This window comes from Peromyscus maniculatus, chromosome 6 (assembly GCF_049852395.1).
Source record: "Peromyscus maniculatus bairdii isolate BWxNUB_F1_BW_parent chromosome 6, HU_Pman_BW_mat_3.1, whole genome shotgun sequence".
Taxonomy (NCBI): domain Eukaryota; kingdom Metazoa; phylum Chordata; class Mammalia; order Rodentia; family Cricetidae; genus Peromyscus; species Peromyscus maniculatus.
Window position 1 is genome coordinate 10,751,626 of NC_134857.1, and position 144,179 is coordinate 10,895,804.

At 42.9% G+C, this 144,179-nt stretch overlaps 3 protein-coding genes and 1 pseudogene across 40 annotated transcripts; 2 read left to right on the top strand and 2 right to left on the bottom strand.

The window, feature by feature from the left end:
• Positions 1-4,329: 4,329 nt before the first annotated feature.
• Positions 4,330-5,590, bottom strand: LOC121830098 (uncharacterized). The gene is made up of 2 exons (XM_076573937.1): positions 5,050-5,590; positions 4,330-4,807 (listed from the first exon to the last, which is right to left on the bottom strand). Exon 1 carries the CDS (start codon positions 5,588-5,590, stop codon positions 5,198-5,200), a length of 393 nt encoding a protein of 130 aa, XP_076430052.1. The 3' UTR covers positions 4,330-4,807; positions 5,050-5,197.
• Positions 5,117-41,002, top strand: Gpr160 (G protein-coupled receptor 160). Of its 28 annotated transcripts, none has more exons than XM_042278887.2 (8): positions 5,134-5,236; positions 15,359-15,456; positions 16,005-16,084; positions 17,664-17,896; positions 20,895-20,947; positions 22,970-23,066; positions 33,974-34,077; positions 39,674-41,002. In XM_042278887.2, the coding sequence occupies exon 8, from the start codon at positions 39,742-39,744 to the stop codon at positions 40,750-40,752; it is 1,011 nt and encodes a 336-aa protein (XP_042134821.1). In that variant the 5' UTR covers positions 5,134-5,236; positions 15,359-15,456; positions 16,005-16,084; positions 17,664-17,896; positions 20,895-20,947; positions 22,970-23,066; positions 33,974-34,077; positions 39,674-39,741; the 3' UTR covers positions 40,753-41,002. The 28 variants fall into 28 exon arrangements, 25 of the variants coding, with proteins under 25 accessions (XP_076430043.1, XP_042134826.1, XP_076430050.1 ...); XR_013052004.1 differs by having other exon boundaries at positions 5,230-5,413; XR_013052005.1 differs by lacking the exon at positions 5,134-5,236 and adding an exon at positions 5,258-5,413 and having other exon boundaries at positions 17,667-17,896.
• A 2,081-nt stretch (positions 41,003-43,083) lies between these two features.
• Phc3 (polyhomeotic homolog 3) lies at positions 43,084-121,137 on the bottom strand. Of its 11 annotated transcripts, XR_006073023.2 has the most exons (17): positions 121,009-121,137; positions 117,258-117,423; positions 112,875-113,030; positions 108,997-109,074; positions 99,278-99,436; positions 97,128-97,226; positions 90,346-90,589; positions 83,999-84,870; positions 83,667-83,714; positions 79,245-79,398; positions 73,215-73,465; positions 67,421-67,580; positions 60,134-60,248; positions 57,825-57,957; positions 57,503-57,734; positions 52,490-52,583; positions 50,784-50,899 (listed from the first exon to the last, which is right to left on the bottom strand). XR_006073023.2 is itself a non-coding variant. In XM_006971154.3 (16 exons), exons 1-16 carry the CDS (start codon positions 121,020-121,022, stop codon positions 50,745-50,747), a joined length of 3,036 nt encoding a protein of 1,011 aa, XP_006971216.1. In that variant the 5' UTR covers positions 121,023-121,137; the 3' UTR covers positions 43,084-50,744. The 11 variants fall into 11 exon arrangements, 8 of the variants coding, with proteins under 8 accessions (XP_006971216.1, XP_042134817.1, XP_015856159.1 ...); XM_006971154.3 differs by lacking the exon at positions 52,490-52,583 and having other exon boundaries at positions 43,084-50,899; XR_013052002.1 differs by lacking the exons at positions 52,490-52,583; positions 83,667-83,714 and having other exon boundaries at positions 43,084-50,899; positions 57,503-57,709.
• Positions 121,138-142,766: 21,629 nt separating this feature from the next.
• Positions 142,767-143,154, top strand: LOC121830409 (translationally-controlled tumor protein-like; annotated as a pseudogene).
• Positions 143,155-144,179: the final 1,025 nt, after the last annotated feature.

The window sequence follows — 144,179 nt, forward strand, 5'->3', positions numbered from 1 at the left end:
TATCTTAATAGATGGATTTTTCCCCTTTGGTTTCTGTTCCCTCTCTGGTCTTCTGTCCTGAGTGGCCTGGGGATCTGGTAACCAGCAAGTTTTCAGGTCTAGGAGGGTGTCTTCACTGAGGTCTTTGTGTCCTGTGTGACCTCTGGGGTTTTGGGGGCCATTGTTGCCTCTGGGGTTCCAAGTACCTATGTGACCTCTGGGTACCTGCTTGGCCCCTGGGGTTCCTTGTATGGAGTGGCCTCCAGTAAAGCAGGAAGGAAGGAAGGAAGGAAGGAAGGAAGGAAGGAAGGAAGGAAGGAAGGAAGGAAGGAAGGAAGGAAGAGCTTGGGAGATGGCTCAGCTAGTAGAGGGGCTCGCTCCACAAGCATGAGGAACTGAGTTCAGATCCCAGCGTCACATAAAAAGCCAGGCAAGGCTGCTCACCCTGCAACCCCGGCCCTGCAGCTCACTGGCCACGAAGTTTAGCTAGAAAAAAGCGGTAAGCTCTAGGGTAGGGCAGAGAGTGACAGAGCAGGACTCCCACCATCCACCTCTGGCCTCCAGATGTACATGCATGGGTGGCAGAACTCACACATATCACACATGTGCACACACGAGCGAGCGAGCGTGGGCACACACACACGCACACACACATTTAAAAAAAAGAACCAGGAGTCAAATAGAAATTTTCAGTTTACAGTTAAGGTAGTAATAATTCATGGGTGACCAAAATACTGCATGTTTTTAGTAGATCAATCTAGGATATGAAGAAATATGATATGTCCCGGTTAGTTTTATGTCAAGTTGACACAAGCTTGAGTCATCAGAGAGGAGGGAACTTCAATTGAGAAAATGTCTCTATAAAAGATCAAGCTTATGCAAGCCTATAGGACATTTTCTTAATTGATGGTGGTCCTGGGTTCTATAAGAAAGCAGACTGAGCAAGTCATGGGAGCAAGCCAGTAAGCAGCTTTCCTCCATGGCCTCTGCATCAGCTCCTGCCTCCAGCTTCCTGTCCTGTGTGAGTTCCTGTCTTGACTTCCTTTGGATGATGAACAGTGATATGGAAGTAGAAGCCAAATGAACCCTTTCCTACTCAAGTTGTTGGGGTGCACCGTATAGCATGGGTCAGTTGAAGAAAGAAGGCACTCTAAAATGAAACTTTAAGGCCTATGTAACAGCAGGATGGTCCAGCCTTTGTGATGGACTGAACCCCAAACCTCTGTAGAAAGGCATATGTATTGAAAGTTACACAAAGTATTTTCTCATACCAAGGTCCCTAATCTTAATTTACATGTCTTACTGAAGGAGAGCATCACATGCCTCTTCATTATGTATTATGTGCAATACATAATACAAGAGACTCGGGTGTGCCTGAAGCATCTTGTGACCAACGTCATGGGATGACTGCAAAGCCCCTTCAGCAAAAAAAAAAAAAAAAAAAAAAAAAAAAAAAAATCACTGTTTTCCACAAGGATTCTTCTAAAAAACGGTTGTTCATTCTAATGTCTACCCCAGATACGGTGACTCTGCTAATTCCTACAACACCGAGTAGCATTGGTCATGGCATTTCATCACAGCCATAGAAACCCTAACAAGGACAAGAAGCTAGGGTTAGAGGGATGGCTCCATGATTAAGAGTACTTGTTGCTCTTCCAGTGGACCCAGCCCCCACACCAGGCAGCTCACGACTGCCTGAACATCCCCAGAGGATCAGATGCCTTCTTCTGGCCTCCACAGGCATCCACACTTGAGGCAGACACAGACACAAAATGTAATTAAAAGGTACTAGGCCATTGGTGCTGTGTAATGAAACTTGCTGTAGCAAAAACATTTAAGATCTGAATAAGCAATTGTCTAAAGAGTGATAAAACTGGAAATGAATATTGTCAGCTCTCAAGGAAACTCCACTCCCCCAAATTCTGGTGGTTAGACAAAAGCCAGCACTCCTAAAGAACTTGTGAAGCCTGTTCCCCTCTACCAAAGGGCAGAAGGGACAAATATCTCTCTATGGTGCCCACATGCTGGCCTCCAGGCTCCTTCAGTATCACAGTCCTAGCTCCTCCTGCCTCCTCCCCGCCATGAACTTCTCCGTCACAGGAACTTCTCCGGCCCGGCTACTCTTTTCTCCGGATAACCTGCTATTTCGGCTATCCTCCGTCTCTTTTGCCCCTCTCTTCTGTCTTCCTCTCTTAGTCCTCTTTGTCTTTATCTGTCTCTCCTCCCCTCTCCTGGCCAGGCCCAGTCTGCTGTCCTCAGTCTACTACTTTCTCTCCCTGCCCTCAATTCTTCCAGATGCTTCTGGCTGTTCTCGCCCTCATATCTACAATAACCTTCCCCTCAGCCATACCTTGGAGAGGTCATGTCCTCAGTTTATACAAAATGGTGATGTTGAATTCTGCTAGAGAAAAAATTGGTGGAGGTTGGAAACAGGTAGATATCAATGATTACTGATAAATCATTTTTATATGCTAAGCACTATGTATCATAATGGGTCTTTATTTTTTTAATGATGGCTTTTGATTTTACAATACAAAATATTTCACCAACGTAGGCAAGATCTTTAGCTAACATAATCAGCAGAGATAAAACTAAAACCTGGTCTTTCCGATGCTGGAAAACCCCCCTCTTTCTGCAATGACACCTTTTAGGTAGGGAGCCTAGAATGATTTTTAGGCTTGTCTTCTGAGAGAACTTACCTGCTGCTATGGTGTTCAATTGTGTGAAACTATCTTGACCATGAGCTCAACAAGGGAGGAGTTTATTTTTCTCCTGTAATGAGAAACCTGAGCCTAGCGGTCAGGGTGGGTGAAGCCCCTTTTTCTGAGTGTTGCTCTTAGTCTAAGATTGCTGTTCCACCCCTGCTCACAGCAGGAAGGAAGGCGGAGGAGAGAAAAGGAGGTTTTCCTCAAGAAAGCAAGCCTTCCCCGGACTTTCTTCTGCATCTCCAGGGCCAGAACCACGTGGACTGTGCTCCCCCAGCCATGGCATCAGCTGCACTTGAGCTTGGTACATCGCCTCCCTGAAGGAGAGTGGGACTCTCCAAGAAGTTGAGGTGGGGAATTATTGAGACAGTGTCTGTCTCTCATAGACCTCTGACAATTCAGAGGTGAGAAGGTTGGGACAGAAGCCTCAGATCTAGGATTCTAGGAGCTCGGGAACCTATCTTAGTTCATTTCTCTGTCCTGTGACAAAATAATCAGGTAGGGCTTATCTGACTCAGCGCATCACGGCGTAGAAAGAGGTGGCAGGAGCGGGGTCAGTGTAGTCAGGAAACAGAGATAAAAGCTCATCTTCTTTTCCCCCTTCCATTCAGTCTAAGACCCCAGTCCACATGGATGGTGTCACCTACGTTCAAGGTGGGTCTTCCCACCTCTGTGAAGCTTCTCAGAAAAATGTCCTCCCAGACACACTCAAGGGTGTGTTTCCATGGTGACTCTACATCCAATCAAGTTGCCAAAAAAGGCTAACCATCGGATGAATTTTGTGAGGCAGAAGAGGCCAGAGGAGAGAACCTGGGAAGCAATGGGTCTGTCACAATCTCACCACCAGCTCCCCAAACAGGATCCTGCTCTGGGGAGGAGTCCAGTATGTAGTCACTCTGACACTGCTAGATGGGAAAAGTCTCAGGACAGTGTTGATAAGAAATTTGGTAATGGGGGAGAAAGTGAGCATGTGGGGATACTTGGGAATGCTAGGAACATTTGAAGACCAGTTCTGCCTCCTGGATCATTTCATCACTATGAACGTGTAGGCTGGCTCCTCCGAGCTACTTCTCCCAGCCCTGATGCTAGCAAGGCACCTCTCCTTCCGAATCATACTGCCGGATATGTTCAGCCTAGCACGTAAGGTTGGCGTACACCTAGAGAGAAGTATGACTGGCCTCTTTAAAGTACACACTCCGCAGATGGTGACTGTTGTCTTTCTTAGGTCTATGCTCTGGCTGCACACCTCCTGCCCTCCCTTCCTCTCTGCAAAGGGTTCCCAGCCATTTCTGATGCTCTACCTTCTCTCTGAAGGGAGTGCGGGGGGTTGGGGGGGGGACAACACGGGAGGGACACACGCCCCTCTGGGCTGAAGCATTCCACAGCCTCACTTGATTTCATCCATCGCTCCTTTTTCCAGGATGTCTCCTCTGAGCTGGGAGGCAGGCACACCCAGTTCCCCTTACAGCCCACATGTAACACCCGAGGGGCCTTTGCTACCCTGTCAGTCCATTCCTGAGTTCCTGGCAAGGTCAGTTCAGCCCAACTGGGAGGCGGAAAGGCGTAGACTACAACCCGGAACATGGATCTGCTTGGAGAGGAGTGGGAGAAAAATCGTGTCATATTTTGAATAACTAACAAGTCATAGGTTCTCAACAAATATTTACTGAATTAACACTGGCCAGCAAAGAAAAAAACACAAGATATGTTCTGCAGATTTGGTTTTTAAAAATGAGTATTTATAGCGCACTAAGGCAATTGGTAAGTGGCGCATGCGTCTCAAGTCATGTCGCCTTGGGAATATCCTCATCTGCAAACAGTTGCCAAGGGTAAACTTGAGAAACTGGCCGCAGAGCAAGAGGTGGTGTTAGGAGGACCTCAGGCTGGGCTTGGGTCGTCAAGATCTGGCAGCAGGAAGGGGTCTCCTTCACCCCAAACCCTGCAGCCTTCTGCCAACTCTTTTCCAGCCGTCCCGGGGTGGCAGCCTTGGCCGCCTCTGGTCGCCTCGCAGGCAGGGGGCGTCCTACGCACTGTCAAGGAGTGCCTGCTTTTTCCAGTATGAGCCAGACGGCGACCTCGGTGGACTCAGGCAGTTTACCCCGAGCGCTGCGGGCCTGGCTGGGCTGAAAGAACAGAGGAGCAGCCAGATCACTCCGGCAATAACTTAGGACAGGAAGGGGTGGGATGGGCGGGGCGAGCGGAGGGGAGAACGCGCGGCTCCGCCCCTTGAGGCTCACCTGGGGCGTGTGGAGCGGAGGTGGGCGGGGCGAGCGACGCGCGGCTCCGCCTCTTGGGGCTCACCTGGGGCGTGTGGAGCGGAGGTGGGCGGGGCGAGCGACGCGCGGCTCCGCCCCTTGGGACTCACCTAGGGCGAGTGGAGCGGAGGTGGGCGGGGCGAGCGACGCGCGGCCCCGCCTCTTGGGGCTCACCTGGGGCGGGGCGAGCGGAGGTGGGCGGGACGGGCGGAGGTGTGGCCCCGCCCCTCGAGCAGTCACGCGGGTGGCGGCTGGAAGCTACCGGCGCTCCGCCGGTGCTGAGGAGTGCGAGCTGAGGTGAGCGCGCGACTCCCGGGGGCCGCTGACGGTTGCGTTGCGCGGAGGCGTCTCTTCCTGGGACTCGGGGTGACGCCGCCAGCGGTGGGCTTCAGCAGAGCGGACGCGGGGCAGGGTCCCACGGGAGCCCGGCGCCCACGCCGCGCTTCCCAGCCCTCCGCAGCAGGCCGGGGTGAGGTGGGTGTGCCTCGTTCCTCGCTGGCTTTCCGACCCGAGCCCGGCGCACCCCGGCTCAGCGACTGGACCTTGGGCTCTGCGGGCGGTTGGTACTGGAGCGCGGCGGCTGGCTCGGGGGCCGCCCCGGGGGGCGGGGGGCTGAAGCAGCTTCTCTCCTGCGGAGCTGGGCGACCGCATCACCTGGCTGCAAGAAGGAAGCACGCTCGCTTCGTCCCCCACTGTGCAAGTGATCTGATAAGGGCGTTGTTGCTCAAATCCCGGAGGTAAACAGCACCCATGGTTACAGAGGACACACGAAAGGTGGTTCCGCGTGTGCTTTGCATTTACGAACGTATTATTATGCAGCACACATTGGCAGGGCCCATGGCTAGCGTTTGTTTGTGAATCAAGATCTTAAAGTTACTACTGCGGGTTGACGCCTATGAGAAGTGCAGGGATTGGAAACCTGTAAGATAAAACGTCAGCCTTAAAGGAGCAAAACAGCTTGTGGACTTTGACTGTGTCCTCGTTTTGAAACGTTCGGGAACTTGAGGAAATGTTTTTCGTTTTAGAAAGGGTATTAATTGCATTTGAAAAATTTTAAATGTGTGTGTGTGCCCTGTCTTCCTGTGGAGGTCAGAGGACAAGTTCCAGGAATAATCTCTCCACGTGTGCTCGTGGTTGGAACTCGTGTTCTGGCTTCATGGCAAGAGCCCTGAACTACCTTACTGGCTTCATAAGAAGGAGTTCCAGGACAGGTTCCAAAGTTACACAGAGAAACCCTGCCTCGAAAAACAACAACAACAAATCTGATCTTTTAGGATTACTGACTGAAGCTGAAATATACATTGAGGATTTGCTTCAAAGTTTGGGGGTGCAGGAATACACTGGGCCGTGAGAGGTTAACAGCCAAAACTGGATGTTAGGCATGCAATTCTTCACTGTGTCTGGTTTTGCACATTTTGGGTATTTCCCTTTAAAAGCTGCTACACTGCCTTTCTTTTTCTTTTACTTTCTTTTTCCCCCCAGAAAGTAAGTTCAGCACTATACAGGTGACTCTTGTTTCAAAGCCTCTCATATACCGTTATTTTTCATAAATTGGATGTGAATACTGCCTCATCAGACTGATCCTAAAAGATCCTAGTCTCTGTCTGTCTTCACACTGCACATGAGATGGTACCCATGTTCGTTAGTGGATCAGGTTGATGCAGGTGGGTGCTGGCTCAGCTTTTTCGGAACACACACCATTAGCAAACGTGGGGGTTGGGCTGCCTCCAGTCAGGCGGTTTGTATCAAATGTGTTAGCATTTTCCCCAGTGGCTCAAATCCCTTCTAAGTTATACTCAGCAGAAAAACTGGCCTGGGCTTTGGGTATGGCTCACCAGTAGAGCATTTGCTCCGGGGCCTGGGTTGGGTCTCCAGCACCCTTCAACCCCCTAAAAGAGACCTGAGCAGGAACTGCCTGTGGTCCACCTGGGATCGTACGCACTTCTGGACGTCCTGTATGTCAGTAGTGTTTGTAATGATGAAGACAGCATAACTGAGCGGGGATGGACTTAACCCTTGAAAAGGATCTGTATTTTCCCGTAGTTATTCCACTTTGCTTTCAGGGTCGAGAAACAAACATCCGGCCTGTAACAGGCAGTGTAGCATGCCCATGCCGTTCTTTTCGTTTGTGTGGAGAGGAGATACATTCGTCCACATTCTTGTTCCTCAGATTTGTCCTGTAATTCTTACTGTGCTCTGCCATACTCGATTGCACATTGTGAAAGTGTAGATTCCAAGCGGGAACCGTGGAAGCGCAGCCAAGAAAGAAAGGGGGTGCAGACTCCAGAAGGAGAAACCCACATTTTAAGCAACTTCACTACAACTGAGTTTAAGATTCCTTTGATTTAAAAGGGCACCACATAAAACTCTGCCTGTGACAATTGAGTGCCGAAGTGTTAGACAAACCACCTCAAAGGAAAATACGAGTTTGTTCTTGAGTCAAATATGAAGGGCCGTGCCTAGGAACACAGATTCAGGCGGCCCAAATACATGTTCTACTGTGGAAATGGTTTCATGATGTTTTTATAGGACAAAAAGTCATAAATTAAGCCACTTAAAAATATGCACTGCCAGAAACATCAGGGAGGCCATCACAGAAAAGAGGGGACAGCCCTGCTGTAGGTCTCAGATGCTGGCTGGTAAGTCCTTAGCTCTTGGTGATGGAAGTTAGTGGTGTACTGAGTTAATACCTTCCAAAGGATTTTACCTGAGAGTCACAGGATGTTAGAACTGGGCGTGTTTGTTAAGGGGACTAAAGACAGCACAAACTGGCTTGCCTCTGGAGCTACACAGTATTCCAGCTAAGTTAACTAATCTTTCCTGTAGGCCACAGGTTACCTCACTGTCTCTGCCTTCTGTTAGCTGGCTAAGGAAACTGGGCCCTTAAAGGAGCCCCATTCTTTAAGAAGAAGAGTTTCAGTGGTTTGGGATCTGGTGAGGTAACATTATCACCCATTTCAGGCCTGTCACAGTTCCTTGTCAATAGACCTATTTCTTTAATAGATAGGCTTTTTTTCCATAACACTCCCCCCCTTTTTTTTTTTTTACAAAACTGCTCAACAGTTTATTTAAAATTACCCACAAACTAGAAAGATCAGTTTTCCATCAACAAGTGAATAGATTAACAAATTATGTTTATACAAAGGAAAATCTCGATATACTATATAATACTAAATAATACTATAGCTCTCAAAAGCATTATGCTAAATGAATTAGTTCATACACAAACACCTACATTTAAAAATAATTTTATTCTTTGGGAATTTCATATAGTATATTTTGATCATATTCACCCTTGCCCCACTCCTCACCTTCACCTCCCTACCCACCTATCTTCTAGTCTGCCTGTCTGTCTGTCTTTTCTTTTTCTTTTTCTCTTCTCTTCTCTTCTCTTCTCTTCTCTTCTCCTTTTCTTTTCTTTTCTTTCAGCCCATCGAGTCCAATTTATGCTGCCCAACTACGCTTGGGTGTGTGAGCCCCGCCCTGGAATGTGGCCGATCTACCCGATCTAGGAAAACTGACTCTCTCTCCCAGCAGCTAGCTATCCAACGCTGGTGGCTCTCTGGCTTGTGGTTGGATTTTATGCTCTCCCGTCCGTCCCTCCCCGAAGGCAGGAATTTTTTCTGGCTCGAGCTTGTGCAGTTTGTACCTGCCGTCACAGATGCTGCGAGTTCCTGTGTCACTGTCCTGTCGTATCTTGAAAACCTTGTGTCTTTGATGTTATCCACCCCCTTGGTGCTTGCACTTTCTGCCTCTTCTTCCTTGAAGATCCCTGATCCTTGGGGGAAGGAGTTTGATGTAAACGTCCCATGTATGGCTGAGCACTCCAGTCTCTTATTCGCTGCATGTTGACCAGTTGAGAATCTCTGTGTTAATTACCATCTGTCTCAAGAAACTTCTCTGAAGAGGGTTGAGCGGTGCACTAGTTGATGGATATAGCCATGAGTAATTAGGAGTTGTTTTAATACTGGACCCATTTGGCAGAATAATGGAACTGGGTTCTTCCCCAGGACCTGTCTAGGCATAGGTTCTGGGCCCAGTTAACAGTGCCAGGTATGCACTCCATCTAATGGAGTGGACCTCAGATACAATCAGAAAGTGGCTGTCACTCCGTAACATCTGTGCCACTGTTTTATCAGTGGGCATATCTTGTCATTTGTGATTGTAGTTTTCAGGGTTCACAGTTCAGTAAGCTTGAACCTCTGGGAGTATGAATAGTACTTTCCAGCAGTTTGAAAGCCAGCCAGTTGGGGTGGAGCTTCCAGTTGAGAACCAGCTAGATTCCCCATGTTTTGTGACTCAAGTATGTAGTGTTTTCAGCAATAAGGTCTTACTGTCAATTTCTGAAGAGTAACCAAGAGCATAAGCATTGAATAAGCCTGTACTGTTTAGGGATCTATGGAGCTCCATTGGCCAACACAGAGTAGCCTTTTGTCTCTTTGGAGGTCATCAGACTTAGGATCCTTAAATCCTGTTAAACACACTGTTTTATTTCCCCTGTTGTTTTTCAAGGCAGGGTTTCTCTGTGTAGCCCTGGCTGTCCTGGAACTCACTTGGTAGCCCAGGCTGACCTTGAACTCACAGAGATCCGCCTGCCTCTGCCTCCCAAGTGCTGGGATTAAAGGCGTGCGCCACCACTGCCCAGCAAAACACACTAATTTTTTAAAAGAAAAAGATAACGGCAGTCTGGTAGCCAAGTGAGTGGCACTAGTGTCTCTCTTTAAATTTTCTCCATAGCTTTAGGATGAGATCACAATCCCATTACTGTTCCAACGTAGTTTTCTCCCTAGTCCTCTGAAATTCGGTGTGGAGAGGGACAGTTGTCAGTCTCCTCGGGGACAAGGCCTGATGCATCCCCTCTTCTGACAGATAGTGCTAAAAGCCCTTATATCCCACAGCTGCGACACTTCGTTATCCGGATGGTGTGGCTAAGGGGAGACACATGAGAAAGGCACGCTGTGAGGGGAGCAATGGCAGCTGTGTTTGAACACTGGACTCTCGTGTCTCAGCTCTCCTCTCCTGGGAGTGTGATGGAGGGCGTTTTGATTTTCTTTTCTTTCTTTCTTTTCTTTTTCTTTTATTTAACTACCTTTTTTTTTCCATTTATTTTACATACTGACCACAGTTTCCCCTCATATTTTGATTTTCAACAAAGGGTGACGTTGAGGTCTAAGGGAACTAAAAGTTGGCTTCGGTTATTATTGTCCTTTTTCTTTCTAAAGATCTGTTTTTCTTTATGTGTATGTGTGTATTTCTGTGTGTTTGCCATGTATGGGTGCCTGAAGTGGTCAGAGGAGGGTGTCAGATCTCCTGGACCGGAGTTACAGATGATTGTGAGCTGCATCACAAGGATGCTGGGAACCACACTTGGGTCCTCTGCAAGAGCAGCAAGCACTTTTAACCTCTGAGCCATCTTTCCAGACCTCTTTGTTGTTGTTTTCTGATACAAGGCCCATGTAACCCAGGCTGGCCTTAAACTCTGCATGTACCTGAGATGACCTTGAATGTCTGCCCCACCTGCCTCCACCTCCTGCTGTGATCCCTGCTCTTGGCTTTCTGTATTCCGGGGATTAACCCATAGTTTACTGTATAGTAGGCAAGCACTCTACCAATGGCTCTAATGTCCTCATCCTCTCACTCTTTGAAGTATGGAAGAAGAAAATATTAACTAAGAGTCCATTTAGTCTTTTTGTTAATTACATACTTTTTAATTTTTGAGACAGGGTTTTACTGTACGGTCCAGGAACTCGTTATATATCCCAAGCTGGCCTCAAGCTTATGGGTAATCATTCTCCTCTCAGTGCTAGGAGAGTCACCTCTCCAGGCTTCTTGTCTGTTGTTGTTTAGGGCAGGGAAGGAGGTGTGTGTGTGTGTGTGTGTGTGTGTGTGTGTGTGTGTGTGTGTGTGTGTACACACTGTCTGGAGGCCAGAGGTTGATGTCTGGCGTCTTCTGCTGTCTTCTCCACCTTGTGTTTTGAGAGAGGACTGTACTGATCTTGGAGCTCACCGTTTCAAGTGGTCTAGCAAGGTTGCAAGCTCCAGATCCACCACCTCTGCCCCAGTTCCAGTACTGGGGTTCTGGACACACCCCATTGTGCCTGGCTTTTTCACAGTATTCTGGGGCTCTGCATCCTCTTGCTTTACTACCGATCCACCTCACCATTCTCCCACAAACTTGTTTAATTCTCACAGCTCTGCCCTACACTGGGTATCACGTGACAGCCCATTTTTGGAAGGGAATCCTGCTTAGAAGACTTTGTTCACTTGATGGCCTGGGACAGGTATGGTGACTGCAGTTTTAGGGCAGAAGCCTGAGCTCAGCAGTCTGAGCAAGCTAGACTCACCCCTGCCTCCCCCCCCCAAATCCCCTGCCTCCCCGCCCCCACCCTGCCTCCTCTGCCCTCCTCTCCGCATCCCTGTACTCCAATTTTAAAAAGCAAGTCATGATAAAACAGAGAAAGGGGACTCAGTCACCATATCGGGAAAAGAGGCCTAATGTCCCCAAGGTCATCTTCAGGGAAACATTAACTTTAGGTTTAAATGGAGAAAGAATTGGGGCAGAAGGCAGGAGATATGTGTGCATAATGAAGCAGTTCTGATCAAGGTGTGGCCTGGTTGGCCAGTGTCTCAATTCTGGTTCTGCAAGGTGGTCCAAAGAAGTGGTTACCTCTCATCACTTTAGGGAAGCAGTCTGGTTCCTACAGGGTGATGACTTCTGATCCCAGGGGAGCATCCCCCAACAGAGATTTGCCTTCATCTTGAGGGTAGTCTGCCATGGGAGGTTTCCCTGTCCCTGGATGTCTTCCATCGGGAAGGGAATGAGCTAGGCTAGGTACACAGCTATTCCTAGATCGAGTAACATGCATGTAACATGCATGTGCAGAGTCAAGCACAGAACCAGGCCTTCATTCAGATGCTCTGCAAGTCTCAGTGCCTTTTACCAAAAGTAGACTCCAACTGCCTGCTACAGTAGCACCGAGATGGTGCTATTCTCTGTGAAAAGTGAGGGTGGCATTATCCCCAGGCTCTCTTTAGTGCCACACAGTACTCCAGAATCTCCGTTATGTGCCTGCTGTCATCTGGTGCTGGCTCAGTAGTCCAGACAAGCGCATCCGCCACACCGCCATGGCGACACACTGGCAACAGGAGTCGTAGCCATCAAATGCCCTATTAGGCCATCACAGTCAAAAAAAAAGCCGAACCTGCATTGACCATCAGATTTGGACCTGCGAGTCGGCTCAGAAGGTGAGTGGCCAAGCCCAACAACCCGACTTCAGTCCCCAGAAGTCACATGGTAGGACAGTTTGCTTTTGCGTGTTTTCCTCTGACCTCCACACACATGCCATGACACGTGCTTATGTGTGCACATGCACACACAAAACAGATGTTTAAAAAAAGAAAGTTACACTTTTTCCATGAACTTCTTCCAACAAATGCACAAGGAGCACTGCATCGCCTCCTCTTAGGAGAGCTTAGGGTTCCTGTTCCCTCGGCTTGCTCTCCATTGTCCCTAAGTGCTTGCCATCCTGGGGTTCGCTTCTCTTCCAGGGAGTCTGTCGGACCCGTGGGCAGGACCAGCCGCACAGCTCTGAGAGCCGTGAGCTGCTAGGGGCGGCCTGTGGCACCACAGTGGAACCCAGTGACTTGTGTGTTGCCGGGCTATCAGCATTGGTGTCCTCCAGTAGAAATGTGAGGAAAACTAGCTGGGTAGAGTGGAGCACATGCCTATAATCCCAGCAGCTCTGGAGCCTGAGGCAGAAGCATAACCAAGTTCAAGGCCAGCCTGGGCCATATAGCAAAACCCTTTCTCAAACACACACACACACACACACACACACACACACACACACACACACACACACACACGGGCTGGGGCCATAGGCCAATGGTAGAACAGTTGCCTAGCATCCCCTGGGCTCTGGGTTCCAATATGAGACAATGTTGTTATTTTTCTGTTTGCATAAATGTGTATGTGTTATACGTGTGTATATGCATGTTTACATGTGAGAGGCACACATGTGGAATGGCATATTGGCACATAGGTTTGCATGCATGTGGGGGCCTTAGGCTGATATCAGAGTTGATCCTCAGTCATTCTTGCACTTTAGTTATAGTCAGGGTCTCTTAGTCAAACCCAGAATTCCCAGAATCTGCGGATCCCATCTCCACCTCCTAAGGCTGGAACTGCGGGCTGGCTGCCATGCCGCCCGTTATTTACTTGGGTTCTGGAGACTCAAACTCCAGTCCTGATTCTCACTCCACAGTACTTTAGCCACTGAGCCAACTCCTCAGGCCTCCAGTACCAGAAAACAGAACTGCAGTGCCAGCCGAAGGGAAGTGCAGAGGCCCTGTCCTCTGCGAATGTGAGAGGGCTTGTGTTTTATACTGCGTGTGCCTGTGCCAAGAGAGCACAAGTTAGGTTGTGCTGGCTGGCTTTATGTCAACCTGTCAGCAGCTCAAGCCGTTTGGGAAGAAGAAACCTCAGTTGAGAAAATGCCTCCGCCAGATTGATGTGGGGGGCCCAGCTTACTGTGGGTGGTGCCAGCCCTGGACTGGTAGCCCTGAGGTGTATAAGAAAGCAAACTGAGCAAGCTTTGGAGAGCAAGCCAGTAGACGGCACTCCTCCATGGCCTCTGCTTCAGTGCCTGCCTGGCTTGCCTGGTGATGGACAAGCTGTGAGCTGTAATCAGCCCCTTCCTCCCCACGTGGCTGTGGTCATGGTGTTTATCCCATCAAGAGCCCTAACTAGAACAGTGGTCATTTCCTCATGCTCTTCTGCTTTTCTGGTTTACATGATGTTTCAGTCTTGCAGAGGTGGGGTCGGTGTTGGAGGCCTCGGGGTGGGAAGGGAGTGCCCAAAAGAACCCATCAGAAGCTCCTTGGAAGTCAGAAGGTGGGTCTTGGGCACAATGGGAACTCCAGCCTGACTCTGGGAGTCAAGTGGATCCTGAGGCTGGGTCCCCGGCATGCCAAGGGTCTGCCAGGATTTGCCCTCTCCCCGGTTCTGCTCTGCCCACCTGACTCTTGTTAACTGCAAGTCTGCTTCTAGATGCTGCTTAGGCATGGCTTCTCAGAAAGCTTGCCTTGGATGAGGAACTGAAGCACTTGCCCACAGCCCAGCCTCCCAGATGCTTCCGCAAGTCAAATCTAAGGCAGCTGGATTTCCTCAGTTTGAAACTTTGTGTTAAGGATCCCGGGGTCAGTGTGCTGTGTCCGCAGTTTCATCACAGTTGAAGTTCTCTTCAGAGTCCTTGAGTTCCACAGGCCTGGGCACCCACAGAAATGAGCCTGTGGAGTGATTTGGGGGGGAAACAGGTATTGTTTTGAGGTCTTTGTTGATAGACTATCACTGTAGGCATGTCCACGTTGAAAGGGCTACAAATGGAATGCCTGCTTAGGCCCGGATACATAAGCCCATCTTACAGACACAGGTGTTTTGTCAATGGCAGGCCAGCGGGCTGATGGTAGGCCTTTCGGGGCTCTGGGATTCAGGTTTGACTGTGTGCTGTCATCATCTCCTTGGCCAAGTAAAAGAGGGCTGACCGGCTGTTGGCTTGAGAACAGAACAGTGCAGAGCAAGGACTCTGGTGTGTGGGACTGAGTTCTGGTGATTCTGCCACCTCAGTGTCGCCTTGCCTTACTGTGTTTAGCCTCTCCGCGTCATTCCTCACAGTGCAGAACAGACCCGCTGCTTCTGTCCACTGCTCCATATTCGTGAGTGAATCCAGCTGACAGGCAGGAGCAGGGAGAAGGGGCATGTGACCCTTCCCCAACTCCTCATAAGAGGTCCCGTCCAACAGCAGGAAGCACCACCTCTTTGGGCCGTACAGCCCGAGGTCATGGGCGGAGCAGATGCCACTACAGATGTAGTCCAGCTTTCCTTCTAGACTTAATACATTTAACACTTTATAAACAGTGCCAGCATTTTAACCTAGTTGTCATGCTGTGACTAAAGTTTACCATTTTGTTTTTCCATGCCTTTGTAAATAGTAATACCTTCATACCCTTTCATCAATTTTCAACCATTCTCTTAAAAAGTAGAGGGCTAGAGCTATAGCATCATAGCAGAGCACTTCTCAACATGTGAAAGGCCCTGGGTTTGAACCCCAGAGCTAAAATAATATTAAAGTAAAATTTAGTTAACTATGCCCATCGCTCATTTTTATTGTAAATTATTCTGTATTGAATGTGATAAACCCTTGATCCCATTTCACAGTATTCAAGATGGTTGTGGTGGTGGTTTAAATAGGAATGGCCCTTATATACTCATGTGTTTGAATGCATGGCCTATAGAGAGTGGCACTGTTAGGAGGTGTGGCCTTGTTGGAGGAAGTGTGTCACTGTGGGGGTGGGCTTTGAGGTCTCAGATGCTCAAGCTATTCCCAGTGTGGCTCATAGTTCACTTCCTGTTGCCTGCAGATCAAGATGTAGAACTCTTAGCTCCTTCTCCAGCACCATGTCTGCTGCCTGCTGCCTTGCTTTCCACTGTGATAATCATGGACTGAACCTCTGAAATTGTAAGCCAGCCCCAATTAAATGCTTTCCTTTATAAGAAGTGCCATGGTCATGGTGTCTCTTCACAGCAATAGAAACCCTAACTAAAACAGTTGCCATAAAAATAATCACAGATTCAAACATTCTGAAAATAAGAAGTTTTCTTCATTATTACAAAAGTATTTTACCTTATGGAATATGTAAGATAGTGTAAAAAGTAAATGTGTACCTGTGTTCTCCTCACCTGGAGATGGCCATCATAGGTATATGGCAGGGGCGCGTTACCTGGAAACTTGATGGAGTGTAGACTCTTAGGTCAACCTCAACATATATTGAATAAAGATCCTTCACTTAATTATGCCACTTTCAAGTCTGAGAACTACAGGTACACATGGCCATGACCTTACCAATCTATAGGCCTTTCCTCTCACAGTTTTGCACAAATATCTTTCTGAGAGTCTAGGGGAATTCTGTCACGCCTGCCTAGAAAAGGCCCTGCTGTGCATGGCTTGGGCTTCTGTCACTGAACACAGTGTGTGACCGTGTTTTCCTGTTTGCTCTCTTTCCCCAGAGCATGTATCTCATGGCTTCAGGAAGTCGTCCATCTTCTGACTGTGCCATAGTTCATTTGACGGACTCCTATTGTTACAGGTTGTTTTGATTCTTTGCAGGGAGGGTATTTTATGGCTGTTGGAAATATACCAGAATGAGCTGGTCCCACTGTTCCTCCCTCACTTCCTTTTAGTTAATTCTTGGAATGTTGCTATTGGACCAAAAGTATGATGGCTGTAAATATTCTTTATATGCTCCAGGAGTGTGCAAAATGCCCCCACGCTAGCCTAGGCCTGTGTGAGGTGGTCTGTAGACAAATGGAGAAGCAGAGCTTTGTCTCCATTTTTCTCTCGCCTCCAGGACTGGTTCAGAGGAGACTCTGAGGTCACTCAAAGGTGAATGGAGGAGGGGACATAAGTGACAGCGGGGTGGGCAGTGGCCTGTGGTGGCAGAGTTCTTCCCTGGCTGAGTCCTGAGAAGTAACAGATCCACTGACTAGGAAGTGGCCTCTTGCATGGTGTGTGTGCTGTGTGCACAGTTTAGACTTTCCTCCCCGTGTCCTGGAGAACAGGAGTAAAATTTACCTACGGTAATCGCAGGTGTGAAGTGACTACTCTATAATCCCTAAATCTGTAGAACGTGGTTGGGACCAGACTTGGGTTTGCTTCGTAAGTCTGAGATTTCTAGGTTACAGAACACCAGATGCTCATATTAAGTAAACTTTATTCTGGAAGGTGTCCTAAGATTTTTTTTTTTTTTTTTTTGATAAAGAAAAAGTGAACTGTCAGATCTACAAATGTGATTCAGTTAGGGATTACAGAGTAATCACTTCACACCTGCAATTACTGTAGGTAAATTTTACTCCTGCACTCCAGGACACGGGGAGGAAAGTCTAAACTGGGCACACAGCACACACACCATGCAAGAGGCCACGTCAATGCAGTCCGCTGCTAGCCCCGAGCAGCCAGTGATCTGTTTTGTCTCATACGTTCTGAGAGGTTTTATCTAAATGGAATCTTAGGCCATGGTTTGGGGACTTGGCTTCTTTTGATGGGGGAGTGTGTGTGCATATGGGTGCTCATGGAGCCCAGAGGACAACCTCGGGTGTTTCTCAGGAGCTGTCCACCTTGTGTTTTTGAGATATGTTCTTTCGTTGACCTGGAGATCCCTGTCGTCACCTCTCTAGCTGGATTGCAAGTATGCTTCACCAAGCCTGGTACTTCAGGTAGATGCTGGGGCTGCACCCAGGCCCTCATGCTTACAAGCAAGTGCTCTATTAGAAGAGACATCTCCCCAGGATTTGGCTTCTTAACATCCATTTTTGAGGTTAATCTGTGTTGTAGAATTCATCAGTAGTAGGCCATTCCTTTGTATTGGTGAAGGATTTGCTTTTATGAAACAACATAATTTCTTATTTATGTACTGACAGGCATTTCAATTGTTTCAATTATTTTGGTTTTGGTTATTTATACACTTTTGGTTATTACAAGTGATGCTTGTTACTGTGTATATGTATTTGTATAGATTATATTTTTATGTCTTTTGGGTGAGTTTCTAAGAGTATAGTTATAGAATCAAGTTTATGTTTAACTTTTTAACAAACTATTTTCCCAAGTGTCTGTGCAGTGCTAGACTCTAAGCAACAGTGTGTGAGGGATTTAACTTTTCCACTTTTCAGCAGCATCCAGTGCTGTCCATCTTTATTATAGCCTGTCTTCATTAATTTTCTACTACTGTGCTGAGTCTCCATAACCAAGGCAACTCATAGAAGAAAGAATTTAATGGGATTTACAGTTTCAGAGAGTGAGTCCATGACCATTATCATGGGGAGCATGGTAGCAGGCAGGCATGATACTGGAGTAGCAGCGGACAGCTTGCATGTTGAGACAACAACCCCAAGGCAGAAGACAGGTAACTGGGAATGGCTTGAACTTTTGAAACATCCAAGTTCTCTCCTGGTGACACACCTCCTCCAACAAGACCACCTGTCCTAATGCTTTCCAAAAAGTTACACCAGGTGGAGACCAAACCTTCAAATATATGTGCCTCTGGGGGCTATTCTTTTCTTGTTTGTTTGGTTTTGGAGACAGGATTTCTCTGTGTAACAGCTCTGGCTGTCCTGGAACTCGCTTTGTAGACTAAGCTGGCCTCTAACTCACAGAGATCCACCTACCTTTGCCTCCTGAGAGCTGGGATTAAAGTCATGCACCACCACTGCCTAGCCCGGGGCTCTTCGTATTTAAACCACTACACAGTCACTCTCTTGAGTATGTGATAGTGTAGCATTACAGTTTTGTTTTGTTTTTTTCCAGAGCTGACAACCCAACCCAGGGCCTTGAGCTTGCTAGGCAAGCACTCTACCACTGAGCTAAATCCCCAACCCCACAGTTTTTTTTAACATAATTTTCACTGATTATTTGAGAATTTCACATAATGTACTCTGGTCATCTGTTGTGGGAATTTTGATGGCATTGTGACACTCCAAGACCGTTAAATATAGTTTACCTTGAGTCAGGGAGTAGACTGGATTGGCCATAGAGGAACTTGGATAGAGTTTCTAACGAATTTGGATAGAGAAGACACATGGGAAGGAAAGGGCAGGGACTTGAGTTTGGCTCTTCTTTTGGTTTTGGAACGAGTGAAGAGACATGATTCCTGCTGGGTCTCTGGCCAAAAACCATGGTCAGCTGGTTGCTTCTTGGCCTTTCTGATCTAGCAGGTTTTCACTCCCACATCTGACTTCCGAGTCTTTGTTGGTAAAATAGAACGATAGAGACTTAATTTAAGCCTACATATGGTGGATGTGGGACCAGAAGGCCCTCCATGCCATGGCCTGAGTGGCTAGTGAGGCTGTGGGTCCCTGGGGCCCAGATTATAATTAATACACATGCAGCCACTAAGCTGACAGAAAAACATCCATCACCCTTACTTCCCAGTCTTAGGTCTCCCCCCTCCCTGGTGGCCTTCTCCTCCCAAAAAGATTAAAAAAAAAAAAAAGTTCAATTTGTGTTGTTCTATAGTCACTGGAACATGGTCAACCTCTCCGTGGCCAGCCCCTTAGAGAACAATGAATCCCTTCCCACCCCACCCCACCCCACCCCCACCCCACCCCACCCGCAGCCATGCTACTGAATCTGTGCTTCAGCATCCTTATCAAAATTTATAAGAGTTCTCTTCGATGGCTTCCTGTCTAGGCTGGTTTGGTTTGTTTTTGTGAGGAGGGTGATGGTGGGGGTTGTCACAGAAGCCTTCTGCATCCCTCACTCTCAACTGTGAGTCTGCTGTCGATACCACTGCAGGAGAAGCTTCCTTGTCCTTTACAGTCAGCAGGAGCATGGATCATAGACTTCCACATGGTAGCTGGCAACAGCACAGACCACAGACATCCACCTGGCCTCCCCAACATGGCCCTCAAGTGGCAGTGTGGACCACAGACATCCACCTGGCCTCCCCAACATGGCCCTCAAGTGGCAGTGTGGACCACAGACATCCACCTGGCCTCCCCAACATGGCCCTCAAGTGGCAGTGTGGACCACAGACATCCACCTGGCCTCCCCAACATGGCCCTCAAGTGGCAGTGTGGACCACAGACATCCACCTGGCCTCCCCAACATGGCCCTCAAGTGGCAGTGTGGACCACAGACATCCACCTGGCCTCCCCAACATGGCCCTCAAGTGGCAGTGTGGACCACAGTCATCCACCTGGCCTCCCCAACATGGCCCTCAAGTGGCAGTGTGGACCACAGTCATCCACCTGGCCTCCCCAACATGGCCCTCAAGTGGCAGCGTGGACCACAGTCATCCACATGGCCTCAGAGGCAGTACAGGCCAGCACATCAACATGGCCTCTAGCAGCAGCTCGGGCCTCTCTCTACCGTGTATGTGCTAATTGATTCGTCCATCCTTCCCACCCCTCCCAGTGGCCTTGGAAACTGTAGCACATTACTCAGTACCTCTTTCCCCACACAGCTCTACATGCAAATACTCTTTGCCACAAGTCTTTGGTCTAGATCAAAGACTGGTCTCTGAAGCACCATAGACACCCGACCATGACTGAGACTTCCTCAGTCACAGCCATGCTTCATGTTTTCATCTTCATCGCTGATGACGTGCTCCCAGAGCTGGTTCTGCAGCTCCTCATCATGGTCCAGCAGCTTGTAGATGGAGTAGTTGGGGTTCACTGACTCAGAGCACTATATCTGGGCTAGTATGACAGCTGAGTTGGTCAGACTCTTCCAGCACGTTAGTTTTAATTGGCATTTTCTTAAAGGTAAATGATGCAGAGGACTTTTTCATCTGATTATTAATCATTTTATATGGTGAAATGACCACCTAAACCTTTTGCCAGTCCTTTTTAAAACATTAATTTTTTTTAAATTAAAATAGTTACATCATTTCCCCTGCTGCCTCCTTCTATCCCTTTCATTCCTCCCAGTGCCTTCTCAAATTTGTGGCCTCTTTTTAATTATTACTGTTACACACACACACACACACACACACACACACACACACACACACACACAAGGTGGGGAGTCTACTGAATGATTTAGGGTTGGTTGTATGCATATGGGCTGACCACTTCGTATTAGACAACCATTTAGGGAATACATCCCTGAGGAAGACTAGTTCTCCCTCTCTGAGCAGTTGTTAAGGTTTTTCATCTAGAGATGGAGCTCTATGAGACTTCCCCATCCACATTGGCAAGTCAGCTGGTGACGTCACTGTTCTGGCCTTAAGCAGCCACACTGTGATTTCATAGGTGTAGAAGACACAGTCTTGCAGCAGACTTCCTGGTCCTCTGCACCATCATCAGTGACATTCCCTGACCTTAGGCGCAGGAGTTGTGTCCTTGTAGATGTGTGGGCTAGGGTCAGCACCCCACGTCTATAATGGTCTCCATCTGTTTCAGAAGGAAGCTTTGATGGCTGGAGGGGCGAGAGCGACCTTACCTGTGGTCTAAGGGTAAGTGTCTGGAACACAGTTAGGAGCGACTGGCATAGAAAAGGGGCAGGAGGGGGTCCGCTACGATCCACAGTGTCTCTAGCCATGGCTGGCTGGCTGGGTTTCCAGCACCAGGCAGGCATGACTTTCCTCCTCTTGATCAGACCTAATATCCAATTAGACGGCTCTTTGTTGCTGCCAAGATGTAAGTGCCACTGGTGCACCTCGAGGGCATCGTGCTCTGCTGTCATTGTGTTCATAAGCATTCCTTCCTCGGCAGCTTTCACAGCAGTAGGAAAACTAGTCCTCAGGGAAGAGGTCTTCAGGTCAGATCCAACCTGAACCCTCTGAATCCTGTCAGCCAAAGTGATTGTTGTCTTAGCAGTAAGGACTTGCCTCCAACTCCTGGGAGATAGCCAAGGGCAACAGGAATAACCTGTATTGTTTGGGGGCCTTTTGGACTCCCCTGACCAATGCTCAAAAGGAGGTTTCTCATGCCTGATACTGGGGTTTGTTAAATAGTCTGGCTCTTGGGAAGAGCATTACTATAGCACCGTGTGTGTGTGTGTGTGTGTGTGTGTGTGTGTGTGTGTGTGTGTGTGTGTGTGTATGTATGTATGTAATAGTACTGGAGCAGCAGCTGAAAGCTTTATATCCTGAATCAAGGGGGCGGGGCAAAGAGACCGACAGAGACTAGGAAACCTCAAAGCCCACCCCCAGTGACACACCTCCTCAAGGTCACACCCGCTCCCACCACCACACCTCCTAATCCTTCCTAAACAGTCACACTAGGGACAAAACATTCAAATGTGTGAACCTAGGGGACCATTCTCACTCAGGCCACCATCACTTGTGTATTATACATAAAGTAATATTCCCTGTGGCTATCCAAACATCCCCAGTGTGGCTTGCCCTCCTCCCTCCTGCCATGGTTTCCCCATTCCCTCCCACTTCATGCCTCCCCTTTCCCATCTCCCCTTCAAATCATCTGTATCCTGCTATTCTGGTCACTAGAGCGCCTTCTCCACCCCAAAGGTTCATTTGACTCCCTGGCTTCTGCAGTTATTGTATACTCACATCTAAAGATTTAGAGTTAGGACCACAAATGAGAGAACATGTAGCGCTTGTCACTCGGGATCTGGGTGACCTTGTTTAGTATATTAGTTCCACCCATCTACCTGTAAATTTCATGATCTCATTTTCTTGACAGCTGAATAGTATTGTTGTGTATATGTATAAATTTTCATTATCCATTCATCAATTGAAGGACATTTAGACTTTTCCATCTGCTAGCTATTATGAATAGAGTGGCTGCATTGTCTGTGGACCTGTGGTGAGGGAGTCCATGGAGGAAGAGCACACTGAAGCAGAGCTCATCACCTCATGGCTGCCAGACAGCAGAAAGAGACAGGAGGAGACTGAGGACAAGATAGACCCTTCAGAGTCTCATCTCCGGTGACTGTGCTTCTTGAGTCAGTACCCGTTTCTCACCATCAGATGATGAGAATGGGTTAAACTATTGATGAAGGCAGAGCTGCCCTAATGCAGTGAGTTCCTAAAGTCCCAGCCACTGTCAGCCAGGCCTCTAACACATGAGCCTTCAGGGACATTTCAGATTCAAACCCTTAAACAGCGCCAGTTGGCCCTCTTTTCCGGTGTTTGCTGTTACTGATTTTTAACTCAGCTGTTCTGGGGAATGTGAAGTTGCATGTCGTTGTGGTTTTAGCTTTTCCTAATGACTAATGTGGAGAGCTTCTAGATGTCGCTGGCTTTTTATGCATTTTGTACTCAATGTGTCTTTTCAGTTTTGGCAATTCTGCAATGAGTCACTTTTTCGCTCTGAGTCCACAATTCTCTGGGTACATAGTGTGGCCACATGTCATTCACTAGTTATATGTGTTGGAAGTAGATTTCCCAAATATTCCTTTTTTTTTTTCTCTTTTGGTGTTCTATGATTGGAATTTGATTTTAATGAGTTTCTGATCAATTTCTGTGCTTTTCAAAACATTTTGAAGACTTTTTTCTTTTTTACCTGCTCTAAAGGTTACAGAGATAGCCTCCTGGCTGATGGCTGGACAGAGGTGCTCATCACTCAGCTCTTCCAGAAAGAAAAACTAAAGATGCATAATTGTGTTCCGAGGTGAGTGGTCATTAGAGCTCCCTGGAAATTAGAGATTGGACTCCTGTGAGAGTCTGGGACCCTGGACAAAGCACAGTAAGGAAAACAGAGTCTTGGTGCCCGCCAGCCCACATCCACAGCTAGAGGAAGACAAGCCTCCTGTGAGGGAGACAGGCCCAGCACACAGCCAGTGTTTGTTAGCAGTTTTCACTCCTGGAAGTTTGCATCACCTTCATGCTTGCAGCTCACTGCTGTCAGGAACCTGGAAGTGTACATGGATTATCTCCTTTGGAAAGGGAGCACGCGCATTCCACTGACTGCCACCCATGCCCCAGGGTGCTGAACTTAAACCGGCACTGAATCCTCCTCTGTGTCCCATCTTTGGAATGCCACAAACATTCCACTCTGCCCTATAGTATAAGGGACAGGCATTGTGACAGAACAGGGTCACCCTCTAGAATCAGGAGATAAGAGTGCTTTCCCTTTGAAAAGGTCTGGCTATCAGGAGCGTGGCCAGCCACATGCATATAGGCTCACTGAAGGCCCACGAAGTTCCTGCCGCCTAGTTCCAGTACACTACACTCAAATGCCTGTCATCAGCAAGAAGAGTGCAGCGTTCATGCTGCTCTGCCTACGTGAGGATGCTGAAGGGTTTTGGGGCAATCCCCTGGAGTCAAGCATTGACCAGTCCCCAGCTGTACATAGCCAAAGAGAACTTAACACAGCTCTGGGTGCGCTATAGAAGAAGCACAAAGGAGCACCAGGATTCGGCTCCCACCTCACCTAGGAAGTCTCCGCTGCCCTACCCACGCACCCTGTCTGACCACGTGCTACTGTCAAGACTGGGTATAAGCCCCACCGAGTGAACGTTGAACTTCCCACCCTCCTGTGAGTGTCTAGTCGGCAGCGCTGATGGGACCACTGCTGGAGCCACCATGCCGAAAGCCTTTGCTCTTAGCAACGCTGGCATCAGCAGGTCCTGAAGACCTTTGTCTGGGAGGGCTGTAACTCCCACTGTAGACGCCCCTCACCCCATCACTGTCTGCTCCACAGATGGGCGCGGCACACACGGCACACGCTGCACAGAGTCATTCATTCATCACACAACCAGGGAAAGTGCTCTGTGGTGGCCGTCTAGAATCAGCCAGCACTGCACCAGTACCTCAGTGTACACCTTCATGAGAAATCTGCTCCTAAGAGGGTCATTCCATCAAAATAGAGAGTTCTGAACTCCAGGTACACAGATCCCAGGGTAGGAGCATAAAGAATCGGAATGGATGAGTGGCATCCTCTCAAAGAAAACTCGGGCAGTAAATTCCAAATAAACAATGAAAAGGAACGATTATTACTGGGGAGACGAAGGGCCAGCGGAGAAGGGTATAAAAGGCATTGCAGGGGTGAATATGAGCCAAGTAAAGGACAAATGTGCCATAGTGAAACCCACTCTTTTTTATACTAATTTACAAAGAAACAATTGAAAGATAAAGGAATGATTGTATTTTAAAAAGTGAGATCCTAGAGAATATAGTTAGTGAGATGATATTAAAGAGATATCACATATTATGAATGCAAAATTCCATAGAGAAATACATTGAAAAAGAACCAAATAGCAATCTTGGGATGAAAAACTCAGTAAATTAAATAAAAGATAGAGTTGCTAGCCTCAACAGACAATCTAGATTAAGCAGAAGAAAGAGTATCTGAACTTGTGACTTTATCCCATCCAACCATGACATACCATATCCAGGTCCAGCCAGGCTGGCCCATGCTGTGCCCCGATCCAGCCTGCGAAGTGTAGTCCTCACGCTTTGCCTTGGTCAGTGTTTGTTCTGTTGCTGTGAAGAGACACCATGACCATCGCAATTCTTATAAAAAAAAAAAATAAAAAAAAAAAACATTTAATTGGGGGTTTAATTTACAGTTTCAGAGGCTGAGCCATGACCATCATGGCGGGGAGTTTGGCAGCAGGCAGGCTTGGTGCAGAGCAGTAGGAAAGAACTTACATCCCAATCCACAGGCTGGAGGAAAAGAGAAACTGACTAGGCCTGGCTTGGGCTTTTGAAACCTCAAAAGCCACCCCCAGTGACACACATCCTCCAATCTTTTCAAATAGTGCCACTCCCTGGTGACCAAGCATTCAAATCTATGAGCCCATGAGGGCCATTCTCATTCAGACCACCACACTTCTTATCAAAGAAACTCCTTTTTGCAGAAGACAGACCATCAATGAAAACAATTGGTCAAAATGAAGAGAACAACTGACCCTGGGCTACCAAGCCCCAACTGATGCATCTACAATTCAATTCCTGCACCTAAGGCTCAGGAACATAATGGAAGAAGGTAGAAAGATTGTAAAAGGTTGAAGATCAGGAGGTCTACTGTGAGATTGTGTCCCCTAGAAGTAACAAGGAAGTTATACCCAAGATACCTCAACAGTATGGTCCTAAACAAGACCTGAACAATGACAACACTAATAGACACTCTAACATCTATTGAAAATCCAATGATACCCCACCCCTAGACAAAGAAACCCAGGGATGAGCCCCCTAATTGGTTATCTAGTAGCAAGCGGTCAGTCCCTGACCATCAAATGGACTCAGCAGGCTGTGTTTATATATTTATGAGGTTGTGTAGCTAATAAAAAGACCATGAATTTGAGAGGGAATAAGGGGATATGGAAGGCATTGAAGGGAGGAAAGGGAAGGGATAAATGATGTAATTATAGTTTAGTTTAATTTATTTTAATTTTAAAAAGAATATTTGAACTTGAAGACAGGCCTTTTGAAAGCTCAGTTGGGGCAAGAAGATGTATTCAGGACTTCTGGGACACCATTAAATGAACAAAGTATATTTTTTTGAATACTCAAAGTTAAAGGAAAAAGTTAAGGACACAAACAATTTCAATGAAATAATGTGGCAAGAATTCAAATCTTGGGTAAAATGCAGACATATATGTAAATGAGGTATTTTAGAACCCTAATGTGACCAGAAAAGATCTTTAATACAGAATACTATAGTCAAGCATAGTGTTGAAGTATGTGGCAAAGAAAAGATTTTAAAATCTATTTTAAAATAAGAAAGCCCTAGTCACAATCCAGGATGTTACAGTTGGATTAATAGCAGATTCCTCAGCAGAAACGACAGGCCAGGAGGGGATGAAGTGATGTACTATAGGTCTTGAGAGAAAATCATTTTGGACTAAGCTGCTGTATCCAGCAAAACTAGCCTTTGGGAATGAAGAAGAAATAAGACCTTCTGTGGTGGTTTGAAAGAAAATGGCCCCCAAAGGAATTTGCACTACTAGGAGGTATAGCCTTGTTGGAGTAGATGTGGCCTTGTTGGAAGAAGTGTGTCTATAACTAGAGTTTTCCTGCCTTGCCCACAGTCAGGACAAATCTTTGTCAGCCGCCAGTCCCATAGCCGCTCAGACCCAACCAAGTAAACACAGAGACTTATACTGCTTACAAACTGTATGGCCGTGGCAGGCTTCTTGCTAACTGTTCTTATAGCTTAAAATAATCCATTTCCATAAATCTATACCTTGCCACGTGGCTTGTGGCTTACCAGCATCTTCACATGCTGCTTGTCATGGCGGCGGCTGGCAGTGACTCCTTCTGCCTTCCTGTTCTTTCTTTTCTCCTCTCTGTTAGTCCTGCCTATACTTCCTGCCTAGCCACTGGCCAATCAGCGTTTTATTTATTGACCAATCAGAGTATTTTGACATACAGACCATCCCACAGCATGTGTCACTGTGTAGGCAGGTCTCTCATATGCGCAAGATACTGCCAGTGTGACAACACACAGACCACTTCTGTTGCCTACAAGATATAGGACTCTCAGCTCCTTCTCCAGCACCGTGTCTGGTATACATATGTCTGCCCATGTACACACAATAACCAAATGTAGTTTTAAAATATTTAAGGGTACACAAATGCCCTACACAAATTTTTGTAATATTTAGGTAGAATTGTTTGGCTCAAGAGTTCTGCTTATCCCCCCAAAATTCTGTTAACCTACCAGAGTCAGCTTTAGGTCTGTGTACTTCCTGGACCATGAGGGAATAGAAATAAAACAGGTGCATATCTGTGGTTGGAGAGCAAGCTGAGAGAGCTCCAGGGAACTAGACCAGCACTGATGGGCATGCCACCCCACTCTGTGATGATGATGGAAGATCTCCTTCAGACAATTGGCTCAGATCATTTTCTCAGCAATGATGACCAGCATGATGTTAGAAACTGTGCACCTGAGCATGAGAGTGTTATGATTTAGATGTAAAGTATCCCCAGGACAAGGCTCGTGTATAAGCCTTAGCCTCCAGGTGTTACTACAAATTTTTAAGTACGTTTATTTGTTGGTGTGTGTGTGTGTGTGTGTGTGTGTGTGTGTGTGTGTGTGTACAGATGCACAGTGGTACCCATGAGGAGGTCAGGCAACAACTTGCAGGAGGAATTGGTTCTCTCCTTCCACCACGTGGGTTGTTGGGATCAAACTCAGGAGGTCACCAGGCTTACTGGTGAGCTCCAGATTCAGCGAGAGACTGTCTCAAAGAATAAAGTGGAAAAATGGTTAGGGAAGACACCCTGACATCAATCTCTGACCTCCACACCCCCCCCCAAACGTGAGCATGCCCACACCCACGTGCATAGAGGCATATACAACATACATATACATACAGTATATACATACAAGCCTGTGTGAAAGCTACAGGACAAAAATTTAAGTTTAGCCATTTTGTCAAAATGGTACAGGAGCTCAAGGTTGAAAGATTGGGTGGCGGTAGTTGTCACCAATCAGCAGAGGAACCCTCTCTGGTGGGAATGACATGTGGGCAGCCTCAAGGTGCTGAGTGGGAGAGGCTTACGAGATGGGGTTTCAAAGCCAGACACTTAACAGCACTTAGAACTGTGGCTCTTGGCTTCTGACGCCAGGGCCTTGGTTCTCGACTTTCCTGAGTGCCAGTGGCTTGCAGGCTGGGCTTTCAGACTCAGAAGCTTCTGTCCGTAAGCCTTATGAACCAAGTACTGGCTCTGGGTTCTCAAGTCCCCCGCTGTGTTTACCTTGCTCAGGATGCAGACACCTAGACGCCAGTGAGACTGATTCAAGCTGGTGACAGACCTTGTTGTCATACACGTCAGGCTGGTTCTGCGGACATGCGAGACACCGAAGTTACAGGCTCTCAGAGGCTTCCACCAGATTTCAAAGGAATTCCTGGGAGGCCAGGCCTTGTGTAGCAAGGTCCAAGTCCCCCTAGAAAGAAGCTGTGTGTGAAAATAAGGCAGTGTGGAAACAGGACAGTAAAGTCACATGCCAGGAATGAGGAACGTCAAGGGACGCTGCAGGTAACAGCAGAAGCAGAAGGGAGAGTCTGCAGCTGGCAAGGCCATAGGTGCCCCGGCTCCACATCCCCAAGTCTCCTTAGAGATGCCTCTGCTCACACCTCTCTCTGTACCACACTTTCTACACCAAGGTCCTTAGTCATTTTCTAGTCTGTCACTCCTTTTCCAGCCTCTATATTTTCATCCTAGAAGATGTATGCCTTTAGAACAAAGTGCTTTTAAAAGTTTTCAAAGCCATGCAGGTGACATGGTGGGTTGGTTGGTTGGTTGGTTTTTGGGGGGTTGGGCAGTTGCTGGGGATTGAACTTAGGGCCTCACTCAAGCTACGTAAGTACTCCACTGAGCTACATCTTCAGCACTCTAACATCTGTACAGATGCATTGAATAACCTCACTGATGGTCAGTCCTGTCCCGGCACACTACACATTCCTCCCCCATGTGCACACTTTAGATTTTGAGGCAAATTCTAGTAAACTAACTCTTCAGTACACACACACACACACACATATTTAAAACTCTTAATTTCCATTCCCTCTGTAAAGACTCTAGAAATACAGTCACATCCTGAGGTACTGTTGATTATGGCTTAAACTTTTGAGTCTGAAGGAAGCAGAGCTCAGATCACAGCAAAGTTATAAATTAAAAACTCTTAGTATCCTAAAATTTCTAGTTAGCACCCAACTTTTTACTATGAACATGTTTGCTTTAATTCATCCAGTAAGTTCTACACACTGTATCTACTTGTGTCTCCTAAGCCCCCCTTTTTGTGGGTTTATATTTTTCTTTTATTGAAAATAGATGTTTTCATACAATATATTCTGATAATGGTTCCCCTTTCCCAGCTCTTCCGGGAGTCCCCCGTCTTCCCTCCCACTGGAATCCATGCCTTACCTTAAGCCTTTTACTCTTTTGTGCTGTTAGAGTTTACAGTGAGACAAGTCCAGTAGAGCTGGCCATGTCCTCATTTTCCTGCTGATAGTTACCATCAGGTGTTATTTTTTATTTTTATTTTTTTATTTTTTTATTTTTTTTGGGGGGGTTTTCGAGACAGGGTTTCTCTGTGTAGCTTTGCGCCTTTCCTGGAACTCACTTGGTAGTCCAGGCTGGCCTCGAACTCACAGAGATCCGCCTGCCTCTGCCTTCCGAGTGCTGGGATTAAAGGCGTGCGCCGCCGCCGCCGCCGCCGCCGCCGCCGCCGCCGCCGCCGCCGCCGCCGCCGCCACCTTGCTCGGGTGTTATTTTTTTCTGTCCTCTGTGTGTATAAGAAACTGTCATTGAACTCAAAGGTTTCATTGGCTTCTGATTTCTTGACAGGTCTGCTTTGTAAGTAACTGGATTCTTTCATCTCCTCCTTTGAGGGAGATGATAACCAGTGGCTTACCTCCATTTTGAACATCAAGGGCTGCAAGATGACACTTTTCAGAGTTTATCATTCCTTTGTTTTGCTGTTCTATCCCCAGGTGGCGCAGTTAGTACAGGAGATGTAGCAAAAAACATGTCTCAGTATTTTCTCATTTACAAAGAATCAGTGATTTGGTTCTTCAGTGTCCTCCAATGTCACAAATAAGATCGTCTTCTTTATTTTCTCTGTGTGTATGTATGCATATGCCTGTGTAGAAAAGACTAGTCTTCAGGAAAGACAGTGTCTCCACATACTGAATCACCTTTCACTTCCTCAGAAGGTCAGTTGACCATACCTTTTTGGGTCTATTTCTGAATTCTTTCCTGTACCATTGACTTATGGGAAAGTCCTTATGTTAAAACATGCTGTTCTTGTTTCTGTGCTTTACAGCAAGTCTCAACTTGGGTTATATAAATCGTCAGATAAAATGTTACATACAGTTGTTCATACAAATTATTTTCATTCTCCCAAGACACATGTCTTTCTAGATAAAGCATAAGTCAGTCTGTCGGTTTCCACAAGATAAGCTTTCTGAGTCTTCTAGTCTAGTTCTCTTTCACTGATTTAGGACTTCTCTTCTATAATTACTTTCAGCTTTCAGAATATTGTGCTTATATGTGCTTTGTCAAGTGCGTACTTAAGTTTTTCTTATTTTTCCTGCTCTTGTACATTTACTTCCTTTCCCAGGCTTTGTAGTACACATAGATATAATTGTTGTTGATCTGTGTTAATTAGCCAAGCTTTTATTCTGGCTTCCTTAAATTTTCCTAAGTACATGGTCATGTCACCCACAAATATAGTTCTACTTCTTTCTAGTCTATATTCCTTTGATTTCCTGTTCTTGCTTATGGCATGGATGAGGATCTCTAGTGAAACATTGAGTAGGCATGGAGAGTGGACACCAGCATATCTAGAGGGCAATTGCTACTCTGAGCACTAAGCATGAGGTGTAGGTGTGTCTTATCTGGTTGGGAAAGAGCCTGTCTATTGCTTGTGAGTTTGTATCCTGTTGGGTTTTATGAACCGCTTTCTGCATCCCTCGGTTGATCCTGAGATTCTCTCGTCCCTCTGCTACCACGGTGAGGTAGTTACTAGATTCCTACGATAGTTGGCACTTACTGCTTGTTGGTAGCACTTTGTGTGTTGGGAGATTCCATTGCTAGAGTTTTCGTAAACTTTTTTTTGCTCCTATGTTCATAAAGTATGTTGGTTTATGATAGACTTTTCTTGAACTACTATTCTGGTCTTGTGACATGAGCTAAGGTCTGTACTAAGTTTAGTACTTTATTCTTAAATGTTTGGTGGAATCAGTCAATGAAAACAACTGTGTTGAAACTTTTTGAGGGAAGGTTTTAAATAGATCTTTTTATTAAGATTAAAATATTTTTATGTATATTAGTGTTTATGCCTGTATTGTGTGTGTGCGTATGTGCAGCACAGATGTACCTAGTGCCCACTAAGCCCGGAAGAGGGTATCGGATCCCCTGGACCTAGTGTGACAGATGGCTGTGAGCCACTCTGCTGGTACTAGGACCAAATCCAGGTCCTCTGCAAAAGCAGCCGAGTACTTTTGTCTGCTGAGCCATGTCTCCAGCCAGAGGTTGGTTTCTTTAACCGAGATATTTAGCACTCTTTTGTGAATGAGTGTTGGTAGTATCCTTAAACTATTTCATCATAAATGTTTAACTTTTGGGAAAATGGTTCAAGATGGTCATTATTTATCTTATTGATGGTCATAGAAGCTCCAGTAAGGTCCTGGCTTTCCTAATGCTTGTAATACCTTCCTTAAATGTCTCACCATTACTGCCACCCTCCCACCAAAGCAACCAGTGTGCCAATGATGGTTGTGTTTGGTTTGTCTGTCTCCTGTGCCCAGGCTGTGAGTCCTCCTGCTCCACCTCCCAAGTGCTGAGGTTACAGATGTGAGATGAGCCATCATGCCCAGCCCTGTGCTGGTTTCCATTTCAGTGATTTCTGCTCTTTATTCTGGCCTGCCTTCAGCACTCTCACTTCTTGGTTGAGATATTCTTTTCCTATTTGAACAAGTCAGAAGAAGAGCCCAAAGCTACTAGAATAATGGAATTAAAATCAAATAGTAATTTTAACCAATTTTCTTACATTTGTATTGTTGCTTTTCAAAGTTAGTTTCCTCTGTAGCTTTTCTGTTGTGAAATAGATAACGTGAGTTTAAAAATGTTTTCAAAGGACACAGAGAACATTGAGGAATTGCTGTAGTCAGGACAGGTGTAACAGGTCATCTCAAAATCCCAGTGGCGCCGGGCGGTGGTGGCGGCGCACGCCTTTAATCCCAGCACTCGGGAGGCAGAGGCAGGTGGATCTCTGTGAGTTCGAGGCCAGCCCGGTCTACAAAGTGAGTTCCAGGAAAGGCGCAAAGCTACACAGAGAAACCCTGTCTCGAAAAAACCAAAAAAAAAAAAAAAAAAAAATCCCAGTGGCTTAATGCAGCAAAGGTTTGCTTGTACCATGCATTGTGACTCCTCAGTGGCTTTGCCCTATAGTCAGGACCCACACTGGCGGAGCCGCCATCACCTAGCCTGTAGCAGGGAAGAGAACACTGAAGGATGTCCCCATGAGGGCCAACCTAACAGCGAGAATCTAGGAACTAATGTGTGTATATATACAATATGTAATGTGTGTGTATGTGGGGGGACATGTGTATGTATGCCATTTGTGTGTGTGTGTGTGTGTGTGTGTGTGTGTGTGTGTGTGTGTATGGGATGTGTACATGTGTATGGGCTGTGGGGGGGGCAATACGGGCTACTGAAGGACTGAATAAAATGGGGAATTTTCATTGAAGGACTGAATAAAATGGGGAATTTTCATTGTGTGTATCTCAGGAACCTCAGCTTTGTACCTTATCTATTTTTTTATTTTATTTTTTTATTTTATTTTATTTTATTTTACAATACCATTCAGTTCTACATATCAGCCACGGGTTCCCCTATTCTCCCCCCTCCCACCCCCTCTCCTACCCCCCATTCCCACCTCCTCCAGGGCAAATCCTCCCCCGAGGACTGAGATTGAGCTGGTAGACTTAGTCCAGGCAGGTCCAGTCCCTTCCTCCCAGATTGAGCCAAGTGTCCATGCATAAGCTCCAGGTTTCAAACAGCCAACTCATGCAATGGGCACAGGACTCGGTCCCACTGCCTAGTTGCCTCCCAAACTGATCAAGCCAATCAACTGTCTCACCGTACCTTATCTATTATATATAACAAGTTTCAAAACCACTATCAAGCAAGAGTTACATCTTACAAGAGTTTCATTTATGCTTTGTAAGAATAGTTTCCTTAACCAACAGCCAACTGCAGTCTCCTGTAGGTAACAGCAGTAACAGAACCCCGCATTTGGATGGGCCTGTTTCTAGATTCTTTCCTCTATAGATTGGGCCCCTTTTTTCATTTCCACTTGTGACTTGGGCCATAATTATGCACCATACTTTTAGAATTGATCTTAGGACTCTAAAGGTATGTGACACCCACCCTGACAAGTTCTTCACAGGTTCTTTCCATGCAGCCAGCCCACACAGGCATCTCTAGTGCTGATGCATTTCCTGCACCCCAGACCTAGTGCAGGCACAGCTGCACCTGTCTTCCCATGCTGCATTCAGTGCATTAAACTTAAGATCAGAAATGAGATTCTGCAGCACAATTGTTGGATTATAATACTTGCAGTTACTTTTTATTCTCCAACTCCTATGAATGTATAATTTTCCAGAAGCGATATGGTATGTGTGATACCTAGAGAGATTAAATGCAGATGAGAATTTAACTGATACTAAACTAGACACTAAAGCAACTGTGGAACAGTGTAGATTTGCACAATTGTTTTTGGTTTCGGAAAATACAGTGATTTTTCATTTAAAAATACTATTTATACCAAAACTGTTAGGAGATCCTTAAACCAAAAAGTAAGAATTACTGGTATGACACTGGGAAAACTTTAGTATACTACAAGATTTCTTTAAACAGATGCTGTGTTAGGTGTACCCAACTCAGCATGTCAAGTGACTGTCAATCTAAGTACGGTCCTTCTCCCTGCTGTTCAAAGAAACTCAGATGGGAAGCACCTGGGCTGCCTCTATTCCCAAAAGCTTTGTTTTCTCTACGGGGACATATAGACTGTTTACAGAAATGGCTGCTAATGCTGGTCACTTATGTTTCCTTTCACAGAGGTTACTCACATGTGTTGGTACAGTAAAACAACACACAAGGAGCCAACAATAATGCAGTTGAAGGACGTAAAATGAGAACCATAAGTTCAAGTCAAGAAGAGAGTAAGTACGGCGTGTTAGTATAATACAGTAAGTATAGCATGTTAGTATAGTATAGTAAATATTAGCATGTTTATTAGTATAGTATAGTAAGTACAACATCATCTAAAGATAGGAGCTGGGCTTGGTGGTGCATGCCTGTAGTCCCAGCTCTCAGGAAGCAGAGGCAGGTGAAGCCTGGTCTGCAGAACGGGTTCGAGGACAGCCAGGACTATGTGGTGCTACAGATATGAAAGCACCAAAGGGACCAGCCAGGTCTGCCAGTGCCTCCAGCAGGGCCAAATCTGAAAGCAAGTCTCCCAGGCACAGATGTCTGGAAAAGGCCTTCCATGTCTGCTCTCCAGGTTGTACTTGAGGTACATGAATACAGGAATGGCCCATATTCTCTACATCTCTGAATCCCTGTGGATACTTCTCAAGGGAAATTCTGGACAGGTGAAGTATGATTTCACCTCATCCTGGGAGCCCATTGAAAGGAGAAAATATTGGAATTTTGAATATTTATAGTGAGTTATGGGAAAAGGGGCTACATACATAAAATTATCTAAGAAATGTCTCATCTGAGAAAGTTTTGATTTCTGTAGCCATATTCAGGAATCACTGTAAAGTGACCCAAAACCTCATTTCTTGCATGCTCCCTTTAATTGCTCTTACCACCTCCAGATGCATATCTTCCTGAATTTTCTCCCAGTTGTGATTCTCCTGCATATTCTGCTTCAGACTCTTCTTCATCCAACCCTTCCAAGCAAGGTCTCTGCTGGAGCCGATCCTTTCTTCACCTTTCTGAGCCCCTGGGAGACACTGGGTCCTCCAGATGTTAGCCAGCGCTTTCTGGCTTTGCTAATTCTAGTCTGGAAAGAAGATGTAAACAATAGAATCCCTGAAGATAGAGCATTCTCTTGCTTCTTTTACTCCAAAGATGTACTTTGAAAGTTGGATTTTAAAGAAATTGTTAATTTTCATTTTCTTTGGGAGGAGCCGCAGCCTATGTGTGGAGGTCAGAGGACATGGAATTGTAGGGTCAACTCAGGTCATTGGGCTTGGCAGCAGACACCTTCACCTGCTGGAGAACCATCTCACCGGCCCTGGATTTTTATGATTTATTTTTAATTGTGTGTTTGTGTACACATGAATACAGCTGCCCATAGAAACCAGAGACATTGGATCCCCCTGGAGCTGGAGTTACAGATAGCTGTGAGCCATCCAGTATGGGTGCTGAGAACCAAAACAGCTCATCTACAGGAGTATGTCCTCTTTACCACCCAGCCAGTCCTTGGCCCAGGGTTTTTATAAATGGGAACCCTCAGCATTTTCCTCCCTCACCCTCATTTTAAGCCAACATTGGCATGTTTCAATTTAAGCCAATTTCTCTTTTGGTCCAAGGAAGGCTTTATGTGGTCTGTTCTTCCCTCCAGGCTTCCTGATCCAGGCTACCACTCATCATGCAGTGTCAGTCAAGTGGACAGCTACATTTCTTTGTCCCGGAATGGGACTTTTTCAGGAAGGACCAATTTAAACTAGAGTGTGCACAGGGGAAAACAAAAACCTTGAGTGAAGAAAAGTGCTTGCTTCTTTAGTGTCTTTTTAGCTGTGATTATAAAATGCTGTCTTTTTATCAGTTTTTACATCTTCATATAAATAAATTGTTTCCCTCAGTGAGTTTGTGGCACACTAGACTGATGGTCCTGGGGAGTCATGATCCACACTGTGAACAGACTGATAGCCTCCTCAACACTGGCTCCTTCGCCCTCAGTCTCCTCACTAATCTCTGAAATTATTTGGTCATCAGGCACCTGAGGCCTGCCTGCCATTCTTCTTTACTCTGTGAAGTATACAAAAGACAGAAACACCTGCTAGTGTTAACTATCGTACTGTTTTGTCTTCATTTTAGTATTTTATGAATGTATCATTTCACATGAACTTGATGTGTTGCTGTTGTTTTAAATATTTTTTCTTTTAGAATCATTTTGATCACACTCATCTCCCTATCCACCAACCTCATACATTCTGACTCATTTGCTCCTTCCTTCCTTCTTCCTTCCTCTCCCTGGACTCCCCACTCTTATCAAAAAACCATCAAGCCAGTTTGTGTTGGCCAACTCGTTCTGGACATGGATCTTACTCTGGAGTGTGGTCAGTCATCAGTGTCACTCCACTAAAGACAGTGGACTCTCCCTTTCCTGGCACCAATAAAATGCCAATAGCTCCTCAGCTAGGGCCGAGACATGGTGACACATTCCCTCCTCCATTCTGGGATGTGCAGATCTTGTGCATGCCATCACAAGCTCTCTGAGTTCATATGTGCATCTGTCCTGTTCTGTCCAGAAAAGTCTCCTTGAAGTCATTCACTACCTCTGGCTCTTTAAATCTTTCTGCCTCCTCTTCCACATGGATCAATGATAGGAGGATAAGATACAGATAACCCCATTTAGGGCTGGGAATTTTAGTCTCCCTCTCTTCATGTGACCAGTTGTGGGTCTGTATGTTAATTGCCAGCTACTATAATAAGTGTTTCTGATGAGGGCTGAATGATGCACTCATCTATAAGTCATTAGGAGTAGTTTTATTGCTCTATCCATTTAGAGAATAATAGTATGTTTCCTCCTAGGGCCTAAAACCTATCTAGCTACAGGTTCTGGACCTCATTGATGATATCAGATATAGGTTCCATCTTGTAGAGTAGGCCTTAATATCCAATCAAAAAGTGATTAGTTACTTGTATAACATTTATGGCACTATTACCAGGCAGGTTGTTATTGTAGCACACAGAGTTCATTGCTGGATGAGACAATTACTTTTCTCCTCTGGTAGCATGCATAATACCTTCCAACAATATGAAAGCTACCTGGTAGTAGCAGTGGAGCTTCCAGGTCAGTACCAGCTAGATTTCTCCATGTTCTATGACTCAAGTATGTACTATCTTCGGCAATAAGGTTTTACCATCAAATTTCTAGAGGGCAACCAATACATTGGCAATAGGATGTAATGTTTGGGTGCAGGTCTATGGACACCATTGGCCAACAACTCAAAAAATAGGTGACCCATTCCTGGTACTGGTGGTTTTATTTGGAAGCATATGGCGGCTAATTGGGGTATTGCCGACCACCCCCAGAATAACTCCATTTAAATGTGTGCTTCCAAAGGGTCTTTTGTTTTTTAAGACTGTTTCTCTATGTAGCTCTTGGCTGCCCTGGAACTCACTCTATAGACTAGGCTGGCCTCAAACTCAGAAATCCACCTGTCTCACCTCTCAAGTGCCAGAATTAAAGGCATGTACTGGCTCAAAAGGCCTTTAGTATGGGCTATCCCTCACCATATTCTATTCTCTATTATGCCCTCCCAAGCCTACCCCACTTAATCATTCCTGTTCCATTTTTCCCTGCTCCAAAATGTATCATGAAGGAATATTGTTTTTGTCACAGGCCTTTTCTACATCTGTTGAGATGATCATGTGGTTTTTGTCTTTATTCTATTTATGTGGAGAATTACATCTATTGATTAACTTATATTGAACCACCCATGTATCACTGGAAGCCAACTTTATCACAGTGAATATAATAATAATTTTTGATGTGTTCTTGGATTCTGTTTGCAGGTATTTTGTTGAGAATCTTTGTATTTATGTTCATAAGAAATATTGGTCTTTAATTTTCTTTAGTTGGTTTTTGTCTCGTTTGGGTATCAAATACCAGCTTCATAGAAAGAGCTTGGAGATATCCCTTCAGTTTGTTTTATGGAATAACCTGAGGAATAGTGGTGTTTTCTTTGAGGATTTGTTTGGTAAAATTCCAAACTGACTCTATCTGGCTTAGGCTTTTTTAGTTGAGAGATTTTTAATTACTGCTTCTATCTCTTTAGATGTTATAGGTCTATTTCAATTTTTAACTTCGATAGGTTGTACACATACAAAAATTCACCCATGTAAGTTTTCAATTTGGTGGAATACAGATTTCAAAAGCATATACTTACGATTCTGTGAATTCCCCAGTGTCTGCTGTAATGTCATTTTCATCTCTAATATTAGTTTGGATCCTCTCTTTTGGTTAATTTGGCTAAAGGTTTGCCAATACTATTAATTTTTTTTTTAAAGAACTAACTCATCTTTTCATTGATTCTTTGTATTTTTGTTGTTTTTATTTCTTTAATTTCACTTCTTAGTTTAATTCTTCCTGTCTTCTCTTTTTGGGTATGTGTTCTTATTTTTCAAAAGCTTTGAAGTGCATCATTAAGTTGTTAATATGATGAGATAGCTGCAGCCCTAGCTGGTCTGGATCTTCTGTGTAGACCTGGCCAGCCTTGAACTCAAGAGACCCACTTGCCTGTGCCTCCTGGGAGCTGGGATTCAACACACATGCCACTATGCCTGTACTTTGCCTATTATACCCTGCATTTCACTTAAAATATTGTAGAAGTTTATCATTATTTTAACGTGTGAAATTTTTTAACAAATATAGGAAGAATGCTTTTCACTAGAAAACTAAATCTTCCTATCTGAATAAACTTTTTAATGTTTTTTTCTATATATAAGGGATCAAACCTAGGGTTGTGAACATACAAAGCAAATGCGCTACCACTGTGCTACATCCCAGCCTTCTTGTTATTTTTTAATGGCTGCATACAGTACATCTTAACGGTATTCCTACCATCTAATTGTTGCATACAGTACATCTTAATGATATTCCTACCATCTAATTGTTGATATTGCTCATATTTATTGTTGTTAGGATTTGGTGGTTCTTGTTGCTTTGTGTGTGTGTGTGTGTGTGTGTGTGTGTGTGTGTGTGTGTGTGTGTGTGTGTGTCTATGTGTATTTGGTATATAAGTTGTTGTTTGGAGTTTGCAGGGGAGAGGTGCCAGGGATCAGACCCAGGAGGGGTTTTGCATATTCCAGGCAATGAACTTTATCCCCCAACCTTTTTTTTCTTGAAAGGCCGTTTCTGGAATCTCCTTCCTTTCTTGGCTTCTTTCTCTCTGACCTCTTTCCTACTTGCCCATACATTTGACACTCAAGCTTCAACTCATGCCCTTGGCTCTTGTATTTATGTTCTTGGGTACCGATGCTCATGCCCAATCCTGTTCTTTTCTGTGTTCTCTCCCATTGCCATATCTAAAGCATATCCCAAACCTGCTCTTTCATAGGCTCCCACTATTCTCAACCCAGGTATTTTTGAGCTTCAGAGAAAGCTAGATGGAAAATGTGAAAAATGGCTACTCAAAGTGGCCCCTAAACATAACCTCTAAATCTCACCATCGGAAGGACAAAAAGGGAGGTTGTCTGGAGCAATTGGTAATTACCCTGTGCCTGCTTCTTTTAATGGTTTGCTGAGGTAAATACAAGTATCTCTTACAAGTTGTTAAAAACCATACTTAATAGAGAAGCCACACCTTCATGTGATATTGAAGGACAGCTCAAAAACCGACCACCTCTGATCCTCATCTCTGTGCACAGCATTGGAGAGGTCGCTGTGCAGCCACCGGTCACCTAGTAACACTGCCTCACTCCACTCACAAGTCACAAGCCGATGCACGTGGAGAAGCATGTCAGGTTTACAGTCGGGAGAGCACCATGATAACCTCACGGTTTTTCTTCTTTTTGCAGGAAAGAAAATAAAGCGAAGCTGTTTCTTGTCCTATGTATTCATCAGATCGTCTTGAAATTTCACTAAAATGACAGCTGTTCCTTCAGAGAACTGCTCTTTTCAGCATCTGTTACATCAGTCAAAGCAGCCCCTAGACGTTAATTGTCTGTTGTTCTTGATCATAATTGGGAAAACATTATTAAATATCCTTATACTAGGGATGAAAAGGAAAGACAACTATTGGAGTTTTATCGAGTATTTCTGCTTTTCACTAGCATTTGTTGATCTTCTGCTGTTGGTGAACATTTCCATTCTGTTCTACTTCAGGGACTTTGTAGTTCTAGGTATTAGGTTTACAAAATACCACATCTGTCTGCTCATACAAATCGTCTCCTCCACTTACGGCTTTTTGCATTATCCGGTTTGCTTACTAGCGTGTATAGATTACTCTCTGACTCTGTCTGGAGCCACCAAGCATTCGTCTAAGTGGCACAGGTTCTTTTGCCTCCTGACAGTCACGTTAACCTGGACTTCAGTGTTTGCTTATGTTCTGGGAGAGCCAGCCACCTCACACGGCTTGCAGACACACGGGGCTGCTGTGTTCCAATGTCCCTCCTATGTCAGCACTCAGAGTTACTGGCTGTCACTGTCTGTGCTGACGGTTTCATTTGTGGCTTTTCTGATTTCGTGGCCAGAAGTGGTTGCCCTGGTACAGGCTATGAGGATGGCGTCCTATATGAACGAGACCGTCCTCTCCTTCCCTTTGCCACCCCACTCTGGCCACGCTGTGCGCTCTAGAGAAGCACTCTTGCCCAGGCTTGTTGTGTGCTTTCTTGGTACCTGGTTTCCCTTTGTAACACTTCAGGTCCTCACCCTCTCACTCGGAGTTCAAATCCCAGCGTACGTAGACATGAATGTCCCCTGGCTGTACTTTGTCAACAGTTTTCTCATCGCTGCAATGTGTTGGTTGAACTGCCACAAGCTTTATTTAAGAGGCAGCACATTACCTGTGGACCCTTTTGTCAACTGGAAATGCTGTTTTGTTCCAATCCATAGACTTAAGCAAGTGGAGAGGCCTGTGTCCATAATCATCTGTTAATATGCTGCTGTGTTGGGAGGAACTCCATCCAGAAGCACCAAGATCAATCTTACGAGCAGGACAGAGGTGGCTCAGGACACATGACTGAAGCTCTTGTTCCCTAACTTTCATCTGTTCAGCACAGCCTCTGTGTGGTGGATATCAAATAGTGCTAAGGACACTTTAACACCCCAAAGTTTTTATGCCTGTTTAGCAACACTGTGTAAGCATTTGGTATTAATACAAAAGGAAAATAAACACATGAACATGTGGCCAGCTTGATGCTTTACTCCAAAAAACTACTGGATGCAAAATGTTAAATAAATTTGAGATTTCACTGCCAACTTTAAAATCTGAACTTAAATATGTTATCAACTTTAAAGCAAAAAAAAAAAAAAGACAAAATGATTTGGTATAAATAAACTTTAAGGGGAAGATTAGTTCATTTTAAATATAGCTAGAGTATTTTATTACAGATATTCCCGGAAGTTGCAGCTGTTCAGCCTATGGAGCTGGGAACCCTGGGGGCTCTTGCCATGACACAACAATTGCATGTTCATTTAGAACATGTGCACATCAGATCATAATCATGTTAGCAACATATACTACAAAAAGCCTTGGGCTGTTGAGATTTAAGGCTCGATAATTCTGTCTTGTAGGGGTAACCCCACACACTGTATAGATGCCAGTGACACCTTCCCCAGAAGTGGCAATCAAAAATGTCTCCACATATTCCCACCCCCACTCCCCTGGTGTGAAGCAGTGTGGGTCAGAAAAAGCTGAAATCACTTTATGATGGCCGATATTTACAAATACTAATATGTTTCAAGAACCACCCCTAGAATTTCTAAAGTGAGTGGCTTTTAGGCCACAACTCACTTGGTAGAGTGCTTACAGCACACAAAGCCCCAACACCCCAAAACAGTGTAGTACTGCGTGCCTACAATCCTGTAACTGAGGCAGTGTAAGCACAAGACCAGAAATTCAAGGTCAGTCTGGGCCACATGAGATCATCCAGTCTCCCTCTCCGCAAGATGTTTTAAAAAGTAGTTGTGACCTATGGAGTGAAGTTCATGATCCACAAATGGGTTGTATCCTGAAACAAGTGGCTGGTGTGCCTGGCACTGTGTAAGTACTACTCACCCTGACAACACTGCCGCATCCTCTTTACATCCTCCTCTCGCAGGGAAGGGTACTAAAGCAGCAGCATTAAGAAGCCTGCCCAAGCTCACTCAGCTAGTGTCCCACTATACCCCCATTCGTCAGTCCCACTCACTGTTTCTCAAGAGGATGGCTTTCTGTGATAGTTTTTACTTAAAACGTAGTTTCTGTGACAGCTTAACTGAGGTCCTGTTTCCTTGAGCATCCAGGTCTTCAGGTTAGGACCAGCCACCAAGAGACAATTTGGCCATGCTGCTAGGTGATTAGGAGTTCTGAGTGAGCTGCAAGCACAGGGCAAGCATTCCTGGTCTAAAACGCTTTTGGATAAGGGATATTCAATAATGTCTGAAAAACTTAAGGTATCCAACATTCCAGATGACACCTTGTGATGCAAACCTAACCAACCTGAGCCATTCTAAGAAAAAGGGCACTGGAGCAATGAAGTGGTCAAATAAACCATAGGACTCTCTCTGGGATGTCAGGTTTCATTTGCTAATGCAGAGGACCTCTGGCTGCCAATAACCTAGGCTTTTATTACCCCAATTTAGAGGTCCTGCTTTCAGCGATAAAACGCAGAGTGATTGGCCTGATTTAAGTCACGTGCTCATCTGTGGCCAGTGTTGCTGCAAGGACACACTGGGAGGAAGGGAATTTAAACACTAGGCTGCAGTATATAAAATGTTCAAAAATTAGGCATTAACAGGTAAGAGAAGGTATAAATTCTTAAAATGCAAATCGATACAATGACATCCAAAGCCACCATGCCTGATTTGTGTGGTGCTGGGGATTGAACCCAGGGCTTCAGGTATGCTAGGCAAGCACTGGACCAACAGCAAAGCTCAGTAGACCTGAGCCTATGAGCAACGGCATGTACCTGAGTTCAGATGTTAGAAGCTGGCCCTTTTAATTCACTGATACATGTTTTCCTCTCCATGTTTGTTTGTTTGTTTTGGGTTTTTTCTTTTTTCTTTTTCTTTTATCTTCCAATTAACCATAACATGAGAATAAAACATACTTAGCAATATTGAATTTAATGTATACTTCTTGTAGATTATATACTAGGAAATTTATAACCAGTTCAGCCCTCCATTAATGCAGATTATATACTAGGAAATTTATAACCAGTTCAGCCCTCCATTAATTAACTTAGATTTCCCCATCTCTCAAAATCTTAAAAAAGTAAAAACTCAATAACCAGTCAGGTTTTTATTTGTAAAGAACTGAAGTTACAACTGGTCTACAATATATTAGCGTAATATAAACAACATAAATAAAAGATCCTGTAGGCCCACTATTAATAATCTTCCACCCAGACCCACTCAAAGCCATGTCACAATACTCTATGTGAAGTGCAGGGAACAAAGGTGCAATCCAAGCAAGTGTAAGCAGCAGAGAATAAGGTGCTTCCATTAACAGTTAATGTTGCCAGCAAACATCTGATGCTCCATTTTAGTCACTGAATAGACACACAAACAGGAAGTCTAAAGTTCATACACATGCGACTTAATATGAAAGTGCTTTCTCTTTTCTTAAAAAAATACATCAAATGAACACTTTTTACATAGATAATGGTGTGCTCTTATAATGCAAAATTCACTTCATTTTCAGGTTATACACTGTAAAACTGTAGCTAGGAACACCAGTCGAGGAAGTCTATCTAAGGTGCTCGAACTATGTCATTTCCTGTGAGGACTCTAATACAACATTCATGTAAGACACATTTCTATAACCTTAATATTTGCTTTCTCTAAGATTAAAACACATTCTCTTGCCCCCTTGGTGGTGCTTTTTTCCTTGATGAATCTTTTGAGATTTTTTTAATTATGAAACTTTGATTTTAGAACAATGGGAAGAACCAAAGGAAGGTTTTTTTTTATGTGCTTAAAACATTAAAAAATAGTTAATCACAGAAACTTGCCCTGTGAAACAAACTTTAAGCAGTAAAAAGACAAAACATTCTCACTAAATCACGAGGCTTGAACTCCTTTGCCTACTGTCAGCAACTACCCCTGTGCACAGCCGTCTGCAGCATCCGACCTTCATTTCCAGCACAATCCTGCACTGCCCAAGAATTTCTGAAGTTTGGAAAAAGAAAACCAAGAAGACCCATCTTTTGAGTGAGGTGATCAGCAGTCCATCAATGTGAGAAATCACACACAAAATTATAATCTATATTCTCGGCTAAATTCTGAAGTTCCAAGAATACAGCTACAAAATCAGCGTTAATGCAACACAGATCAACAGCACGGGATACTTTACAACTTAGGTATACTTTAAAGAACTTAAAACACTTTAAAAGTAACCAGCATCATAGAACAATTTACAAGGGCCGGATTATTGGGCTATTTAGATTAGTATACCTTAAAAAAAATCTGTTTGAAAGCATCTATCTCATATATATATCTATAATCTAACACTTTATTTGGACATTTCCCCACTTAAAAAGCTACAGCTATGATACATAAAAGTTTTTAAAATATATTTTTATATCTTTATAAAGAATGTTAGTATCAACTGATGTTAATATTTAAAGCAAAAACTACCACCTGATTCACAGAGTCCCAGAGGGAAAAGGGAACTGACCCAATTACAGCTGATTCTCACTCCATCTTGACTACTCAAATCCTTGCTGGCACAGCAGGATCTGCTTTGTTACCAGTTCTGCATTTCATGAGGTCATAACACACCCTCTTCTGACTGACACACAAGACAATCAATACTAGAAACAGCAGCAGCAGCCTCTTCTCCTGGTTTCCTTTCAGATGTTTCTGTTTTGGAAAACTGCTACACTGTCAATACTGGATATAAACCTCTGTGACTGGTCCTGAGGCTGCCTGTCACAACTCTCACAGTTGGTCACGGTGAGCACTCTTATGTTGTCAATGGTATGTGAAAGGTGGTATGAGAGCGGGGATGTGATTTGGACCCTTCGGGTATTATTAAACCCTAGTTCCCAGGCAACAGGGCATTAACTGGGAGTAAGTACATACGTGCTTTAGCAGCAGTGAGGTTGTTTGGGAAGACTTGATTTGTTTTTTTTTTTTTTTTAATACAACCCAAGTGTTAAATAGTTTACAAATGGATGAATACATGCATGAGTAATAGTATTCACCTGTCATTCAGTCAGGCCAGTGGTAAATAACCAATTATGTATGTAGCTCAGGACTGTAATTTTAGAGCTGGGGAAGGGTGTTTCTTCAATAATGACTTAAGCCAAAATTCAACATATTTAGTAGTGCAGGTACACTCGGATGAGATTCAAAACCAAATAATTGCTCAAGGTGTCACACACAGCTAATGTGCCATCTACCAAGTCTCAAAGCCACCATGTTTCATCTCCACTCAGTATGGTAATGCAGCGAGTGTATTTATGTTACTCACTACTGAAGAAAAATAGTAATTTTGCACACTTTTTAGTGCTACCAAAAATTTTAAACACAGGTACTATGTACAAGGACTTTAAACACTGTACATATTTAGTTCACTTGTGGCAAGACTTCAAATGCCCCTCCCTTCTACAGTAGCTCACACCTGTTTCAGTGATGATGGAATCTCTACCCTCTCTCACCACTGTCAGAGAAAGGTCCACAAAGCACAGGTTAACACTGACGAATCCCACTAAGCCAATAAGCAGTAGGCACTATAAGTATCTAAGATGATGACTGGCATTGATTTAGACAGTATAAAACGACATAACTACATCCCTCTTTTAGTTCATTAAAATTATACCCTTTTCTTTCTATACCCAATACCAGCAATATCACGAATAGCAGCAGGTATACACTTGAAAAGCAACAGAAAGAACTCTGCCTAGAATATAAGGTGTTAGAAACTTATTTGTACCTAACATTTCATTAAAATTGTATTTTCCATTAAAATTGTAAATAAAATGTCCACAAGCTATCAAAAGGAAAAAAAAAAAAACTCCTGTGGAAATAATTTCCCATAACTATGGCACTTGCCAGCAAGTGTGTGTGCACATGAGAGCCTGCCTCAGGGAAGCTGGGAGCACATCACAAAAGAGGGCGGGCCTCCTAATGTTCTTTGGAACATGGTAATAATTGTATTTTAACTGCTACCTTGTAACTTTCAAAAGGAAAAAAAGTTTTCTCTTAGTGTAATTTTAAAGTAGATTGAACTTGTGCACAACTTCTAAGGTCTTAACATTTTAGGTAACTTTTTTAAAAAGTTAATGTCATTTTCGACATTTTAAATTGAAGGAACAGCTTTTATTTCATCTATAAACTATAGGATAATGCATTTCTATAATCTTCTAACACATGAGAAATATCTTCCCAGAGAATTTCTTAAGATGTATGGTTTAATAGGTTAAAATTAAGTATTAATAAGAAAACATATTTATTTATATTGATAATTTTGAGTTAAACAGTTCATGTCATGAGTCTTTCTGCTTTATACCAAGAATACAGGCAGGCTTGGGGGACCCAGACAGGAGAAAAAGCCAATCACCACACCTCAGACACACCAGACCACCTTACAGTGCCCTTCCTCATGACCGCTGCAAAACTGTGCCTGCTGTGGCATCTGATGCGGAAACTCCTCTGATTGCCCAGTCAATCACAACAATCTTCTAAGTTTTGACAGATACTCTCTCCCTCTTGCTAGTTCCCGTAAGAAATCCAGGCTCACTCACTTGGGTACCAGTGGTACTATTAACATCAGAGCCTCAGAGCAGGGTCAGATGATAAGGAAAAAAAACTAATTTGACTACAAGCAAATCTTGACACTGGAGCGAACTTTGGCATGATGGCACAGTCCTTCATTCCAGCACTTAAGAAAAGGCCAGAGGATCACAATTCCAGGTAAGTCTAGGCAAACAAGCCAAAAACAGTTTGTAAGCTCAGAGGTGAAGTGTGAAGCCCTGACTTCAATCCTAGTCCAGCAAACCAAACAAGACATCCTAAGACCCTTAAACTGCTATAATGGGAGTCCAACCATCCATTACCATGGGTCATTCCAAGCTGCTAATGACCATCATTATGCTCAATGTCTCATTTAGCTGGCAGTGTCATCTTCTTATCTGCCCTCCCCCACATTAAAAACAAAACCCTTTAGGGTACAACTAGTCACACAGTTAGACAGATAGGAAATGATTTGCATAGAGGAACGCTTTCATTGAAATACAACCTGGAAAGTTATAAAGGTCTAATCCTGTACAAAATCCTGAAGATTTCCAAGCTAGGATACTACCCAACCCCAAGCCAAGTCTAGGAAGAAAGCCAGCCCTGTGTGGTGTATTTGGAGCAGGGTTGGGGGTAGAGGGGACTTAGTGAAGGAATTCGGTGAGGCCATTCGTGCCACCAACAATACCAGTTGGCAGCAAGTGTTGCTGGCATTCACAAAGGATGAAAGTCTTCAAACTGCAACATACAGCCAGCCTCTCAGGTTGAAAACATGTTTGAAATGCTTCAACAGTATTACCAATCAGATTTCATACACTGGACATAGCTGTAAGATCACCTTCATTCACATGCATCAGTAATAGTTTATTCTTTCTAGAATCACGTATACACATGAAATCAAAGCCTAAAATTACATGTCTCTATTCCTTCCCTACTACTCTGGTCCAGAATAGCACTGAACCCCTTAAAACACGACTCTGAGTTCTGAGGCACACAACTAAACAAACTTGTGAGAAACTGTGTCCCTTGAAAGACTTCAATCCAAGATTTGTATTTGTAAACAGAAAAGTGACTACAATTTTGCACTTAATATATGAAGGTTGACTAAAAATTATTCAAAGGCATGGTCTCACATACTAGTCTTCCAATACAAAAAAAACAAAAAGAGGAAAGCAGCAGGATTCCTAAAACACAGAAAAAATACACTTTATTTAGGTAAAGCACGAACTTTAACTTCAAAAGTGCAGAAATGCGTTCACGTTGCAGTGACAGAGTGAGCACCAGTGGGTCCCCTGGCCCTCAGCCACTCTCTAGCTTGCTCACCGCCATTTCTCTCCTCCCTTCAGCACCTCTCCTCCCAGGGGACAGCTTTAACCCAGACTTCACAGAAGGAACTCCAAGACAACAGAAGTGAATGGAACCATCGCAGCTGCAGGCCACCAAAGCTCTCAAGTATGGAGACAAGATTCCTAGGCTGTGCTGATTTATAATGAAGCTGTGTAGCTGTAAGTATTGTCAGATAAAGTAACTTTTACAAGTCAGCTGTTTATTTTCCTAAGAACACAGAAAAGTATGTCCCACAGTGGACAGGGTTTAAAGTAAGGAAATGCAAGCTCGGGTGGCAAACACAGGAAGAACCCATGTTCCCTTTCTGGCTGTCATTTTTTTTCCTTCAAGAAAGTCCTTAAAGCACTCAGTACTACAAAAGGAAATGAAAATGGCGTTCTTCCTATCTATGTCATACTGAACGGCCTGATGCTCAGGAGATAGGGGACGCAGGGTGCGTGTCCCCATCCCATGTAACTGAAGCCTTCAAACTAGGATGATTAAATTATCTAGAACTGTTCCTGCAGCAACGGGAGAACTACCAAATGACGCAAACAAGCCACTTCTAAGTCAAATAGCCCACTGGTAGGAGAAGTGGATTTTCTAGTTGAATTTAAGACAACAGAAGATCTGGACACAGTCAAGGACAAGAAGGCATCTCCAACAGAAACTCCTCTTGTAAGCTGCTTCGGGATGCTTGAAGAGTGCTCGGCCCAGAGGTTTCTCATAAGCACACAATGAGCTGATTCTAGTAGAAGGGAGAGTGAATACCTTAAAGGCTATATATAAGTATTTGTAGGAGGGAAGCATTATTGCTGGAGGTCTATACTGGACAATCAATTCTGCTTTAACTGTGGATTACTACAATACAGAGGAATTCTATTGGTTCCAGAAGAAATTTGCCTTTGTGCCTCCTTCATATAGTAGGCAATCTCTTAGTGCTGCTTAGCCTTGTTTAGGAGAATGAGGGGAAAGTCTATGACAACTGCCATGATGACTCATTACTAATAAATGAGATGGACTAGAGTATCTACCTTTCCTGAAACATTAATAAGAAAATGTGATACAAAGAAATATGTAACAGACTATACTACTGTAGGCTTGAAACAGGAGCCTCACACTACTTACACATTCTGAGTCTACACAGGACTACCAGTGAACACCTCTTAAACTACTACACTGACAATCCCACAAAGCATACATTCAAACAAGAGGCATCTAAAAGATTAAAAAAATTAGCCACTATATTTTTTGTATAAAAATAACCAACATTTTCTAATGTACACAAAGCCAAAAGATAAATATCTGTGATAACCTTTGTAACACCTTTTAGTCTCCTACTAGCTCAACACAATTTCTGAAAAGAGCCGTGAAAATGAAGCAGCTCGGACTCTTGCTGTCTCTTATATCTGTGGCCAAGGCTTCGTTATCCACTCCAATTTCTCAAGGGTGTAGTAAAGGTACAGAAAGCAGACCAAGCCATCAGCTCTTCTGATGCCCAGCACTTTAAGGCTTTCAGAGCACTCACAGGAAATTCTGTCTTAATGTCCTAACTCCAGAAAACTGCTGAGTGGAAACTTCTGATTAAGAGAAACCCCTTTAATGTTTTGCAGGAAGACTCCAAGGACTTTGTAAGGGAGAAAGAAATGTGCACTCTAGACAGACTGAGCAGAGTTGCTTCGAGAGCACATGGGAAGGGGTCACAGCTCCACTGCCAATTCTCCTTGCTGGATGAGACTCACAGGCATGATGCATCTTACACCATCAGTGCAGAGCAACAGTCAGGAAAGGTGACCATGGGCCAGTGCCACATCACAGTCACATGTCCTGTAAAGCAGCCTCATCTTATAGACAATTTTATGGATTTTTCTTCCCCTTTCTAGTATACAGTAAAACTGTAAAAAAATACTTCAGCAGAACATTAATGCCATTTGAATAATACTTCACTATACATGTACTCCTTATCATACCCTATCTTTTTGTATGTCCCTGCAGGTGAAAAAGAGCAACATGCAGCACTCTTTGCTCACCGGGGCTTCTCAACCTTGGCACTACTGGCATCTATAACATATCATTCTTGGTAACAGTCCTGTGCACTGAAGGATATTCGGCAACATCTCTGGCTGCCACTACCACCTCCTCAACGCCTGTAACAACCCTCTCCAAAACTGAACCACAGCTGTGGTAACCAGAATGTGTCTAGATATTGCCAAATGCCCCCTGGAGGACAAAAAGAGATCCCCACTGAGAACTATTGCTCTTAATGTACAAAACCAAGAGGAAAACTGTCTGTCAGTCATGCCAATCTGGGTGAAGTCTAGAATAGAGACTCTGTGACCTCCATAAACACTGCTTATGCAAGAACACAATCCTTCTTCACAGCCAGAGCATTTGTCTGGAAGATATGTTTTTAAAACATACTGATATTTCATTGCACTCAATTCTGTCAATGGGCTCCTAAATTACCTTATATCTCTATGATAACCTTTGGAAAACTAACAGGGTAGAAAAACGTATAAGAAAACAGAATCAAAGGAGAGGGAGTGTAAATCAGTAATTATTTTTAAAAGGATTCTTTTATATTAATGATAAACATTGCCTTTAAAAAATTATCTAGTATAACATATTTCTTTGAAAAATATGGGCCTCTGTAACAAGTCTTTCAGTGTTGTATGTAACTGGTAAAATTAACTTCACCAATGTTGGCTAATTCTGAAAGTGTATGATGAGTTATGGTATCTGGAGAGAAATGTGGGCACTGGAAGCGGCAGTCCCAATGTGCTTGGCCTTCCATGGTCAGTCGAAGATTCTCAGCCAGCGGAGGCTCTACCTTTACCTACTAAGAGGAATGAAATGACATTACATCCAAGCCTCGGCTTCCTGTTAGGAGTCCTTCAGAGAGTTGATGCGTGCACAGATCTTCAGGGCTGGGCCCAGCTTGATGTTCATTGCACTCATAAGATGGTCTTCTTTTAGCAAGAGCAGGGCCTGTCCATCAATCTCCTGTGCCCTGAACTCATCCGCGACATCCTGGCAGCCTGGAATTCCAGGAGAGGAAGGTTAGAGTCACACATTAGACGGAGCTCCTAACAGTGATAGTTCTGCTGTTCCTGGGTCTGCTTGCAACAGAGGCTGATAAACCAATGTCCTGGTAAGCCTGGGGTTCATTCTTGAAGAAGTGAAAACCAAGGAAAGACCTTATTTGGAAGTCTTGCTCTAAGAACATTGCAGAAACAATAGCAAGAGGTAAGAGGGATCAGTCAATACATTGTATTTCTCATGCAAAAAGTACTTCATTCTGAGGCTTTACACCTCATGGACTCATTTTCCATAACATAACTTCATATATAGGCAGAGTAGAATAAAATGTCTGGCCATAAATAATAATCTAGAAATTTTTTCTCAAGTGTCAGATTAAACTTTTGTTATCACCCATACCTTCTTTGAATTCGCATAACTCCAAGTACGTCTAAGATATTTTTAGTGTTCCCTCAGGACAGAACAACACCCCCACCCCAGGACTATTGTACGAATGTGTTGCAGGACTGCTGACATACATCAGACTGTTCAACTTGTAACATCAACTTCAAAGCTTACCACCGCTGAACTCATTTCTAGTCTTCATTTCGTCTCTGGAACAGTCCATGTAGCCTGTAGGCTGGTCTTGAACTTATCCTGTTTTCCCACATATATACTGGGATTACAGGAAAGTGCCATACCGCACCCCCACCCTCTCTTAGTGGTGCTAGAAATGGAACCCAGAGCTCTGGGGATGGCAGGCAAGTGCTCTACCCCTGAACATGTCACCACACCCCTCAGCACTCCTCACCTTCATCTTGGTGGGAAAAAAAAAAGACATTACAAAGCAAAGCTGCCTCTGAAATCATGAAGCTGCAGGACAATCTCCTGCTTCAACTTAAAGCAGGCTCTTGCCACCCGAACCCAACTGTTCTATGGCCTACCAAAATACCCAATCATTCCCTATCATGGGAAAAAGACCCCTAAGTTAGGGAATGAACTAAGGAGCCCAAAGGGGAGAGAATGCAAGAACAAGAATGCTTCCTTACAATAGTAAAATTATAAAAGTTAACTTAAGAACAAGATCTAACATTTTTACAGCCTTTTTGTATTCAATCAGTATTTCAAGGGGAATCACAGAAACAGATGATAAGAAAAGGAAATGGTTAACTTGCACCTTGGGCTGGGCTGATTCTCCTCTGCACTGTAAATGTCCTCCTCTAGCTTGTACTGAGATAACAAGGCCTTCCTTACAGACCCAGGAGCACCCCCGAAGCACTACAGTGCAGCACTCATACATTCATTTACATAAGGACGAGGGAAGATATGATGGACTGGAGAGGTGCCATCCGCTGTGGAGAGCTATCCGTGGCAGTAACATGTTTCGCTCATGTGTTCACTTGTGTGGCCATCATTGTCCTCAGTGTGCCTCACTGACGGTCATTTCTCTCTCCACTGGGTTTTATAAAGCAGCCAGCTTTTCAATTTCTCTATTTTGGTAATTTCTCAGACTTTCAAAAATTTATATTTCAAAATCCTGTATAAAATTTGTATGGCTTTGCCCATGAAGCACACATAAGAAACCATATAGATGAAACAGGATTACTCACCATAGAATAGCCCTTTTTCTTTTCCCAGAGGTAGCTCTCAACAAAACTGACTTCATCCTTCTTTTATGGAAGAACTAACGTTCTTCTCTCCAGTCTTACTTATAAGAACCAGGGAAGGAAAGAAGAGAGAGAAAGGATAGGCTTACTTAGATTCAGAAATCAGGACTAAGGAGAGTGAGGACCACAAGAGCTACATTTGGGAATAGAAACAAGGAGCTGCCAGGAGGAAACATCAGCATGCTCTCATTCTTCTTGACTGGGGTCTCTTCGAGATGTCTGCTTGCAGGCAGACAGTAAAGGCATTGGCAAAATAGTTTTAAAGTGTATTGGGAAACAGCGTGATTAATAACATATATTATCATCATTTTTAGATCCCAGTTTTCTCAAGCCAAGCATAAAAAGTATCAGTAGCACAGAAATGAGAAAATACAGTGACTTACAGAAAGGAGAGGTGGAGGACAAACAAGTGCACATCCAGAAACTCAACGAAAAACAAGATGGTTTTTAGTTTAAGTATTCAAGATACTCAGAGTAAAAGTTCTGTGAGTTCCTGACGCCCTCACTGACTGCAGCTCACACTGAGTACCTGACGCCCCCACTGACTGCAGCTCACACTCTACCTGACGCCCTCACTGACTGCAGCTCACACTGAGTTCCTGACGCCCTCACTGACTGCAGCTCACACTCTACCTGACGCCCCCACTGACTGCAGCTCACACTGAGTACCTGACGCCCCCACTGACTGCAGCTCACACTGAGTACCTGACGCCCTCACTGACTGCAGCTCACACTGAGTTCCTGACGCCCTCACTGACTGCAGCTCACACTGAGTTCCTGACGCCCTCACTGACTGCAGCTCACACTGAGTTCCTGACGCCCTCACTGACTGCAGCTCACACTCTACCTGACGCCCTCACTGACTGCAGCTCACACTCTACCTGACGCCCTCACTGACTGCAGCTCACACTCTACCTGACGCCCCCACTGACTGCAGCTCACACTGAGTTCCTGACGCCCCCACTGACTGCAGCTCACACTGAGTTCCTGACGCCCTCACTGACTGCAGCTCACACTGAGTTCCTGACGCCCTCACTGACTGCAGCTCACACTCTACCTGACGCCCCCACTGACTGCAGCTCACACTCTACCTGACGCCCTCACTGACTGCAGCTCACACTGAGATCCTGACGCCCTCACTGACTGCAGCTCACACTGAGTTCCTGACGCCCTCACTGACTGCAGCTCACACTCTACCTGACACCCTCACTGACTGCAGCTCACACTGAGTTCCTGACACCCTCACTGACTGCAGCTCACACTCTACCTGACGCCATCACTGACTGCAGCTCACACTGAGTACCTGACACCCTCACTGACTGCAGCTCACACTCTACCTGACACCCTCACTGACTGCAGCTCACACTGAGTTCCTGACGCCCTCACTGACTGCAGCTCACACTGAGTTCCTGACGCCCTCACTGACTGCAGCTCACACTGAGTACCTGACGCCCTCACTGACTGCAGCTCACACTCTACCTGACGCCCTCACTGACTGCAGCTCACACTGAGTACCTGACGCCCTCACTGACTGCAGCTCACACTGAGTACCTGACGCCCTCACTGACTGCAGCTCACACTCTACCTGACGCCCTCACTGACTGCAGCTCACACTCTACCTGACGCCCTCACTGACTGCAGCTCACACTGAGTTCCTGACGCCCTCACTGACTGCAGCTCACACTGAGTTCCTGACGCCCTCACTGACTGCAGCTCACACTCTACCTGACGCCCTCACTGACTGCAGCTCACACTGAGTACCTGACGCCCCCACTGACTGCAGCTCACACTGAGTTCCTGACGCCCTCACTGACTGCAGCTCACACTGAGTACCTGACGCCCTCACTGACTGCAGCTCACACTGAGTACCTGACACCCTCACTGACTGCAGCTGACACTGAGTTCCTGACGCCCTCACTGACTGCAGCTCACACTGAGTTCCTGACGCCCTCACTGACTGCAGCTCACACTCTACCTGACGCCCTCACTGACTGCAGCTCACACTCTACCTGACGCCCCCACTGACTGCAGCTCACACTGAGTTCCTGACGCCCTCACTGACTGCAGCTCACACTGAGTTCCTGACGCCCTCACTGACTGCAGCTCACACTGAGTTCCTGACGCCCTCACTGACTGCAGCTCACACTGAGTTCCTGACGCCCTCACTGACTGCAGCTCACACTGAGTTCCTGACGCCCTCACTGACTGCAGCTCACACTCTACCTGACGCCCTCACTGACTGCAGCTCACACTGAGTTCCTGACGCCCCCACTGACTGCAGCTCACACTGAGTTCCTGACGCCCCCACTGACTGCAGCTCACACTCTACCTGACGCCCCCACTGACTGCAGCTCGGCTGCCTCACACCCCTGTCCGAGTGCAGAGCTCCAGGTAAGGCACTGGCCATGCTCCTATCTCACCTCAACTTTCCAGTGTCCATAGTCACTTCTCCCACTTTAAAATCTAAATCAAAACATTCTATGCACAAACTGACTTCACTCAAGTTGTAGGAAAGACACCAAGTGCCACTCAATACTGCAGAATAAACATGTCCCCAAAGACAATAAAGTTATACTTTAAAGAAATAATTCCTACTTTACATTCCTACAGAGAAATCAATCTGTGGGTTCACAGATGAGTATAGAATGATCTCTTCAAAAGGACAGGTCACTAAGGGGTAATATACAAGATAACCTGCTATTAGTGGAAACCAGAAGTGTTTCGTGGAGCTTCCAATGCACCCCAGGTTCTGTTACTTTTCACTCTGATAACAGCTCTGAGATATGAATTTGCTACTTGGAAGCTTTAACATAGTCCCAACGGGTATTTAATAACATGATAACACAAAGAAAACAGAAATCCAGGAGTAAATACAGGTGCCCTGATTACAAGGAAGCTCATCCTACCTGGAAAGAAAATGTAAGAGATCACAAAATATAAAATATATAAGCTTGTTCCTACTATGAAAAAGGTTCTCAAAATACTCAGGAAAAAGAAACTGCCTGAAGAAGCTCAGAAAGTTATTTAAAAATACCAGAGAGGCAGAAAGTAAGAGAAACATATTTTTCTAGTATAAGATTTACCCTAAGATACTCTGAGGAAAACTTTGGGAAAGGCAATAACTGATTGCACAAATGGATTATTTGGTCTGCAAAAGCAATTCAGAAATGCCCCCATTTCATCAGTAAGGAGGGCAGAACACAGGGAGGGAGGGTAGGAGGAAGAGAAGAAGGAAGGAGAAGAGGGAGGGGGCGAGAGAGGGAGTCAGGATGGACAGACGGACTAAATAGAACCAACTGAGGCCATCTCTTCTTAATGATCTGTATAAACTCAGTAAGACAAGAATGTCCAGTTTTGGGTTATGGCTGCTGAACTCCAGTGAAGGAGGAGCAAGGCAAAGTTCTGACCTAATGAAGCAGTCCAGACTAGGGCAACACCTCGATGCTGGGAAAACTGCCATCAAAACAACACTTGAAGTAATCCACGGCTCAGCAGTAAGGACAATTTGCTGGTCATCTGGGACAACTAATTTCACTAGACGACTATACAGCAACTCCCCTACCCAAACGGAAAGACACCGCTGCCCTAGGAAGAACCCAGGCTCACAGACATACTACACACCTCTTAGGAAACCAGACTATGAGGAGGGCAGAACACGCCTGTCCTGGGTATTCAGGGTGGGTGGACTCCAGCGTTAAGACAGCTGACTGGTCCAAAACTAAAATTCGGTTCTATTTCCTTCAATACTAAAACAATCATCAGTGAAGGTTCACTAACCCCTAAGAGACCACGTTTAAAGCAGAGTCTAAACATACTGCTCAGCTATTAACATACACCTTAGTTTCTTTATGCAGATACTTATAAATTTATATGAAATGTATATCCTTTAAACAATGTTTTGTTAAAAATTTGTTAAATTTGTTAAAAATATCTTGTGTTAAAAATTTTGCATTTAGAAAAGCTGTGATACAGTAAGAAAATTTCAGAGTTCAGTATATAAGGTAAAATTTAGGATGGCAGTTTTTAAATTACTATTTCTAAATTTACTTCCTTCAACTCTAAGTTTGCTTCTGAAACTTTGGTTACCTTCAAAGGAAGACAGCAACAACATCTCAATAGCTAGCTTAATATGGAGAGACTGGGAGATGAGCAGCATCGGAGTACATGGTGTGAAATTCCCAAAGAATCAATAAAGACTTATGTTTTTAAAAAGGTGTCTGATAATAACCCAAGTGAGATGCACTCTTCTAGAAAGCTTAAAGAAAGAGAATGGTACAACTCACAATGAGACAAGAAGGGAACACATTTTTAAAATCTCATTTTCTAGGTTCAAAAGACCAGAGTTTTACAAGTTAAAAAGAAATACACTGTCCAATCATACATTTAGTGTGGGTCTCATTGTAAGCAAAGGCCATACCATCTCTGGCCGCCACAAAGACAGTTGCTTAAAGTGAACAGAGGCTGGAGCTGGTGGGGAAGTACCAGAGAGCAGGTGGGCATAAGGAGTGTACCCTCAGAGTTAGAATGGATGGATCGTCTTAAATGCACACACACTAAATATAGTCTGTCTTGTTTCTGTTTCAAAAAGGGTTAGCTGAGGAAGTGGAGAGGAAAATGATTAGAAAATAAAGAAGCAGAAGGGGAGAAATGTCTGACTCACTCTTCTGCCCTCTCGAAAGCATCAGGCTGGAGAAGACAGAACCTCACCATCCACCAGCTGGAGTGCCAGAGCAACAGCAGGACTAGCCCATTTGTATTGATTTGGGGGTATGAAAGAGTACACAGTCATGTGAAGGGATAAGTAAGAGGAAGCAGATTTCACATTTCAATAGCAAACACCATTTAATTTACACACAGTTTCTCTAGCCTTTAATGGCAAAGGTGTGGATGGATTTAACACCATTTTCTTGTGAAGGCATAAGAAAACCATCCAGGCTAGTGTGGTGAGCCACATACCAGGCAGAGAATGGATGAAGGCCCAGACATCATCGACCGTCCATATAGAGGGCTCTGTCTGTGCCCCTGGGAGCACGTCACTGTTCTCAGGCATTTTCCTAATTCTCACATCTCGAAGCTCACGCTCTCTTTCCCGCTCACTCTGCCTGCGCAGACGAGTTGTCATAGCAGAGGGCACAGGATCTTCATGAGAAGCCAAGTCTTCTTCTGCAGATGGATAAGTAATTGGAAGCTGGAAAATGCAGTAAAGTAAAATACAGCATTGCACTTTCCTTGAATTTCTGAAAAGGACATTGTACATTGAAGCAAGCTTTCTACAGACCTGCCTAAGGATATGTTCTCTTGCTGTCCCTTCAGGGCCACTTGGACGACGGCCCCGATGCCCAAGACTCTGATTATCAGGCTTACGATTCCAACGACTAAGTGCAAACTTTTTAGAACAGCTAACGTTGTACCTAAGAAATTCAAGAAAGAAAAATTAAGGAATATATGGGACACCTCATTTAGAATTCAGCTGTAACTTTAAAGTAAAACTGTGGCACAGTTAATAAACTAGACAATTATTAAGGATTGTAATACCTCACAAAGTACTTCTATCTTACTGAATGGATTTATTTATCCTACAGGTCAAAAATGGCCTCTGTGTATATCATAAAATATCTCTCAACATAATACTGGACGCCTTTAACAAGGTAATGGTATTTTCTCCTGATTATAGAAGAATAATGAGAAACCTGCAAAATGCAGACGGTAATTTTCCAAGCAGCAAGAAAATTCACGGTTACAGAAGAGATACTTTGTAATAAATATTTCCAATGCTTAATTAAACTATTTTACAAGTAATATATTTGGGGTTTTGTTTTGTCTTATTGTTTTTAGTGAAAGGAGTATGCATATAAGTATGTGCAGGTACAGGAACACATACATGTGCAGACACATACACATGTGGAGACCAGGGTTTGGTTCTCAGCACACAGTTCTAGGGAATCCAATGCCCTCTTCTGGCTTCCACATCAGGCACACACACGGTGCACATATATTCTTAGAGGCAAAACACACATATTACTTTTGTTACTGATAACTATTCTAGAATAATACATGTAATTTTGCTTATCTATGTTTGATGAAAATATCAGAGCTGGAAGTAAGTAATACTGTGAGAATTAATAGACTATTTGTCCTCTAAAGCTGCAAATGTACCTGAGAGCCACTGAAATAACTCAGGAAGTCCTGCTGTGTTCATATGGGTTTATCTGTGGGCTCAGCAAAGTAAGTTTTGATTTCTAACTACCATGTCAGGTGACAAAGCTTACATAGTAAGTTAGTCCTTGTCTGTTTAGCTCTCCAAGCCTGACACTAAGCAGCCATGTCAACAGCAACAGCACTTCCCTGACCTGACCTGACTCGGCTCTCTCCCTGGCTCTTTCGGCCATGCTTCACTGTGCTGGCATCCCTGCCCGAAGGAGGCTCACTGAAGCAGACTCTAAGTGTCCTGATAGACTTCTAAACAGTCAAGAGGTTATTATATTAGAATATCTGAAAGAGACTATTTCCCAAACTGACAAGCGTTTTTAACCAGCATGAGAGAGCTACTGTTCTGTCACATGTTTTATGCAGACTAAAATTCAAGCTAAAACATAAATCCTCCATAATCTTGGGCTGGAGAGATGGCTCAGTGGTTAAGAACACTGGCTGCTCTTCCAAAGATTCTGAGTTCAATTCCCAGCAATCACATGGTGGCTCACAATCATCTGTAATGAGATCTGGTGCCCTCTTCTGGCCTGCAGGCATACATGCAGACGGAACACTGTATACATAATAAATAAAACTTAAAAAAAATCCTCCATAATCTTACTATAGACCTACCATTAATCATGAATAAACATTTGAGTAATGCACTGAAGTGATGCACCTGCTTCTGAAGAAAACTTACTTCTATTATTCTCACTAAAGGTAGTTCTGTGGCAACTACACAAAACGTTATGTTCAAGCAAGAAATTCACTGGCTTTTTAAAAGAATATAAATTTCAAAATATCAGCCTAAAGCATACCTAGGTCTTCTGAAAGAGGGCCAGGTTTTCTTAGCTGCTAAGCTATCTCTCCAGTCCCTTTATTAATCTTTACAGACTAGTAGTCTATCTGGGCATGGTGGTATACGGCTATGATCCCAGTAACTGGGAAGCAGAAACAGGAGGACCACAGAATCCTGGAGACCAGCCTGGTATTCACAGTAAATCCAGGCCAGCCAGAGCTATATAGCAAGATCCTACATAAAAACAAATTAATTTTAAAATTAACTACTAATTAATTTTGAAGTTAGTTAGTTGTGATTTTTAAAACACAAAACTAATTTTCTATCATACTTATCATGCTATAGGAGAGATTCTCCACAGCATGTCCTGCACCAGATGACTGCTGCTTCATGAGCACATACTATGAAACTGCATATTAGTGCGTAATTATCACTTAGCAAATTCTAGTAACGAGACTCAGAGTAAGTGGCTGCCGATGGCACCTAACCTTCCCTGTGTTACCACAGCTAACTCCAACCAAAGCTCAACTGTAACTGAGTCTTTACTTTCTGCAAAAGTTCCTGGTTCTCCCTAAGCAAATCCAAGAACACCAACATACCTTTTGGCACATGACATAGTACAGAACCGTTTTGACCGTAAAAATTCATTAGGATATCCCATTTTTCCACAGAACTCACACTTGAGCAACTCACTATCCATTTCTTCTAATGTCTCTAAAAAAGAAGGGAAAAGGTAAAAAATCTGAGTGTGTCAAAATTTCTTTCAGCCTCTAATTCTAGTTACACAACACTGTCAGACCAGGACTTCACCTTCTTTGGACCCAGAGCCACTCTGGCTGGGTTCCTACTAGTTCCTTGTTTCTCCAGAACAATGATGTTTGTTTTTTTTCTATACAACAAATACATTTATACAAATAAGCATAGGTTAGTTTTGCTAAGAATCCAGCATGTCTAAAATGTACAAACAATATGTGAATTCTAAACACTGAGAAATGAAGGTGAGTGTCCACCAGAAGGGATATTTTCAAAAAGCAGAACGTGGGATAGGAACTTGGTACACCGTGCTAAGAAGATTCATAGCAAGGAACCCTTTCAATTCCTATTGGAGAGGAGAATGGCTTCAAAAGGGAGAAATGTTTGTATGTTTGATTTTAATGAGACATGTAAAATATTTACCTAAGAGATCTGTAGTGTATGACCAATTTTATAAATATATGTATTGTCAATTTATAAAGCAGTTCCTTTTAACGTTAAATAAAATTAATTCTGCTTTTAAAATCTTAAGCAGTCCCATAATGCCTGACTACTGGTGTGTTTTCTAGCACCACAGTGGCCATTGAAAGGAAACTCTCAAAACTAGTTTGGTACGTATGCAAAGGTCACTGATTCAGTCACAATGTAGATGCAATTATCTGAACGTAAGTAAAATGAAAATTGCCCCTTTCCTAGGATCCCAGCTGTGGAGCAATCATCAGCAGATAGTTTCTGGAGAAGGAGAGTCATTTTTTTCTCAGGTATGTGGCCCCTAGTGGGACACCCATGCTCCAAGTGAACTCAGGGTTGGGGGTGGGGAACACAAAGTTGAGAGAGAGAAATGATGGGAAAGCTTTCTGGGAAAAGGGGAAGGGGAGAAGACAGAGTACATTTAATCCAAACATATTATATGCATGTATGGAATTCTCAAAGAATAAACTCAAAATGTACTTTCTAAAAAAATAAAAAAAAATTTGCCCCTTCCAAAAACCTAACATTTATCTGTGTCCTTAGAATTTGATGTTCTAACTCACAGGAATATCATTTTCACCTGAACATCTTGAGACAGAACTCACTCAACCACTCACTGGTGTAACTACCAAGAAGCCATTCTGCAGGTTGCTCAAAGTTTTGCTTCAGACTGTCTATGAACTTCAAAGATTTGGTCCATTATCATCATAATGGGACATGGTGGCCTGCAGGCACACATGGTGCTGGAAGGTAGCCAAGAGTTCCAGACCTTGCAGAAAACTGGAAGTGGACTGAGACACTGGGCATGGCTTGAGCATATATGAGACCTCAAAACCAACCTCCAGTGACACACTTCCTCCAGCAAGCCCACACCCACTCCAACAAAGTCACACCTTCTACTAGTGCCCCTCCCTATGAGATTATGGGGACCAATTACACTCAAACTACATTTCACTCCCTAGCCCCCATAAGCCTGTAACAATATCATAATGCAAAATGCATTTAGTCAATTTCAGAAGTCTCCATAGTCTATCACAATCTCAACAATATTTAAAAGTCTAAAGTTCAAAGTCTCTTCTGAGATTCATGCAATCTAATTGTAATGCCCTATAAAATAAACAAAAAACAAAAACAAAAAGCAGATCACATACTTTCACCTTATAATGGCACAGGATTATTCTTGTGATATTCCATTAGATTACCACTAATAACCACACGACAGAGTCTACACTAGGATGTTTTGAGATTTCCTCTGCCAACAGAATTAATACTCACTTTAGCCTCAGGCAGACTCTTCAGACAAGGGCAAAAAGCAGCCACTTTCTTCACCAAATATCACAAGAATGATCTCTAGGCAACATACTAAAATTCTCCTCTTAAACCTCTTGAGCCAGCCCCTGACAGTTCAAATAATTCTTAGCACCTGTCTTCCATGCTTCTAATAGAATGGCCCATTGAGCAGTGCTTAAAGCATTCCACAGCTTTCATAAGCCAAAGCACTAAATCCAAGTTCCTCCAAACAAAAATACGATCAGGCCTATCACAGCAATACCCCAGTCCCTGGTACCAACTTCTGCCTTAATTGGAGTTTCTATTGCTATGAAGGACACCATGACCATGGCAAGTCTTATAAAGGAAAACATTAAACTGAGGTGATAGCTTATAGTTTTAGAGGTTCAGTCCATTATCATCATGGTGGGACATGGTGGCATGCAGGCAGACACGGTGCTGGAGAGGGAGCTGAGAGTTCTACATCTTGCAGGCAATAAGAAGTGGATTGACACTGGGTGTGGCTTGAGCATATATGAGGCCTCAAAGTGAGGCCAGTGACACACTTCCTCCAACAAGACCATACCTGCTCCAACAAAGCCACACCTCCAAATGGTGTCACTCCCTATGAGATTATGGGGACCAATTACACTCAAACTTCCACAGTGAGGAATGGTTTTTATTTCCCTACAGGTTTGAAATCACAGGAGGATTGGCAGCAAAGAGGAGAAATGGTCTGGAAACAATCATCAATGCAGTGACTTACCAGGGAAGATAAATGATATTTAATAAATCACGAGCTATTGTTTGGAAGTTCTGATTACAGAACCAGTCCAAATCAAACCCCAGTTGATCCTTGTGCTGCTTCGTTTTTGTCAGCCTGAAACACAATGGAGGGCGAGGCTGCCGGAGCCTTGGAAGCCTGGAGGATCGTGAGTAGTCACAGACATCAGACACTGAGCTAGTAACACTGTCAGGTTTGGGGTTTGCTTTGATCTGACTGTTACAAGTCCCTAGTTCTCCCCTTTTAGAATAAGAAAGTAGCCAGGTGGTGGTGGCACATGCCTTTAATCCCAGCAATTGGGAGGCAGAGGCAGGTGGATCTCTAAATTTGAAGCAAGCCTGATCTATAGAGCAAGTTCTGGGGCAGGCAGGACTACACAGAGAAACCCTGTCTTGAAAAACCAAAGGAAAAAAAGAAGAAAGTATATAACTCCTTTTAGATTTTATAGGAGCCCATAGCTGAAACTTTTAAAGTGTTGAAAATTTTAAAGACTATGGGACTTTAAAAGTTGACTATGTTCAGCTGTAGAGATGGCTCAACAGTTAAGAGAACTGGCTTCTCTTCCATAAGTCCTGAGTTCAATTCCCAGCAACAACATGGTGGCTCACAACCATCTGTAATGGGATCTAATGCTCTCTTCTGGTGTACATGAAGACAGAGCACTCATATACACAAAAGTGGGACTATGTTTCATGTTGTGATATTTACAGAGAACTTGGGATGAAAAAGAAAGGGAAGGTTAAAGTTTAAAAGTGTTTGTGTGGAGTTACCAAAGGGTCAACTGAACTGTTTTTTTGTCAACTTGACAGAAACGAGAGTCATTTGGGAAGAAGGAACTTAAATGAGGAATTGCCTCCATTAATTGGCCTGTGGGCATGTCTGTAGGGCAATTTTTTTTTTAAAATAGAAGATTGATGTGGGAGGGCCCAGCTCGCTGTGGGCGGTGCCACCCCTGGTTCTGGGTTTTGTACAAAGCAGCAAGCTGAGCAAGCTTATGGGAGCAAGTCAGTAAGCAGTGCTGATTCACAGTCTCTGCTGCAGTGCCTGCCTCAGCCTCCCTTGGTGATGGGTTGAAGTAATCTTTTCCCCGCCAAGCTGGTTTGGTCAGGGTTTTGTCACAGTAACAGAGAAGCAAACTTGGACAATTCTTTAAAAAGATTTATAAGTACCATGAATTTACTAGTTTGCCTACCTTAAAAATTAGTGTTTTTAAACTGAAGTTATATATACAAAAACTACAGAATTCTAACTTATTCAAACTACAGCCACTAAGTAAATGACCTCACCATTTTACTCTATATTATATTGCATGAACACTGGTGTATACAATAATAAAAATGCTAAAATTATAAAATGGCCCTGGAAAGTTAAAACTATAAAGAACTTAAAACGTTACCTTAGCTTTTTTGTTTGTTTTGTTTTTGTTTTTGTTTTTTGAGACAGAGTTTCTTTGGTACCCTTACTATCCTAGAACTAGCTCTGTAGACCAAGCTGGTCTCAAACTCAGAGATCCACATGCCTCAGCCTCCCAAGTGCTGGGTTTAAAGGAGTGTGCTACCACCGCCTGGAAAAATGTTAGCATTATGTAATAGTTGTCTATTATGAAATATATTAGCCATCTTTAGGTTTTCCTCTCCTTTCATAGCATCTTGTCCTGTCTCCCTTTATTCCTTTCTTTCCTCTTCCCACTAAGACTACAAGTGTCAGTTACATGCCAAACCTCTAACACATCCAACAGAGATGACCAAAAAAATGCCAAACCCCTTTTGGCTTATTACAACTGCCAAAAAACTTGAGTAATTCCCCTCAAGCCCGAGGTCTTCATCCATAACCCCCCTCAAGTCTGAGGTCTTCATCCATAAACCCCTCAAGCCCGAGGTCTTCATCCATAACCCCCCTCAAGCCCGAGGTCTTCATCCATAACCCCCCTCAAGCCCGAGGTCTTCATCCATAAACCCCTCAAGCCCTAGGTCTTCATCCATAAACCCCTCAAATCCTAGGTCTTCATCTATAACCCCCCTCAAGCCCTAGGTCTTCATCCATAAACCCCTCAAATCCTAGGTCTTCATCTATAACCCCCCTCAAGTCTGAGGTCTTCATCCATAAACCCCTCAAGTCTGAGGTCTTCACCCATAAACCTCTCAAGTCTGAGGTCTTCATCCATAAACACCTCATGTCCTAGGTCTTCATCCAGGGTCCTTCTGGGCCTAACTCCAACCATCTGTTCAGTGTCCTTTGATTCAATGGGCTCCTACAGTTACTTAGTGTGTACACATCCCTGTGCATCTGCTCCTATCCTAATCAGAACTGTTTCTCCTGACTGTTATCTTAAATGTATGCTTGCCTCCTTGTCTCTTGTTCCAACTCATAAATAGAAGAAATTCTCCAAGCTGTAAATGACTTCAGCCAGCTCTGTGTTCTTACTCTCTGTATCTAACATTTGCTGCTCTGTAATGGGATTCTCTAGTTTTCAACTAAACAAAGAGTTCCTTAAGGGAAGGAGGCTGTGTTTTCACTTCTTTCTGTACACACCCATCATGTGTCAGCACACTAGCAATGTGTATTGTCCATTATATCTTATAAACTACAAATATCATGAAATATGTTACAAAACTTCCCAGATTTCCATGTTCCTCCTGTGTGTTCAGCAGGATGATATGATAAACATGTTTTAGCATAGAACCTTCATTTATACACTTCTTACAGATATGAGCAAAAAAAGAAAAAAGAAAACCTAAACATTGATCTGCACTACTTTTTATCTCAAATAAGAAATGCAATATATTTCTCACATATAATCAACTAACTAAAAACATGTATTTGAAAATTAAATGAAATTAAATTCTAACAATGAAAGCCACCATGATAACCTTGTTTGGAACCTGATTTTAATCAAATGACTGTGAAAGAGCATGCTTCAGATAACTGAGAAAATCTGAATATGAATCAGATATTACACCAAAGAATTATTAATTCTGTTATTTAATTATGTAAGAAAACATCTGCTTTTAAGAGATACACACTGTATCAGGGAGTTAAAATGACTACAAGCTTCAGAAAGAAAGAGGCAGGAGCCGGGCGGTGGTGGCGCACGCCTTTAATCCCAGCACTTGGGAGGCAGAGGCAGGCGGATCTCTGTGAGTTTGAGGCCAGCCTGGTGTACAGAGAGAGAGATCCAGGAAAAGCGCAAAGCTCCACAGAGAAACCCTCTCTCGAAAAACCAAAAAAAAAAAAAAAAAGAAAAAGAAAAAGAAAAAGAAAAAGAAAGAGGCAGGAAAGGATGGAGGAGAAGGAGTAAAGACAGGCAGCGAAGGGAAGTCTGTGAGAGAGGAAAGCAAGTGAGATGGGGAAGTGGCTGTGGTAGAACAGCTGAGACTGAGCACTGAACCCTGCGATGAGGGAGGAGCACACAGTTCCTCCAACTGAACCTGTTTGGAATGTTCCATTATTAACAATCTTGTATCAGAAGGAATCAAAATGAACTCAAAATAAGCAAAAGTTAGTCAAAGTCAAATGTTATACTATTTATTACAGGTTTGGTTGTTCGAATAGGAAGTAAAAATGTTGAATACTTCACAAAAGCTTATAAAACACCACCAATGGCAGGTGCCACCCTTTAAGAGTCAGAAGGATGTAGATTTAGCTTACCAACATGCCATTTAGGTAAATTTAACACTGTATAGAGACACATACTAAAATAACATTAGCTAAATAAATATTGGCAAATTAATTTTAGAGATCCTAAGGATAATTACTAAGACAAAGATGCTAATGAGTTCACCATTGTAAGCCCTGACTAAATATGCCAAACTGAACAACATCCACTGTAGGGTGGTAACCACATGATAGAACAATCTCTCATGAAGACTCTCCTATACAATACAGCTAGGTTGTTTCGTTTTGTTGGTTACTTCCTTTAAGGAACACATTCAGAACTTCATTTTAAAAAAGCAGGAGCATTTACTGACTTTAACTAGGAACTCAAGGCATAGAACATCAGTTCTGCATTTACCTGTGTTTGTGTTTCCTCGGGCACTTTGATCATTTTGACTTCTAAGGGATTTTCGGTATTAGAATACAGTCAGTTGAAAAGGAGTCTTTGACAGTAAGGAGATTAACAGTGTCTTTCTCTTAGAACAAGTGTTATCTATTGACTGGAGAGAACACCCTGAATGTAACTGCCTCTACCAGCTTCTAACATCCACCACAAAAGGACAAATCTGAAAACCACATACCTAGATGCTCTATATTTTGAAGTAAATCCAGTAAATAGTCATTTGTTACTTAGGTCTGCTTTTAAAAGGAAGAACTGGTTGTCCTGATTCACAAAAATTTAAATTAATTTTCTCTCATGTACGATAGAACTTGTCCCACCTAGAAATCAAACTAACATTGTACAAATCAGCACCAATGTTAGTGTTCTTCTAGTTATTTAGTTATAAGAGTGGTTAGCTTACCCATTATTCTGGTCAATAGAGTGTTTACATACTCACTGTATGTACAAAACTGAATTCTTTCCAAGTGAAAATCCATGCAGAATAAAAAGCCACACCCTATTTCAAGTGGTAAAAGGCAAAGTTAGAGAAAAGATTTGATGAGATCCACAGACCTTCAGCGATCATGTCTTCCATCTCTGTGTCAGATGAGTTATCTGCATGCTTTGTGTTATTCTGTAGTTCTGGCTGAACACACACAGAATTTACCACCTGATTATCCAAAAGAGGCCTCTTTTTCACAGGTTGTTCTATCAGCAAAGATGAACGACTTACCTTCAAATGGAAAAGAGAATGAAACGATCTCTAAAAATTAGCCAGAAATAAATGAGTCTAATTTTTAAAATGACCCTCTGGAAGAATGGTAGCTGTGATATTTACTTACTCAATGATCAGATCCAGTCATCAAGGGTAAATCAAGTAAAAGCTTCTATACATATGCACTTACTGCTAGCTAGGAGCAGAATACATACTACAGTGTCTGTCAAATACAATGCACTGCTGCTTCAGGAGAGCACCTAAAAAAGTCTTCAAATCTAGTGCTTCCTGACATTTATAATACTAAAACAGAAGCAATCAGATTATCCTGCACCATGGGAGAGCATTCAAAGAGAAGTGGTGACTGCTTGAATTGATGTATCTTACAGTTCTGGGGATGGAATCCAAGGTCTTGCACTGAGCTATAGTTTTCTTTTCTTTTCTTTTTTTTTTGGGGGGGGGGGGCGGGTTCCAAGACAGGGTTTCTCTGTGTAGCTTTGCGCCTTTTCCTGGAACTCACTTGGTAGTCTAGGCTGGCCTGGAACTCACAGAGATCCAACTGGCTCTGCCTCCTGAGTGCTGGGATTAAAGGCGTGCGCCACCACCGCCCGGCAGCTATAGTTTTCTTAAGCATGTCTTTAAGATGCCTCTCCCTATGCAGTTCCTCTTGCCTCAGCCTTTGTCTTGTCCTATGCAATGTCCATGTCCAGCCTCACTTTTCACGGCACTATTCAGTTCAGCAACTCTTTTTCCCAGAGCCTCGAACACACAAGACTAGCTCTCTAATGCAAGGCTGTATGTATCTGCAGATATTTTATCATTCAGTGGTAAAGATCAGGGAAGAGTCATGGGTGTGTTCATCCTTGGACAATCCTTTAAGTCCTTTACCAGCTGAGCCTTCTCCACAGTTCACATGCCCAAAGAATGAGTGTGTGTGTGTGTGTGTGTGTGTGTGTGTGTGTGTGTGAGAGAGAGAGAGAGAGAGAGAGAGAGAGAGAGAGAGAGAGAGAGAGAGAGAGAGAGAGAGAGAGAGAGAGAGAGAGAAAGAGAGAGAGAGAGAGAGAGAGAGAAAGGTGTGAAGGGGAAAGGATGTACCATAGCACATATGTGGACAGCAGAGAACAACTTTATGGAGTTAAGTATGCTCTTTCTACTTCTATGTGGGTCCCAGGGGTCAAGCTCAGATTGCCAAGTTAGCATGGCTTTTACCTGCTGCACCATCTTGCTGGTGGCTTTTAAAAATACAGAAACATCAAATAGACTGGACCAGAAAACAAATTTCCTTTGGCACATAATAATAAAAAACTAAATACATAGAAGAGAGAAAGTATTAAAAGCTTCAAGGTAAAAGACCAAGTAACATAAAGATAAACCTATCAGAAAAAAAAACAACTGGCTTCTAAATGGAGACTCTTAAAGCCAGAAGGGCCTGGACAGATGTTCTATTGACTCTAAGAAGACTATGGATGCCAGCCCAGATGACTATACCCAGCAAAACTTTCAATCTCCATAGATGGAGGAAATAAGACATTCTGTGATAAAACCAAATTTAAGCCAAATCAAGGAGATACAAATTAGAAAGGAAGAAGTTAAGTTATCTTTATTTTTAGATAATATGATAGCATACATGAGTGACCCTAAAAATTGCACCAAGGAACTCCTACAGTTGATAAACACTTTCAGTAAAGAAGCTAGATACAAAATTAAGTCATAAAAATCAGTAGCCCTCCTATAAACAACTGACAAATGGACTGAGAAAGAAATCCAGGAAACAACCCTCCACAATAGCCACAAACAATATAAAATATCTTGGTGTAACTCTAACCAAACAAGTGAAAGACTTGTATGACAAAAACTTCAAGTCTTTGAAAAAAAGAAACTGAAGAAGATATCAGAAGATGGAAAGATCTCCCATGCTCATGAATCATGAGGATTAAAATAGTAAAAATGGCTATTTTACCAAAAGTAATCTGCAGATTCAATGCTATCTCATTCAAAACTCCAACATAATTCTTCACAGATCTTGAAAGGAAAATTTCAGCTTCATATGGAAACACAAAAAAACAAGATAGTTAAAACAATCCTGAAGATAAAAGAACTGCTGGAGATATCACCATTCCTGACCTCAAACTGTACTATAAAACTACAGTAATGAAAACAACATATTATTGGCATAAATACAGAACATGTCCAGCAATGGAAACAAATTGAAGGCCCAGAGAAACCCACACACCTATGACCATCTGATTCCTTATTAAGAAGACAGAAATACACACTGGAAAAAAGACAGCATCTTCAACAAATAGTGCAAATCAAACTGGATAACTGAATGTGAAAGAATCCGAATAGATCCATACTTATCATCCTGCACAAAACTCAAGTCCAAATGGACCAGACCTCAACATAAAGTCACATACACTGAATCTCACAGAGAAAGTGGGAACAGCCCTAAATTCACTGGCACAGATGACGCTCTAAACAGAACACTGTTAGCACAGGAACTAAGATCAACAATTAATAAATGGGACCTCATGAAACTGAGAAGATTCTGCACAGCAAAGGAAACCGTCAATACAACAGAGCAGCAGCCTCCAGAATGGGAAAAGATTTTTACCAACTACTCATCCAATAGAGGACTACTATCCAAAATATATAAAGAATTCAAAAAACTAAACATCAAGAAAACAAATAACTCAATTAAAAAATGGGTAAAGATCTACAATGCTTAGCTCAGTCATCATCAGAGACCCACAGCCCGACATGCAGAGAAGAGAGGAACCTTGGAACACTCACCCCTAAATGGGATGTCTCCATCAAATTCCTCCCCTCAGAGTTCAGAGAACCCTGTGGAAGAGGCGGCAGAAAGATTGTAAGCCAGAGGGGATGGAGAACAGGACACCGAGGAAGAAGGTCCTCTAAGCCTTCTAAACAGGATCGACGCACACACAAACTGAGAGACTATACGGCACACACGGGGCCTGCACAGTCTGCTCCAAATGGGGTCCTGGAGCTGAAAGGAGAAGTGAACACATGGCTTCATCCCTAACCCAGAAGCGAACTCCAACTGATAACCACTTGCAAATAAAAATTTAGTTTTCTCCAAGGGAGTCTCAATGCAGAAACAAACTACTCTTTAGTCTGTGTGTAGGCTGTAGGCCAAAAGAAAACAAATTCAACAGCATTATTGGAAGTTCCTTGTCTTACAGTGTCATATCAGGGCTTTTTTTTAAATTATCTTTTTATTTATTTATGTATATTTTTTCTGTCTCTTTTTACCCTACAAATCCTTTGCATATATATTAATTAATGGCTTCCAGATTAGTGTTTTTATGAGATTCTTGAGTGTGCAAACAAATGGATCTCTGTGTCAAATCTGTTTTATGTGCCTTTTCTTAGGCTTGTTTTTTGTTGTTGTTGTTGTTGTTATTTGTTTGTTTGTTTTGTCCTCTTCTGGTGTATTAGTTTTTATCTTTTCCAATTTTTTCCAATATTTTATTTTATTATTATCCTTTAGAAGCCTGTTTGTTTGCTAACTAGAGACAGAAAGGGGACGGATCCAGCTGGGACAGGAGTTGGGGAGGAACAGAGGAGTAGAGGGAGGGGAAACCATAATTAGGAGTATTATGTGAGAATAAAAGCTACTGTTTTGTTTTTTGAGACAGGGTTTCTCTGTGTGGCCCTGGCTATCCTGAACTTGCTCTGTAGACCAGGCTGGCCTCAAACTCACAGAGATCCACCTGCCTCTGCCTCCCAAGTGCTGAGATTAAAAGAGTTCACCACCACCACCTGACAAAAGCTACTTTAAATAAAAAGAAAAAAATCTGATTAAGCATTTTTTCAAGTTCTTCCTTCAGAAGCTTTACTTTTTCCATATAAACGCAACACACACAAAGATGAACATTTTAAATGCTAGAGATGAAATCCACAGCCACATACATGCTAGGCAAGACAGTACCAAAGACCTATACACTGAGTCCATACTTTATAAATTTTCCAGAGAAGGATGCTAATGTTCAAAGAGTTTAGATTACTTCTTTACAAAGCAATATCAAAACTAGCACCAAGTCTTTCAACTCCTTCAGCAACCTAACCACTGTAATTACAGAACAAACAGAAACTCAACACCACAAGGTTAACATCAACAACAAAACAATCATTGTGCTCAGTATCATGAACATTTAATTTTAGAAATATTTTCAGATAAAATTTAAACCAGGAATATGTACTGATTCTTTAAGCAAGCCCTCAGCTAATCTGGAAAGAATGCTAGTTATGGAATGGTAGGGAACTAGAGTTTATTAGAAATTTCTACAAGGACTGGAGAGATGGCTCAACAGTTAAGTACACTGGCTGCTTTTTCCAGAGGACCCTGGTTTGATTCCCAGCACCCATATGATGGCTCACAGCCACCTATAAGTTCAATTTCAAGGATCCAACCCCCTCTTCTGCCATCTGAGGACCATAGGCACACATGGTGCACAGCCACCCATGCACACAAAACTCTCATATCCACAAAAGAAAAAAAATTATTAAGAGTAGAATCAAAATTTTAAATTAAAACATTTGTATTCATTTCAGTAACTGAATATGCCTCAAGCAAAATTTATAAAAGTAATTCTATTATGTAATGCTGCTAATGGCCTATACTTCTAGTGGGTGAGGAAACAATCTTTCCATAAAATAATGTATCAAAATAATACTACTTCTAGGAATGTATGCTAAGAAAACTACTTAAAATCTGGACAACTTACATACAAAAGTATAATATCTTTCTCCCCCACCTCTGTGTGTGTGGTGGGGTGCTGAAGATCTGAGCAAGCACCTCAAACATGCTAAAAATACAACCTACCACTAAGCTGTATCTCAGATTATTTAAACAGTGATAAAATGAAAACAGTGTTTGAGAGGATTTTGTATATTATGGTTGTCCATAAAGTAAAATATTATGTCACCTTTCAAAATGCACAAAAATGTTATTAATGATATAAAAACATGCTTGTTTATGAAATATAAAAAATAAAGAATTGTATATACAATAATAATCTTGATTATATGAATATACATGCACTGTGAAATTAGTATTTGTTCTATATAGTTCAAGTTTTAAAGCATATATTACTTTTTTTTTTCTTTTTGGTTTTTCGAGACAGGGTTTCTCTGTAGTTTTACGCCTTTCCCGGAACTCACTTGGTAGCCCAGGCTGGCCCCGAACTCACAGAGATCCACCTGCCTCTGCCTCCCAAGTGCTGGGATTAGAGGCGTGCGCCACCACCGCCTGGCCCATATATTACTTTTATAACATGAAGAAGTGAAGCTGTAATTGTCACTACAATGGTGATAATAAATAACAGCTATGGCCAGTAAATGCCAGGAATAGCAAAGAATAGTGCTAGCGTATTTAATTCTCACACACCCAACAAGCATCTCCACCAGGCAGATAAGCAAATTAAGATTGGAAATGGCTAGTACAAAATGTCTCAGAACCTATACAGGAAAATACATAAAAGATTAGATAGTTAAAACTCTATATTACAAAATCAACCTTTAAAATAAGATTGCAAGTCTTTCCTCAGAGATCAATAGTAGACAACTTTTAAGATAGTGTTATATGGCTACAAATAGTTTCTGAAACACAAAACGCTTTCTACTTACAGGAAAGGGCTCCAATCCCTCCTGAATCACAAAACCTTCGATCACGTGGGTCAAGATCTGTGGCTTCACAATAGCCTGCGGAGGCTTGTTTTCCAGGTGGGGGGTGCTGCTGGCCATAGCCGCGCTAGTGCTCCTTGTGGCAGCAGCTGGCATTAAGAGTGGTGGTGGAGGAACAGAGCCGTGAGCGGGGTCTGATGGAGACTTAATCACTGAAGCACTGACTGAGGCCACAGCGGGCAACTCCACTTGCTCTGAAAGAAAAGGGAATGGACCTTTAGTGTCTGCCCTGCAGAGATGGAAGCCCACTGAGATGTGCTGTTTTCAGGAACAGCCTGCTTACGGTCTCATTTAATCTGCACAATACCCACATAAGGAAGAAGCTAATATCCCCGGCTCTATAGACATACACTAACATGCTCAAAATTGTCATCTAAAACATTAAAATCCCTAAATATCATTTTCAAGAGTAATTACAAAAATGGTCAGTTGAGTTTGTCTGCTTTTAAGCAATCAGATAATAAATACCTTACATTCCTCTCTATTCCACATGATACAGATGGACAGATATTCATTTTGAAAATGTAAAAGGATCACAAGCCCTACAAAGTAGGAATTGCAGTGATTTACGCAGGTCATAGACTATAACTTCAAAGCAGGAAGATCCTCCAAATCCTCTCAAAGGCACTTTGCTTCCTTTCAACTAGTGAAGCTGTGTGTGCTGACTGGGGAAATGCTGGAGTACTTGGCAGGCCCACAGGAGGGTCAGCTGACAATCTGATGCATGGAAAAGCTACTGCCCACCAGCAGCACCAGCCCTTGACTATCAGTACTACGGCAGAGAGGAGAAGCAGCTTATAGTAATCCAGACATACTGGTGAGAGCAGACTTGTGAAGAACACAGAAGGCATGTGTGCAAAGACACTGAACACGCAGGTGCCCGCGTCGTGTTCACTGCTTTTGTGTTGGACTTCATCTCATCTACAAGTAGCCTACTGGTGGTCAATGTTACCATCTCCATCTTACACACAGACAAACTTACATGCCTTCACAGCACACCACAGACAGACAATGAAACTGGGGCATGTCCAGACAGTATGATGCCAGAGCACATGGAAACTCTTCTCCACAATCATGTAAAAAGGACTGACACCAGCCCAGCAGTGGTGGCTCATGCCTTTAATCCCAGCACTCAAGAGGCAGAGGCAGGAGGATCTCTGTGAGTTCAAAACCAGAGCGAGTTCCAGAATAGCTAGGGCTACACAGAGAAACCTTGTCTCCAAAAAAAAAAAAAAACAGATCGACACCACCAGTTAATGATGCTAAAAATATAGCTACCTTTGGTAGGAGAGAAGACAGAATAGGCTCCCTAAAGAACAGAAAGCCCAACTGATAAAGCAGTGTAGTGGGGACTGGGGTTATAGATCAGTGGAAATGCATGAGTAGCAAGCACAAAGATAAACCTCTGGGGCCATAAAATACATATTAAAATTCAAAATAAAGAAATGGAAGAAACACAAAAAACTCACCCTTAGTAAGACCAATGTAATTAATGTCCTGTAGGTTCACCAACACTATTATAGCGATAATAAAGTAACCTATCTTCACAAAGATAAAATATTGAAACACCTGTTTAATGCCATATAACTGACCAGGTAGGGTTGTACATGCCTTTAATCCCAGCACTTAAGAAACAGAGGCAGGCAAGATCTCTAAGAGTTCCAGGCCTGTGAGGGCAAAGAGTGAGATCGTGTATCAAAAACAAACAAACCCCTATGCACAAAATAAACCCAAACTACAGAATGTATTTCACTGGGAAAGGAGGGAGAGGAAGATAAAGAGGGGGAGGAGGGTGGGAGGAAAGGGCAAGAAAAGCAAAGCATCCACAGAATGGTAACTTGCTAATGTCTCTGAATAGATGCACAACTGTCCACATGTATTATCATGCAGGAACACTACAGTACCCCTACCCAAGTGTCAAATCACATATACTTCTATGGGACAAAAGACAAAAAGCAAAAACTATGAGGTATGGCTGAAAGTCATGCTTCTATATAAAAAAAAAAAATCTATGAGGAACTAAAATAAAATCAAGTTCAAAATAGCACTTATAGATTTAAAGATACTTTCTTACTCAGTAAATATAAAACTACATGCTATGGTTTAAATGGACATTCCAAAATTCCTGTGTTAGGAACTTAATCCTCAATGGAAGTGTTGAGAAGTAGAACTTTAGGGAAGGTGAGTAAAATTCATTTCCATCATGGAGGAACTCTGAAGGATACTTCCACAGTGCAATAGCTCAGCAGGAAGTTGCTCAGCAGGAAGTTCCTCACCGGGTACAGACCTTCATCGTACAGTACCCACACTCCAGAAACACCAGCCAACTCTATTCTCTTTAGTCTCAAGTCCTAAGTCTATGGTCTATTTACTTTTTCTGAGATGGTACCTGTTAGGTAGCCTCGGCTGGTTTCAAACTCCACCTCTTGCTTCCTCAGTCTCCTGAGTGATGATGCCACAGGCACATTCCACCATAACCAGCCCAAGTCCACAAAATGGACTAGGACATGGCATTATGTATGGTTTTTCTAGGAAATACTGATCAGTGATCATCTGAATTAATCTTTAGATCATTTTTATAATAAAGTGCTCTCAAGTTGTGTTAAAAACTATCTGCAAGTTACTGTCTTTTTAAAAAATTAATATCTACTATTTGCCAATTTTTAAGAAGCTATTAAAAAAGCAAAAGCATGAACAACACTGGCAATTTACACCCAGAAACACTATTACTGTGCTGTCCTCGGCAGCTCTCGGGGTCTGGAACAGGCTACCGTGTGTGCTATTCACAGGTACACACTGGACGGGAATTTGTCCTATCTTGTTTACATGGAAACTTCTAAAGATGTTTACAGATTTATGAAAGTTGAGTCATGGATAGGAACAAGTCTACTTCTTAGGATTTATTGATATTGATATATATTTATTTATATGTGAGTGTGTGCCAAGTGTGTGCAGTGCCTGTGGAGGTCAGAGAAGGTATCAGACCCCTGAAACTGGAGTTACAAGCAATTGTGTTGCCATGTCCATTCTGGGACCCAAACTCCAAGCCTCACAACAGTAGTAAGGGTTCTTAACCCCTGAACCATCTCTCTATCCCCAAATAAGTCTGTTCTTGTAAGTTACTTAGTGCCATCATTGGACAAGTTATTCTAAATATCACATTCTTCCTTTCCCCCTTCCACATACCACAGAGGAATGAAGTAAATTACAGCAAGACTGAAGTGTCTGCACCGGAGCTGGCAACATCCAGACAGACAGGTTGGAAGGGTCTCAGACAGTCCACAAGGAAAGATCATGAAGACAAACCTGTGTCCCAACACTTCCCATCTGGTGTTAGCAGCAACAGCACACTCAATTTGTAATGAAAGCAGAACCACAATCAAGTTTATTATTCAAGTACGCTGACTGTCTACTTCTGAATCAAAACTTCAGGACATCTGCAGCAACAAATGCTTTCAGAGTAAATAAACTACACATACTGGCTGAAAATGTAGGTTAGTAGTAGAGCTTGCTAGTATGCCTGAAAACCCTGGTTTTCATCCTCAGCACCACTAAAAAGTAAAAAGTAAGGAAAAAAAAAATGCAGAAACAGCCAGGCATCATGGTGTGCACCTTTAATCCTAACACTCTGGAGGCATGAAGCAGGTGGGAGCTCTGTGAGTCCTAGGCCAGCCAAGACTACATAAAGAAACCCTGTCTTTAAAAACAACAGAAAACAGAAATATCTGATACTGCTGATAGGTCTCCCTGTGTAGCGCAGGCTGGCTTCAGACAACCGGTTTGCCTGGAACTCATGATCCTCCCACCTCAGCCTCCTAAGAACTAAGATTACAAGCATGTACCTCCACACATGGTATCATCCTTAGGACTTTTTAAAAATGTATCACTGTGTAGCCATAACAGGCCTAGAACTCGCAGAGATGCCGGCCTCATGATGGGATTGGAGGCCTACACTCCCATGCCCAGAGTGAGTTCTATTTTCAAGAGAGAAAAGAGAGGAAAGCTGATTTCCTCCTCTCTCCTTCCTGGACAGTCACTTAGGGAATAGCATCGGAGAGGATCTAAAAGGATGCAGCGTGGTCAGGGAGGAAAACAAGTACTGGAAAATCAAGATCAGACCCTCAGGCCCCCGCTGCAGTTGGCTTCCATGCCTATGACAGTGCACGTCCTTAACTGAAAACAATCATGAGGGCCAGGAAATCATAAAAAAACAGAAGAGTTTCAGCTAAGCCTGAGCCAATATTGGAATCACTTAGATCAGAACTTAAGTACCATGTATGTTAAAGAAACCTTTAAAGCACTTAGTCAGAATATAACTTCAGAGTGCTTTTAATTTTGAAAAGTGTAGTGTGTGTGTGTGTGTGTGTGTGTGAAGACACACGCATCTCCTAGCACACATGTGGAGGTCAGAGGATAACTGTTAAGGAGCTAGCTTTCACTGTCTACCTTGTTTGAGGGAGTATTTCCCTTGTCTCTGCAACTGCCTAGTCGAGGCCGCCTGGAGCACAAGCCTCCAGACAATCCTACGGTCTCCACCTCCCATCTCACCATAGGAATGCTATGACTACAGATGTGACCTATGGCAACCAGCTCACTGTATGACTACAAGAACCTGAACTCAGGTCACCAGGCTTGCATGACAAGCACTTTTACCAATGTGCCATTCCCCATTTTTGGAGGGGGTGGTGGTGTATGACCTCATGTAGCATAGGCTGGCTCAAATGCAGCCCAGATAACCCTCCTTCCTTCACCTTCAAGATGCTGAGATTCTGGGCACTTGCCACCACGCCTGGGCTCATATGGTGCTGGGAACTGAACCCAGGGCTTATTAGTTTGTGCATACTATGCAAGTGCTCTATCAGCTGAGCTACACACCCAGCCCCTAATGTAATCTTCTGATAGTTTGGTTAATTCTAAGTGTGTGTGTGTGTGTGTGTGTGTGTGTGTGTGTGTGTGTGTGTGCTCACACATGTGTGCATGCAAGCACATACATGAAAGCACGTGTGAAGGTCAGAGAATCACGTTGGCTGTTGATTTTTAGACAGATCTGTTTTGTTGTTTGCCGATACAGACACCAGGCTAGCTGGCCCCCAGGTTTCTGGACATTCCCTTGTCTCCAGCTCTCATCTAACTGTGGGAACACTGGAATTACAGGTGGACACCACTGTGCCTAGCTTTATGTGGACTCTGGGGGTTTGAACTCATGTCTCCACATTTGAGCAGCAAGTGCTTTACCCACTAAGCCATCTCCCCAGCCCCCTAGGTAGAACTTTAAAGATAGAAATAGCTAACACAGGAGTGTGAATAGGCACATAAAACACACCTATATAAGCCACTAATAATCACGATGATTGAAACGTCATGTTTTCATTTGGGTGGTGTACTGTGGATATCGGTCTGTATAAATAAAATACTGACTGGCCAGTAGCCAGGCAGGAAGTATAGACAGGACAAGCAGAGAGGAGAATACTGGGAAGTGGAAGGCTGAGGCAGAGTGACGCTGCCAGCTGCCGCCATGCCAAGTGAGATATAAGGTACCCGATAAGCCACGAACCATGTGGCAAAGTATAGATTAATAGAAATGGGTTAATTTAAGATAGCAGAAGTAGTTAACAAGAAGCCTGCCACGGCCATACAGTTTATAAATAATATAAGCGTCTGTGTGTTTATTTTGTAAGTGGGCTGTCAAACTGCCAGGGCTTGGCGGAGAAAACTCTTTAGCTACAGTGGTGCTAAATATTTTATAATCCAATAACTTTCCACTGCTATTTAAGAATTCCCTAAGAAAACAAGTAAATTTTATTTATTCTTTAATAAAACAATACTCTTCATGCATTTTTAAATTTTAAAAATAATCTCTCTTTTGCTACAGTTAACAGTAATGTTAGTTTCATGCCATCTCTAATGAAAAGACAATTTCCTATTCTGACATCTATGAAGAAGAATCTTCTCCTGTAATGTGTGTTTCCTCACCTAACAGAGGCTGTTCAGAGGTCAAATCCTCTCCTCGCCCCACGGTCACAGCTGCTGGAGACAGAGTCGGGGGTGGTGGTGTTCTGTCCATCCTGGCACATTCATCTGACTCCTCTGGCATTTCCTCCTCGCACACATCTTCTACTTGATAAACCTGCAATGACAAATCATACTGCCTTGAAATAGTTCCAAAAATACATTTAATGTGGTATTCTGAATTTTAAAAAAAAATCCATTCTAACTGTATTCAATTCAAAAGCACGGTAAATGAGTACACTGACAAGCTGAAGGGAACCTTGGAAACCGCTCAGCAGTGCACACTGAAAGCATGCTGTAGGCCAGTACATGACCAGGAGTCACGGGGCTTCCAAATGATGATGGCCATATCTGAACACTTTCCAAGAATAAAAAAAAGGTCTTGGCTTTATGCAATCAAATAACTTAACTATTTTAAAAACACCATTGCTTCTGTTAATTTCTACCTATCATGACTCAGAATAGGTGCCAGTAAATTTTACAGACACTTAAGTAAACTTCCAAAATAATGTGTGTCAGGCCAATGTAACACCAAAAAAGTTATATGCAAGATTACTCACTGTTATTGAAGACTAAATTATAAAAATTATTGTATATGAAACTGCAGGAAAGTCAGCAATCACATTTTCATTCATTTCTGTTCTATTCAAAAATCAAATGAATTCTTATAAGCTAGTATGATTTATACAGAAAACATTTTTCTCTAAAACCAAATGCACAACCTAAGCTGCATGGCTCTATCTCTGGTTCCCATGGGGAAGGTTTAGTCCCTTTAATCCAACAGTGAAGGTTTTACTGAAAGATTGTGACATCAAATTCACAGGAGAAACCATGGAACTAGAGCTAAATTACTCAACTAACATTTTATTGAGCATAAGGATCTAGGAATTAATAGATGTACTTTAAATGGTTGCTACTTATGAAAGATGACCCTCTACTAACAAAGCTATAAGACAACTCATTTCCTTTCATATGGCAAAACTTTCACTTAAATTTACAAAGATTGAGGGTTTTTTAAGATTTCTTAACTAATTAACATTGAAATAAATCTTAACAGTAAAAAAAAAACCTGAACATTCACAAAGTTACCTTTAAGTGATATCCATTATTACATTTATAGTTAAATTGTTGAAAAATGATAATTTGAGGTGTCTAGAATTTAATATGAAAATAATCAAAATTTTTGAATCTAGCATAAACCATGTAAAGTACTATAAAGTTTCATTTATAAGGATATGCATAAAGTAAGTAATACTGGTTTGAAAAAAACCAGGAACAAAAACTCTAAGCATTACTTAGAATAAACATCTATCCAGGAGTGGTGGCACAAGCCTGTAATCCTACATTTGCAAAGCTGAAACAGAACACTGAGTTCAAGGCCAGCCTAGGTGCCTAACAAGAGCCCATCCAAACAGCAAAAAATGATTAAACAGGAGTTTTGCTTAAGAAGTAAATTTTCTGAGGGTGGTAGTGGTACACATGTTTAATTCCAGCACTCAGGAGGCAGAGGCAGGCAAATCTCTGAGTTGGAGGCCAGCCTGGTCTACAGAGTGAGTTCAGGACAGCCAGGGCTACATAGAAAAACCCTGTCTCAAAAAATAAAAACAAAACAAAATCTAAGATCCCACTCGAGTTATTTTATATTTAACATGATATCTTGAACTACGACCCAAACTGGGTACTAAGTAGGCAACATTTTTTAAAGATATGTTTTCTCAGTCCAGAAACTCTAAAACGGTTTCACCAAGAGCCTCATGTCACAAGTGGAAGCAAGTCATTGTTAGGTATGCTACACAGCTGACAGCCACTAGTCTGTTCATGGTAACAGCAGTGTTTAACATGAGGATAATAGTCAGCACAGAATACATCACTGCCCCAAATGCCTAGAGGTTAACAAGAGACAACAACCAAAATTAAAACAAAATAAAGCTGCCTGGCACCTAAACCTAGAAGATGCAGAGTCAGCTCAGGGGAGCTGCAGGCGAGCTGGCTGCAGGCAGCCGTGCAAGCCTGGCTTCTTAACCAGCTCAGATTCATCCGCCACTCTCCCTCAGACTGCTCCTTCATCCGAAGAACACCATCTGCCAAGCTGCTAACCCCCTGCCATCCTGGCCACTGCCACCTGCTCTGCAGCATCTGCTCACAGTATCTTTTAAGGAATCAGAGCTCCGCCATGCACGGAATTCTGATTTTTGAAAAGTATTTTTTAAAAGGGAAAAGGCTATAACACAAATAGCATTTTTTTTTTCAAATTATCCATCAAAGAACACTATCAAATACTTTTCTTTCTTATGATGAGGTTAAATACAGAGAGCTCTTCATAATCTCTCACATAAAAGAAAACAAGTTAACAGGTAAATAAAGGAGGCAAAAGAAATGTGTCACCTATCTGGCACAACCAGCACCAAACAACCTAAATGCAACACCTGAAACTCTGGGAAGCAGTGACTGGAGGTTCTGCTCACAAGATCCCTGCAGCGCTGCACAAGTTCCATTTAGCTCACGACTGTAACTATTCTAAAAATAACCAAGACCGCCAACTTACTGCAGTCAAGTCCACATTCCCATCTGTCTCCCTTTCCTAAATAAACTGAGGAACATTCGTTTATTAGTTCTAAATCATCTATCCTCAACATACTTTATACCCAAATCTCAATTTTTTTAAAAAAAAAAAAAACTATTTCTTTTATAGAAATATCTTTTTGAAAACATACTGATTTAGTTTGGTAATTCACCTTTTTCTTTCAAATTTTTACATCTTATTAGAAAAAACATACCTACATTTAAGTACTTGAAATAATCAAAAGTGGAAAAGATGTCTTTAGGGAAAAAAAATTCTGGTCACAACAACAACAACCAGCACCTTAGTACAGAGCTGCTGTGCGAGAATGGAGGGAAGGACGGACACTGGGCTCAGACAGCAGCCCTGCTGTCACACGGGAACGGGTCTTCCGGAAAAACCCATGTGTGAAAGACGTGTTGAAAACAGAAGGCAAAATCAGAGAAATAGAGCCAATAATATTTTTGACACAGCATTTAAAGTGTTTTATTTTTGGCATTTCTACCCTAATTATGTTGACTCAAAGTCCTCTTATTAAAAAATAACATTTAAAAGATATATGGAATATAGAAATTTTATTGTTTATTCATTGAAAACCAACCACTGAATTAAATGTTAAGAAAATGAAATTCAACTAAATTTGATTCCTTTGAGGATACTGTATTTTTTCTTAAACCCTTGTTTTTCATCTTTTTGTCCTGGCAATACTGGGGACTGACTCCCCAGGGCCTGGTACATGCTGAACAGGTACTCTGCCACTCAACTGTCTCCTCAGTGCAAAGCCTGTTGGGAGTGCTCCGACAATCCATGAAAAGCAAAGCGGAGGCATAGAGGACAACTTATCTAATGCCGGCCTCTCCTGCCTTCTGGATTTTCAGGGCAGTAACAGGTAAAACTGAGCAGCTCTGTGCCTGTTAAGATTGCTTAGAAGGACAAGAACAACAAACTACCAATCGAGTGGTAAGAGTCAAGTGTTCCCACTACTAAGGAGAGCACCCCTTTCCTCTCTGAGGTCCGTGTTATTTAATATCCACGGAATGTTTCGATGTAGAAACACTCTGTGAGGTCCGTGTTATTTAATATCAGAATGTTTCGATGTGGACACATTCTGGGGGACCTGTAGCCAAGGCTGCACTTGAACTCACTGGACAGTCCAGGGTGGCCAAACTTGTGACCCTCCTGCCCCCGCTTCCCAAGAATTGGTCTGACTTTCAGAGATTTTCCAAGTTTGACACAAAACTTTCTTTTAGAAAAATTCTTTTCCTCGGTAAGAAACTGAATCTGGTCATTCTGATTAAACTCGTAAAGACTTTATTTCAACTTTCATAAACCATTTTATAAATTTTAATAAGTCCTTCAGAGAAAATTTTGAAAAGGAAAAGTATTTTCAAGATAATGTTTGTTTTTAGGCTTCATGTGACCCTTTCTAGAGGTTCATTCTGATACACTGCACTGAAATCCCAAGTACTCAAACTTCTTACTTCATGTAGTACATACATTTCTGTTGCTCTCGGTGTCAAAGCCAGAGACTCAGGGTTCTGAGCCTTTTAACTGAGAAATAACTTAAGTATATATTTTCTCTTAGATACAATTTTAAAAAGTAGTTTGTTTTTTTTCAAAGTTGAATTCTACCCTGGAATAAATGTTTTTACAATTTTGATTACAAAACAGAACTTCATCAAAAAAGTTTCATCATAAAATCATACCTCTTCCTTGAAAGACAAGCTGCTCAAGGCCCAGGACTTCCAAATGCACACAACTAAAAGGTTAGCTAGAGAAACCATGCGCTTAAGAACATACAGAAGGGATCTATGAAGGATAATCACCTTAAGAGAAAAAACTTTGTGCAGATGACACTGGTTCAAATGCATTCCCTTGGGGAAAAAAAATCAACTCTGTAAAGATAGCAGATGGATTTGTTTAAATAGTAATAAAATTAACGAGGGACTTTAATAACCATCACAAATGTAAAGCATGCAACCATACTACAACAAACGACATTTTTTCCTTTGCCCATACAATACATTGTCAGAATACTGACACAGGAAAAATGCAAGCTTAAAAAATCATAGGCATTTAGACTCAACGGTGCAGCAGTGTGGGAGAACCAGGTTCCGTTCAGTTCAGCAAGAAAGTCAAAGAGCTGCCAAGGGCTTACCACTGGAGGATCAACAGGTGCTGGCGGCTGCACTTGGAGATTTACCGCAACAGTCTGGGGAGGAGGAAGAGTCTGAAATGGCAACTGGACCAGAGCTTCTGCAGCAGGTAGCTCTTCTTCTGACACCAAAGCATTCTGCACCAAAACCTGGCCCTGGGATAGAATTTCAGGCTGCACTTGTAAAGACTGCATAGACTGCAAGGGCAGTGGTGGGATCTGAGCTGGAGGAGATGTCGACATCTGTGGAGGGGTAGCGATTGGGATTGGAGATGACTGCAGGGTTGAGTACTGCTGGTGTGATGCTGGAGACACCATCTGCTGAGCAGGGGACACTAAGGCAGACTGCTGGACTGGGCCAATGTGTACAACAGGGGATGCTGGAAGTGGAAGATGGGATGGAAGATTCAGCTGTGCTGGGGGTTGTACCTGATCAGCAGCAGCCTGCTGCAAATTTGGCCCTGTCTGAAGAGCTGAAGACACAAGAGGATGTGGCTGGATAAGTGCTTGTGGATGGATAATTATCGTAGGAGACTGACTTGGGGAATGAGGTGGAGGAGGAGACACCACTACAGACTGCTGTGCAGATTGTGACTGATTAGGAGACACAGTTAAAGGAGGGGGGTGGCTCTGAATTGGTGAGCAATGCTGTGACTGGGCATTACTGGGAGCCGGAGAAAGGCCATGGTTTGGAAGTGGGATACAGTGCTGGGATGGGGGCGGATCTTGAGTTGGACTCTGAAGGGTGATTGGCTGAATTTGCTGTTGTTGCTGTTGTAAAATCAGCTGATGATGGGAAACCTTAGAAGGTGGTGAATGAAGAGGAATCTGCTGATGTTTGATTAGAGAATGAGGCTGAATTGGAGAATATGACGCTGTGAGAGAAAAAAATGACAATTAGTACTGGTTTCAAAAGGAAAGAGTTCTACATAAATCTAAAGGAGGAGAATTTTCACATTAGAGAGTCACAATCACGAGCAGGTATTACAAGTCTTTTCGGTATGAGTAATTTGACATTCTATGACAACATGTTTTCCTTGCAAGGCTAGGAACACTGGATAAAATAAGCTACGCTGTGAACCACTGAAGGAAAACAATCGAGTCGCATATGTCCAGCGTCACATGCTCTGCTCTTCCAGGTGGCAGAACAGCTTCATTAACACTCAGTCTCTGCACTTGAGTCTTCCTCTTCTCTGAGGGGAAGCAGCACTCAACAGTACAACACACAGGGTGACTTCAAGATCTCATCCTACCTATGACAAGACATGTCTTAAACGAATAGCAAAATCAATTAGCTAGAAGGCTTCCTAAGTGAGCATTTTAGCTTAGATGAAGTCTTTATTATTTGATCAAAATGAAACTATTTCACATAAAATTTCCATTGAATTAAGCAAAATACATGGCTGAATTTCATAGTGTAGGGGACATTCCAAATCTAAGTGAGCAACCGTTTTCTTGAAGAGTGAAGGAATAAGATCATGATACCTAAATAAGGAATGCTGTCTATCCTTTCCCACTCAATGGAAACCCCAGAGTGAGTTGTAAGGAGTGCTACCTAGGTGCTCACCACTGGGAATATATATAGCCAGGGATCACCCTAAGTTATGAATGGTTCCCACCATGATACCTCTTTACAGGGGGAGAAGCTGATGAAATCCTCCCTACCTAGAACTGAAAACTGAGTGTACTGGAAGATAAACTGAAATGATTGCTTAATATCACACAAAAATTACATACATCTAAGCTGTCATGGTAGGCACACCTTTAATCCTAGCACATGGATCTCTGAGTTAGAGGCAAGCCTGATCTGCATACATAGCAAGTTCCAGGCCAGCCAGGACCATAAGGAGAACCTGTCTCAATGTCTACATTCTCTCTCTCTCTCTCTCTCTCTCCCTCCCTTCCTCCCTCCCTCTCTCCCTCCTTCCAAAAACAGCCATCTAAATCAAATCTAAAGACAGAATTTACCTTACAAGTAAATATAAAAGTTATATAGCATTTTACATCCTTTTATATTCAACCACAGTTATTGGCAACAGTCTTATACAAACTTCTAATAACATTTTTCTTAAACATTTTTGCATTTGATTATAATTTAAAATTCAGGGATCAGGCTAAAGAGAACTTTCAGCAGTTAAGAGCACTGGTTGCTCTTCCAAAGGACCTGAATTTGGTTCCTAGCACCCACATGGCAGCTCATTACTATCTATAACTCCAGTCCCAGGGGATCCGATATCCTCTTCTGGCTTGCTCAGGCACCAGGCACACATGTGATGTACATATATATGCAGGCAAAAGTCATATATATATAAAATGATGTGTTTAAAAATTATAGAGATCCTTTTAAAAAAAATTAACATCTGCCAGGCAATGTTGCACACCTTTAATGCCAGAACTCAGGAAGCAGAGGCAGGCAGGTCTCTGAGTTCGAGGCCAGCCTAGTCTACAGAGTAAGTTCGAGAATAGCCGAGGCTACACAGAGAAACGGAAGGAAGGAAGGAAGGAAGGAAGGAAGGGAGGGAGGGAGGGAGGGAGGGAGGGAGGGAGGGAGGGAGGGAGGGAGGGAGGGAGGGAGGGAGGAAGGAAAAGAAAAAAAGTTAACATTAATATCTCAGAGTATTTAGAAATTTCACTAGATACCTACTAATGAAGCTCAATGGTACAACACATGCATGTGGCATGGGCTCAAACACAGCACTGAAAGAAAAAGAAAAATGAGGTCTAAAATTTAGTCTAAAAATAATTTTTCACATAAGCTAGTAATTCAAATGAAGACTGTAAGCTCTCTACAAGTGTGGTGACAGCTATGTTACACAGTGTTGAGAACAGTGACTAAATGCTGGGATTCTGGAAAGTGCTCTCAGGTCTCTCATCAACAGCTGTATAACAGCTGTGAAGTGGCCTTTAGCTCTTCTTTCAGATAAGGAAATAGATCTTTTTGCCGCCTCCTCCATTTAAAAAAGAATGTTATAATTGAATTTCATTATCTTTTTCAATACCTTTCATTTTTAATTATGTATCTATGTGTGGGTGTGTGCATGAGTGTGGGTCCCTGAGCAGGCCTGAAGAGGGCATCAAGATTCCCTTGAGCTGGGAGTTACAAGCGGTAGGGAATTATCCAACAAAGATCCTGGGAACAGATCTCCAGTCCCTGTAAGAATAATCACTCTTAACTGCTGAGTCTTCTTTCCAGCCCCACATGTATCATAGTCCTGAACATAGGTGATATATCCACTAGAATAACTTTGTGTGCTCTCGTAGGTAAATAATCTGACATTTCAGTAGAGTAGCAGTTTATTCTTCATCTAAATTACATTTTTCCTAGATCAGAAGTCAAAGAGTGCAAGAACAAGTCTTAGAATGTAGGGCGAGGACTATGAGCAAGAAAAGCTGACTGTCTACAAAACTGTGTCCTACTGGTTCATTTGTCTGACTTTAATGAGCACTTTATTATTGTCAGAGTGGCCTAACATTTGAAAGATCAATAAGTGACATCATTTCTCTTATTATTTACAATAATGTATCATTTCATTCAATAATTACTGCAACCCATGAAGTAGACATGACACTAAACTAATGCAATCTATGACAGAGTAACTGAAATCACCTATCAAAGAGCAGCACAGAGTCTAAATGAGCCCCAAATCCTGAGTTGAGGGCTGTATTATAAACTATTTTTTGCCCCTTTCCCCAAATTCACCATGTTGAAACCATAACCTCCAAAGTGGCTATATGTAGAGATAGAGAGGCTAGGAAATTAAGGTCACGTGGGATCCTGGGAGTGAGGCCCTGACATGGCAGAGATTTGTATTCCAATAAAAAGAGACACCAGGGCTGGTGAGATGGCCCAACAGGAAAGGCACTTGCTGCCAAGCCTGATGACCTGAATTCAATGCCTGGAACCCACACGGTAGAAGGTGAGAACCAACTCCTACAAGTTGCCCTCTGCCCTCAATGGACTCTGAAATGCTCATGCCCCACCTCTACACACAAAGTGAGTGAGTACCTCCCCCAAATAATGTCTTTAAAGAAGTCATCAGAAAGCTGTCCTCCCTCCCTGAGCACGCACAGCCAAGTCCCTCTGAGGACAAAGAGAAGGTGGCAAGTGACAAGGCAAAGGACAGTCCTCATCATCCACTGTTAAGATGTATGCCAGGCTTTGACCTGAGACTTCCAAGGTACGTATGCATTTCTTGGTGGCAGTCAGACCAAGCCAGTAGAGGATTTTTTCACTACATGTTCAATTAATTTCTAGAGCAGAAAAAAAGGAAAAAGAAAAAAGCCCTCTAAAAACTGCTTAAAAAATACATTTCATGATTTCTAGATATATGGTTAAAAATAAACTTTTGCCTTTATATATTAAAAATGGAATTATCAGTCAGGCATGGTAGGAGGCTGAGGCAAGAGAGCTGTCATGAGTTCAAGGCCAGCCTGAGCTACTGTCTTCTAAATAAACAAACAGAATTGCCAACAAGCAAAAGCTTCCACCCTGAGGAGAAATGATAGAGAAAACCGAGTTCTTTTTAGATCCTAGAATTACATGCGAGAAAACAGCAGCCATGTCCACTATGGTAACTATTGGGCAACTACATTAGAATACAAATAGAGGGTCTGGGTTTCCTCTGTTTAAAGTGACTGCTGGCATAGTTCTAGCTAAGGAAAAGAATAAGACAACAAGTATCACTAGATACTGTGCCCTGATCAGTCACCTCAGGCAAAGGAAGCCACTGCTGTTCCACACAGACTCTAACAACCCTGGCAAGGTGCAACTTTGAGGCTACGAATACTATGGACAATGCTGTGCGAAAACACAGTTATCTGGCCTAGAGACAACGCAAAGCAGGACACAGATACTTATTTATTCATTTATTTATTTATTTATTTATTTAGAGAAGAAAAAGAAACATTATCTAACTATAGCATGAGAGGCTTTATTAGCAAAGTTTATAGCTTGTCTTTAAGATTCATTCATGACAATCCTAAGCACTGTGGTAGCTAAATAATGCTAATGGAAAAGACTAATAATTTCCAAAGTACAAGATTAATTATTTCCAAAGTACAAGTACACGACCTATTACAGGCAAATGAATATAAGGCACAGCTTAGTGCCATTAAGATGAAAGGTGAATCTGAAAAAAGATGAAAAGATATAATAAAGTAGAATGCTAAAAACAGTGCCTCCCAGTCATTCCTGGACCACCTGCAAGGAGCTTACTGTCTCATAAAGAAGCTTGAGTACAGGAAGTATGGAAACAGTACTGCTATAAAAGTTCAGAGTGAAGAGACATTTCATCTTAGAAGAACCAGACAATGCCAAGATTCTGAGATTTTGTGAAGGAAAGACCACTGACAATTCTAACACAGAAGAAATATGAGAAGAAGTTAAAGGCTGTAACTTCATGTTAGAGCACTTGTGTGACATGTGTGTGAGGCTCTAGATTCAATCCTCAGCACCAAACACACAGAGAAATCAGTCTAGGGAAAAAAAGGTAGATTCCCATAGTATAGAACAAGAGACAGGAAGCTCACTCTGAAGGCCCCAACACTTTCCTTTTGGGAACCATGAAGCAGGACCTGCAGAAAAGAGACCCTTGTAGCTTTAGGAAGAATGGGAAGGACTGATTCCTTGACAACTTCCCAAGATGAAATCCCACACTGGCAGTGGTGAGGCTAGGAAAATAAATTTCTTCATTTGCCCAATCTTTTGTTTTGAAAAAGTAACAAATTCTTCCCACTAATAACTTAAACAAAATACAGTTACTTTTTTACTAAAAGCTTAAAAATAGGTTCCACTAAAGCATACTAAATAAACTAAGACAATTTTTTTAAAAGCTAAAAGATTTTATCAATATAAAGAGACCAGCACATCACAGAGATGATAAGTGCCAAGTAACAACAATGAAAGACCATCTGTTTTGCTGTTAGAATTTGTTTCAACTATTAGGGGTTTTTTTGTTTGTTTGTTTGTTTTTGTTGTTGTTGTTGGTTTTTTGGTTTTTTTGTTTTGTTTTGTTTTTTGTTTTTCGAGACAGGGTTTCTCTGCGTAGCTTTGCGCCTTTCCTGGAACTCACTTGGTAGCCCAGGCTGGCCTCGAACTCACAGAGATCCGCCTGGCTCTGCCTCCCAAGTGCTGGGATTAAAGGCGTGCGCCACCACTGCCCGGCTTAACTATTAGGTTTTCTATTTTTTTTTTTTTCAAGCTACTTAGGAGGTCTTCTTTAGCTGACAAAAAAATCTCATTTTAAAATGTTTTAAAACTGTCATCCTTATTCAAGTATCATACATCCTTTGTTTTGCTGTCTGCTAAAAATGCAAGAAAGACAACCATTTTCGATGAACATTTATCCTACCTGGTGCTATTAACTGGTGAATGCTTGATGTCCGAGTGACCGCTGTGCTTCGAGATTCCAGACTTGGGCTTCCTCCCTTCTTGCTCTCTGGAGAAGGGTCTCGTTGGCTGATTTTAGAACTGGTCACTGTTGTTTTATTATGGCAAATTGTCAATGACTGAGTTTGACCAGCGCTTTTTGGTGGGCCATTCTGTGAGCTAGATAAGACACCCAACTTCTGGCTGCGTAATGTTAAATTCTGAACCTAAGAACCACATAACAAAAAGTAAAGATGAAAACAGATGGCTTTAGCTGATACAGCAATCATTACAATGACGACGACAGTAATTAATATTGTGCCTCCTACACAGAGGTCCACACTCCTGAGACAACTGATCAATCTTTAAGGAAATCCTTAAGGAAAGGCTACCGTACATGAGCATATCTTAAATACTATGTGGCAGGTTGGAAAGGACCTAAGGGTGGTATGGGTCAGTTGTGAGTGAAGAAGAGCGGGAGGTCAGGAAAACCGTGAGGAACTAAAGGAAACAGATGCATACTAAGGGGGAGGCCGATGGCAAACGAACCATACATGAGGAAATGGCTCTGCCACGCACGTGTTAGAAGCGGCCAGCTCTAAACGTGTTAGAGGGCAGTACTGTAAGACACTGACTCATCTAATCATCTGCTCCAGCATGATACTCATGAGAAGCATTTTCAGAAAGCTGTGAACATTGAAATTGTGTTACTGACCACTCACTGCCTTTGAAAACTGGCTTTTTTGAGCTAAAACATTATGCATAGTTCTGAAATGGGTTTATGTGATGCCCTGTCTAAACTGGGGACATTCTACAAATAATTCTAAACTGAGAGAATTATCTGACTTCATCTCACTTGAGCTTATACCTTTCCAAATAGCAAGGCAGAAATGCTTCCCCAAAAGCTGCATAGCTTCTTGCCTATCTGGAACATGCACCAAATACATTTAGTGCAAGCAGTGTCCTCCGAGGGTCAAAGGAAGCTCCAGCTGGACAAAGCTAATGGCATGCTGCCGAGTCTAACATCTTTAGTTTCAGTGTGCTGACCGACTCCACTACACACCTCAGCTGTGCCCAAGGCTAACTGCCCGGTCCAAATGCCAAAACAGTGTCAACAGAAGGTAAATAAATGGTCACGTCAGGCAAGTTTCGATCAAGTCTACAGCTACTGTTCATGTGTGGAAATGAAGTAACTCCCCGTTCCACCCCCAAAAAGACAGATGTACCCAAGGCTGGGGCCTAGCACAGGCGGTGCTCGGAGGTGGATGAGGACTCGGCCTTCGTCGGCGTTTAACTAGAAAACGGACTTCAACGCTGACTAGACTATTAGGAGGGGGTGGTCTGTAGAGGAGGGGGGGGCTGAAGAAAGTTGGTCACTAAGGGTATATCTCTGCAGGAGATTTGGGCCCTGATCCCTCCTCTGTCACTCTTTCTGCAAGTTAGCTCTATCACACACTCCCTGCCATGACACTGCGCCTCTCCACCCCAGGAAAACAGCACTGGCCCACCATGAACCAAAACCACAGGCCAAAATCAATTTCCCTCCTTTAAATTGTTTTTCTCCTTATTTGTCACAGCAACAAAAACTGACTAATGCAACCACTGGAAAAACCTTCTTAGTGAGATCCTATGGAGCATCTTCTGATTTTCCTTGCACATTTCCTATTGTGTGTCAACAAAGATTAGATACCATTAGTATTTAAGTTTCATACAAAAAGTAAAATGTAAGCCGGGCAGTGGTGGCGCATGCCTTTAATCCCAGCACTCGGGAGGCAGAGGCAGGCGGATCTCTGTGAGTTCGAGGCCAGCCTGGTCTCCAAAGCGAGTTCCAGGAAAAGTGCAAAGCTACACAGAGAAACCCTTTCTCAAAAAACAACAACAACAACAAAAAAAGTCAAATGTACTGTATTCCTTGGGTTGCCACTCAAAGCCCACAATGTAGGCCCAAGCCACGTTGACCCCACTTTCTCTTCTCCAGTCTACAATTCTTACACACCTGCCAACTGTTCTCACTGTTCCATAAACACACCATGTACTTCCTTCATTTGGGGCTCTTTGTTCTGGCTCTGCTCGCCTGAACATCATTTTTTCTCAAGCCATTATCCCAAGTCCAGTAACCCCTTTCCCTCTCTCAGAAGAGCTTCCTGGAGTCCTTTGTGAGACATTTCCTCCTTCCACCCCAGGATGTTTCCATGACATTTGAGTGAGACTAGCTTACAGCACAACGTCTAGCTTATTTGTGCATTACGAACATACAATCTGTGAAATGCTGAGAGGAGACTCTAGCTAATGGTAGAGTCTTCAGCATTGACTTTTGCACTCCTAGCCATTCAGAACTATAAACACTGGAAACTCCCTAAGTCTGGGATATCCTCTCACATCTGATTTTAAAATCACATCGCATAGCCATTTGAAAGGTCATTTGGTTCTACTTATGGCTCTTATGCTAACACCAAAATCTGTTCCTACTTACTAACAAACTTCATCAAGCATCTTGGTAGAAGCACATTAAAATACCTCAGGAAAGACAGGGATGTAGCCAGGTGGGAGGGCATTTGCCTAGTCTGTACAAGGCCCTGGGTTCCATATCCAGTATGACAAGAGAAAAAAAACCAAAAAACTGTTATCAGGGACAGTGGCACAGTCCTATTATCACAGCACGAGGAGGCGGAGGCAGGAGGATAACAAACAAACTCAAAGCCAGTCTAAGATACATAGTTAATTCTACCACAGTCTTGGCCACACAGCAAGACCTGACCCTAAAAATAAATAAATGAATGAATGAATGAATGAATGAATGAACGAACAAATAAGTAAAACAATAAACTCTCCCAGGAAGAGCTACATAATAGAGAATATAACATTTTCCACAAATGATCCATGCAGTAGACCGTATAATAATGACAACCAAGAATAAACAATCTGGAAAACTTGAATGACTCCTTCCAGATGAAAAGCATCTCAACAGTGAGTGAAGATTTGACAGATGAGCCCTAACCCCTACACCACACCCATTCCTACCATGCTCTTGCTCTTTTCTGGAATCCTGGAAGACAATGCACATGCCTCCACAGTTAAGTATGATGGTGTGTTCTATATGAGCTTGTAGACTTTAGCTAACCTGCTGCCATCTTCGATCAAATACCAACTTGAAGGAAATAAATTACAAGGTAGAAACTACAACACAAAGGTAATACTTACTTACTACTGGAAAGACCACATATTAAGATTCTCAGGGTAGTTTCACTTTTGAGGAAAGAAAATCCATCCTGAGATGAGGAATAATGGGCATCCTAGCTTTAGTTTTCATTTCCCCTGAAACAAGCCTATGACTTTCTGAAAACTCTGACATCATGCATGAGGCAGTTTTGCTAACTTCACTCTAACATGTCTGATATATAATGAATGTATCACTACCAAAATATTCTCGGACTCTAGCATCCTCTCTGCAGTGAGGGGTGAATCAGTCTTGTGTGGTCACAGCAGAGCTTTAGTTCCCAGCTTTTTAATGCAAAGAGCTCACTGCTCTTCAAATCAGCATTCCCCAGAATGCCCTTTGATAAGGAGGATTTCCTATCTTCCACAAACATCCTTTTTTGTGCCAGTCACGGTGCCACACACCTTTAATCCCAGCACTTTGGAGGCAGAAGCAGATGGATCTCTGTGAGTTCGAGGCCAGCCTGATCTATATATAGTTTTCCATATCAGCCAGAAATATACAATGAGACTGTGTCTAAAAAAAAGGACTTCTTACTGAGGAAAAATTAACTAATATACTGACTTTTGTAGTTTAAATTAAAACATTAAACTACAAATCTGATACTCTCAATTTTAAAAGACACAATTTTTTGAAACTACAGACTTAATTTTTTTTTAAACAGAAAAAAAAAAAATGGACAGTGGTGGCTCACTTCTTTAGTCCTAGCACTCGGGAGGCAGAAGCAGGCAGATCTCTGAGTTCGAGGCCAGCCTGGTCTACAGAGTGAGTTCCAGAACAGCCACAGCTACACAGAGAAACTCTGTCTTGAAAAACCAAAAAAAAAATTTTCAAAACCAACAGTCCTGAACCCGAAGTTGCATCTTTGTTGGTCAGCATCCCCACCACCGCCAGCCTCATGCTTTTGCCGTTCAAAAGCAGTGTTCACAGAGAGATCCCTCCAGTCCCCGCACAGCCACAGACCATCGACAGGTCACATCCAATACTAACTGCATTAAAGACTCATAAGAATGTTTTCATCATGAGAAACAGTAAGCAAATTGAGCTCCAGACCACATTAAAGAAAAACATTATCTCCTAAGCAGCTGGTTTATCGTGGAAACTATCAAACATTTAAATGGTTATTTATTATCTCTTCATTTCTAGCTTCTTGAAAGCTAAAAACTGAATGTGTGATTTGTCGTCACACAATGTCAAATAAAAACAGTAATCAGTAGATATGATATCTCATTATGTGGCAGGCACTGTGCTAAGTAGCTTCTGATTGCCTCATTTGCCCCTTGTAACAACTGAGGTATCATTTCTAATATATAGTCAAGAAACTGGAGCTTAGCCAGGATAATTTTAAATTAGCATTTAGTGAGCCCTATCCAGCCAACTCTGTTAAGGAGCTGCAAAGGGCCAATTAGGAAAACTCTGAGTTTACCTGACCACAACCTTTATAACTAATACATGAAAAGTAGTCTTTATTATTAAATATATCAATACACAGAGGTTCTATAAAAAAAATCAAAGAATATTAATTATTACTATATCATTTTGTTTGTTTGTTTTTCGAGACAGGGTTTCTATGTACCCCTGGCTGTCTAGGAACTCACTTTGTAGAGCACGCTGGCCTGGAACTCAGAGATCCACCTGCCTCTGCCTCCCGAGTGCTGGGATTAAAGGTATGTGCTACCACGCCCAGCTACTCTCATTTCTTACATTTATCAGAAAGCTGAAATATGAAATGAAAAATAAAATGTACCAGGTGACTCATGCCTGTACTTCCAGCACTGAGGAAGCTGAGACAAGAATATTGCCTCAAATTCAAGGTCTGGGAGGCAAACATCAAGTACCAGGCCATCCAAGGCTAGTAGCAAAAAACTGTCTCAAAAAAGAAACTAAAAATATACCCCAAATGAACAAAAGATATTTTAAAATGTTTAATTAAATAAAAGGCCAAAGATGACCCAACACATGTATGTCCGTCATAAAATCCAAAACATTTACTATGAAAAACAAAATAGCATCACATAAAGTAATAGTTTACTCGATTATTTTAACTTGAAGTTTACTCAATCTAAGTGATTTTTATGAAATTTACTGAGCTACAGCTGCAATTGTACCATAAGTTTTGCCCTCCTGTTTTGACCCACAGGAGATCAAATATTTGGAACCAATACACTAAACATCCAAGCAATACACTGAACATCCCTCCTAGTCAATTTTCCCTAGCTCTATTAACCTAATTTTTTCACTATGGAGTTTTCCCTTGTCTGGAATTTTAAAACTACAGAATCACAGAGGATGTACTTATTGTGTCTAGCTTCATTTTCTAGCCATAATGTTTATGGGATGTATCAGTGATTTGTTCTTTTCACTTTTGAGTACTATTCCACTGTATGATTGTAACACCATCTGTTTATACATTCAGTATTTAAAGAATATTTAGCTATTATAAACTATTGTATAGTGTCAGCCTTCATTTCAGCCACACAGATGAGCGTATGATAATGCTCACTATGGTTCTGATCCATATCTGTAATGATCTATGATGTTGAACATTTTTATCATGAGCTCATTGGCCTTTTATATATTGTCTTTTTTTGTTTGTTTGTTGAGACCGAGTCTCGCCATGTACTTCTGGCTGTCCTGAAACTCACTCTGTAGAACAGGTTGGCTACAAACTCACAGAGATCTATTTGCCTCTGCCTCCTAAGTGCTGGGATTAAAAGCATGCACCACCACACCTGGCCTATGTGTCTTTTGTGAACTATCTCTTCATTTTTTTTCCATTTGTAACTGACCTTATGACCAATTACTAAACTATAGGCATTTTTTTTTTATTCTAGGTACAATCTTTGGTCAGACACATATATTGAGAATAGTTTTCCTCAGCCTGTAGCCTAGATACTCATTTTGTAATGATTCTTTAAAGAATAATTTTTAGTTTCATTAAGTCTAATTTATCACTATTTTTGTTTCTAGTTAACCTTTTTTGTGCCCTAAGAAGCTTCGCCCACCCTAGACTTGCAAAGACACTGTCCTGCTTTCTCCTAGAAAGTTAAATTTTTTATTTTTCCCATTAGGCATACATTCTACTTTTAGTTTATTTTTGTGAATAAGAGAGAAGTTAAGGTTTATTTTTTTCTATAGTACCAAATAAAGTAATACTCTACTTAAGTTTTTAACTTCAAGTTTTGCCTGATTTAATTCATTTTTAAACTTAAAATTACCATCTACTTTGACTTATCTGTTATGTAACTGCTTGCAAAGGAAATCTCCAAAAAGAATATAACTCACATAAGAAAGAAATCTGGTATACAGTAAAACTAAAAATACAGTGTCATTAACAAAACTTTCATTAACCTTGATGAATGAACATCTAATAATCTAAATCTATGTTTAATTAGATTATCATTTCTACAAAACAAGCATGCTCTTGAAGTTCTCAGTGTTTTATGAATTTCACCTGAAAGGCACAGCAATGCACTCTGAAGAATGCAGTGGCCATCTCTCCACTGAGACCCAGACCTCCAGCACCACACTGGGACAGACAGTCTCACCTGAGCAGCTGCAGACTGACAGGAAGGTGACGGTGACGACGAGACAACGGGAATGTCAGACTGCACAGCAGCCACAGTGGTAGCGGGTGTGAAAATCAGCTGTACAGACAGAAAACCAAAAATAACACCCTAAGACTAAAGAACATGTCCCACACATGGTGTGTAGCAAGCAGGCAAGAGACTCAACTTCGTGACAGAGAGACAATGCCAGTTAGGACTACCTCCTAAGCAAAAGGCTTCACACGACAACAAAGTTGTGATCACAGAGCTCAAAAAAGTCATCAACAGCTTTGAAATAGCTCCCAATTCTGAGGGTAGGGGGATCTACTCTAAGAAAAGAATGTGTCTGGTGAGATGAGATCCTCACACCAAATTGTGTCCCAAATGGAAGCTACTATCTCATGAGTCCTAAGATGGAAAATGAAAATAAAACTATGTTAGCAAACAGATTAATATAGAAACAGGAAAAGAAATACCAAAAAGTCTCTTCAGTCCACACAGTAACAGTGCCACATACTACACTACGATGTTTCTCAGCCACAAGGGACCGACTGTAGGACAAAGTAAGGTTGCTCTTGATGTTAACCCTGTTTGTAAAGGACTGTTTGTTCTAAATGTAAATGCTCGAATGTTAAAACAGAGCAAACAACAAAGGAGAAAAACAATCTATACATCACTATCTTGTTTCAAACTTTTAATATTAAACAAGTACCATTAATTTCTAAGACAATATAATCTACTCAATCTAACTGGATTTAGTAAATAATGATAGGTTTTAAGGAGTGTGTAAATACACTATTTTAAAGTCATTTCAAGAAGTACTCACTACCTTCCTGCTATTTAAACTAAAATGATCAATTAGGGGACCTTTCTAATCTTGAACTTGACTGGTATGTATCAGCTATACAACACTGGGTTCCACTGTGATTTCTCATGCATGCACATACAGAGTGATCATATTGACTACCCCCTGCTCCTATTTACCACCACCTCCCCACCTCTCCTGACCCCTTATTTTCTCCAGCCCTTTTACATTTAATTCTTTACTCATTTACTGCATCGAAGTAAATTCACTAACAATTGTTCTTACTTCCGGTGCAGCCTGAAAGCACCCCACCCAGAAAGGAAGACACTCCTGTCTGAGCCGTATGAATCGCCCGTTTTAAAGGCCAAAATCATCAAAAACAAAACAATTTCAAATGGTTCAAATCATATTATTAAAGAAAATTTCATGGGAGAAAAGTAATACAGAAGAAAAAGGTGATGTTTACAATTTGTGACTAAAGCTTGTGTCACATCCTCACTTCCTGCCAGAAACAGGACTGAAAACTTCCTTTCCAGTTTTCAATGAACAAATAGGGATCAGTACAGATTCAGTTCATTGGTCAAATCTGCATATTAAGGAGGCTGAAGATGATTGAGAGGATGCTTGTCTAGTGTTCATGAAGCCCTGGTTTCAATTCCTGGTACTGCAAAATTAACTAATTAAATATATATAATTACACCAAAACATTTGCCTCGCTGTAAAAAATTATGTCAGTCAATGTCTACAAGCCTTAAGGTTCAGCAATTAAGTCAGGAAATCAGTAGGTACCTAGTTACAGAATTATCAATTAACATTCCTATACTAATAAAAGTGGAAGTACACATAAGAACGCCTCCTTACAGAATCTGAGACAGTGACAACCAAAGCTATGGATCATCTGAAAAACAACGATCCAATCCAGATTCCAGAAGGTCCTTGGACATAAATTCTTTCTTATAGTTAAAAACTAAGTTTTTAATGTTTCCACTATTTCCTCAAATCATCAATGTCAACAGAATAAATGACTTCTATATCACTGTAAGTACTAAAACTGTAAGATGGCATCAGTTAGAAAAAGCTTTTCAATTGTGGAGATGTGAAAACAAGAAAAAAAAATTTTTAAATCATAACATAATTAAAAAATATTGTTACCAAGAAGGCATATTAATTCAAGGTGGAACTTTTATGCATTTTTATTAGTATCACACCCACACACACACATATACACACACACTCACTTGTTAAATACTGCTTAAGTACTAAAAATGCTTCATTGCATCAAATCCAGAAACATTTGAGGTCTCCAGTGCCTTAGACCCTGAAGAGCTGCTGTCTTTCATCTTACCATCTGAGCTCGGAGATACATTTGAGCTTGGCTGGCTGTTAATGTAGGGGAGGTACTCCCTAGTAACATCGTCTGTTGGGTAATACTGCCGCTGGTAGAACTGGAAGCCTGGGAGCGATTCATCAACTGAGCAGGTGTAGGAGAAGTAGAGAGGTTGATCTAAGGAAGAACATAACATAACAGGTCATGTTTCCATGTTTTGCCTCCATAGTCTCAACTTTACCAAGCTGAAGCAAGGCAATCAATGGTAGAAACCTCAAGGACAGTCTCTGACCTTTGACAGAACCCTTCACTTTGGACAACTATTTGCATGTAAGCACACAGCATAGACTGCTTACTAACTGGACCAACTTTCAAACATATCCACACTTCAGGAAGACTTCTAGCATCTTAAAAATGCCATTGCTTCTATCTGCCCACAATCAGGGCTAATGTCCAATTGCTTTACTATTCCACAGAGTGACTTTAAAATTCTAATTTTAAGATACTGTTTTGTCACACTGTCACACTTTGAGAAGCTCCTGAAGTAAACAAAAATTAAAACACAAATAATCCATTTATATATTAAATGGAGGGGGTGGGAGGGGGGAGAATAGGGGAACCCATGGCTGATATGTAGAACTGAATGGTATTGTAAAATAAAAAATATATATCACAAAAAAAAAAGAGATTGGCTATTTTAAAAAGACTGAAATTTTATTGTGTTTGAATTTTATAAAGATTGTGGGACTTTAAAAAATTATGATTTTTTTTTAATGTGAGATTTTGGAGCTGAATAATAAAGGAAGGGATATGGCTTTAAAAAAAAAACATGCACGTAACATAAAATTACTTCAATGTTTTAACTTAAAAGCTCTGAAAACAGAAGAAAACACAATTGCTATCTGTTAAACAGATGGAAAAATCCTGAATATTGGCTACAAAATTAATGTATAAACATTTTAAAGTTTAAAGTCACGCTTAAGAATTAATTAGAAAGCAGATGTAGTGACTCATGTAATTCAGCACTCAAGAGGCTAAGGAAGGAGGCTTGTGAAGTAAAGGCCAGCCCTGGGCTACCGAGTAAGCTCCAGGCCAACCTGGGGTACATGAGATCTGGTCTAAACAAAAAGAAAGAAAAAACAAATAGTATGTGGCTGAATGGGTGGCACAAGCTTGTAATTCCAGCATTAGAAAGGCTGAGGCAGGAAGACTGTCAGTTCATGGTGAGTCTGAGCTAAGCTATACTTCAAGTTCCTGGCCAGCCTAAGCTACATAACAAGATCCTAGCACAAAGAAAGGTTAGCGTTTAATCTAATAAATCCCTGGGAAATACATTAGAACCTGTCAACTTGCTTGGATCTATGAAGGGAAAATGGAAAGCAGGAGGTGGAGAAACAGTGAAGAAAGAGGTACATACATCCTTTCTCATCTTTCCAAGTCCTATCATGCTCTTGTATCATCCACTCTTTTTTTTCCTCCTGGACCCCCCCACAAACAGAGTTTCTCTGTGTGTATCCCTGGCTGTCCTAGAACTCACTCTGTAGACCAGGCTGGCCTCGATATCAGAGATCAACCTGCCTCGGCCTCCTGAGTGCTGGGATTAAAGGCGTGTGCCACCGCCACCTGGCCTATATCATCCATTCTTAAATAATTTCAGAGAAAAACATAACTCAACCCCAACTTATATCCTTTTTGTGGACCAAAAGTAGAAAACAAAATTAACAAATAGTTTATTAGACTTCTGATTCAGGAAGAGAATACACATTCATGTGCTCAAAGACACTCTCGGAACTGCTCAATTGACATGAAATGAGAATGGAGTTAAAATACCCAAGGGAGTAGGGGAGGGAAATGCTCAGATGTCAGTAAAAAATGCAAACCCAGACATGTAAGCAACAGCTGACACCAAGGTACCTCTAGGTTCATTAAGCCTAGAAAAATGGAATGTCCACGTCAGCCTATTATATGGTAAAGCTGGAAGTGAAATTCCTATTTGAGACAAGATCCTGAGAAAAGCTGATCAATATGTGAAAAGATCCACTGGTATACTCTGAGAAGCAGCTCAGACATATTCTGGCCCTGACATAATGGAAAGGTGGAGGGAGACACCAATGAGAATCAAAATTTTAGGCGTTTATTATGTGTGGGCATGAAATCCAAAACACTCCCTGCATAGCCCCTTTACAATCCAGTACATTAACGTTTGATGGGACAAAATGGTGAAGCAGGGCTCTCCAGCAATCTTCCACCAGAGGAAACATCAACTTGAAGTATCTGCACATGAAACTCCCTTCATGAGACCCAGGTGAGACACACAGGAGATGGTCACAGCACAGTAAGAAAAGATGTTGTTGAAGAGAAGGAACCCTTTATATTTCATGTGTTACCCCTCCCCCAGCCCCAGGCAGACTCTCCCAACTCCTAATTTTAGGCTGGTATCCACTGACTAAATCTTTCAACCTGCTCTTGCCCTAGATAGGACTCAAACTCTGTGATATGGACTGGCATTTAGTTGCCTGCAAAGACTTGAATTGCATACAAACCTCAGGAGCAGAGATGGGAGCCAGCACTCGGGGCCAGTGCTGCATCAGTCACAAGGACCAGAGATTCCAGTCCAGGGCTAAGCCATTTCTGGAAACCGCAGGCTATCAGCCCAGACTGCATTTTCAAGTGATCTGTCATTGAAGTCCACAGATTCCTGTTTTGCTTGGTTAGTTTTTCCCTTGATGTTGGTTTGGGGTTTTGTTTTTGTTGTTGTTGATTGTTTGTTTGTTTTACTTTCTTCTTCAATGTATTATTCAGTTCCAGGACTTGTGTTGGATTTTTTGTTTTAAATTTTAATCTGTTAACTTTCTCTGTTGAAATCTTTGAATTGGTTTTCTGTATTCAAAGTTTTCAGTTTTCTCAAAGCAGCTACCTGAAATTCTTTGTTAGGTGGTTCACATACTCTATCTTGCTAGGGCCAGTAGTGGGTGACCTTTGTCCCTTTACTGTGTCACAGCTCCCTGGACTTTTCCCTGCCTAGCCCTAGGTCTGAACCTTGCTACTTCTGTTTCTGTTTGTAGATAAAGTAGGTATTTGTTTTCAGTCCTTGCAGTCTGGCATGCCAGGCAAGTACTCTATAATCAAGTTGTACTTTCAGGCTTAATAACTAAAATTCTGAAAACAATCATCCTTGTTTTAAAATTTCTTTAAAAAGTACTTAATACAACACTCTTGTTAAAATAATTACAAAAGGTATGAAATAGAAATTTTCAGGCATACTGAGGATTCAAGTTTATTACCAATGTGCTCACTACAAGTAAGATGTCAGAAGACCGCCGGGCGGTGGTGGCGCACGCCTTTAATCCCAGCACTCGGGAGGCAGAGCCAGGCGGATCGCTGTGAGTTCGAGGCCAGCCTGGGCTACCAAGCGAGCTCCAGGAAAGGCGCAAAACTACGCAGAGAAACCCTGTCTCAAAAAAACCAAAAAAAAAAAAAAAAAAAAGAATATGATCAAGATGTCAGAAGACATCCCACCAAACATAATGCTCATCATAATGGCCTTTGACTACCTACTTGTCTATATCTTTAGTGTGCTCTAAAAAAATCTTTGTTTTTTTGAATTTTTGATACTCAATACTGTGCCTGACAGCACATTAAAAAGCATTAAAAAGTCATAAACACAGGCTGGAGAAGGAATTCAATCAGTAAAGTGCTTGTCACACAAGGACTGGTACCTGAGTTTGGTCCCAGCACCAACATAAAAGGTGGCACACATCTATAATCTCAGCACTGGGCAGGCAGAGAGAGGAGGATCCCTGGGACTTGCCTGATGGCTACAGTGAGGCAGGCAAGGAGCTCCAGGTTCAATTAGCGACCCTGTCTCCAAAATGAAAACAAAATATGATCACAACAGACACCCTCTGTGGACTTCAGTCTTCCACGCACAAGGATGAATGCACACACACCCAAAAGTACTGGAACAGATTCTTCTCCTAAGTGTAGAAGACTAACACAGAATCCAACATAATAATGACACCTGAAACTGAGCTGTTTCAGAATGAGCTCTAAAAACTTTTTTCTAAAAACTAACATCCCATATAAGACTAATGTATGTATTACAATCCCCTCAAATCTTTCCTGTTCACCACCATGCTAGTTAAGAAAAGGAAGCCAATTATTACTTGATTATATACTTAAATACTTTCTGTGTCTAGGTATAATTCTTCAAATGAATATTGCTGTCCATAAAAGAAGGGTCTGTAACTCATGTGCATACTCAAGAAACAACTAGCACCAATTAAATGCTGAATAATAGATAATTCACTGCCTTCCCATAAGCACCACCTGAAAATCTCATTATTACTAGGTCAGAATCAGACCCTCTTCTATTGCCCAATTTCAGACAATGGGACTAAAATCCTAAAAGAATTCTGTTTGCAGATAACCTACTTGCAACAATAAAAAGCCTATATTACAATTATCTATTGTATATTCTAGCTTATGCTCATTATTCCTACCATTCACCCTTCAATGAAACAGACACATATTTTTATCATACATGTAAACTGTGGTAGTTTGAATGAAAATGCCCCCATAGGCTCACAAGGATTGGCACTATTGAGAGGTGTGGCCTTGATGGAGGAAGTGTGTCACTGGAGGTAGGTTTTGAGGTCTCAAAAGCTCAAGCCAGACCTAGTGTGTCTTGTTCTCTTCCTGTTCCCTGTGGATCCAGATGTAGAACTCTCAGCTACCTCTTCAGCACCATGTCTGCCTGTACACCACTGTGCTTCCTATCATGACAATAATGGACTAAACAAACCTCTGAACTGTAAACCAACCCCAATTAAATGTTTTCCTTTATAGGCGTTGTCAAGGTCATCATGTCTCTTTAAAGCAATAGAACACTAAGACAAACTATTTAAGAAGCCCTGAAAGAGTCAATGAATTAACATCTAAATCACTGGTACTCAACCTATTTAATGAAATCCTCTCTTCAAAAACAATATTATTGAAAATTTAAAAACCGATCTATCTGGATAACTTTAAGATCCAAAGCCTGGTCTAAGTCTACAATAAGAAATACTACAACCCAACAACTTGAGCAACAGAAATGTAGGACAGAGACTGTGCTCATTGGTAGAGCTGTGTAAGGCATGTATGAAGGCCTGTATTCAGTTCCCAGCACCACAAACTTTAAAAACAGAAATTTGTTTTTCATAGTTGTGGGGAGTATGGGAGTCCAAATCAAAGTGCTGGCCCATCAAGTTTCTGGTGTAGGCTCTCTTCTTAGCTAGCAGCCTGCTACCTCTAAACCCTCCCATGCTAGAGAGATCACCGGCAGCTTTTCCTCTTTGATGATACCAATTCTCTCATATGAGAGCTCCACCCTAAAGACCTCATTTAAATCAGTTCACTACAGAGTCTATTTCTAGTAATAGAAACATGGATTGGGTTTTCAACATGAATTCTGGGAAGACACAATTCAGTTCATATCATCGTTTACTAAATCTTCTCTCTTTAATCTAAATTTAGGGATATCTGGATGAAGAAAAACTAGAAAATCTAAATAGACAATATTGCAAAAGCTTGGAGTGCAGGCAAGTTAAATGGCTTGCTTGCCCTAAGTTACATCACTGGCCAGTTACAGAGTTTAACATGAAAACCCACGTCCATTCACTCAAGGTTTCATAACTGGGTATTCTCAAAGCCCGAATTTTCTTTTTAAAAAAGATTTCTTTTTAATTATGTATACACGTAGGGGGTAGAAGGGGGATTGCAGGTGTATGCAGTGCCTACAGAGGCCAAAAGAAGACATCAGATCCCCACGCCCAGGAGTAGCCAGTCTACATAAAAGGAACTCAGTAGTATTTCTGTGGACGTTTTGTTTCATTTTGCCTTGTTTTTTCTTTTTTAACTTTTGGTCTTTTGTTCGCTTGATTTTCATTTTGTGGGTTTGTTTTTAGAGTTTTTTGTTGTTGTTGTTTGTCATACTTCTTGTTTGGGGTTGGTTTTTTGCTTTTTTGCTTTTTTTTTTTTTGGAAAGAGAGAACATAAAGTTGAGTGGCTAAGGACGCAGGGAGGGTCTACAAGGACTTGGAAGACAGGAAAAACAAGATCAAAAACCTCAGCATAGGCTGGGAGATGGTGGCACACGCCTTTAATCCAAGCACTGGGAGGCAGAGGCAGGTGGATCTTTGTGAGTTCGAGGCCAGCCTGGTCTACAAAGTGAGTTCCAGGATAGGCTCCAAAGCAACACAGAGAAACAGAGAAACCCTGTCTTGGAAAAAAAAAAAAAAAGACCTCAGCATAATAAAACCAGACACATTGCCCAGCACTCGGGAGGCAGAGGCAGGCAGATCTCTATGAGTTCAAGGCCAGCCTGGTCTATAGAGCAAATTCCAGGAACAGCCAGGGCTACACAGAAAAATCCTATCTTGAAAAAAAAAAAACCAGACACATTGAACCTGATAGAAGAGAAAGTAGGGAATAGCCTTGAATACACTATCACAAGAGACAACTTCCTGCACTTAACACTAATAGCACAGACACTAAGATCAACAATTAATAAATGGGACCTCATGAAACTGAACAGCTTCTGTAAGGCAAGGACACTGTCAAAAGGACAAAACGGAAGCCTACAAAATGGGAAAAGATCTTTACCAACTCCACAACTGATAGAGAACTAATATCCAAAATATATAAAAAACTCAAACTAGATATCAAAAAACCAAATAATCCAATTAAAAATGGAGTACTGATCTAAACACAGAATTCTCAAAAGATGAATCTCAAAAGGCTGAGAAACAAAGAAATGTTCAACATCCTTAGCCATCAGGGAAATGCAAATCAAAACTACTGTGACATTCCATCTTTGTTGGAGTCCACTAGGTTTCCTAGTGGCTGTACCCAGCAGGCCTGCATAAGACCACAGGCCGAGCACCAGGTATTTGTAAATACCAGGTCTACACTTGGCTGAAACTAGCAAGGGGGAGGTCCTTTGCCCCTCCCCTTGGCATTGTTATAAATAGCCCTTTGGAATAAATCTCTGGGATAGTGGATAAGGATCCAGGCCCACCTGAGGCTATCCTATGTTTCTGTTTCTCTCCCTTCTTTATTTCTACCTAAGTCTCTTATCCCTCATTCCTCAAGAATCCCTGGGATAAATAAATGTGGGAGCTGGTCTCCCACACAATCTTATACCTGTCAGAATGGCTAAGATCAATAACACAAGTTATAGCTCATGTTGATGAGGATGTGGAGCAAGGGAAACACTCCTCCATTGCTGGTGGGAATGCAACTTGTACAGCCATTATGGAAACCAATATGGCAGTTCCTCCGAAAACTGGGAATTGATCTATCTCAAGATCCAGCTATACCCAAAGGACACTCAACCTTACCACAAGGGCACTTGTTCAACTATGTTCATTGTGGCTTTATTCAAAACAGCCAGAAACTAAAAATAACCTAGATGTCCCTCAACTGAAGAATGAATAAAGAAAATGGGTAAATTTACACAATTGAGTATTAAGCTGCTTAAAAAAAAAAAAAAAGACATTACGAAATTTGGAGGCAAATGACGGAACTAGAAAAAATATGATCCCAAGTGAGGTAACCCAGCACCAGAAAGACAAACATGGTATGTACTCACTTATAAGAGGACATTAGCTGTTAAGTAAGTGATAATCAAGCTACAATCCAGAGACCCAAGGAGGTTAGGTAAGGACGAGGGCTCTGGAGAGATGCATGGATCTCCCTGGGAAGAGGAAATAGAATAGGTTTTGAGGGTGCACTGGGTGTAGGTGGGGACAGCAGGAGGGATCAAGGAGAGAGTGTGGGGAGAGACAGCTGAAATTGGGGGATATTTGGGGGAAGAGTGTGGAAACATAGTACAGTAGAAACTTCCTGGAATCTAATGAGAACTCCTAGTAATGAAGGATGTGGAGTCTGAACTGGCCATCTTCTGTAACCAAGCAAGGCTTCCAGTGGTGGGACTGGGCTGCGTTCTCAGTTGAGTTGTTGGCTGTGGAGGTCCCATGGAGATCCCTACACAACCCAGGCAGATGCTATAACAGAGGGTTGCTCTCCAAAAACCGACGGGGGGAGGGGGTTGTTGAGGACAACATCCTCACATCTCATGAATATAGGGAGGTCAAAGTGATGCCTGCATGGAGCCTTCACCCCTACATTCTAGTCTCTTTGGTATGGGAAGGTATTCTGCAGGCTATGGAAAGAAAAACGTGGACACCAACCCAGTCACAAAACTTTCCACCTACAACCTGCCATGCCTGCAAGATGTACCGGAGCAATGATGGCTCAGAATTTACAGAAGTGGCCAACCAATGTCTGGTTTAACTTGAGGCCCATGCCACAAGAGCATGCCCTCACCCTACAGTGCCTAGATGGCCAGGAATTGGAGACTGGCCAGCCTAGAGATATAGGGAGGAACCAAACATGACTGATGAGAAAAAAAAAAAGCAATGAAATGATTCCTGCTATTCTCATAGAATGGTGCCCTGTCCCGTCTTCATAGAGCCTTTCTCTGTAGCAGATGAGAGTGGGTGCAGAGACCCACAGTCAGACATTATGCAGAGTGTCTAAATTAGAGGTCTCCATCCGGGTGGGACCCATCCCCATCTTGGGAAACCAAGCAGAAGAGGGGAGAAAAGATTGTTAGGAGTCAGAGGGGATGGAGGACACCAGGAGAACATGAGTAGACTGCCACCTAATAATTCATTGCTCATTATTACTTCCTAGAGACTTCTGTTACCACAAGCTGTCTCTGCTGTGGGATATTTGTACACTGTGTAAGGATATATTATTGCTGTGACTGGTTTAATAAAGAGCTGAACGGCTAATAGCTGGGCAGGAGGTAGAAGTGGGACTTCTAGGAAGAAAGAAAGGAAGGAGATGAATCTCGGCACAGGAAAGACACTAGGGAACAAGTTGGACACACAGAATGGAAGAAAGGTAAAAGCCTTGTGGCAAAATGTAGATTAAAATAAGGGGATTCATTTAAGTTGTAAGAGCTAGTGGGACAAGCCTTAGCTAAGGCTGAGCTTTCATAATTAAAGTCTCCATGTCATTATTTGGGAACTGGTGGCCCAGAAAAAAATCCAACTACATGTCTCTCTACTGAGTTTTGTTAAGTGACGCTGACCACTGTAATGTGCTTCTGGTCAAATCACTCGTGGAACAGCTAGCTACCCAGAACAGTAAACAAAATAGACATGATGTTATTTTTACCTGACATCTACCCCTTCATACTTCTTTTACCCAACCAGCCACTCAGTTTTGGCATACTCCTGTCTGGCTTAGGACAAGTAGCACTAATTATGTCATTTAAAAATACATTCACTTGGAATTATAGTTTCTGTAAATACCTCACACATAAAATCATGAGAAAAACCACTTTTTTGTTTGTTTTTGTTTTGTTTTGTTTTGTTTTGAGACAAGATTTCGCTGTGTAACCCTGGCTGTCCTAGAACTCACTATATAGATCATGCTGGCCTTGAATTCACAAAGATCCACCTGCCTCTGCCTTCAGAGTGCTGGAATTAAAGGTGTGCGCCACCACTGCCCGGCAAAATAAGCTTTTTTAAAAAAACCTCCAATTTTCAGAAGTTATATCTCCAACCTTCTTACTCCCATTTCCAGATACGCATTAATTAAATAGCAGCTTCATAAATAACAAGTTTCCTTTTGGAAAACAACAATAAAATTTTTAAATGCAGGAGAAATTTTAGGATACTTACAGATGTCTGAGACATACTTGACTGTTGTGTGACACTTCCTGTAGGGGATGTAGATGGTCTTCCACTGGACAAACTTGCCTAAAATAATAAAACTATTGTAATACGTCTGTAAAAACATAAAGTTAAAACTCCCTTGAGGGGGAAAAAAATCAAACACTTCCTTGAGCCACAATAATAATACAAAACTACAATAAAAATGCTCAAGTCTATGTATGAAACAAATCATTTCACATTCAACATGGCTTGACCCTGGCCATTTTTTTTTTTTTTTTTTTAAAGAAAAAGCAAAGCTAAAAAGTGAAAACAAAGGCCCCACTGGCTAGTCTTATTTCTACATTTCTGTATGTATTTACTTTGTGTTACTGTATACATGTGCTTCACAGAACACAGCTTCTACCATCTGGGTCCAGGGAGGAAACTCAGTTCATCGAACTTGTTGCCAAGCTTAGGAGCAGGTGCCTTTACCCTCTAAGCCATCTCAAAGACCTAGTCTTGTCTTATTAGCTGCACTCTCATGTGCATTATGTTGGTACACTGTCATATGCTATCTGAGCTCACTGAGTAGCTGGTACTAGAAATGGAATTGCCCCCCACAAACTTCAGCCCCAAGCATGTCCATTATGTCTGTGTTACTGAGACCCCTTGTCTGGGGTGGGCTGGACTCACTAACTCTGTGACATGAGGAGAAAAAGAAGCAAAACAGCCCCAGAGTAAAACCCATCCAGTGTTCTTATGTCTACCCCATGACATAAAAGTGCCTGTACTGGGCTGGAAAGCTGGCTCAGTAGTGAAGAGAGCTACTCCTGCAGATAGAGCAGAGCTGGAGTCCTAGCATCCATGGAAAGTGGCTCACAACTGCCTGTAACTGCAACTCCAGGGGATCCAATGACCTCTTCTGGCCTCCACAGGCACTAGCATACAGGTGTGCATACAAACACACACATACACATAAATAAATAATAAAATCTTTAAATAAGTAAATAATAAAGCAAAAGGGAAAGAAAATCTGGAAGTTTGGCTGCAGGGGTAGGGGTGTGTGTGGAGCTCAACCACGCAGAGAAAGCTCAACTGGAAACTCTAGACGACTTCCTCACTTCTCTGTTGGTTTTTGCTGGAGGTTGTAAGCACCAATGTGATGATGTTATCTCTATACACTGCTACGCATTCTACATGGAAGAATTTTACTTGGAAGCCTCACCCAACAGGATACCCTGCTCCAGCTGGGCATGTCCACTGGGAACTCCAGCTAATTGGGTTTCTGCTGGCTGGCTGTTTGTAAACCCCTGACCTGATGACATTACTTCTCTGCTGTTGCTTGTGCTGGTGATCCGGAGCCTCGCCTGAGGAACACTCTTCTCCATCCAGGACTCTGTTAGGAACGACAACTGACTGCCTCGATGGGGCTTGCCCTGCTGGCTATTCTGAGCACCTGATTTGATGATGTTTTTCTTTCTATCTATTTAATCGAACCTTTTACTTTCGATTACTATCTACTTAATAAGCTGATTCACTCAAAACAAAAAAATATGCCAGATGGTGGTGGTGCATTCCTTTAATCCCAGCACCGGGGAGGCAGAGGCAGGTGAATTTCTGTGAGTCCGAGGCCAGCTTGTCTACAGAGTGAGTTCCAGGACAGCCAGGGCTACACAGAGAAACCCTGTCTCAAAAAACCAAAAACCAAAACCAAAACAAACAACATACTCTGGTCAGTCCCTCTTCAGACTGTGAGAACAAGCATCATCAATTTCACTCCTCTGTTGTCTTTAGTTGAGCTCCCCACTCCATCATGAAGACGACGACACTAAGAGCTGCAGAGAGGGCTCTGTGAGTAAGAGCACTTGCTCTGTAAGCCCGAGGACACTGAGTGCGAATCCCAGCATCCACATAAAAAGCCAGGCATGGCTTTACATTCCTTTAAGCCCAGCACTAAAGGACAAAGACAGGAAGATCCTGCAGGCTGTAACCTCGCTGAAACAGTGAGCTTCCAATTCCTGAGAGACCCTGTTTCAAGGCGATCAAATGGGAGAACTACAGAGAGAGAGCATCCTGCTCTGGCCTCCACATGTACACACATGGGTACATACATTGGACATTTGGGTACACACAATCACACACTCATGTGTAATCACACATAACACACCAAAACCACTAAAAATTTTGTTAAAAAAGAAAATTAAACCAGGCAGTTGTGATGCATGCCTTTAAACCCAACACTCAGGAGGAAGAGATAGGTGGATCTTCAAGTTCGAGGCCAGCCTGGTCTACAGAGTTAAGTTCCAGGACAGCCAGAGCTGTGTGTGTGTGTGTGTGTGTGTGTGTGTGTGTGTGTGTGTGTGTGTGTGTAGAGAGAGAGAGAGAGAGAAAGAAAGAAAGGGAGGGAGAGATAGAGAGAGAGAAAGAGAAAGAGAAAGAAAGAAAGAAAGAAAGAAAGAAAGAAAGAAAGAAAGAAAGAAAGAAAGAAAGAAAGAAAGAAAGAAAGAAAGAGAGAAAGAAAGAGAGAAAGAAAGAGAGAAAGAAAGAAAGAAAGAAAGAAAGAAAGAAAGAAAGAAAGAAAGAAAGAAAGAAAGAAAAGAAAAACTCAAACTCAAGCTATATCAACTGTCAGTGGGTTTCAATTTTCTTAAATCATAAATATAACTGTTATTTAAAGTATTATTTTAAATTCTACTATTGAAGCTGGTGGTTGTGGCGCATGCCTTTAATCCCAGCACTCGGGAGGCAGAGGCAGGCAGATCTCTGTGAGTTCTAGGCTAGCCTGGTCTACAGAGCAAGTTCCAGAACTTGCTACACAGAGAAACCCTTACTTAAAAAAAAAAAAAAAAATTCTACTGTTGAAGCCTGGCTTAGTGGTACACATCTCTAATACCAGCATTTGGGAGGCAGAAGCAGGTAGATCTCTGTGAGATTGAGGCCAACCTGGTCTAGATTGTGACTTCTTGGCCAGCTGGGCTACATTAGTAAGAAGACCCTATCTTTAAAAAAAGGAAAAAAAAAAAACATTCAAAAGCACACTATTGAAAAGAAGCAAGAGCTGGTACCTATGAATAACAGAAACAGATTTTTTTTTTCAAGTTCTGTGAATTAAGATTATTTTCTGGTGAGATTTAAGATTAACAACTAAATCTCACAAAAATTTTAAGCTGTACAATATTAATGAAAATGTTTTCTAAAAAACAAACATTGGCCGGGCAGTGGTGACGCACGCCTTTAATCCCAGCACTCGGGAGGCAGAGGCAGGCAGATCTCTGTGAGTTCGAGGCCAGCCTGGTCTACAGAGTGAGTTCTAGGAAAGGCGCAAAGCTACACAGAGAAACCCTGTCTCGAAAAACCAAAAAAACCATTTAATCATAAAATTAAGTTACTGATAGGACTAATTTCATTTTCTAAAAAGGTATACACACACACACACACACACACACACACACACTCACTCACAATCTGTATACTGTCACATGACCTCCTCTGCAGAGCAGGAGTGACAGGTGTAAAAAGAATGAGCAACTCTACATCTTCCTCTTGTAATTTTATTCTACTTGATGTTCTTTAATGAATATAAACTACCCACATTAGAAAAAAAACTAACTTGCTTTTGGCTAAAGAAAAATGTAATTCATGTAACCTTAGGGATTCAATGTCCCTAAAGTTTTAGAGACAAAAGTACACCATGGACAGAGCATTTATCCAACTTCGATCAAGAGCAACAACACAACACACAAACACACCCATTCTCCTCCAGTGAACTTGTATGTGTCAGCCTTCCAACCTACCTCCTCCAGGGGAAAGCATCACAGGCCTCCTAAGAACGCCTGCCTACTTATTTTCACTTTCACTGTGTCTAACATCAACCGTGGCCTCTAATGGTCCACTCAGTTTCTCACCTGAACAGCAGCAAGGCTCTGGAGCTGGGAGCTGCTTAGATGCTGCTGCTGAAGAGCGGCCGTGTGCAGCATCAAGTGCTGTTGCTGAGCCGCGTACATCTGCTGGAGGTACTGAGCAGCCGAGCTGGGGGGGCGATGCAATGCCTGTTGAATTACCTGTGATAAGGTAAGGACCCTATGTCAAACCAGCATCTCAACCTGTCTTTCCCCTCTGCTTCAGAGGTTTTATACATGCTGAGCACAGGCTCTACCATTGTTAACTCCACATCAACCATTAGCTTAACCATAAACTTTAGGATAAAAAGTGGCAGTTTAAGTTTTTACTACTTTAACAGTCAATGTCATTGAGCTTACTGACACATTTACCTATTATTACATGTCACTCGGTTAAATTACCCAGATCATTCACTTCAAGTAGAATGGGACAAATATGTGAAATCTTAAATCTCATTAGTAGTCAAAAAAAAAACAAAAAAACAAAAAAAAATCTTACTAATTAAAGGGATATAGTACTGCCGGGCGGTGGTGGCGCACGCCTTTAATCCCAGCACTCGGGAGGCAGAGCCAGGCGGATCTCTGTGAGTTCGAGGCCAGCCTGGGCTACCAAGTGAGTCCCAGGAAAGGCGCAAAGCTACACAGAGAAACCCTGTCTCGAAAAACCAAAATAAAAAAGGGATATAGTACTTTACAACTTTTGGATGGACAAAGATCCAAAAGAATACTACTACTGACCAGGAAAACACTCCTTCCTAAACTAGCAGTAACAATTTCAGTTTCATAGCCTTTCTGTACACAACTTGGTAAGTTTCGGGGCATATGCAGAGAGTGCTTTCACCATGCAGCCAGTACAGACAGTGACACAGACGCATGCAACGACCACCAGCTGCATGCCCAGCAAGGACATAAAAACGGCTAGAGTAAAGAAGTAGGTTTCAACGTCACACTGAACTTGAATTTTCATTTTACTATCAATTGCTACAGGTATACCTAGTGACTTCTGTATTATACAATAATATGAAGGACCAACACATCACAAGATAAAGAAAATCATTTTGAGTAGGATACCATTTGGTCTTAAAATACTCAAGGAGATAGATAATAAAGGTGAATATGTTAGTGATGACCTTTAGTGTCTGATTTAAACTTTTCTACACATGTCTCAAAGTCTACAATTATATTAAACATTGTATAAAATTAAGCCTGCCTGGGCTACAGAGTGAGATCCAGGAAAGGCTCCAAAGCTACACAGAGAAACCCTGTCTCAAAAAAAAAAAAAAAAATGTATAAAATTAAAAAGGTATTTCTCTTTGAAAATAATTTTTTAATTTATAAAAAAAAACAACACCCAATTTTATATTTCCACATAGGAACAGTCTTAATCTTTTTTAAAAGTGTATTCTTAAAAAAGAGCTGGAGCCGGGCGGTGGTGGTGCACGCCTTTAATCCCAGCACTCGGGAGGCAGAGGCAGGCGGATCTCTGTGAGTTCGAGGCCAGCCTGGGCTACCAAGTGAGTTCCAGGAAAGGCGCAAAGCTACACAGAGAAACCCTGCCTCGAAAAACCAAAAAAAAAAAAAAAAAAGAGCTGGAAAAGTGTCACTTATGAGCACATGTCTTAATCACTTCTTTATGTCTTTAAGACCTTTAGATACCTTCTTTTTCAAAAGCCACACCTCTCCTATGTTCAGTAGACACTGAATAAATTCATAAATGACCACCCACAAAAAAAAAAGTGTACTCTTTATTTGTGTACCATGGCATGTGTGTGTGAGGTCAGAGGACAACTTTCAGGAGCTGACTCCCTCCTTCCACCAAGTGGGCCCTGGGAATCAGACTCAGGCGGTCCAGCTTAGAGAAAGATGCCTTTATCTGCTGCACCATCTCACCAGCTCCTGGGACTTTGGTGGAAGAATATTTGAAAAACTCCTAGAGCTGGAAGGCTGGCTCAGTTAAGGACAAGTACGGTCCCAGCACCATGTGACAGTTCACAGCTGCCTATAACTGTAGTTGCAGAGCATCTGACACCATCTTCTGGCGGGTAAGTGGCACCCACAAGGTCCATGTACATACATGCAGGCAAACACACACATTAAAAATGTATACAGGGCTGGAGCAATGGCTCAGCTGTTAAGAACATACCCAGATTCAGTGCCCAGTACCCATGTGGCTCTCACCCATCCATAGCTCCAGCTCTAGGGCCTTCCTGGGCACTTCATGCACTTGGTGGACATACACACATGCAGGCAAAACACTCTTACACAAATACATCCAACTTTTTTAATAAAATTGAGCAATTTTGTTAAAAATAAACTCATGGAAACCATTAATTATAGTACTTGTTAACGAAGGTAAAGTCTGAGCCTACACAGAGGTCAAGCATTCTACAAAGACAACAGAAAACCCCTCCCTCCCGCTGTCCGTCAGCCCATGTGTCAACAGCAGCACCGGCTCTCAGCACTCCGGAGGCCCATGGTCACAGGACTGCCGCAGTGAGAACACCAGAACCACGTAAGTAGGGAGGGCTGACATACAGCCCTGAATCCCTTCACTTGGATCTCCACCGCTTCCTGTTCGTTCACTGGTGTGTGCTCCTATCTCTCTCCAACTACTGACTGTTCCTGTTCCGAACTCTTCTCACAGACTCCTAGCTGAGTCCTCATAGCAGAAGACTATGGACGAAACACTAAGTGACTCACAACTACAGTGGTTCTCTTTGGTCAGATAAATCCATATATGATAGTCTAATTCCATAACAAATTTCTAAAAACTCACACTCAGTAACAAGTGAGTAATCAACTTGATGCCCAGTTCCCTCAGAATAGTAATGTCCTATGTCAGCATAGTCTATTCACCACAGACGCTGTAATGGCAAATTAAAGGCACAATACACCATTCTTACTTGGCTTCTCTACTGAAACAGGGTGAAGAAAATCCACATGACTAAAAAAGAAAGCTTGAAAGTTAAAGAACTACTTAAGTGGCTTTGAAAACACTTTAGATGAGGTAATTCAATGATCTGTAATAACTAGAGTTTGACTTCCTGTGAGACATATCAGCACCTGCAATGTCTCTAGTAACATTTCATTTATAAATTTACCCAGCTTAAGTGAAAATGAAAAAAAAAAAATAGCATAGTCAAATATCATACTATCTGGATGCTCTTCACTCTAATAGCCTTCCATGTATCTCTCACCACGGACAAACCAGAAGGCATCAAGAGCACACTGTGCACTCAAGGTTGACTTGCTGCTGAGCTGACTAGGTCTCAACAGTCCTCTGTCCACCATGGAAGAAGAGAGCACAGAGAGGGGACAGCACAAACAGAAGAACGCAACTACTGAAGAGCATTTGACCCCAGCTCTAAAAAGCCTTAAAGAATGCAACTGAGGAGCCTATCAAATGAAGACAAGTAACACAGAAGCCGCGAGAACTCGGAGAAGGCGGACCAGTCAATGGCAGAGCCCAAGGTAGAAAACCTACCAGCAATGTGAATTTGGAATTATTTAGTCTATTTAACACTGTCTTCCCATTTGTAAAATGCCTCCTGTATAGAGTTCTGGTGAGGATTAAACAAAATAATCCACACAAGGAAAGCATTTATTAAATGCTTGGCACATAAAAACTGTTCAACAGACAGACGCCACTGTCATTCATTAGAAACCTGTAACGCCCCTCAATGTTCTAGATGCTTCATTTAACTCTCACAGTAACTGATAAAGTACACAGTGTCATCCGCATTTTCCTGTTTCCTGGGACCCAAGGGCACACAGAGAACCCATCAGGCTACAACACTCACGTCTTTTTAAACAATACTTTATTGTCTCTGTTGGTCTAAAGTTCAACTAGGCCAATTTTACTTTCTCAATGAAGTGACTATGTAAAAATGTTTCTAAATATTCTCTTCCCTCTCTACCACAAGAGGCTGTAGAGCCAGCTCCTGCTGAGTGTTCTCACACCAGAATGTGAGCAGCTCTCTGTGAGTGGCATGGTGGGCTCAAAATTAAAGTTAAGACAGAAAAGCGGCTATCCTAAATATCTCATAAGTAATGTTTTCACTCTTACAGCAGCACTTAGAGACATTCAATTATAATTTTCCTGACACATAATCTTATAAGCATCATGTAGACAAACGTAAGCTCTCTCAATAGTACACTTATTAAATAACTTCATTGGTTTTGTAAAAACTTAATGATTTTTTTTTTTACTTGATTTTTGGCAATGCTAGAGATCAAACACAGACTAGCAAGCCCTCAATCACTGAGCTCTATCCCAGCCTGGACTTTTACAATTCTACTGTCTTAGGATAGGATCAACACATACAGCTGACGCAGGCACAGCAGTCTGCCATCTTCAGTCTTAACCTCCCACGCATATAGCTGAAGTACCTGAACAGCATGTCGGTCTGCACCGCTGTAGACGGAGATCTGTGGTTGCTGCATTCGAGAGGAGGAAGTGGTAATGGTGGTGGTGGTGGTGCTACTGGCTGTTGTTGACACAGAAGACGCTCCAGAGTTTGGCTCGCTATCCATAGTCGCACTGTGATCCTTAAATCTAGCAGACAACACGAAGGATCAGTACTGGTAAAAAGCACTGTCTCAGGAGCTTTAATGAATGCTCACTACAAAGAAATAATTAGTTCAGAGTCTAAATGTCTAGGGAGGCCTTAACACAATAAAGCCAGCACACAATCACCAAATCGGGGAAACATACTTCCCCACATACAGAATAGTTGATGGGTAGGTAGTATCTGCTAAACTGAATTCAAACGACGCACAACAGCAATGGAGACAAAACCTAGACGGAAGTTTCCGTTTGCATTATTGAAAAAGGACAGATCTGAGAGAGGGAATGGACACAGGGCCCTAGTCCTAATCCATAAGCTATCTGAACTGACACCCATTGGCAACGGGAAAACAAATTTCTCCATGGAGTCTCACTGGATCTATCTAACAAGCACACTATAGGGCAGGTCCCTGGCCCAGGAGTAGTTAGCCAACGCAGAAAGAACTTGGTGGACTTTCTGCTTCATTTTGCTTCATTTTGGCAATTTTTGTCTAGACAGTCTTTTGCTTATTTATTTTGATTTTTGCTTTTATGGGTTTTTTTTGGGGGGGGGGGTGTTCTGGAGTTTTCTTTTTCTTTTTTCTTTTCCCCCATCCCCTGAGGCAGGGTTTCTCTGTGTATCCCTGGCTGTCCCGGAATTCACACAGAGAGATTCACCTGCCTCTGCCTCCTGAGTGCTGAGATTAAAGGTGTGAGCCACCACCATCCAGCTGTTTCTGGGGCTTTGTTTTTGTTTTTATGTTTGTTTGTTTAAAAAAGACTGAGAGGAAAAGAACAGAAAATTGGGTAGGTAGGGAAATAGGGAGAATCTGGGAGGAATTGAGGAGGGAAAAAACGTAATCAAAATATATTATGTGAATTTTTTTTTCAACATAAAAGATAATTTGAAGCCCAACGGTGGTGATGCACACCTTTAATCCCAGTACTCGGGAGGCACAGAGGCAGGTGGATCTCTGTGAGTTCAAGGACAGTTTGGTCTTCAAACTGAGATCCAGAACAGCCAAGGCAACACAGAGAAACCCTGTCTCAAAAAAAAAAAAAAAAAAACAGATTTGAAATCAAGCAATATCAGAGTTCTTTACTTATTTCTGTCTTCTTGGGTGTCTGGAGGAAAGAATATGTGTATCTTTGTGCCTGTGTGCTCCTATACATGCATATGGCGAGTTATGGACAGTTCTGAGCCACAGTATGGGTGCTGGGAGTTGAACCTGGGTCCTTTGCTAACTGCTGGCCATCTCTCCAGCCCTCAAAGTCATTCTTTAGTGATGATTCCTAAGGACTTATATTCACTAGTTTAACTGTAGGTGCCATGTGGTTATTTAAAAATAAAGTCTTATTAAACCTGGTATGTTGGCTCACACACATGTAATTCCAGCACTTTGAGAAAGATGTCATCCTTAGCTACATAAGTAAGAAGCCAGCCTAGGCTACACAAGACCCTGTCTCAAGGAAAAAAAAAAAAAAGTAATTTAAAAATAAAAATTAAAGCCAAGGGGTGGTGACGCACACCTTTAATCCCAGCACTCGGGAGGCAGGAGGATCTCTGTGAGTTCGAGGCTAGCCTGGTCTACAGAGTAAGTTTCCAAGACAGGCTCCAAAACTGCACAGAGTAACCCTGTCTCAAAAAACAAAAACAAAAAAATTAAAAATAGTGAGGATGAAGAGATGGTTCAATGGTTAAGACCACTGGCTGTTCTTGCAAAGGGCCTGGGTTTGATGCCCAGCACCCATACAGAGGCTCATAACCCTCAGAAACTGAGTCCCAGAATCAGATGCCTTCTTCTGGCCTCTGAGGAGCCAGACACACACCATGGAGTAATGCAGAGACATACATGCAGGCAAACTTTTCAACTAGTTTTTTTTTTTTATTAGTCTACAATTTTGACCTTATTAATTCTAGTAACAGAGTTTAGCTTAATAACAGATTAGGGAAATGAAGCAGCAAATAAAAGCAACTTCTTACATCCTTACAAAAATCTTTTTTCACGGAGAATTGCTCTAAAATTTGGGGTGATGGTGGAATATAACTGACTCACTTTCCTATATACAGCAAGTAGAGTACATTTTTGTATCAAACTTTCTAATCCTTGTCCTCTAATATTACAATCTTATGTCATTTATATTGTGGTACAAAGTTTCAGCTAATAAGAAATCTATATGTTAATAAACTCAAACCTCTAAGGTCAATTGCAAAGGCTTCCATGTTGTTACAAAGTAAAAGCACATTAGTTGTTACTCCAGGGTCAGAAACCCATGTGAGGTTTTACTAGTTTCCTCTTTCTTTATCTGTCTTTTTCTCCTGAGAAATAAAATTTGAACCAACCCACATTCCCATCGTTGACAAGAATGTAACGAGAACATTGCTGTTCTTTCTAAAACAAATAAGAGTATCACTATGTAGCCCAGGCTGGCCGCAATGAGACTCCACATTCTCCAGTCCACCATATCTGAATTACATCCAATTTACATGGGAGAAAAGTGAAAGAAAAAAAGGAGGGGGATGATTTCTCACTAACTTCTTTTATTGTAAGTTGAATCAAACATTTTTATACTTCACTGCTATTTTTTAATTGCCTTCCAAATCACCAAACCACAGCGTCATATGGTACTTGTTCAATATTGCACACAATCAGCAGTGAGGTAAATAAAATCTTGATCAAACCACCCTCTGTCGTACCAATTCTGCACCATGTACCAATGACATTCAACCCACCACCCTGGTCTCTCAAAGTCTTACTCCGCTCGGCTGTGCTCTCAAGCCCAAATGCGAAGGCAATAGTTCTGACCTACCAAAAATGGTCACAGAGAACCTAGACATCAATTCTAAACACTGGTGAGCGCAACTGGCCAAAAATCATCGCAGACATTTCCAGGCCTGGTACAAAAGAACTCTTCATGGGCTTGGCATAGAAATAAATACCTGCACCGCTCAGCTCTGCTATGCCAGAGGCCTACCCGCCAACCACTAAGTTTCAAGTCGCTAACCCAGCATACCATCACAGCGCCACACAAGAATGCAGCCCTGCAGGGAGGGCGGCACGCCGCTGCAGCCCGGGCCCGCTGCAGCCCCGGCCCGCTGCAGCCCCGGGCCCGGAGGAGGAATGCAAGGAAAGGCCCGGGGCCTCGGCTGGGCCAGCCGCAGCTGCGGCCCGGACGCCTCCCCGCGGTCCCCCGCAGCTCCCGCCGCACAGACGGACGGACGGACGGACGGACAGCGACGGGCCGCAGCAGCCAGCGCGGAGGCCTGGCGGCGCCCGGCCGGCCCGACACACCTCGGCGGGGCCCGCCGCCGGAGTGACAGCCCCGGAGGAGCGCCCGGAGGCCGGGTCCCCGGGGTGGCCGTGCGGGGAGGGCCGCGGGCCGGACCGCGCCACACGCACTCCCGAGGGGAGCCTGACGGGACCTGCCATCTCCTCCTCCCCCCCTGCCCGGGCTGCTCCTCCACGCCGCGGCGCCCGCCTCTCCTCCGCCCTGCGCTGTCAGCCTCGGGACCCCGAGAGCCCCCTCAGGGGGACGTGTCGCTGCCCTCGCTCGCCCCCCGGTTACGACACCAGTCACCAGCAAGTCACTCACTCCGCTTCCGCCATCTTCTCTCCTCCATCACTAACGCGGGGTGCGCATGCGCCTCCCCTTCCCCCTGCAAGCGCGCAGGGGCGGGGTCCGAGCTGCCCGGGGGGCCCAGGTCACGTGAGGCCAGCCGAGGTCACGTGAGGCCAGCTGTCTCCCGCCCACCCACCCCGCCGAGCGGCCCCAGTCTCCCTGCCTGTTAGCGGTCCCGCCCGGCCACCCTGTGTCTCTATTCAGAGTCTCTGTCTGAGGCCGGGGCCTGCGGCAAAAATGAGAAAGTTCTGCTTAGCGCTGGAAATGTAGAAGTTGAGAGAGCGTGCGTGAAGTCCTAGGTTCAAACCCCAGCAGCGCCACATCAACCACGCGTGGTGGGGCGTGGAAAGGGTAGGCAGGAAAAATGAAAATTCAAAGTCATCCTAGGCTGTTATAGAGAAAGTTTAAGGCTAGTCTGGGATATATGAAACCGGAGACCGTGTCTCAGAAAAAAGAAGGCCAAAAACTGACTACAACTGTAAAATATTAAAGATGTGTATCCGAAGTAGTCTTAATCTGCTGAGTGGATTTTGTAGACATCCATACACATATACGACTTTACTTCACAGATCCATGAAGTAAGTAAATCTCTACTGCTCTTGACAGAAAATGAAGCATACTGATAGTGAACAATGTCTCATATTTCCTGAAATAAAGTCGGGGTTACTGTTGCTGTGATAAAAGACCATGCCCAAAGCACATTGGGGGAAAAAGGGTTCCTCTGGCTTACACTTCCATCACAGCTCACCATCAGAGGAAGTCAGGACTCTAGCTGTGTCAAACTGACATAAAACAGCCAGTACAACTGACCCCTTGTCAATTTGACGCAGAAACAAAATGCTGTTTATAGCCACAACCTTTCCTTTCTTTTCATCCCCAAGGTCACACATAAATAAAGACATCACAGTATAAAACATTTTACAAACTTAAAAAGTCCCACAGACTTTAAATTTTTAAACATTTAAAAAGCCAGTCTCTTTTAAAATTCAAAGTCTTTTATAATTTAATGTCTCTAAACAGTGGGCTCCTATAAAATCAAAAATGAATCAAATACTTCCTTACATCAAGAAGGAAGAACCAGGCCACAGTCACAACCAAATCAAACCAAAGCCAAATCCCAATGTGTAAATTACCTGATGTCCAATGTCTAGGATCCACTCACAATCTACTGAGATCCCCCAAGGGCTTGGGTCAAGTCTCTGGCTCTACCTTCTGCAGCATACACAGCTTGTCTTCTAGTACCTAGCTGGCTCCAGGAAGGCTGCTGTTTTAGGTGGTCATCTCATGGTACTGGCATCTCCAAAATGCTAGTGTCTTCTGTGGCAACTGGGGTGCACTTTCACCAATAGCCCCTCCTGGCCTCTCTTCATGGTGCCACGCCTGAGCTGCCTGCTCTCCATGACCCCAGCATGTCTTCAAAACCAGCACCACCTGAGTGACTCTTACACTACCAAGTTCAGCTGCCTGCATGAGGTACAACCTTGGTCACCTCTGGAACACAGCTTCTGTGTGCTGACTCTGAGGAAACACTTCCCAGACGATTTCACCCTAATGATGCTGGTCTCTTCTTCATCCTGCTAATTTCTCCGCCCCAGGTGACTGCCATCAACTGCCCCACTTGGATGAATGAAGTGAAAGTTTCATTTCATGGTTCTGATCTCTTGTTGGTGACAGCTGACTCTTCAGCCCCAGCTGACCAGAACTACAGATTCTTAATTCGAAATGTGCAACAGTGACTCTCAAACTTCCCTCTGGAACTTCCCAAGCCAGGAGGCCTCCACCCTCTGCATTTCTCATACATTACATTCTTATCTTCCAAGGCCCACAGAACAGCTCACCAAGCTTTGAACACCCAGTGAACTGAACAACCCTGGTACCAAAATCTGTATTAGTCAGGGTTCTCTAGAGGAACAGACGTCATAGACTGAAACACAAACACACACACACACACACACACACACACACACACACACACACACACACACGGGGGGGGGGGGGGGGGCGCCGTGCAGGGAGGGAGAGAAGGAGATTTAGAGTGGCTTACAAGCTGTGGTCCAACAATGCTGTTTACCAACAGAGTCCAAGGATCCAGTAGTTGTTCAGTCCACAAGGCTGGAGTCTCAACTGATCTTCAGTATAGGCCAAAATCACGGAGAAGTAGGCTCTAATGCCAGCAAAGGAAGGGACTTGCCAACCAGAGTGATGGCAAGCAGGCAGAGAGCAAGGGTCCTCCCCCATGTCCTTTATATAGGCTGCCAGCAGGAGTGGCCCATAGTAGAGGTGGGTCTTCCCACCACAAAATACCCAGGTTAAAAACAGGTCTTCCCAGCTGGGCAGTGGTGGCAGGCACCTTTGCACACCTTTAATCCCAGCACTCAGGAGGCAGAGGCAAGTACATCTCTGTGAGTTGGAGGCCAGCCTGGTCTACAGAGCGAGTTCCAAGACAGCCAGAGCTACACAGAGAAACCCTGTCTCGAAAAACAAAAACAAATAGAAAAAAAAAAAGTGGGTCTTCCTCCTTCAAATGACTCAGTTAAGAAAAAAAAATCCCTCACAGGTGTACCCAGCCACAAGAGTTTTAGTTAATTCCATCTTTAGCCAAGTTGACAACCAAGAATACCCATCACATACAATAACTGAGAAATGCAATATTACTATAAACCCATCTTAAAGGATGATGTGGTTGAACAAAAATACACTTTACCTCAGAAGGGAGAACAGCATTTCCTGTGGGCCTTACAATGTTCCTGTTCCTCTTTGTTAAATCTGTTAGCAGTTTTTAAAAATTATTTTGTATTCTGTCTCAGGCCTACTGAAAACTCATTAAGACCCTTTGGAAAGTTTTATATACTAGTTGGAGAAATGCACAGTCATATATGTGGATGAAAGAGGCACAAAATTTCATTATGTAAGTTAGAATAAAAGCACATGGACTTGGTTTCTCTCACTGAAAGTAATGTGCTATAACCAAACACTCGCTAAACTGAACGCTATAGAAACTGAAAATGCCTCTGTGACCTGCCCCTCTCAGGCAGGCACTCTTGCAAATGGTCAGCTTGTCAGGCACACGCTTGCCAGTCCCATCTTGTGGGTATGCTACATTTTTGTTTATCCACTCATCATTTGAAGACCATTTGTGGGGTTTGTTGTTGTTGTTATTATTATTGTGTGATAGTTTGGGAGGGTTGGATGTATGTGAGCAAGCAGCCTTCCAAAGCTGGAATTACAGGTGGGCTGCCAGGCCCACGCAGAATTTATACGCTTTCTAGGGATCTGAATTCTGTCCCATGACTTGTGTCAGAGATGTACTCTGAAGTTCAGCATGTTTAATTCCTTTTGTTTGTTTGTTTGGTTTGTTTTTAAAACAGGGTTTCTTTGTGTAGCCTTGGCTGTCCTGGAACTAGCTCTGTAGACCAGGCTGGCCCTCCTACTCGCTCAGCACATTAATTCTATGAAGTCAAATTCATCTTTTTTTTTTTCATTCCTCTGTGTAAACCTAACTGGTCTGGAGGTCACAGAAATCCACCTGCCTCTGCTGGGATCCAAGGCGTGCTTCACCACACCCGGCCCTTTTTATTCTTTTTTGTTTGTGGTTTTGGAATCATATATAAGAAATCATTCTCTACTTCAAGATCATAAAGACTAACTACATTTTCTCCTAAGTGTTTTATAATTTAAACTCTTACATCTCGGTCTTTGACCTGCTTTACATTTATTTTTATAAACAGCTGAGGTAGAGGTCCAGCTTCACTCCTTTGTGTTTGGATGGACAGCTAATTGTCCCAGAATCACTTGTTTAAAAGCAACAGTGAAACTATTCTTTCCCCCATTGACTTACCTTGAACTTTATCACATGCTTTTAAGTAAATATTGACAGAGCTCTGCTACTGTGAGCTACTTAAGTGTAGAGTTTATTTTCCTACCCTAATGTCTACCACAGGACTATATATATAAAATAAGCCTTCAATAAATGTATCTAATGGGTGAAAAGCTGATTCACGATTTCTACGTCAACCAATAAATGCTGAAGCTAGACCATGCATGCTCAGTGCATGGTAAAGTTTTAAATATGAAGCTGAAAGTCAAATAATTTCTCAAATCAAAGGTTCCCAGCTCAGGGCTCAGAGTCTTCAAATTATAGACTTCATGGGTCCTGGAGAGCATCAATCCTGTCTTTTCTGCTGAGGAAAAGCAGGCTTGAACAGCTAAATAGCAGCCCTTGACTTGTGAAAGGAGGGTACTGGCTATCTTTGAACTTAGGTCTGGACCACTGCTTTTTAACAAGGGCTCTTTCAGTTAGCGCCTGATAAGGCATTTTTATTTTAGTCTTGATGAAAGTCTTGTCTACATGAAAGAGGACTGCTTCTGTTTCCTCTGAGATAACTTATCAGAGGGTTTGGTTTGTTGGTTGTTTGTTTTTTAGTTCTCTGACCCAGCTATGTATAATTAACTCTCAGTTTCTACAGCCCTTACCTGTCCTTCACAAGATCAACAGTTTGCTTGCTGTTGGTCTGCGGCTTGGGACCACACACAATCTTAACTGTTGTTTGACCTGTGGCCTTTCCAAGGGGACTGCACCAACCTAGGGCCAGAAACTTGCTCAGTTTATTAAAAGAAAAGAAAGTTTGCCTTTAATCCCAACACTTGGGAGGCAGAAGCACGCAGATCTCAGTGAGTTTGAGGCCAGCCTAGTCTACAAAGTGAGTTCCAGGACAGCCAGTAACTCTTCCTTTTCCTTCTTTTTTTTTTTTTCTTAGACATTCACTACGTAGACCAGTCTGGCCTCAAACTCAAAGAGATCTGCCTGCAATAGATATTTCATGATATTATTTGTGCACTTTAACAATTCCTTTTTAAAAATATGAAATTCAATTAGGGATATAAATCAGTGGTAAACACAGCACAAGCAAGGCCCGAGTTCATCTCCAGCACAGGAAAGGAAGAAAGGAAGGGAGGGAGGGAGGAAGGGAGAAAGGAAGGGAGGGAGGGAGAAAGGAAGGAAGGAAGGCTGCCAGCCTCAAGTTCCACTCTTTTCCCACCCTGCTGTAGGAAGGCCTCCTACGTGTGCAGCCATCCCACCATGAACAGGCCTGGTTTCTGCCATCCCACCCTGAACAGGCCTAGTTTCTGCCATCCCACCCTGAACAGGCCTAGTTTCTGCCATCCCACCCTGAACAGGCCTGGTTTCTGCCATCCCATCATGAACAGGCCTGGTTTCTGCTCTCAAAAGCAGTGCAGCTGGTCAGGCTTGTTTAGTACTTGGATGGGAAAGAGAAACCTTAGGTTGCTTTAAGTAAGAGGCTCAAGGGGGCAGCAATTTTCATTTGGAAACTTTCTAGAAGCAGCAGAGAGGCCAATAGTCTAATAAAGAATATGTGTAAAGTGTTTCTTAATATTATTATTGAACACTTCAAAAAATCTTTAAACAAATAAAAACAGAATTCCCTCTAAAAGTCAGAAAACTCACTTTTAAGAGAGGTTTGAATGGTAGTCTCAAATTATTAAGAGTGAAGGAAGATACACTGTTCCCCCTTTGTAGTTCAAGCTTGCTTCCTAGTTCTGTGACAGAAGGAGGAGGAATAATCTAGTCTGAACAAATTGAATTTTTGGAGCTGTTTAACTGGATTAAAATATAAAACCAGACAAAATGTTGCTGAGGATGTAGCTCGGTTTGGTAGAGCGCTTGCCCAGCACACAGGAGGCCTTGGGTGGATCCCAGCACAGCATAAGTTCGTGCCCCGTGTCCTTGGAGGCCAGAATTCATCAGATCCCCTGGAACTGGAGTTACAGATGAACCGTTATGTGGGTGGCAGGAATCAAAGCTGACTCCCCTGGAAGAGCAGTCAGTGCTCTTAACTGCTACTGCCCTTAGCTGACTTAAGCATTCAGCTTAACTGCTGAACCAGCCAGCCAACCCCTCCTAATAATTTTTTGAAGAGATTAAATAAAAGCTGACTGGATAAGAAAAAAAGGGAGATCAAGAAATGACACTCAGTATGCACACGGTCGTGCAGATGGTGAACCTACTGGTTGTGAAAAGAACAAGTTAGTATGGGCTAATGATCCTTTAATAGCAAGTAACTCAGCACATGCTGCTAGCATCACCAGTATGAAAAAACATGCAAAAAGTAAAACTAAGAATTTCAGGAAATTCTAGGACTTTTTCTTCATCTACCGGAAAGTTTCTATTTCAAATTTATGCAATTTTTACTTTTTTTCCCCCCTTTTGAGACAGAGTTTCTCTTTGCAGCCCTGGTTGTTCTGGAACTCACTCTGTAGACCAGGCTGGCTTCAAACTCAGAGATCCGCCTGCCTTTGCCTCCAAGTGCTGGAACTAAAGGTGTGCACCACCATGTCCTGCTCTACTTTTACTTCTTTAGTTTCTGTGATCAAAATCATGTAGATAAGTTGCATATTTAACTATTTTAAGTTGTATCAAAGAATGGAAACCCCCACTATGTTATAAAATCAGTCATTTCACTGTTCTGGACATTATTTATTACATGAGGGAGTTAACTTAGATTTTTTTAATTTTTATTTTATTTTGTGTGCATTGCTGTTTTGCCTGCATGTGTGTCTGTGTGAGGGTGTCAGATCCTCTGGAAATGGAGTTACAGACAGTTGTGAGCTGACATGTGGGTCCTGGGAATTGAACCTGGATCCTCTGGAAGAGCAGCCAGTGCTCTTAACCACTGAGCCATCTCTCCAGCCCCAATCTAAATCTTTTTTAATTCCTCAAACTGTAATTTGTAGATGCGCAAAATTAACATCACTTGAAATTGGTTTGAAATGGAGATTCTGAGACCCAGTTCTAAACCCTCTAAACCACACCTGACTTACATGGATATCGATGTTGGAGAAGCGACATAGATAATACAAAATAACTTCCAGCTGGTAATTTAACTATCCCAGGATTCTGTTGGAAAGATTCCAAACAACGGGCTGGGAGGTGGCTCCGACAATAAGGTAGTTGTCTTGCAAGCATGAGGGCCTGAGTTTGATCCCCAGACCCATATCAAAAAACCAGGCCTGGTGGTGCACATTTGTAATTCCAGTTCTGGGGAGGCAGAGACATCAGTTCCCGGCATTTATTAAACAGCTAGCCTAGTCTACTGGCAAGTTCCTGTTCAGTGAAACCTTTCTCCTGGGAGAAGAGGAACAACCCCTGAGGCTGTCCTTTTATCTGCATGTGTGTGCACAGGAGTCCCTCTCACGAGACACCACAGGCAGATTAAAAGTGAGTTAGGTACAACTCTTCCCTCACAGTGGGATTTGCCTACAGGAAAAGGACTGTCAACTATCTGTGCTTAAATTAGCACAGAAAGGCCTGGTGAAAGGTCACAGCCAAGCCTGACCACCTGAGTTGGATCTCCAGGACCCTCAAGGTGGGAGGAGAGAACTGACTCCCACAACCTGTCCTCTGACTTCCATATGCACACAAACACATACAATAAAAAATATAATGCAGAAAAAATTAAATTATAGTGTGAGAGTCAATTAAGTTTTAATTACTATGCCTAAGAGATCCATGAAACAAAAATGCCTCTGATCTGCAAGCCCCTTGCCCAAAGACAGAGAGTTCCTGAAATGCTGGAGTCTATTGTTTATGGGAGATAGCAAGCCACATGTTTCCACTCCTCTAAACAAGTTTGTTTGACCCATCTGCATGGGATTGCCTTGATCACATGTGGGTGGGAGATATATGGGCAAGAAATATGTCAGGATGTATGTACCCTTGCCCCTGATTGGATGTAGGCAGGAGGTATGCAGGCAGGAAATATGTCAGGATGTATGTACCCTTGCCCCTGAATGGATGTAGCAGGAGGTATAGGTAGGAAATATATAGGGATGTATGCTTGCCCCTGATTGGACCTTATGGGAAATGTGGTGAATTATGGATTTTGTCTTTTTAAGTCCCTGCAAAAGGTGACTTGGGGGCATTTCCTGGGAACCTGAATATGGACCTGGCCAGAGCCCATCCACCTGGCCAGTATTTAGTTAAAGCTTGTTTCAGTTTTGGCTTTAAACTGTGGTGGTGGTCTTATTCTCGACGGCAGGATTAACAACAGGAAAAACAGAAAATCAAGACTTGCTTTATTCAATACTGCCACCTTCTTCCCTGGCCTACTGAGATTGAGTTTCATGTTGTAACAGTGGTTTACTTTACCATTTGTCAATACAAATCAGCTTATGTTTCCACTTTAATTTTTGTGCTGTACTAAATAGTTCTGTTTGTGAAATCTAAAATCACATGTATCTTATTTATTTGTGTCTGTGTGGGGGTGCCTTCGTGTGCCGTCAGAAAGCAGCTTGTGGCAGTCGGTTCTCTCCTTCTACCACGGGGATCCCAGACCCTGAATTTGGGTTGTCAGGTTTGCCAGCACATGCCTTAACCCACTCAGCCAGCTCACCAGTCCTAAACAGTTCTCTTGATAGCTGCAGACACCCAAAGCTGTTTGGAAGTATTCAGAAAGATCACAGTAATGATGGTTTCCCACTTGATTTTTGGTTCTCAGCTATCAACAGGAATTACTTATCTGAATCCACCATCAGATCAGTAAGTCCATGTGTTTGCATCCATCATATATAGGATAGTTGGTAACCTGAACATACTTCCAAGAAGCCTTGCCTCTAGTATCACAGGCTCAGCTTATTCATATTCACTCCAGTAACTACCTTTGCAAATGATACCCCAAGTTTTATATAAAGAAGCTTTGGGATGATTTTCACACCAAGTACTGGCAAGCAAAGTGCTTTCATCTCAGGATATATCCCATGGGCCTTCTGGAAAAGCAAGTCCATTACCTCTAATAAATCTTTCATATGTAGTGGGTTTTCTGATCGAGTTACCTCCAACAAAGCAGATTTTAGAAACCATTCTCATCCATGCCTTCTCTTTCTTGTTTGAGTCTTTACCTGTGCATGTAAGTGTGTGCATGTAAGTGTGTGCATGTAAGTGTGTGCATGTATGTTTATTGAGGACTATTGAGGTCCAGCCCCTAACAGTCTCTTATCCAGGGCCCGGGGAAGAATCTCTCAGCCAGCTGAGAATCTATTCTCAAGGTTGGCGAATCAATCTACGCACACAAAGCTCTTTGGTCCATTCGCTTTAATCCATCATCTGTCTCTAGCTTTACAGTTATATACCCAAACAATCACAATCCTCCCCTCCACCCAGGTCACCCAGCCTGAATTCCTGTGTGGTCATAAAGGCAGGTAAGAGTTTTCTCAGGCAGTGACCACCAGGCTTCCAGGGTCAAACGGAGGGGTGATAAGAATCACATAGAGGGGCAGTAATTGTTAATTATCATTGGCAACCCAAAGGGGAAGTGACTAATGAATTAAAGGCTAAATTCGGGTAATATCTAACAAGAGGGATCTTATGTGCACAACTATAATCTTAAACGTTATTGGTAGAAAATGTTAAAAATGTTAAAAATCTATAAGTTGCTAGGTCAATGGGAGAAAATAAAACTGTCTTCTTTTTTCCTGTGGCTCCCATCTGTCCAGGCTATCTGCCGTTTTTCTGCAGGGTGGGAGAAAGTGTGCTCCGTCGCTAGACAACCTGCGTACAGCTAGATGCCTCTGGTGATAGTTAAAGGGAGATCTGGAACTAGAGGTAAGATTTGGGAAAGGAGGAAGTTAAGCTTAATTGGCACATCCGCCAGGCCTTCTCAAACAGGTAGTCTGGATGCTTAAGTCTGTTCTTAGAGAGTACAGAGGTGTCTCTGATAAGGTACTTTCCTCCATCTGGGGATGGACCTGTCCGGATGCTGCCAATAATGATAATTACAGGGAGGCTTAAACTGGGGTTCTGGCTGAGCATAGCTGTCAGTGCAGAAGGTTATCTAAATATTCCTAGAAGTGGAATATTTAGAATATTTAGAATATTCTAGAAGTAAGGAGTTAGAGGTCTATAAAGCTAGTAAGGCTGTAAGAAAGGAGGGTCTGAGCTAAATTGTGTAAAGCTATTACTTAACATCCACCTGACCTAGGCAGTGTCTCCTTGTGGAATTTACCTTAAACCAGGAGACTTGCATGTGGACTGTTATTACTGTTAGTCCTTGAAAGTGGCTAAGGGAGATATCTGATTCCAGAGGAAGCCTTTCCTGAGGCTGTTCTCCAAATACTTTGAATGTGTATGTCCAGAGAGTGATCAGTCCACACTGTTAGCCCTTCTTAGGGAAAAGTCAATTGGGAAAGCTATGAAGGCACACATGATTTTCATAACAGAAGACAGCTGGTATATAACAAGCCAAGTAACATCAAAAACTCCTTGGAATTTAGCTTCCTCTGGAGGAATTCCCTGATCCCTCCAGGTAGTGACTTTGCCATAACCAGCTGAGTTCTTAGGATAGATTCCTGCGGCCCACAACATATGTTCACATGTATGTGGAGTCTCCTCACTATTCTTCTGTTGGCTGTTTCTATTTTTCCTCTCTGTGTATTTTGATAGTCTTGTTTATATTTTTCAGCGTGCCACTTTTTTGTAAGAATTTATTTTTTTTAATTTTATGTGTATTCGTATGTACCTCTATGTATGTGTGTGTGTATGTATGTATGTATGTTTGTAGGTAGGTAGGTAGGTAGGTATGTACACCAGGCACATTCAGGTGCCCACAAGCAGTCGTGAACTGCCTGGTGTGGGTGCTGGGAACCAAACCCAGGTCCTCCACCAGAGAAGCCAGTTCTGCCAACCACTGAGCCGTCTCTCCTGCCCACCCACCCCATTTTGTTTTTGAAATCAAGTTCTATGTAGTCAGGATGGCCTCAAACTTCCTGTGTAGCCAAGGATGACCTTTAACTTCTGATCCTCCTGCCTCTACTTTCCAAGTGCTGAGATTATAGGGATGCATCACCATACTTGGTTTCTTGGTGCTGGGAATCTGCAATGATTCATCTCCGTGTCCACTTGGCAGGATCTGGAAGCACCTAGGTGAGAGTTTCAACAGGGGATTATCGAGGCCGGGCTGGCCCGTGTGCATGCCTGCGGAGGTTTTTCCTACCTGGGTTAATTTTGGCAGGAAGACAAAGCTTCAATGTGGGCAGCACCATTTCAACAGCTGGGGCCAGGACTGAGCAGGGAGAGAGAGCAGAGCACAAGCATGCTCACTCTGCGTCCTGACTGTGGATGCAGCGTGGCTAGCTTCCCGGAGTGCCTGCTGCTACCACTTCCCCAAAACGGTGGACTACAACCTGAAACTGTGAGCCAGAATAAACCCTGTCTCTCCTAGGTTGATTTTTTTCAGAGTGTTTTATCACAGCAACCCAAAAATAAATTCAGAGAGGATCCAACCCAGGACTTCACGTGTATTAGGCAAGCACCACCCACGAGTACATCTTCAGCCCAGCATGGACCTTGTTTGCGGGAGAGCTCAGCCTTCAAACCCATCTTTTTCTTTTCTTTGAAGGTTTATGAGACTCCTCTACTTTCCTCTCTTTTAGTAGTCCAAATGGTATCCACAGCATTCACAGCATAATTCAAAATAGGTGGATTTTGTGTAGCCTCCACATGCACAGCAGCAGTTAATTTGGGGGGCTGGGAGATCCAGGAGTGGACTAAACACAACCACTTACCGGAGGCCCAGTAATTTTCTAAGTGTCAACAAAGTCACATTCCTGCTCTGTGAGGCACCTAAAGAAAACAGCAGCTTCCTTCGAAGGGCTGAGCGCGGCTCGGGTTGGTTCAGTTCCAGGCCCCTCCCAGTTGGTTAGTCTCTGGAGTAGGAAGCCATTCAGTAGCAGTCACATGATGAACTTGTGCTGATGAACTTGGTGGCTTCACCTCCCAGTGCTCTTCCACTGGCACTGCCTGAGTGACAGACAGCTGGAAATCACCCCAGACTGGGCTCCGGCTTTCCCCTGGTTTATCTGTGACCCCAAACAGGGCATGGTTTAATCCCAATCAAGATCAGAAGAATCCCAGTCCATCTGGAACACTGACCATTACTTCTGGGCATGCCCAATACCAGTCCGTCCCAGTCTATGAGATGAAATTTCCAGATCTGTGTGTGTATTGACTGGCTCATGAAGACTACAGCATTTAAAAGAATGTTAAAGCCTGAAAAACAAGGCCAAGATGAGTTTTCAGGATTTGCATAATGCTTACTGACAAGTCCTGAAATGGAATGGGATATATCTCTAACCAAACACTCGTCATGCTGTGTTAGAAGTTTAGGAACTCTGAATTAGAGTACTTCTAAAGGTAGACTTATGCCACGTTAATTTGTTTTGAGGTTCTTATTAGCTTTTAAGATGTATTGCTTTCACATTATGCCGTTGTTAAATAGTATATTTTAAACTTTGCACAAACATGATTTTTAAAAAACAATTGAAAAATGTATGAAGTGTCTGCTGATTTCTTAAGCGTCTCCACAACTGCTTAGAAGTTGATTGCTTTTTTCTTCAAAAGTAAATATATTCCTAAGCCTAGGGTTGCAAATTCTTTCATGCTTTCTAAATCCATGCTTCAGATGGACTATGTAGACATCTTTCAGTCCTCAGTAGTAACATGTGGCAGGCATTCCTACGGTATCAGCGATAGAAAAATCTACTGACCAGTATTCTCACCTAGGTCCTCCTTTGGAAACTGGTCAGGCTTTGCAGGTCTTGTGATACTTGTGTTTTCTGCTTCAAGTTGAGCCCTAGAGCTCACTCTTGGAGCACCGAAAGGTGCAGTGTTTTCCACATATGATGTGTTAGTTTACAGACTGCGCTTTGAAACTATAGTTGTATTTTGCTGTGATTCCATTAATTAAATGAAATATATATTTACTATATAAAAGAAAGACATTAAAAACAGCTACATGTTCACCTGTGCAGAGTCTATACATTTCAGTTTCTTTTAAATGAATGAATTTACATTTTTATATTGTGCATTGTTTTAAGTCTTCATAGTAAAAAATTTCCCCAGTGAACCTTTTAATTTGCAAGATTTGAACCAAAACTTGTGTGCATCTCTGTTGAAGATTAGTTACATACATTCAAAACGGTTCATGTGTTCTTGTAAGGTCTGAGTGTGAGCTACCTTTATTCCAGCTGTGAGACTGCAAGGGCAGTATGTGTTGCACATGCTAGTGAACACCACCACATGGTGAAAATAAGCATTCTGCAATTAGAAAATTCTCTTAGCATAGTTTTGCAAAATCATTTCGTATAATTCTGCTTTTTCAAATTCAGTTTCTCTTTACATAAAACAGTATTCCTATCAAAAAATTATAGCTCAAAAATAATTTGGTTTTAGTTTAGTTTTGTTTTGTTTTTTAAATAAAATGAAAAACAGGATGTTTTAAATGTGTGTTTATGATTATTTGGATACCACTCATACAAAAAGGAAGAAACAAGATAAGGAAATGAACATAGAATAGTCATGCCCAAATTTTTGAATATTTACAACGGAGTAAAACATCTTGGAGAAGGGTCCATTATTTCAGACCTCTGACAGGATAGCCCAGGCTGCTAATAGGGGCAGACCCACCAGACCTTGTCCTCAAGCGGGACAGTGCAGCTGCCACCAGCAGACCAGTGGCCTGCCCCAGCTGTCACTGTAGCTTCTGCTCACACCGGGGAACGTGTCACCGGTTAATGGTAAGCTTCATGCATTTTTGTTCCCTTTTTTCTTTGGTATTTTAAAAGAAGGATATTATTTTTTGACTGCATTTTAAATATAAACAGGGGGACATGCAAAAACAATCATCATCCTCTTGGATGTCATTTTATAAATTAACACTGTGTGCTTTTGTATGGAAAAATATATAATTTAATAGTATAAGAAAAGATATATATTCACTTGCCTTCATGCAAAACACAAGCTTTGCAGTATAAAATTTTGCATTTCTTAGTGTTTTAAAAAGGCATGCTTTGCATGTAAAGGAAAACCATTGCAATTGGTTTTTTACCATACCTTTCTCTTGGTTTTTGTAAACTGTAGGTTTGAGTGTTGTTACTCATAAACCACAGTACACTTCTGGATGTATTAGGTCTAATAGACTGAACTGGTCATGTTGACAAGGGTTCCCAAGAAATGGATGTTTCTCTGTCTTACTCTTCCACGTTTGCAGGGATTGCCCTTGGGCAGGTGTGCAGGCTGTGCTGCAGCTAGTTCAGGTACTGATTCTTCAGGACTTGCTCAAGTTCTACATTGATATACTTTGGCAGGTACTCATTTGATACTCAAAATTAAGTCGTGTATCATTCTCTGTGCTGTATACAGTTGGTTATATTCTTTTGTGTGACACTGAACAGTTCATTTAAATGTTTCTCTTATTCTTGTGATATCTGTGGCTGCTTATATAGTTTCACTGAACTTGACCTAATCTTCTATATTCTCTTTCATGTTCTCTTTCCTCTTCTTTCTCCTCTCCCTTACATCCACCCTTCTTTAGAACTCATTATCCTTTAGAGTAATACCACCCTTAACCAGCAGTTTAACTCCCTTCTCCCTCAAACAGACCTCATTTGTCTCACTAATGCTGATATATGTATTGATGTAATAAGTAAATTTTTAAATGTAAAATTTCATTGTAAGAAAAAACAGAAAGAAAGAAAAAGATCAGAAGAAAATCAATATGGAAATACTGGAGTCCAACCGGAAGCAAGCAGAGGTGGCTTCTGAGAGACAGGGAAAGTCCAGCAGCTTTGTCAGGGAGAGATCGGAGTCCCTCCCAAAGGAGGCCATGGTGGGCTGGGTAGATGCTGCCAGTTCAGAGACATTATTAGAATGTGTTTATATTTTCAGTGTAATATGCCAACTTTAAGGAAAGCTCTGCTTCTCTGAATTGGAAGGTAATTTACATTTTCAGGTTAACTGTTAGTCACAATGTACTTGTGCAGACATCATTAAATAACATTAAGCAGTGAGATGTCTGTGGGCCCCGAGGTTGTAATTTATCAGTTCAGCATGGGCTTAGCATGTGAAAGGTTCCAAGTTCAGTTCCCAGGACTCCAATTCAAAAGAAAAAAACTTTCAGAAGAAATTCCTGTATTTTGACAGAAGCTCTTTAATCATGTCATCTACATTTTTTTATTTTTAATTGTGTATATGAATGTGAGTATATGTGTATAAACACTGTGTCCTCAGAGTCTTGAAGAGGGTGTCAGGTCCCTGGAAGCTGGAGTTACAGGGAGCTGTGACTTACCAGGTGGGTATTGGGTTTGAACTTGGGGCTGTGCAGGGGCAGCAAACACTCCTAACCACTGAGCTATCTCTCCAGCTCCGACATGTCATTTGGAGTCAACTTTGTCCATTTAGTCTAACCAGAAACAAATGTGTTGTTTGTTCTCAAAGAAGATAAATGCTTACTGCTTGTAACAGGCACTATTTCGCATTTTTCTTTTTCTTTTTTTTTTTTTTTGAAAGCCCTACATAACTTCTGAAAAATCCTTTTTTTTTTTTTTTTTTTTTTTTTGGTTTTTCGAGACAGGGTTTCTCTGCGTAGCTTTGCGCCTTTCCTGGAGCTCACTTGGTAGCCCAGGCTGGCCTCGAACTCACAGAGATCCACCTGGCTCTGCCTCCCGAGTGCTGGGATTAAAGGCGTGCGCCACCACCGCCCGGCCGCATTTTTCTTTTTATTAGCTGATGTCCTGATAGTACATCTGGACTACACTTTGCTTGAAAGAGAAGAGAGTGCATTAATGCCTAGCACCAATTTAACCCCACAAAAGCTAATCAGTTGAGCTCTCTTAGACCACTTTGAATATTTGATTGTCTTTGTTAGATAAGTGCTTATAATTTTTTACTAGATTTTATTTTATTTTGTGTATGTATGCCTCTGTGTGTATGTGTGTGTGTATGTGTGTGTGCGTGCATGTTCGTTTTGGAATCAATAAATTAACTTTATTTTTTATGATTATCAAGAAACAAAATATTTTTGTTATTACATAAATTAAAAGTATTTCAAAGTGAAAATATATTAAGGCTTGAGTGCTATATAATTAGTGGGAGGGGGAGGAGACTGGAAAACCACGAGTAAACAAGTCTGTGAGACTGGAATGAAAGGAGAAGTCAGAAATTATCTGGACGAAGTTGGTCATGTCAGTAGAGTGGGGAAGGAATTCGTGGTAGGGAGAATGAAGAACAGGAGCCGTGGAAGCTGTATTAGCCGTCTATGCTAACTTAATAAAATTAAGTGCATTGGTAATGATCACACTCCGGTGAAGCGTCTTGGTCAGTTCTGCTCTGGACTTTTGCTTGTTTGTTTGCTTGTTTTGAGACAGGGTCTCTCTATGTGGTCCCGGCTGTCCTGCAGCTCCCTATGTGACCAGGCTGGCCTCGAACTCACAGAAGTCCTCCTGCCTCTGCTTCCTCAGTATGACTGGGGCCCCAGACGTTAGCACCACTGACTCCATGATGGAAGTGCCATTCAGGCTGTAAAACTCAGCACATAGACAGTACCGCCTGCAGAACTAAAACAAAGGCCGCATCTGCCAAAGCCGGGGTTCTGGGAAAGGCCCTCAATGCCCCAGCTTTGCTCTTCAGCTTCTGCAGCTCGCTTCTGGCTGACTGTCCTTATTAACTGAAGTATGCGACCCAGGACATGGGTCTATTTGAGAAAGGCTCGGGGCTACACTGGATCCAGAACACCCAGGGTAGCTGCCTGCCAGCTAATAAAGACTTTCTATCACTTTCACCATCGGCTTCACCCGTGTCCGAGCGGTCTTCTCTCCTGAACACCCTACACCAGTTAAGTAGCAGGCTGGTTTGACGGCTCCCTTGGTAAAGAGCCTGCCAACAGGCACAAGGACCTGCACTCAGCCCCTGGAGTTTCCGTAGAGAGCTAGGGGTGGTGCCAGGCAGCTAGTGGCCGTGGCTTGTTCTTAAATCCCAGTGCCGGGGAGCTGGGGATAGAGTAGCTTCTGGGGCTCACTGGCCAGACAACTTAGCCCAATTGGTGAGCTCCAGGTTCCAATGAGAGATCTTGTCTCAAAAAACAAGGTGCATGGTTCCTGAGTGAGGAACGACACTTGAGGTTGGCTTCTGGATTCTACATACGCACGAAAAACATGCACACACAATTATGCACACACACCCGACCCCCATCTGCAAAGCTTAAGTAAAACAATGTGATATTAAGGCATGACCACACAGAACCTGTGCCTATTGCTTGTTCTCTCATTCACCACTCTCCAAAAGGACTATTTCTTTGCTCCATGATAGGACGAGCTCTCTGATGACTGTAAAATGAGAGAACATTTGCAAATAATATTTTTTTTTTTTTTTTTTTTTTTTTTTTTTGGTTTTTCGAGACAGGGTTTCTCTGTGTAGCTTTGCGCCTTTCCTGGAACTCACTTGGTAGCCCAGGCTGGCCTCGAACTCACAAAGATCCGCCTGGCTCTGCCTCCCGAGTGCTGGGATTAAAGGCGTGCGCCACCACCGCCCGGCGCAAATAATATTTTTAAGTCTCTTAAGCCTATGAATTTTTAGCACAAATTTGATTTTCTTTTATTACAGGTACTACACTCAGCCAGAGGGGCCCAAAAGCCAATGCTTATCTCTATAAGGCAACAAAACTCTCCAAATGACCAGGACTTCCAGTCTGAAGTTTTCTCCCCTTTTAATGATGTTGTCACAGGTTCAGTAAGGCTGCAGAGAGTGGTAGGCTTCTGCAGAGTTGAGGGCATTGATCTCTTCCCTCAGTACAGGGAGACGAACTCGGAGCCTCACGCACCCTAGGCAAACGCTCTACCTCGGTACTCGATCTCCAGCACAAAGTCGAGGCTGTTACTAAGGACCGTCATAAACTTAGGCAGCAGAGAGATGGGCGGGGGGCTTCCTTGGTTGTATCGTTGAGAAACAGACATTGAAGATCTCGTGGCAGAGCAGACACGTTTCCACACTTGATCCCAACTGAAGGGCACACTGGCAGGGCGCATCAGAGCGAATCAAGTCCATCAGGGGATGAGCCATCTTCTTGAAAGTAACTCTATTTAAAAAAGGAAGGCTTCTTAAGATGCGATTATCCTCTTAATCTTTATCCTTATAAGGATGAGATAATCATATCCTTAAGATATGACTCAGCTTAGAGCAGGTCCTTACAACTCTTCTATTGCCAGGACTCGAGAGGCAGAGGCAGGAGAATCTCTGTGAATTTGAGGCCAACCTGATCTACATAGCAAGTTTCAGGCCAGCTGAGATTACACAGTGAGATAGTGTCTCAAAACCAAACAACCAAGCAACAAAAAGCTCTCTCCTACTGACTCTCATTTTCTTTAACTAAAGAGGTTAACAACAACAACAAAAAAGAGTTGCCTCAATATTTTCCTGTAGTTTGTTACTGAAAATTACATTTCTGTGTTCTGTTTACCTGTTTATATATTACATTATCCATTTTCAACTGCATTACATATAAAACCACTGTCAGAGTACTTCATGAATGTGTATAAAGGAAACCCTACGGGCATTCTCCCACAATCACAGGGGAAACTCTAAATATGTGAAAAGTCATCCTGGTGTTTCAGGTCTGTAATACCAGCACCTGGCAGGCTGAGGTGTGAGGGTCAAAATGGGCTGCAGGGCAGAACCCTGGGAGAGGGGAGGGGCGGCAAGGAGAGAGCACAAACAACACTGTAGAACAGTTTTTGCCCCAGGGCATTAGCAAAAACACTAAAGTAGGCTGGGAGTGGAGGAAACTCTACCTTTGAACAGCTGACTACACATTCGTCTCAAGTGCATGGAATAATCTCCCAGACAGACGTCATGCTGCCTATAACACAAGCTGCAGTAAAACTGAAAGGATTGAAATAACTGAAAGCATGTCCTTTGACCACAGGAGGAAATTCGGCATAGTCACAAAAGTGAAGGGCAAACAATGTTCTCCTAAAAAGAAGAAATCACAAGAAAAAGAGGAAATACTATGCGATGGATGAAAACGAAAATATACTAAAATGTATGGGTACAGTTAAAGAATTTCCTTTGCTGTGAGCATTTATATTAGAAAAATCAAGAATAATCTCAACCGGGTGCACGCCTTTAATCCCAGCACTCGGGAGGCAGAGGCAGGCAGATCTCTGTGAGTTTGAGGCTAGCCTAGTCTAAAAAGCAGTTCCAGGAAAGGCGCAAAGCTACACAGAGAAACCCTGTCTGGAAAAACCAAAAATAAATAAATAAATAAAATCTCAAGTCATGAACTTAAACTTCTATGTTAAAGAGAGGAGGACAGATCCTAGATGGTGGCAGCGGCTGGCACCCACCCTGGGCCTGAGGAGCAGCCCTGGGGTGAGACCCACAGAGGGTCCAGGAGGAGCTGCTGCCTCGGGGGAGGAGTCTGCAGAGACCGAAGCGTCTCTGAGACAACTAAAGCAGGCAGGTCTTATGGGAAGATGCTTTTAAAAAGTGGACTCATGAAATTGGAGGGAATTGACAGAGCAGAGCTGGGTGCTTGGAACTAGAGAGCGGCAAAGGGTATGACACCAGCCTGCGTGGCCGCGGGCTGCGAGCACAGTGGTGGTGCCCCGTGAGCCTCAGGGCCGCCAGTACCAAGGACAGGAGGGATGCAAGAGCCTGGAGCTCCTAAGGATCCTGCCCCGCCGCCCTGCCTAGACAAGATCACCCTGACTCTGAGTAACAGCAGCGTATCCAAGATGAGTCTCTGTGATGGTCCAGTATTGATGGTATTCAGAAACCAGAAACCTTGAACCAGGCCAATGACTCATTGCAATGAGTATTTGCATGTAAAGCTGTTTGGGCAAAAAAATATACTATGTGACACACTGCAGTTTCCAGTGCCACTTCCACAAACAAATATGTGATGGAAAGGTGGGAAAGCTGGGGGAACGGAGTGACCCATCTATGGTGGAGAGAGGAGGAACTAGAGATGCAACGGCAGTGACAGTGTTGTACCCGTTTCGCAAAACCCCCAGAGACCACCAAGAAGCAGGTTTCGATGCAAGCACGTAAGGGTCCTTTTATTCAGGCTCAACCTGGGCCGCCGCATGGCAGATGGAAGGAAATGTGGCGGCGGCCCAGGTGTAGAGAGTTTTAATAGGGAAAAACCACAAGCCCGGAATTGGCAACTTGGGATTGGGTAGAAGGGGCAAGGTGATTTTTTTTTTTTTTTTTTGGTTTTTTGAGACAGGGTTTCTCTGTGTAGCTTTGCGCCTTTCCTGGAGCTCACTTGGTAGCCCAGGCTGGCCTCGAACTCACAGAGATCCGCCTGCCTCTGCCTCCCGAGTGCTGGGATTAAAGGCGTGCGCCACCAACGCCCGGCGCAAGGTGATTTTTTGAAACTATTGGTCTAGACTTTTGGCGGGAAACCACAACCCGCTAAACAGGATTATCTGGATTGCTCTGCAGGATTATCTAGATATCTCCAAGGGCCATAAACCACAGAGAGGATCCTGTTAAGCTTTCCTTTCCTGTATAAACAGCAGACAGGATGTCTGCAGGAGTATCTGGATCCTGTTAGGCTTTCCTTTCCTTTAAACAGCAGACAGGATGTCTGCAGGAGGATACTGCTCTGTATCCGTTCAAGTAATCGTGGCGTATCCTGAGCCTGTAAAGTTAATTCTAGGCCTTCACAACAGGTGTGGGAGAAGGCTGAGGCGGACCAGGGAGCATGTTGTTGCCAAGTAGGGCCCGCAGGGTGTGTAGCAGCCTGGGGTCACGTGGGCTCTTCCCGGGAAAACCCTGTCCAGCAGCACCGTTGCCCTGGCTCTGAGCAATGACAGGATGTCCAAGATGGAGAATGGTTTATTTTCTGGATTGGGCCTCCTCAAAAGACCTCCATGGTCCATGCTGCCCCTGGAAGACATATTGGTGTCTGTGGTTCGAGCTACAGCCAGGGAACGTGTTAGTGTCTGTGGTCCACGTGGCCTCCTTATGTGTCCTAGGCGGGCCTGGAACTCACTGTTGTTGAGTGTGGCCTGGGTTTTGTGGCCTCCCCTCGCAGGTGCTAGGATGTGACACCATATCCAGCTTCATTTATTGTTTTAAATGTTACCACAGACATGAGGTTGTGGGGCGCCCGAGTCAGCCTTTCCTGCCCTCCTCCACTGCACTGCGCTCTCTGTGCTGCCGGGCTAGCGTCCTGTCACCAGCCCCCACCATGATCACCTCCTGGGACCCCCTGTCACCAGCCCTCATCATGATCACCTCCTGGGACCCCCTGTCACCAGCCCCCATCATGATCACCTCCTGGGACCCCCTGTCACCAGCCCCCATCATGATCACCTCCTGGGACCCCCTGTCACCAGCCCCCATCATGATCACCTCCTGGGACCCCCTGTCACCAGCCCCCATCATGATCACCTCCTGGGACCCCCTGTCACCAGCCCCCACCATGATCACCTCCTGGGACCCCCTGTCACCAGCCCCCACCATGATCACCTCCTGGGACCCCCTGTCACCAGCCCCCATCATGATCACCTCCTGGGACCCTCTGTCACCAGCCCCCACCATGATCACCTCCTGGGACCCCCTGTCACCAGCCCCCACCATGATCACCTCCTGGGACCCCCTGTCACCAGCCCCCACCATGATCACCTCCTGGGACCCCCTGTCACCAGCCCCCACCATGATCACCTCCTGGGACCCCCTGTCACCAGCCCCCACCATGATCTTCTCCTGGGACCCCCTGTCACCAGCCCCCATCATGATCACCTCCTGGGACCCCCTGTCACCAGCCCCCACCATGATCACCTCCTGGGACCCCCTGCTACCAGCCCCCATCATGATCTTCTCCTGGGACCTCATCAGCCATGTGAGCTGTTCTCCGGTATCTACAAGATCTGGCTGTGCCTGGAGGTGGAGGGCCAGATGGTCAGTAGAACAGAGGGTGACAGCGATGACTCACTCATCGGTGGAAATGCTTCTGCCGAAGGGGAGAGAGAAGGTTCTGAAAGCACAGAGTCACAGTGTCATGAACCATCACTTACGAGAAACCAGCTCCACCTTCGGGGACAAAAAGAACAAGAGAGGTCACATGAAATCACTCCAAGGGGCTGCAGAGCAAATAAAGTACATCCACGCTGATTTCAAGAACTACCAGCTTTTAACTGGTGAAAACATGAGTCCAGATGGCATGGTTGCCCTCCTGGACTACTGTGAGGATGATGTGACTCTATTCAATATTTTCTTTAAGGATTGCTTAGAGATGGAAACATGTTAACAAATTGGATCTATCACCTGTCTCCAGAACTGCTGCTACTTACCATCCACACAATATCAGAATTTAGGACAAATGGGACCTATACCATATTGAGCTTTTATTTTGACTGTGATTTATTTGGAGTGGAGGCATTGTTTTTTGTTTTTTGTTTTAAGAAAACAAAAACAAAAACATATCATGTAGGTTGTCTAAAAATAAAGTGCATATAAGTTTACTTTTAAAAGTTACTAAACCAGCTGGTGGTGACAGGTAGAGGCAGGCAGATCTCTGTGAGTTCAAGGCCAGTCTGGTCTACAGAGTGAGTTCCAGAACAGTTAGAGCTGTTACACAGAGAAACCCTGTCTCAAAAAACAAAAAACAAGGTACTCCAGCCAGGTGTTGTGCAAGACTTTAATCACAATACTCAGGAGGCAGAGGCAGGAAGACCTCGGTGAATTTGAGGCCAGCTGGTCTACATAGCTGGTTCTAAGGCAGCATGGGCTATACAGAGACACCCTGTCTCAAAAAAAAAAAAGTTACTCCATAACTATAACACAGACAATGGAGAGTCCCCAATAAGGATGGTCATATCAATTAATGGGATAGAATCCAAATTCCAGAATTAAGCTCTCATAGTATTCTGGCCCATGGATTTTTGACAAGGGTGCAAGACAACTAACTAGAGAATTAAGGGTCTTTTCAGGGATTGGTGGTGGAATATCTGTAGACAGAAAAAAATAGTTTTTAAAAGAAACTTGGACTATATCATACACAAAAACTAACCCAAACATGAGTAGTAGCATAAATTGAGGAGTGTAGATTATAAACACTTCTGTTTTGTTTTGTTAGGCAGGGTTCCAAGTTGGCCATGAACTTGCTATATAGTCCAAGATGACCCTGAACTTTTGAGACAAAGTCTTGCTAAAGAGCTTAGGTTTGTTGCAAATTAATTGTGTAACCCACATTTTTTTGTTGTTTTTGTTTTGTTTTGTTTTGCTTTGCTTTGTTTTTTTTTTTTTTTTTGATTTTGTTGGTTTGGGTTTTGTTGTTGTTGTTGTTGTT

What these genes read in the sequence shown, in the direction of transcription:
- Phc3 (XM_006971154.3), bottom strand. An exon ending in CAAGTATGTCTCAGACATCT is followed by an intron (nt 99,437 to 108,996) that starts GTAAGTATCCTA and finishes GTTCTTCCTTAG; the next exon opens with ATCAACCTCTCTACTTCTCC. An exon ending in ACAAAGTTTTTTCTCTTAAG is followed by an intron (nt 79,399 to 83,666) that starts GTGATTATCCTT and finishes TTGTCATTGCAG; the next exon opens with GTTTATCAAGTAGAAGATGT.
- Gpr160 (XM_076573928.1), top strand. Translation starts at nt 39,742, where the DNA reads ATGACAGCTGTTCCTTCAGAGAACTGCTCTTTTCAGCATCTGTTACAT.
- LOC121830098 (XM_076573937.1), bottom strand. Translation starts at nt 5,590, where the DNA reads ATGCGGTCGCCCAGCTCCGCAGGAGAGAAGCTGCTTCAGCCCCCCGCC.